Source organism: Magnolia sinica, chromosome 4, assembly GCF_029962835.1.
Source record: "Magnolia sinica isolate HGM2019 chromosome 4, MsV1, whole genome shotgun sequence".
Classification (NCBI taxonomy): Eukaryota; Viridiplantae; Streptophyta; class Magnoliopsida; order Magnoliales; family Magnoliaceae; genus Magnolia; species Magnolia sinica.
Window position 1 is genome coordinate 89,530,808 of NC_080576.1, and position 144,179 is coordinate 89,674,986.

At 38.7% G+C, this 144,179-nt stretch overlaps 1 protein-coding gene across 4 annotated transcripts; it reads right to left on the bottom strand.

The window, feature by feature from the left end:
• Positions 1–1,482: 1,482 nt before the first annotated feature.
• LOC131243356 (E3 SUMO-protein ligase SIZ1) lies at positions 1,483–93,767 on the bottom strand. Of its 4 annotated transcripts, XR_009170032.1 has the most exons (17): positions 93,295–93,760; positions 78,805–78,885; positions 74,312–74,354; positions 67,058–67,136; positions 63,843–64,005; positions 53,799–53,932; positions 47,242–47,310; positions 33,283–33,370; positions 31,169–31,244; positions 17,533–17,606; positions 17,187–17,294; positions 15,999–16,160; positions 5,007–5,111; positions 4,819–4,899; positions 3,535–4,717; positions 2,220–2,806; positions 1,483–1,824 (listed from the first exon to the last, which is right to left on the bottom strand). XR_009170032.1 is itself a non-coding variant. In XM_058242667.1 (16 exons), the coding sequence occupies exons 1-16, from the start codon at positions 93,316–93,318 to the stop codon at positions 2,652–2,654; spliced, it is 2,625 nt and encodes an 874-aa protein (XP_058098650.1). In that variant the 5' UTR covers positions 93,319–93,760; the 3' UTR covers positions 1,483–2,651. The 4 variants fall into 4 exon arrangements, 3 of the variants coding, with proteins under 3 accessions (XP_058098650.1, XP_058098652.1, XP_058098651.1); XM_058242667.1 differs by having other exon boundaries at positions 1,483–2,806; XM_058242668.1 differs by lacking the exon at positions 1,483–1,824 and having other exon boundaries at positions 2,669–2,806; positions 3,439–4,717; positions 93,295–93,767.
• Positions 93,768–144,179: the final 50,412 nt, after the last annotated feature.

Below are 144,179 nucleotides of genomic sequence, written 5' to 3' on the forward strand. Positions count from 1 at the left end.
GGATTGAGTCCTCAAGCTCTCCCATTCTTTTTATTTTGATCAATATACGACTTGGGACCTAATATAGCTATTGTTCATTTTTTCTCGACTCGCGCCCGAACCATTCCCATATTTGCTTAGAAATATGTTCTATCTCCCAATTTCGAAACCTTCCCAAACAATACTGACTCTTTGAACGTCATTGGGGAGATCTCCTATTTTGAAAGGATTGTGAGAGATGGTTTCTCTAGTGAATCATAGTCAGATATGTGATAAGATCCATTCTTTCGACGGGTTCTTTATATACATGCTAGATACACTTCCTCATTAATTAGCACGTTTTATCGTGGCCACGTGGCATCTGTCGATTTGCTATTCTAAAGTCACATGAAAGGTTTTGTAGGTTTTGTACCTCCACATTAATAACGGAATATGTAACATGCTATTCTAAAGTCACATGAAAGGTTTTGTAGGTTTTGCACCTCCACATTAATAACGGAATATGTAACATCAAAGAAAGATCAAACGAAGATACTGTCAGATGTGAGTATGATTTCCGTGAATACAAGCTCGTTGTGTCAACACATGAAAGCTCCCCATTGGTCCACATTAGGGCATCCAAAATGGGTGTAAATAATACCCTTCATGCATTTCATATAGAGAGATGCAATTGGATTTTTGACGTTAGGGTTTCAGCAGCCATTCCGACATGTGACAACACCCCTGGCCTATTATTTAATATATTTTTTTCTTCCTAATGACATATAAAGCTCAAGTGGCCACAACACAGAACACATGAAAATGGGTTGCCCACCATTGAAACTATGAACACTTCTCTCGGAACACATGAAGATGGGTTCCAAGCTGAGGCAGCAAGCCAAGACACAGATGGCATTTACAAAAACACTGTCCAAATGGGGCTGAGGAGGCACACAACTATTGAAAAGAGAATAACGACGAATCAACGTCCAAACCCCCCCCCCCGAAAAAATGAAGGCATAGGATGGTAGCCAAGAAAACAGTGGGCTGGCCAGAAATAAAGTGGAGCGAATCAGCATTTTTTAATTTGCTATGCATATGGGCTTCAACCCAATGGACCTGAGCGGGCGTTTTTACACTGGATAGGTGAACGAATGCCTCTTGCTCATGCATATGTATGGAATCAACTGTGTTCCAATGGTGCTTGAACACGCCCTATTCGTGCAGGGACCATTGCTTAACAAATGATTTTTGAATACTTAGAGACTATCAAGATCAGATCCTGATAATGGTACCCACCAACACACTGGCTATTCTGGCTGCTCATCGACCCAATGCAGAGTTCGTAAGCAGGTGCTGCACTTTCACTCTTCCACACTATGCTTTCCCACAGCCAAATCTCTGTGAGAATCTTTAAATCTTCTTTGTTTTTTTCAGGGGTTTGGAGATGGATTCCAGTCTGTGTCAGGCTTTGACTAGGATTGTCAATTTGGAACCACAAATGGAGCTTGATCAGGTGGAATAGAAATAAATACTAAAAAGAGAGAATTCTATACAAGTTTTATGTGTGCAGAAATAGTTGGTTAATTACAAAAAATAGAAGAAGAAGAAGAAAAACTTGGCAGATCTGTCCTCTTCAGAAGCAATTCAGCAAACACTCACGATGGACAGTAAGGTGCCACAAAAAAAATCTCATTAGAGGGAGAGTCGGTCATCACAATAATAAATATGCTTATTGCAAATAAAGCTGAGCCACAACCTGGAAGATTACTTGGATCTTGCATGCCTTCTGATCTGAAGCTGATGGGAAGCAAAACCAAGCAGGCAGCCCCCCTTTTCTTTTGGTAGTATATGAGAACAGGAATGCTGCAAATGGGTAATCTTGGAAATGGACTCCATCAATGATTTCAGATGTAAATACACACGGCATTGTGATTCCAGATGAATATGAAGAACAAGTAGAAGAAAGGAAAAAGCATGTAGCAGGATATTAAAAATCAAATAAAAATTATCTAACTAATGTGGCCGTTTATCTAGCGCTTCAAGAATGGGAATGCAGCTATTGAGGTTTCACAGACCAATACGCTTTTTTTTTTTTTGTATATACGAGGCATGATACAAAAGGCCTTCCCACCTAACAAAGGCTTACACCTACATTGGGATGGCCTTTTACTGTTTTTATGGCTCTCTCTATTGTACATGTTTCCTTTTCGTTACTTGAGACAAGACCCCACCACATCTCCAGACCTGATTTGTTTTACCTTGATAAGATGATGCACATTGAACTGCCAATACCATCAGAACGGGAAACAAGGCTGAAACGAGGTCTGTGCAGCTAAGTTTATAAAAGCCAGCCTTCAAGCTCACCATCATAAAGCAATGCATTTTCTCTCCATTCTTTCTTTAATTTGTCCTTCCATGCTGCAGATGCTAATTATGCAAGGTAAGTTCTTCTGTGTGGAGACCGGGCTTTCCTCTCACCGAGCTCCCTTTCACCAAGGACAAGGAGAAATTCAATCTTCTCATATCCAAATACAAACAGGGGAAACAGAATTTATGAAAAAGGTAGGAAGAAGAAACGGGTGATTCCACAGTCATTCCTGAGCAGAACGTGCACTGGTGGCATGGCATAGCCTCTCTCATCTTGTTGAAGTAAATAGAGCAACTGCATCTCACAAGATGCACTCCATTGCCTATTCAGAATCAATGTCTATAGAAAGATGCAACCGTGGTCGTACAGATCGTGGCTGGCGAGGGTGGGAGAAAGGACCACCAGACCTGGGCCTTCTCCAGGTTGCCTTTTCAGATCTATCATCATCATCATTGTTCATGCTCGGAAGCAAAGAAGCTGCATCCAATGAATAAAGCATATAACAGAATTCAGTCCCTCCAGATCCCAAAGAAAGACAAATGATTAAGAGACAATGATCCAATGATGCCAGAGAACTAAAAGTTATAATGCTCCTAGTCACATTTGGACAATCAATCTGGACCATCCATTTGTTCATCCAACACTTCATGGTACATTCAAAATCACATAGATCAGAAATTGTAACGGCTCGACTGATGGCCTATAAAATGGATGATTAAGATTGTTTATGTAAAAAAGGTCCAATGAATTTGAACTACCCATTAATGGGGACCAGCATCAATTGCATAGGTTGTAAACATAACCTCAATCAGACTAACAATCCACTCATGGCTTGGGGAAAGGATGACTAGAAAAGATAAGGCCAACTTTTGGATGGATAGCATTGTCCAATTGGTGTATTTTATCCAAGTGGCCCTGACGGGCAGTATAGAGCATTTGACTGGATTATCCATGTGCCCTTATGCAGCTAGGAGCACCGTGGTCGTGGAGCAATGTATCCTTTCTAATGCATCCGTAAAGCACCTTTATGAATGTGTAACATAATTAAGTTATTTCATTATGTAGAACATAATACATCCAAGATTTCTTGTAGGGATTTGAAACAATACATGGTGAGAGAGGAAATATCCCTCCCTATTCAGTGGGAGCTGAAGAAGATATGCTCCACCAGACAAGAGATAATGCACTGGAGGAAGGGAACGCACCAGTACTATTGCTATTGTTATTACTATCCAACCGCGCCATGCTTCCTTCATTGGATGCATGCTGTTTTCTTGAATTTGAACCACACTCATCTGCAGATTCATTCTGACTGCTTGCACCACCAAGCCTAAGAGAAATCCAGTCTTCTGAACGGATGCCATTGGACATATCAGCACAGTCTCTCGCATCTGCTTGAACAGAAATGCCAGCTGGTCGAGAAGGAAGGAAAATTTGCAAAGAGGGGTCATCAGACCCAAATGCCATGGGATTATCAACCAGGCCTCCATCAGTTTCAGTGTTTGACCGTCCAACTACAGAATCCTGAACTTGCGATGCAGCCCCAGAGGCCAAACCATAGCCATTTACTGGTGCAGGGCAGGGAACATGAGTAGGCGGCTGTACATCGACCAAAGGATCTTGGTCAACCGTCCCAGTACCAAATAGCTGGAAATCAGAAGCTGTCGGGGGCAGTGACCACATTGTAAACTCATCAACATTACTGTTAAAGAGACCCAGGACAGGGTTGTCATCCTCTTGGTAAGATTCTGCAACCCCAGGTGGAACAGAAAAAGAAATTCCACCACCCTCGGCTGGGTCAGCGCCGCAGACATTTTCTGGAGATATCAAAGTTAAATCTTCTTCTGAATCGCTGAGGACAATAACATCTGCATCTGTTAATGGTGCAGAAGGAATTCTATTTACAGCACTGCACGGTTGGCCAAAGCTGAGGGGTATTGAATCGAGCTCATTGCCATTGTTTGTAGAGAAATCGAAATGCCCCCCGCCTTCCTGATTAACGCTTGCATCTTCACCATCTCTGTAACTTCCTGTAGCACTACTGCTCATTGGCATGACTTTCGGGCAATGATTTTCGTATCTCTCTGCTAAATGGTTTCCAGATGACATAGGCTGCATATCTTCAGGTTTGCTCACTTCCCACATTCCATTGTGGTTTCTCTTGATTCCTATTTTTAAAGATGTATGTTCATCTGATGCAAATTCTTGCTTAATTTGCTGCTTGAAGATCTCCTGTTCGGGTTCCATCCCACCATCTGTTGTGACACAAAGAGATCCATCTGGGAAGTGCCACCGTGCAAGATCTCTACATTCACTTTCGTTCTTTGCACGCCAAGAACCATCGGGCTTCACATCAATCTCATTTACATCTTCGCTGCAATCTTGCATCTGTTCAGCCAGAAAATAATCCAAAAACACAGCGCCCACAACTAAGATCATATGGATATAATCAATGAAAGCCCAAGAAATAAGTCCAGAACAGGAAATACCAAAGAGGTGATGCGATTGAAATATGGATCAATGATAATGTTCTCCAAGGCGTAATTCTTAAGGCAAATGGGACATTGCCACTGCAGCAAAATGCCATCACGTTATTAACATCAACAATAACGTCAACTAAGGAAAATATGAAAAGGTAATCGTATCTATTAATTAATGCGTTATATGTATTCCTTACTTTCCTAGAGCGTTGATTAAGTTCTACAAAAGTTTCAAGATCAAAACACCCCATATGAACGCAAGGCTTGAATCTTCCAGCAATCTTCATTCTAGACCCGCTCATCTGCCACATAACATGCACACAGGTGGTCAGTGAAACTATCTGCACAGAATCAAGTGTAAGTAATTGATCACGACGGTATCCTCACTAACACACTCACTTGAGTGCCATGCTCAGGTGTAAAACAAGCAAATAACCATATTCATTTAAACTAGAACCTTGCATCAAATACAAGCTGAAAAGAGTTAAGTGAAAGAACTGCTATAAGGAATTGAAGTTGGGAGGACTTATGAAGCCAATTAAGCCTAAACATGTTTCTGACGGAAACATTTTGATGCTACTGCAAATAGAAAGAGATGCAGAGTATGGAAACTGAAAGTGAGTACCACATTGAGCAGGCCATCAGTTTTCCATCAAACTGGACCAAGATAGTTTTATTCACTTGTTTCAAGCAGGACCCAAAATGAGGCTATGTTCTTTTTCTTTTTCATGGAATCAGTTCTGCAGAAATGTGATTTGAAGATAATTAAATATATCTCGAATCCATAAGAAATTGCAAAGCTACAGATCAGAACGTGGTGTACACATTTATATCTGGAAAAACCAAAAATAAAACAGATAACACTGCCAAACTACATAATTTCTTCTGAGGAAGAACGTGTAGCTAAAAATTTCTGGAAGAAAATTTCTTTCTAGATTGTCAGAGCTAAGGTGAAATAGTTCTGAGGATTTGAAATAAACCAATTTATGGTAGTTCCTTCTGGCTTGGTGGATTCACAGGCTATAACTAGTTCCATAAAAGGTCAACACAGATATATAGGCCATAAATTGGTGGATTCCTGATCATTGGATAATACAGATAGCCACCCACATTAATCAGAACAGTTTTTGACCAATTTATGGCTTCACTGCTAGCTTGCCAATGGATCGGGCCATGTGTATGAAAATAGCTACAACCTTCCGTGGCAGTTAACAAAATCCAGAAGCATCCCACTTGTAGATACAGAATTGATGACAGTCATAGAGGCAGGTTAGGGGACAATAAGTCTTGAGGAGGGAGTCTTCAACAACAATGGAACATGTCAGCATGCAATGGCAATCAAGTACTGGCCGGTTCCTCTTGCATGGTTATAAAAAGGCCCAGGAGCAAAAGGTCGAGCCTTCCATCAAATCAGATTGTAGTTGGCACAAGCAATGCTGACAAAATCATGACTGCGTCGCAAATTGCAATAGGGGGTATTGAAACACATCGAATGGTAAAAGGAAAGATTTTTATTTTTATATTTTAGTTAAAAATATGAAAAGTATAAATAAATCAGAAAAAATAGGAAAAAAAAACCTTAATCATCCATTTCCCATCAATATGCACCAAGAAAAATACTACACAATATATATCAATAGAGAACAAGTATATGGTATACATATATATTATAAAAGGGTTCTTGTCTCTTTCCTTTCTTTCAAGAAATTTACCTTAAAAGTTAAAAAGAGACAGGAATGCTTAAATTTATGTTTGTACGTTTCTTGACTGTACAATCAAGTCCGAAAAAGCGACATCTGATTCCGTTATTTGATGAAAGATTCTTGATCTCTTTGTTTTGGGTTTTTGAGTATAAAAATCCCTAGATCTCCTCTATCTAACAAAAATATGGATTTTTAATAGGACAGCACCTTTTACATGTTAAAAAGAAGTAGAAAAATGAAAAAAAAAAAGAATTCTAAAGTAAATTTGGGCACATTAGCGCAGTGCATGGTGATTGTATGATTCAATAATTGCACAATTCATGTGGATTTGTGACTTGCAGCAACGATTTGCATCATATATGTATATGATACGATTCAAATCATAAATCATATCATTTTGACAGCCTTGGGTGCTGGGGGACTCGCTTTGGGAGATTGACGACCAAGTTAAATCAGCCTGAAGCAGATGCTGAAGAGGTGGCAAAAAGAAGTCCTATTAGGATCTGAAGAGCATTAGAAAGAGGGAGATCCAGAATTGGGGTGTGACCTTCATGGAAGGTTCGCCATGCTAGTACCAGCAGGGAGTTGCTAGGTCTAACATTCAAAATTAAGAGAGAACCAGCTAATTGTAGGGTTTACACTTGTCAAATAGGAATCCTACCACCAAAGCTCCATTCTACTGTTGGTTATCACTTTTCTAGCTGCCCAACTTCTGTAAATGTGTGACCCACCTGATAAATGGACTGACTGGATTTATTTGACAAAGGAACACTCAGTGGGTACATCCTCCACGGATATGCCATATTGGCATTTGTGCATTTATTGCTGGTGCTTGAAGTTATGGCATCTGGAATCAAAATTCCTCATTCAATGATACTAGAATATGTCCTCGACCTAGACCAGCGTGCATATGCCTAAGAATTCTACAAAGTCATCACATTGTTATTAAATTATTATGGTTTATGATTTAATCTTATGATTCCAATAAAATCTTATTGCAAACAATTTGAATCTTATGCTTGAGTCACATTAAAATTGTATGATTTATTGGTTAATCTTACAGTTCATGAGTTGAATCATTTCTTCTTCTTCTTCTTCTTCTTTTTTTTTCATGTTTAAAAATAAAAATAAAATAAATCGTACAACAGCTCGCAACTAACTATCAATTCATCATCATCATCATCTAAGCCTCATCCCAATTACTTGGGGTCGGCTACATGAATCTGTCCCACCATTTTATTCTATCCCAATTACATAGTGCCTGTGGGAGTTCTGTGTTCTCATTGCTGGTCCCAACCTGGATAAAAGAGGGTTGCATTAGGTTGGCAGCCGGTGTTGAACTTATGCCAAAACTAACTATCTATTTTATTTATTTTTTTAAAAACTCAAATCATGGTTGTAGGCTAAACCATGGCGGAGTTGGTCTTGGCTGCCTTGTTACTCTTATCAACTTCTGCTCATAATGCTAGATCACCACTTGAATGATTGGCACAAACCAGGAAGTCCACCTCACTGTTTTGTTATATAAAATTGCTAGTTGCCTTTTCCCCCCTCTTGAAAGTTAACTGGGGCATTTTAAGTCCAAATAACATCTGTAGCTCTTGCATTAAGCACTTGTGGGAGGGACTTTTAGATCTACATCTAAACAAATATGCCATACATGGATTAACATTGACGAACAATTTAAAACGGATTTAGATTTTTCCCTGTCATTTGTTTGGAGCTTTTAGCTTTGGAACTTGGAAGATGAAAGTTCAACGTCCAGAAACACGTTTATTTATTTATTTATTGTTTCAAAACAGCACATAATTTATGGTATTATGTTGATGTTTTACACATCTTGACGTGCACGAGGAAGAATACAAGATCTGAACACATCTCACTGCTTGTGAGAACTTTTTGAGAACTCATCACACGTGATGCGAGCCCAAAATCTGAACGGTCTACGTGATCCAACACCCCATGAAACCGCCAGGGATCAACTTTTACCCTGGTCCAAAACTTTGGTGGGCCATGGACCATGGCAAAAGGAAACGGTTTCCTCCCTTGATTTGCATCTATCTTTGCTATGGCCCACCAAAGTTTTGGATTAGGGTGAAAATTAGTCCTTGGGGGTTTCATAGAGTGCCGCATCACATGGACCGTTCGGATTTTGGGCCCACGACACGTGTGCAAAGGTGCGCAGCTGAGCATGCCTCTCTCTCTCTCTCTCCATGTGTGTGTGTGTGTAACATCATTTTATACCTTTCCTATATATATATATAATTTTTTTCCATAAAAAAATAATAAAAATCTTATGATCTTGTGATTTACAACCAGATTTTTAAACAGCGTCTAGCGTATAGCAAGCGTTCACCCCTCTTAACCTACATGGTACTTTGTGAAGACCACCTTGTGTAACTGGGTGATGAGATGTTGCAAAATTTTGGTCTATCAAATCATCAGGTGGGCCACATGGCCCATACCATACAAAACAATGGACAAGCACCCTCCATTGTAGCGTGGTGGCCAACATAGGGGTTGGATCAACCCTGCTTGACTGTACAGGTTGGGTAGCAGGCCACGAAATAGAAAACAATGGGCAACCGCCATAGAAAAAAAAGGCATATCCAATCATCATGGACCACACCACAGAAAAGAATGCGCAACCACTCAAAACACCACTGTAGTGTGGTGGCCCACATGATGGATTGAACAGGTTGGATGCCATGCTAGACACGCACATAGTAAGCCCCACCAACAAAAGAGTCATAGAACAAACTTATCCCTAGTGTTCCAAATATCGGCAATATTATTGGCATCACTAGGTCACCAATACCGAAACTGCTGGAAGTTTAAAAACTTCCAAATATCATCGATATTTTTTATAATCTCAGTGATATTTGGTGATATTATCGATATCAACGATATTTTGAAAAGAATCCCTTTACAAAAGTTCCTTGGTATCAACGATCCCATCAGTTATATCCTTGAAACTACAGAAACATCTGCAAATAGGTGAACGGTAACAGAAAATTGGGAATTACTCCAAACCCGCCCCCCCCCCCACATACTCCATTTTTTTGGGTTTTTTTCTTTCTTTCTTTCCTTCATTTAAAAAAAAAAAAAAAAAACGTTCCTTAGGTGATCTCAATCACTCTTGCTTTTTATTGAGTCAAAGTTTTGATTTAGGGAGAAACCTCAACTCGGAATGAAGATGGGACAGAACACAAAGGTGATGAAAAATCCATATAAACTTCATTTTTTCCCCCAATATCCATGTCTATACATGATTCTCATGCATTGACATAGATTTCTAGGGAAAAAAAAAACATTTAAGTGAGAAATGGGGAAATTGGTGAAATCCTAATTTTTTCATTTTTATATTGGAAAATGTGTGTTTTCGTTGTTAAATAATGTGGAAATTTAATACATTAATGACTGTTGGCCAATCTATTGATTGGCTACAAAATTTGTACATTTATTTTATACTCTGTTTTATTTATTTATTTATTTATTTTTTAAATAACAAATGGTTAGGCCCCTATAAAATGAAAATTGATTATATATAGTTGTATTTTGTAATATTCTTTTAACTTCTCTTGAAGTTTCATTGAAAAATCCCACATATTTCCCAACAATTTTCCAATGTTTCCCTCAGACAACGATATTTTTCCAAGTATCAACCATAAAATTGGCAGCTACTGATACATGTTTCTATATCCCCGATCATTGATACATGTAACAATACCGATACTCTGAACACTGCTTATCCTATAATGTAGTATAGAAACTGGCCTACGAAAAGGGATAAAAAAGGAAGCCAAAAATACCCTAAATCTACATCCAAAATGAAATGGAAACTCATTAATTAAGATTAAAGGGAAGAATTTACCTGTTTAGAGTTTTATATCAATCCAAAACCAAAAATCTTGAGCACCACAAGTGATCTTGCAAATTTACATAAGTGATTTTCTAGTAGGGCCGTTTGATTGGCTAAATTTGTCTTCAATGGTAGTGTGGATTAAGAGAATAAAATGGAAGAAATTGGGGATGGGTGGTGAAATGCAGTTGAAGGACTTGGCGTATTACACTTTTTCTTTTGAAAGCCTTATGTATTAAAAGGGCTAGCGCCCTATGTTAGTTTTACAACATTTAAAATGGCTATAACTCTTCGGCCATACACTTGGTGTACCTATACATTTGGTTGCTTAATAGGTGAACAATGTTAGATATCAAAGATATCGGCCGATATATCCCACGATATATCTTGTATCCCACCCATGCGATACGAAACGCACAGGCAGTGCAAATATATCCCACAAGTTCAATCTGGTGAGCATTTTTAATTTTTGATCCCTTTTTTTGTTAAAATTATGTTAAATCAGTATCAAATGCTTATAAATCCATTAGTTCTCCATGTTTTGCATGAAATATTATGGAGTCGGAGCTTTGATTTCGATAATTATTGGTTCTTCATGTTCTCCATGTTTTTTTTTTCGAAATTTTCCTTCAACCAGCTATCAATTGAGACTAATTTCGAAGTATTTAGGAGCATATGATGAAATGATCATCACATACATTCTAATTTCAAAATTTGAGTGTAGGTGGCCCGATTTGGGGAAAAGTGGAAAAAAAAAAATTCGCCAATTTCTCTCAAATTTCTTGCAATGTTGCACTTCAAACATGAAATCAAGCATGTATGAGGGCTGATCTACTGATTCATTAAGTCCTTATCAATTTTTAGAAAATAAAAATTTTTAATTAAAAATTATTATTATTACTATTTTGAAGTTTCTCTTCAACTAGCTCTTAATTGATACTAATTTCTAAATATTTAGGAGTGATTGATTAAATGATTATCACATACACTTAAATGTTATGTATCCAATTTGAATATAGTTGCATTAGTTCAGTCAACCAACGGATAGCTTAGGACCCTATACAAAGGAAACCTATTATGTGCATTTCTTTTTGAGATGTTATGATTTAAAAGTGTGTATTATGATCTTTTTTAACAATCCCTGAAGTACCATTGAAAAACTCAACCATTTTCCCATGATTTCCCCATGTTTCCCAAAACGTGCGATAAATTACCCGATACAAATGATATATCATGTGCAATAACCGATATGTATCTGTATCCCAAGGATGCGATACATAACATGATACCGATATTTCGAACACTGATTATATGGATGAGCTCCATTTGCAGTAGGACCTACAATTTGGATGGTCTAGATAGCTTTACTTTAGTGCCATGTGTGAGGATGAGTCAACACCATTTTACAAGTCCCGCTAAACTAACACGAAAGTTTGGAGCCAAATCTTCGAGGATTTAAGGCTTTAAAATGGAACTCTATCCTGTGCTACCAATTCAATTCGCTACATGGCGTATAGCATAGGCTACACCCCAAATAGCACACGCTACAGTGGAATTACTGGGTGCGCTGCATTACGTAATTGCTACGTTGTGCACTACTCTACAAGCAATATTTATAACTAGTACACTTCTATAGAATGATATGGATTTTTATGAGTGGCACTCAACAAAGAAGTGGAGCTCTTTTGTTTTAGGAAGCATTGATTGGAAACAAAGTTCCCTAGCATTGTTAAGATATTTGAGTTTCAAGTACATCATGATGGAGATAGGAAATACTGATAAAAATAAAAGTAATCTTTATTGTTGATAGGGAACTTTATAAAAGGATAATAATGGCTAACGACTACAATGGTCCCACAGGCAAGAGCACATATATTAATCCACGCCAAAATTTTAATGTTTGGAGAAGCCTGGGCATAGCTATTGGTGCTTTTGCCTATCAGACTATTCTTTGCCAAATTTTTTATAATGCCACACCACATGCAAGTGAACATGTTCATGTACCCCCCCACCCCCCATATACAGAAGGGCATGTACACACAGGCACATGCAAATGAAACACCCAACCTATAACAATGCATTGGTTGGCAGCGATGCAAAAAGGAGGATTGATGCTACAGGGGCAGGCAATCACCAAATTTTTACCAAGCAATCTTGAAAGCTAACCCAAAATAGTTGGCACAAGGTACAGTAGCCCGAATTGGCATATCATTGGACAACTGAGTAGAGAAATGGCCGCGACAGGATTGTAGACAAAAAGAGGCTCCTCTTAACTTGACAACCACGACAAATCAAATTGTTGAGAACTTATTAATGAAAGGGCTGCGAAAACCACTAGCAAGCTGGTTAATCAACCTAGGATAATCACAAGGGGTTCTAAACCACCCTCGCTAAACAAGAGGTTCAAAGCATTCTCAACATTCACACACAAGAAGCAGAGGAATTTTTATTTTCGTTAATAGAAAACACAACAGCTTCCTCCTCCCTAAATAAGGACTTCTATTGACGTATAAACCAACAAAGTACCACTAATCACATAAAACCGTAGAAAGAGCTAACCGATACGAAAAAACAAAAAAGAAATTGTATAATCTAAGGACCAATCAAATTAAAATAGTCCCAACTAAGACTAAAAGAAGCAGATAATAGGAAGATTCCTAACTTTGGAGGCTTTTGGGCTGCATGTGGGGCGTACACCTTCCCAATCACATTCCATGTGCCTCATGCCCTCTAGAGAGGCGGAAGGATGAGAAAACACATCCCAAAGAAGAGATCGGAAGGAAATGAGTGGCGACACTTTTTTGGAACAAATGTAGTTGGCAGACAAATTCCATCCACTCAATTGCTTTTGACATGTCCAACCATCGATCGGGACGGTTCATTCAACACTACCATTGGGAGCAAGCCATGGTGCAAAAATCATGCTGATTTGGATGATCCTAACCCTTTGAATGGGGGCAATATGTTGAAACTGTCTGTAGTATATGAGCCATAGATCACGTCGTTAGAATCATCAAAAACACAAAGTGGGATCTATATAGTAGATGTTTGAAGATGATGATTGGGTCTATACTCTTTACCCGCTCAATCTCAAATGCTGTTGATTCGATGCTAGGATAATCCAATTAGCGTGATTTTTGCATTGTGAGTTGCCCCTGGTTGTATGAATGAACAAACGGTTTGTTCATACAACATAATATATGAGCCACAGATCACGTGGAATCATCAAACCAAAGTGCTACTTTGGAATCATAAGTAACACAAAGTGGGACCTATACAGTAGATGTTTGAAGATGATGATTAGGTCTATTCTCTTTCCCCGCTCAATCTTTGGATGCTTAGGATCATCGAATGAGCAAGAAGAAGAAGAAGAAGAAGAAGAAGAAGAAGATGGAGAAGGAAGGAGGAGGAGGAAGACGAAGGAGGAAGAGGAAGAAGAAGGAGAAGGAAGAGGAAGGAGGAGGAGGAGGAGGAGGAGAAGAAGAGACCAGACTATTATATAATTGCGTGGTTTAAATCAATGTCTTCCATATTGTTATTGTGTAATATATCGTACCACCGTTGGGATATGGATACATATCGGTTATCGCATGGGATATATCAGCTATAACGCATAATGTATTGCTATTGTTGGAAACATGGGGAAATTGGTTGAATTTTTCAATGAAACTTCAAAGATCGTTAAAAAAGAAATCAATACACACTCAGAAATCAAAATGTAACAAAAAACAAGTGCACATAATAAGTTTCCTTTATATGGGGCCCTAATCTATGCATTGTCAGACTGAATTGATGCAAGTATATTCAAAGTCTATTTATATAAAAAGTAAAAGAAGTAGAAAACTAGAAATATACCTGTGAATAATGTGTGTGGCTGTGGATCAAACCCGCATAGAGATGCACGGTGGCTCAAAACAGGATTGACTATAATACTGTTGCTCCTCGAACCAATGATATTATACGAAGTTATAGTAGAATGATACTAGTGAAGAAACTCTCTAGCATAATGCTGGTACTCATCCTCTGCGATTTAAAAAAATTTCGAATTTTCCCCCAAATTTGACAAATTTCAAAATTCTCACAAATTGGCCCAACTTCCCCCAACTCCGAAAATTAGTGTATGTGATTATGATTTCATCAAATACTCCTGAATACCTTGAAATGGAGGCCAATTGAATTGACTGCTGATTGAAGTGAAAATTTGAAAAATAAAATAAAATTTAACATCTTAAATTAATTTCCAATTAAATTTTTTTTTTGAAAAATCACCAAAATACCAAGAATCACTAGATCGAGTTACATGCTATTTTTGAAAAAAAAAGTTACGTACATGTTTGATTTTGTGTTTGGACACAAATTTCAACAAATTTGAAAAAAAGTGGGCTTTATTTTTCTCAATTTTCCGCAATTTAGCCCATCTCCCCCAAATATTGAAATCGAAGCTCCAAATCCATGATTTTCATGCAAAATATGAAGAATCATAGAGTTGTCACCATTTAATTGTGATTTAACATGATTTACAACAAAAAAAGGATAAGAAATCGATAACGCTCATCAAATTGAACGGGTGGGATATATCAGCACTACCTGTGTGTTTCGTATCGCGTAGGTGGGATACAAGATATAGAGTGGGATATATAAGGAAAATATTGGTTTAAATATCAATTATTTTGATATAGTTGCATCACTTATGGCAACAACGAGAAGAAATTATTATGCATAGTTATTTTTGTAATGTTTTGAGTTCTAGGAGTGTAACCATGTGTCTTTTAACATCTCCTGAAGTTTCAAATGAAAATCTCCACCATTTTCCTATTTTTTCCCCAACGATACCGGCGCAATACCCATGCATAAAACATTGCAACAAGATCGAACAATATAAAATAAGGTCCAATCATCATATTATAGTGTCTATTGATAGGTCCCACCATGCATTTATGATTTTTTAGTGTTATTTTCTTAACCAACATGGCAAACCCATGTGTTTTTGGACATCTTTCCAATTTTAGGTGGGCCTTCATCCAACTACCTATAAGCGACGAGACAAAACACCAAAATTGACATGCTAGGTAAAATGTTTTACAATCCAAGTTATTTATTGTAGTCTTATTCTCCACAAGAATTAAGGCCGCCCCCCACCCCCCCAATGCATTTTCCATGTTGACAGTAAAGAAGCAACCAAATATGAGCAAGTTGATGTTAACTACTCGCACATCTTTTTTCCTAATTCTGTTTTGTTTAAAACTCTGTAACTTATGTTTTCAACCTAGCAGGATGCAAAGTGGTACCAAACTCAGAGTTTGAAGTGGCAATGGCACATGGGCAGAAGATTCCAGAAACTAAGGTTTCATAAAACAGAATCTTGCAGCCTACTGTTCTCATTCTAATCAAACTACCTATTTTAGTAAAGAAATAGCAGATTATCACAAACTTTGACCATATAATTTCATTGCCACACAAGCTAGGATTACGATCACATGAGTCAACTGACCACGGCGTGAGTGTGTGTCGGATGTGCGTGCATGTGAAAAAAGAAGTAGCTTCAACTGACATCTTAGCTAACTGAGTATTGAGATTGTAAGAGGATTCATTGGTATGCGTATGTAAAGAACATTATCACTTACTGGACAGCGGAGATTGACAGTAACTGATTCTGCCACGACTTCCAAATCACTGTCACTATCAGCGTTCTCGGCAGCGGCGCCACCACCAATGCAGCGACAAACACGGGCAAGAGCGTCTTCAAGACGCTCACCATCTGATTCCTTTGGAACCATGTTAAGGACCTGGGTGTTGGATAAACAATGAAAGACATTATACTACAAATACAATATAAAGAACAACAAATTTGCAGTCTACTTTTTCTTGAGAAAAACAAACCAAAGTATGCAGCTAAAATGCCAAAAGCAAAGAATGAGGATCCATTGAAGCAAGGGAAATTGAAGACCGCTTAACCAACAAAAGCATCAGCAGACCCTGTTCTTTTTACGGGGTGTGCTTTTAGGTGCCGAATTTCTACAATGTTAACTAAGTTTCAGAATTGCTCCAAGCGGTGAAACAAAAAAGCAACACTAACTATACCATGATGATAGTGCATTGGTATGATTTGTAGTCCTCACCTAACATGTGTGATTATTTTAGGTGATTCACATATGCGATTGAAAAGAAGACGCCTAAAGATGAAACACATTCATACTGTCAGCAAACACCAAATTGTTGCAAGCATCTGACTATCCAAATCAAGTATTTCAACTATTTGAAGAATCCAGGTATCATAGGCTCAAAGTCCTAATTATAGTTATAAAACAGAATTTGCATGATAACATGTCTACAGATGAAAAACATGCACATGCCCAAGTAACAAAAAAGCAAGCACATGGTTCACAAACTTGAAGACATCCCAGGATCAGAGGCCTCAAGATCAGACAACAAGTTCACAATTCATGCAAAAACGTCCCATGCAATAAAAATGACCCACATCCTGAAGCACATAATACAGCCAGTAGCGATTATTTCATCTCAATCTCAGAGGATGTCAATGGACAATATCTCACTGCGGAGAGCCACCAATTGAATTGGATGCAGATGTCCTGGCAATTGATGTGTGGAAAAACAAAAATTCAGGAATTTTGTTTGATCTGAGAGTAAGATTCAACAAACACTAAGCAGTATGAGAGACATGCATAGTGCCGCGATGTGTAATGAGGGAGTTACTATCATGTTTTTGCAGTGATAGCAATATATTAAACACCTGCATTATTTCTCTTCATTTTAACAAGCACACTTTCTTAAGTGGAAAATAAAAAGACTACCTGCTGTACTGTCCTCCGCTTTACAATTCTGACACCCATGCAGAAAATCCGAGCATCACATCCTTGTAAAGTGATCTGATTGATTCCCTCCCTGCAGCATGTTGTGATCTGAACAAAATAAACCAAAATTGTAAAATAAGAGATTTGCAAATGAATCTTACTATTATTCCCCTAAATCACACAAACCTTGATTCCGAAGTGAAAGAAGTAAAAAACAAAAGCTAGGAAAATTGTGGCAAGCAAACAAACCACAATAGAGGCGTATATATCTGTGAAGTGCCCCAACCAAGATGCCGGCATCTAGGAAAGAGAAAGAAATGTTGTATAGGGAGTAAAAGAAACTCACTGCAGGACCATCATCACGGCCATTAATTCCTAATAATTGAGATCCAGGCCTATTAGTCGTACGGATTGGCACACCTGTAAATGAACAAAAAAGAAAAAGAACCATAAATGTAAGAGTCCACACCAGAAAATCATTTTATTCAACATTATGAAGATGTGACTCCATTGAAATGCTGGGACAGCTTCTTAAACATAACAGTAGGTCAACTGTCATTTTTTCTTGAAGAAGAAAAAGAGACATGCACCAAACATCTAACTGAATTAGAAAGAAAACCGGTAAGATAATTTCGTCATCTGTACTGCAGGATTCGTTTGAGCATTGTGCTTTTATATTTTATATATGTATTGATGCATTAGACAAGGGCAGCTGCATTTATGTATAGACAATTCTCTAACTCAGCCAGAATAAATTATATTTTTCCCAAATCACGTTCAGGACTTTAAAACAATATCAGAGCCCTAGGATGGCCTCATAATTTATTTTATGGGTTTAAACAACCCGAGGATTTTACAAAAGATCAGAGCCCTATGGTCCATTCATCATGTAACAGGACTCCTAATTCGTTTTTTGGAGTAAAACAACTTGAGGACCGTGTTCAGCATGCCTATGTTCTAAAGCCATTACCATTCAGTATCATGTAGGGCTGACAACAGATTGTGTTCGGGTTGGCTCGTATTGTACCTGTACCTGGAATGATTGGGTTCAGTCTCGCCAAGTCTGTGTCCTGTCTGGGTCTCATTTTTTAGCACCTGGACCCCAAACTGATCAAGTCCATGTACCAGTTAGGTACCCATTGGGACCTGTATGCTTTCGAGTCAGTTCTGTGTCAAATAAGGGCATTTACATGGTTGTGATCACCCAATTGATGGATTAGGTAAGCACACACGTGCCCCTTTGACCCATGCATGGTATGTTAAGTAACAGGCTCTCTTACATGTGTACCACAATGCTATACCAGATTAATTGATATGTACTTAATACACAATATTACTAATAAATTTAACTTGACCCAGCTGAATCCAATTTAAACCTGCTCCGAGATGGTAGACCCAACCAAACTTATAAACAGGTCCAAAATGGAAGACCCAAATCTGATCTGATTTCTAAATGGTACTGCAAAATTGGGCCTGGACCCATAAAATTGAATCAGGTCCATCAGGTACCAGCAAAACCAGATACATGTTGACAGCCCTAACCAAAAAATAAAATAAAAATGGAAACTAACTCTTCTAGCAGGAGGGCAGGTTACATAAGAGAAAAAACTTGCTATCAAATAATATCACACATAGGTTGATACTTGTTTTGAAGATTACAACAATTTATTAAAAAACCGCTAAAAGCAAAACAGGCAAGGCTAGCTACGACCCAAAGAGACAAAATAAAATACAAGGATCAGAGATCGGGAGGCAGGACGGCTACTCCGCCACCTCCCTATTAATAGAGGAGACGACCCAGGAGATAGGAGACTAAGATTTCCAGAAGTAGCATTATTTCTCTCTTTCTAAATAACCCAAACAGTTGTCATAATAACCAGACGGAAAATAGCTTTAAAATCCTTCCCGACACCTCCCCCATGCCAAGAAAAAAGGAGATCCGTGATGGAATTAGGCATAACACACAGGGTATTGAAAAGGAAGCAGGACCACATCACATGGGCGAAAGGGCAATGGATGAAGAGGTAGTTGATTGATTTCATGTTATCCACGCATAACAGGCATATGTTGGTTAGAGTCATCGCTCTTCACTGTAAATTATCAATAATTAAGATTCTCAACCTTTTGAGCAGTGAGGATGCTTGCGATTCTAAGAGAATTCTCCTATATAAGGGAGACCAAATCCTAGATCCAATGTTAGAGAAGAAATTGGACAAAAAAGCAGATCTATCTAAGGCAATGCGAGCCAAACTAGGGAAGACAGATTGGAGGTGACAATCAGAAATCCAAGGTCCTCCCAGAAGCGAATATGGGACACATCATCAAGAGAGAAAGAGAAGCATTCTTGCATTTGAGGGCTCATTTTGGCAATAGCCTTCCAAATGCAAGGGGCTCTATAAAGAGAGGAATTCTTGGTTTGCCACCCCCCTCACATGTCCCACATTTACAAGCAATGATCTCTCTCCACTGACTGCTTCCTTCTGAGACAAAGCGTCAGATCCATTTACCAAGAAGGGTCAAGTTCAAGGAGTCAAGGTCCAGGATGCCTGCAACCAATGTTTTAAATATCGTTATCGCGTAATATGTTGCACCCTTGGGATATGAATACATATTGGTTATCGCATGGGATATATCGGCTATATCGCGTAATTTATCGTTGATGTTGGGAAACATGGGAACATTGGGAAATTGGTTGATTTTTTCAATGAAACTTCAGGGATAATTGAAAAAGACATCAATACACACTTAGAAATCAAAATATTACAAAAAAGGGTGCACATAATAGGGGTTTCCTTTGTATAGGGTCCTAATATGCGCTTTCCAACTGAACTTATGCAAGTATATTCAAAGTCTATTCATATAATTTATAAATGTAAGAAGTCATGTATAGAAACCCAAGCAATACATTCAAAAGCAAAAGAAGAATTACTAGATGAGGTAATATACATGCTTAATTTTATGTTTGGATATAAAGATTGCAATTGATTTGCGAGAAATTGAGAAATTTAGATTTTTCTTAATTTTCCGCAACTTAACCCATCTCCCCCAAATCTCGAAATCGAAGTTCCAATGACTTTTCATGGCAAACATAAAGAATCATAGATTCCATTTGATACTGGTTTAACATGATTTACAGCAAAAACATGGATAAAAATTTGAAAATGCTCACCAGATCGAATATGTGGGATATATCGACACTACTTGTGCGTTTCGTATCGCACAGGTGGGATAAAAGATATATCGTGGGGTATATTGGCTGATATCGTTGATATTTAAAACATTGCCTGCAAACCTTCTCCCAACTAAGGAGATGAAATTTGTAGCTATTGGCACTCCTGCTCCAAAGGAAGACTCTTTTAAGCCCATTCAACTTGTCCAAAACCGATTTTAAACATTGAAAGAGAGATAGGAGGTAAACATGTAAGTTGGATAGAGAGGTTTTAATGAGCGTCAGATGCCCCCGAGGGACAAGGAACGACTCTTCTAGCGGGAGAGTTCCTACTCAACTCATTCAATGACCATGTCCCACATATGCTTGGTAGGCATGTCAATTCACAATAGGAGGCCAAGATACGAAGTAGCTAGTGTATTAAATGGCGTTGGTAGCATATGCTACATAGCGTAGCGCACCTAAATAGCATAAATCCCTTGTAGCATACGCTATAAGGGCTGTAGAGTACGCTACAAATGCATAACATGTAGCACAAGTAGCATGTGCTACGCTACACCTTAAAAAAAAAAAAAAAAACTTTCCTTTGTTAATGATGGCGCTAAACTACGTAGCGCACCTAAATAGCGTAAATCCCCTATAGCGTACACTACAGAGGTTACGGATGCATAACGTGTAGCGTAGGTGGCGTGCGCTATGCTGTACCTTTTTTTAACTTTGTTAATAATGGTGCTAGACTCGTATCTTTAAAAACCTTATATTGTAAAACCAACAACAAATACCTAATCTATTGATTTTATTCTTAAAGAGTCGTGTTTATTTGATATAATGTATGTTCAATTCACACTAAAGGAAAGTCATAAAGTTAATTTAAAACAGAAATCGAAATAGGGCTTTCGAAAAACCCTTTGAAAGCTTTAGTTGACGCAAGTTCATCTCCCCCACTTTGAATCTTTTGATCCAAAAGCCAATCGAAGAGGCTTCTTTGGCCAATTGTTGGAGCCAATAAGATGGTCAATTTCATGCATTTTCACCATCGTTGTTGATGCATGAAGGAGAAATCAGATTTCCCCCTTTCCGGTTCCGAACGGCTATTGAGCTTCAATTTTCTTAGTTTTCATGGCTTGAATCTCCTCTTGAGCCTGCAATAGGTACTGTTTTGCTCCTTAATGAGCTTCTTTTCGTGTACAGTAAAAATAAATTAGTTATTATGAGTTTTTTTTTTTTTTTTTCTATTTAAAATGCTAGTTATTGTGCATTTTTTGTTGTTTATCATTTTTTTTTCCAATTCTTATTCAAAATGTGTGTGGTTATCAATGTTCGAAATATCAGTATCGCGCAATGTAACGCAACCTTGGGATACAGATACATACTGGTTATTGCACAGGATATATCGTTTGTATCGTGTAATTTATCGCACTTTTTGGAAAACATTGGTAAAATGGTTGAATTTTTCAATGAAATTTTAGGTATTGTAAAAAATACCTTAATACACACTTTTAAATCATAACATTTTAAAAAATAGGTGCACACAATATGTTTCCTTTGTATAGGGTCCAAAGCTATCCGCTGTCTGATTGACAAAAACTCACTACAAATGTTGAAATCAGCCATATTACATGTTTGGTATTAATTTTGGAGTGCAACATTGCAAGAAATTTGGGCAAATTTGAGAAAATTTCAAAATTTCCCCAATTTCCCCAAATTAGCTCGCTTACACTCGAATGTTGAAATTAGAGTGTGTATGATCACTTCATTAGACACTCTTAAATACTTCAAAATTAGTATTAATTCTCAACTGGTTGAAGATAAATTTCAAAAAAGTAAAATATTTTAATAATTTTTAATTAAAAATAATTTTCTATTTCAAAATTTGATAAAAACTTCACAAATTAGTGGATCGGGCCTCAATGCATGCTTGATTTCATATTTGGAGTGCAACATTGCAACTAATTTGGGCGAAAATGGGGAAATTTCAATTTTTTCCCAATTTCCCCCAAATCAGCCCATCTACTCTCGAACTTTGAAATTAGAGTGTATGTGATGCTCTATTCATCATACACTACTAAATACTTGGCAATTAGTCTCAATTCACAGCTGATTGAAGGTAGATTTAAAAACGAAAAATATATTTTAATAAATTTATTATTTTGTAATTAATTTTTTTTTCGAAATTTGATAAAAACTTCATGTTTGGAGTGCAACATTGCAACTACTTTGGGTGTTTTTCCCCAATTTCCCCCAAATCAGACCACCAAAACCCAAATCTCCAAATCAAAGATGGAAATCCTTGATTTTCCATGCATTTAATGAAGAATCAAGGATTTTATCTCATTTTACACTCATTTTAGAAGATAAAAAAAAATGATTGGAATGGTAAAAATCTCACCAATTGAGCAACGGCCCCAAATCCAATATGTTAATCCAGGGCTTCAAACTCTTCTTTTCCTCCCAAAATCTTTGGTAAGATGGACTGAAATCCACCTACGAGTAAATTAGAAAAAGATTTTTGAAGGGAAAACGGGAATTTTTTGAAAACTCGAATTTTTTTTAGAAAGGGAAGAAAGTTCCCACTCGGTTTCATCGATATCGACAGGTATCTGGCACAAATACAGCATATTGACCAGCGATATATCACCAATATATTGCGCGATATCCAGAATCTTTAGGCCTGTATCGTATCGCTGGAGTGGGATACCGATAATATAGTCCGATATTATCGATATTAGGAACACTGGTGGGGCTATGCATTGGTTTTTACAGTGTGGCCCATTGAGGTGTGTGCATGAGTGGATGTGCATTGTTTGAATGTTTTCTATGGTATGGCCCACGTAAGGATCACTGTGGTGTGCATACTTGTGGATGTGCATTGTTTTATATGGTGTGGCCCACATGGGGACCGTTGTGCTCTTACTTGTGGGATATTATTTTGAAGAATGTGACATATATATATATATATATATAAATAATTAATTAATTTATTTATTTTTTCTCACTATTTATCATATTTTTCTTATTTTTAAATTAAAAAATAGAGGTATCGTGTAGCTTACGCTACATGCTACGGAGGGTTAAAAGCTACGGAATACGCGACCGCTATTTAAAACATTGAAAGTAGAGAACAAGCCATCCCTGCAATTAAAGACAACTGCAAAGAGTATGGAAAGAAAGATTGATCTCAAGCATCTCACTTTTGGACAAGTTAATCTTAAGGCCAAAGATCACCTCAAAACAACAAGCAATTATTATTATTATTATTATTATTTTTTTTTTTTGCAGTTTTTCGACAAACACTTCGCTAGTGTTGTAGAAGAGAATAATGTCATCAGCAAATTAAATATGGGTGATGAGGAGATCTGCACTCAAGGTATTCAGTAACGTTAACAGTGGCCGTAAAAGCCACTACCATCACCTTTACGTTACGGGTTGTAACAACTGTTATGGCTCTCGTAACGGCTGTTACGGACTATTTTTTATTGATAAGAAAAAACTCGAAAAACATATATTTGCCCCATAACGTTGAAAAAAGCTCCAAAAAATATGAATCTACCTTGTAACAAACTATTACGAGGTTTTTATAGCCTTTATAGGGGGGCATAACGGGCCGTTAACAACAATTATGGGTAATTTTTTCTAAAACAGTCGTAACGACCCCGTAACATGTAACAATCGACATTGTTACCTTTACGTAATAGCCTTTATGGCACACCATGCTTACACTCGCCACCGTGAAACCACTGATGAGGCCAGCAAACACACATCTATCCAACATTCTACTAAGGCCTTCGACAACAATGACAAAAAGGAATGAAGATGGTGGGTCAACCTGTCCTAAACCTCTGGAAGATTGAAAGAATCCCTTGGGGGATGCATTTACGAGAATAGAGAATTTCACCGAGAAGAGACGAACATGAATCCATCTACATCGTGTAGGACTAAAGTCGAGCCGGCCCAACAAATAGTCGATGTAGTCCCGGCCGACATGATCTTAAGCTTTCTCAATGTTGAGCTTGTAGCGTCAATTAATACATTTGTGGGCAATGAGGGCATGATCAAAGATTTGTTGGTTGGCCATAAACGGTCCCTGGGCTTACAAGATAATGCCAAAGAGAACTAGTCTAAGCCTGGAATCAAGAACCTTGGCCAGAATTTTGTAGGCAGCCCCTAAGAGGCTAATAGACTGAAAGTCCTAGAGTTGGATCTTGCCATTGATTTTGGGGATAATGACTATAAAAGCGGCAGTAATTTCCTCAACAAACTACCTGCAATGCAGAAGTACGAGATGAAGTCAGTATGTTCATATTTGATTGCGTTTCAAAAGACTGGGAAGAAAGTCGGGGGAAACCTATCAGGACCTGGGGCTTTGTTTCTACTGAGGGAGAACAAAGTGGCCTTAATTTCAAAAGGGCTTCAAGGATTGAGACTTCCTTGGTAGAGATGAGAGAGAAGGCAGGGTCATCTAACTTGGGAACATTGTTCAAGTATCCCCGATATTATCTCCAGCTCAGCGATACCAATAACATTGGTAGATAAAAACTTCCAGGTGCCTACGATGTATCGCTAAGCATCGCAAATGTATTGGTATCACCAATATTTTTGACTATGTAAATTCCGGTGTTGCTTGTAACGCCAATGTATCGATATCTCGAATGGACGCCAATATTTTCAACTATGTAAATTCTAGATGTCGCTTGTATCGTCTGTGTATCAACGGAATTTCAATAATATCACCATGTATCGATATCCCCCAAAATATGTTTCTTAAAAAAATTACATTACAATTTTTATTTTTTTTTAATTGGCATGGTTGTATGTAGTGATAAGTGTTTCAAGTATCGACGATATCGGCTAATATCTTGTATCTCACCTATGCGATCCAAAACATACAAGTAGTGAGATATATCCCACATGTTCGATTCGGTGAGCATTTTCAATTTTCAATCCATTTTTTTTCTTCTGTAAATCGTGTTAAATTAGAGTCAAATTGTTGCAAATCCATGATTTTTCATATTTTGTATGAAAAATCATGGATTGGGAGCTTCGATTTTGAGATTTGGAGGAGATGGGCCAAGTTGCGGAAAGTTGAAAAAAAAAAGAAAAAAAAATTTCAATTTCTCGTAAATCGGTTGCAATTTTTGTGTCCAAACATAAAATCAAACATGTATGTCACCTAATCTAGTGATTCTTCTTTTTCTTTTGAATGTATTGCTTATGTTTCCACACGTTTTCTTACATTTATAAATTATATGAATAGACGTTGAATATACTTGCATCAATTTAGTTAGTTAACGCATATATTAGGACCCCATACAAAGAAAAACTATTATGTGCACTTGTTTTTTGTAATGTTTTAATTTATAAGTGTGTATTATTGTCTTTTTTTAACAATCACTGAAGTTTCATTGAAAAATTCGACTAATTTCCCAATGTTTCCAACAACAACGATAGATTACGCGATACAATAGATATATCCCATGCCATAACCTATATCCATTCAAATTCTCGACGAGGTTATCATTAATGCAACATCGGCGATATCGAGACCACATCCTTTCGTCTCATTTTCAGTTGTTGACGATTCCTCGATAAAATATCATGTTGTCAATATTCAAAAATATTAATGGATCTTTGGATGGAAGGTAGGATGGTTGGATAAATGGGATGGTTAGAATGATTTCTTACAACAACACATGCTTTTAAGGCCCCCATTAAATGTAAACTTATTATGTGTACTCTTTTTGCATTTTTTTTTAAAAATTCTTAAATATGCAAATATGTGTATTTTAGCATCTCTTGAGGTTTCACTGAAATTTCCACCGTTTTTCCCATGTTTCCCCGCATTTTTCGGTTATCGGCGATATTATCAGCAAAATATTGATATCGTTTCCGTATTCACGACTAGAGAAACTTGTAGCGATATTGATACTTCGAACTAGGGTTTTAAATAGCATGTGGTGTATTGCGTAGCATTCAGCCCCCTATAGCGTGTAGCGTAAGCCACACGATACTTCTATTTTTTTAAATTAAAAAATAGTAAACATATGATAAATAGTAAGAATAAATATGAAAATTGCAACAAAAATAAAAATGAAAATGCCTACAAATGCTTCACTTAAGTAAAAGCAAGCCAATTCACGTATGTAAACTAAATCAAATCAGTATCACATCAATAACTTTCTAAGCAAACTACTTTAATTAATGATATCTAATTAAAAATTTTAAAACCACAAGTCACAAGTCACAGCATAAACTATTAAAAAATCCCACAGGTTTAGAGGTTTTAACTACAAAACAAATTTCACATTCTTTAAACTCTCAATTCTCAAATTTCACATGCCATACACACACCACAGTGGACCTCACACACGTGGACCATGGCATGAAAAACCACAAAGGACCCCACGCATGTGGGCCATGGCAGAAAACACCACAATGGACCCCACACATGAGGCCCATGTGATGGTTGGATGACTCAAATACATGTCATACACACCACAACAAGCCCCATGCATCTTTGTTTTATATATATATATATATATATATATATATATATATATATATATATATATAAAAGAACCGGCCTCCAAAAAAAAAATTGAAAAATAAATAATCGCAGATTTTCAGCAGAAATAAAAAGATAACTCATTAAGAAAGATTAAAGAGCCAATACATACCTTGAATAGAGATTTAATCAATCGGAAATTGATTTTTTTGAGCCATGTATTCGTGCGGCTGCGAAATGGGGGAAAAGTGATTTCTTCGTTGTTTGGGCTTCGATGCTCTTGAAATACAACAATAAGATGCTCTTATGGGGCCGATTCAATGCCCAAAATTTCGTCTTCAAGGGGCCTTTGGATCGAGAGAATCGAAGTTCTCCAAGGAGGCTTGTTGTGGCACTAAGATAGGGCTTTCGAAAGAAAGCCTTCGAAACCTTACAAGGTTTTTATTAAAATATGAGTATCCCACCATCTACTAAGAGGAAAAAAGTCTCAGCCATACATTTGGAGGCCCATTTTCGAATGGTTTAGATTGTCGAAAAGGTTAAATGAGTACATATTTATAACCTACGCAGTGCCACGTGTGTGAAGGATGGTCTATATAGATCTACATGCTACCATGTGTGAGAAATATGAGCCGCCACCATTTTTAAGAAAATGGAGCATGCTCTTGAGGCATATGCTATTCACGCTACATGCTACATATGCATAGCGTACGCTAGAGGGGAAATACGCTATTTTCATGCACTACGTAGCGTTTTTTGGAACGCTACGCTACAACACTATTCACAACATTGCTTCGAACATTGCTTAGGACCAATCCAATCTTCAAAGGATAACAAGTTACCATAGAAGGACACAATATGATCATAGATCTAACAATTATCCTCCACTCTGCTACCATCAATTGATAGAGACACTGCTTCTCCTATTGAATCTGGCCCTCATGCAAGTGATTCAATGGAAGAAGTGGGTATTCTTGTCTCCCTCCTAAAGCCAGAAAGTACACGAACGTTGCCTCCATTTCTCTCTTCTTGCTTGACTTTATTCATGTAGTCAGTGAAGAGAAGCGATCTCGATGCTTTTTCTTCTTCAGTAAGCATCCAAAGATTGGATCGACGGGAGGATTTCGTACATCCTTGCTCTCGAAAGCTACTTTCTCTAGGACACCAAGTTTTTTTCAGCATCTTGAGCTGCTAGCTAATGGTGTACTTTGAGAGGCCTGAAATGGAAATGGGATTCCACCATTTACTGATCTTGGTAGAGAAACCATCTATTTCGATCCATATTAGCTTGAATCTGAAGGGCTTAGGACCCTAGTTCTCCTTGACAAAGTTCAACGAAATTGGACAACGGTTAGAGACTGGGCAAGGAAGGCCTTGTTACGAAACAATCGGGAAAACCCCAAATCATGGAGAGAGAAAAAAATTCAATAGAAAAAGGACGTTAGTGAGGTCATCACCTCCTTCGATCTTTAATATCTTTGGCATTTGGGTGAAAACCCCAATCCTAATTTATGGGGTTATTCAGCATCCTTATCATTACCCAATTGGTCCCAAGTTCTTAATTGCAACAGGCAAAGGTGAAAGGTTTGTGTGAGTTGGAGTGCGTGTGCGTGCGTGCATTTGTGTTGTCTGCTCCTTCTCTGGGGTCATATAAGATCAATTCTGACGGTTTTTATGTGGATAATCCTAACCAGTCGGGATTGGGGGCTTAGTGAGGGACGCTAATGTAGTGCTGATAGAGGATACTGGGCCTATTGGCATTAGATATTCAAATTTTGCATTCTCTGCGGCTTTGCTTTAAGCAGTAAGGATTGCAGTGGATTTCAGCCTCCTCCCTGTTGTTTTTGAAGGGGACTCTCCTCAAATGCAATCTTTTGGGTGTTCTGCCGCTTGTTTCCTTGCAAATATTGTTAAGGAAGTTATGTATTTATGCTCTAACCAGCCTGCCAGATTTCAGGAAATCCCTAGGGAAGACAATTGTGAGACTGATATTTTGGCAAAGTGAGTAGTCGAGAGTGCTAATATTCAAAACATTGACAGAAGACGTCAACTGGAGAGCAGCGCTTCTCTATTTTATGTTGTCTTTTCCTTGTATGGTAAAGTGAAGTCCTCCATTCGTTTGTGTGCGTGGGTGTCCACGCATCTGTGTTGGGGGCTAAGGTTTGGTGTGGTTGTAATCTGTCTGTTTCATTGTGCTGCTCAGATCTGTGTGTTTCTGTTTCTTTTTCCTCTTTCAGCTTCTTGTATCTGTTCTTTTGGTCCTTTTGCTAGTGAATAAAATTTATTCTTATCCATGGAAAAGTCTTTAGTATCAGCACATCATCAGCATCTAAGTTTTATCCCTGTCAGTGCTTGAAGTATCAGTATCGCTACAAGTTTCGCTGGCGGGGGATATGGAAACAATATCGATATCACCGATAACTGGAAATGTGAGGAAACATCGGGGAAAACAATGGAATTTTTCAGTGAAACTTCAGGAGATGCTAAAATACACATTTTGCATATTTAGGAATAATAAAATCAAAACATACATAATAAGTTTCTACACTGGTGATATTGGTATCACCACCAGTGTTATAGAAATCGCCGAACAGGAGATACAGATAATATCGGGGATATTCCAATAATATTGGGGATACTCCGAACAATGATCCCAGTTGGGGTAGGCCTTTAGTATCAGCACATACCATTACTAAATGAGACAATTTTAATAATCCGGCAAGCAAAAATACAGCAATTAGGAGTACTGATAATGACCTTAAAATCTGATAACCATCACAACAAACTAATGAAGTTTGTTATGCAAAATTCTCTGTTTAGTATAATGCAACGGCATAAAGACATAAATTGACCAACATATAGATATCCACAAGTGCAAGCATAAAAAATGTTCACACCACAACCATGCTTTCAATACATAAATTGAAATCAGTAAAGAAGTCATAGAAAAAAACTTCTTTACTAACAATTCAGAAGTAATAAAATAAACACAGTTACAATGTTTTTTCCTACTTGAACTGTGATTTAGGGCTGTCAACAGATGCCCAGAACTTCCAGTATCCAAGGTACCAGAGTTCAAAAATCAGGTGTGGTTCAGCTCCAATGTACAGACAGGATTTAAATTGGATGCAGAAAGAATTTTTCGACAGGTTCCAACATTTTACAACTGTTTAAAAATTGATTGAGGTTCAGCTCTTCAACCTCCTCCTCTACCATCCTAAGACCCAATTATACCAAACAAGTAACTGATCCACACTGGTTTTGAGTCCACTATCTCATCTATTGTACCCATACTCAATTCCCTTACGCCCAGATATGGGTACACAAAAACCCAACCTGACCTGTTGAAAGCCCTACATACCTTAAGTTTTACAATCTACCACCAGCAAAGTCATTCCAATCCAGTGTAGCAAAAAGTGAAAAGAAAAAAAGAACAAACAAAAAGTAGTGGTCAAATATAACCAATACAAATTACAGAGAGTGACATAAAATATAATAGCCATGCACAAGAACAAGGTAGTTTAATAATACTGTAAGGGCATGATAGGACATTGGGGAATTTATTCCCTGGTTTTATCTTTCCTGGGGAATGTTAGTAGTAGTATTTCTTGGGGAAGGATTAAAGTGGATTTGTTGATACACCAGGTTTCCTGGGGAAACCTCGGAAAAGTCTAATATTCTCTATTTTAACTCCCCACGTTTTCCTTTCCCCAGCTAAAAGCTAAGGCATGTTTTTGGAGGAAAAGCTGGTAATGGAATTCCTATCGAATGTAATAACCCACAAAAAAGTGCGAACCAAACTTCTTCTTCTTCTTTTCTAAAATGAAAACCAGGGAATTGCAAAGCCTAGAAATATATAACCAGCAACCAAACACCCCTTAAAGTATAGCTAGTTGCAAAAGGATCACTTGGCCATGGATCACTTAAACCGTTGCACGAGCATGAGTGGATGGGCAGGGGATCTGGTGCTAGAGCAATGAATCATCATTGACAAAAAAATGTTAGTGAGTTCTGAAGGCCTAGGAAGTGGAAGCAGGAGATCAATGGCTGGTTCGAAGCAGGATCTACAGCTTGGTAGAAAGTTTGCCCAACTAAGGTTTGTGTTCAACTTGCAGAATGGTCGAAATTGTTCACATGGACGCAAGTAATAGCATCCTGCATCCCCATTCCAAGAATATGGATGCAAAGGTAAATATATCATGCATTCAAATTAAAGAAGCTTAAGTATAGTGAACGATTACTTCAAGAATCCCATCATCAAATGACAGCAAAATTTCAACCAATGAATAGATGAGTGGAGGTTTACCATACCATTAACCTGTAAATCTGAATACTGTGGCCACTGCATCCTAAAAGAGACCTTATCATTGAGAAGCATACACCAAGCCTGCCGGATGATATCCAAAGATCATGCAAATCAGAACTCACATGAGCACCCATAATACAAAAGATCTCAAGTAGAACAAGAAGAAAATGGGGGAAAAACTCATTTAGAAGGCTAGCATCCAAAAGCTTTGTTGGCCAAAAAGTGACTTTCTTTTACAGGAAAGCTCAATGGGAACCCAGAACTAGGAACCTCAACATCGAAGCAAATGTAGGCTATGTTTGAGACACGTGCTCAAACCACCAACAGATGATCTTAGGGAGTTGAAATCGAAAGTCACGAGTTGCTAAAAAACGCATGCATAGGTCAACCTAAATCAGCAAGGACAAAAGGAGAAACAATTCCAGAACTCTCAAACCTAGGCATGGTAGAAAAACAAGTTCCTTGGGATAAAGAATTCACTACCAAAACTAAAAAAGGAAAAATTGTCCATAGCCATGTGATCCATAGACATCCCCACTAGGGAATGTAAATAAACACATGTTGGTATCTAGATAGGGTCTTCCAAATGTGCAATCATGTTTGACAGTTCAAGATATGTTTAGAAGCGATATTTACAATTTGCATAGTGTAACAGTGCAACATCCAAGTAGCATATACAGCTAAGAAAGTATGCACAGTGTAACAGTGCAACATCTGAGTAGCATATACAGCTAAGAAGGTATGCATGAAATCTAAAATACTGGACATGATTGCATATTACTCACCACTTGCAAAAGCAGAGGCAATAACACCAGTCAAAGAAAGTGAGCAATTCTAGAGGATGAAAAAAAACAACTCAACTATACATAGGTAACTGCAAAAGCAAATATGATAAGACAGTATAAGACAGAAACAACAGGTTTAAGTGAGTGAAACAGAGGATCATCCCTGTAGGAATATGCTTGTTCATTGAATAGATGGAGAGGAGTTCAATCTCCACAAGATACGTCCCCAGAAAAGAAGCATTGTACAATGATCTTAAACTGGTACAAAGCATTTTTATATGTAGACTAGTGGTTAAAAACAATTGGCCCATCTCCACAAAACCAAAGGATTCTACATCACCACAAGAGACCCAATACACTAATCAATTGATCTGATCTAAACGGAAGACATAACGCAAGAATCAAGTAAACCTATGATTCGAGGGTAATGTGCAAAAGCCTAATAATTTCCAGCCCCAGGATTAGGCTGTAAAGCTACCCAATCTGATTAAAGCATTGTTACTAAAATTGGACAATCCATGATCTGGCTGGTTGGACATAAGATTCAAATCAAATTGGACAATAATTATAATTAAAAAAAAATTTTAATGAAAAAAAGAATCGTTACGGGAATTGTCCTCTGAAACAAATTGCAACAGATTTAGATCATATGATCCAAATCATTGATCATAAAATCCAATTGATTAGAAAGACCTGAGTGAAACTTGATGGGTTATGGTTCAATTTGATTTGTTTTCTTTTTTGCTTTTAAACTTTACTAAACTTCTTTCTAGGGCCTCTTTAGCCTTTTTGGTCTATTTTCTTTCCTTTGTTGGATTTGGATATGTGTGTGTGTGGTGGTGGTGGTTTATGGTGAATCTTTGGCGGTTGTCGCATGTAGTTGACAGATTTTTCAGTATTGTTAGTAATTGTTAAAGATGTTGGTGGATTTTGAGTGGAGTTAGAGAAGGTCACCTCAGTCAAAGCTTAGAGAAAGATGAAACATGCAAGAATAGGTAAAAAGGAGACAAGCAACAGAGATATTTTGTGCTCTAAGTAACGACAACAGAAACTGAAATTGGTAAAACGGCAGTCTATAAGGCTACATTTCCATCCAATTATTATGCACAAGCACATAGAACTTTAAAGGATGTTATTTCCCAGATATCAGCATCATAAGTAGATCCATTTTCTAACATATTCTTACCCTAATTTTCTAATATACCATTAAAAGAAGAAAGAAACTTTAACAAACCAACAATAACAACAATCCTATTAAAACACATTAACACCCAACAGTAAATGATCAATAAACTTGAAAAGACCATGAAAACACAAAGCACAAGGAAATCAACCTGTAGATCATAGTCAGTTTTCTGCAGCAAATCTCTGTCTGCTCTTGTTAGTTGAAATTTCTTTTCCACATTCTGTACTGGGTTTGTTCTGGAAGATATTGAAAGCAAATTGATCATAAAAAAGCAGGATCCAAAAAACGAACATTGGAGAACATCTAGGTTCTGATACCAATAACCACATGAAGTTATAATATCGGTCTGCATACAGCATCTGATAAACCATGACTAGATATTCCATAAAATTGCGAACTGGAACTGTTGCCCAAATAATTCAAATGTCAGATAAATGTTAAATCAACAGAGACATTTTCCCAACTAATTAACCAAATTCCCTCGTATGGCATATAGATTTTGTCAAAAAAATCACTACAGAATATTTGTAACACCATCCTCTGCCAATTGGAAGCACTGAGGTCACATCCTTCCAGCAATTTAATATGGCGTATGGAGAAATCAACCCCCAACATATCTTCAAAGTTGCTTTTTATTTTTCTTTTTTCTTCTTTGGAAGAAATCAACTACCAAAGTTATATACCCAAAAAAGAAAGAGGCCAGAACTTCCAAGCATATCAAGTAGCCACAGAAAAATCAAGATTTAAAAGTCAACCCCCAGAGATTTGATATGGACACACACATGTAAAATAAAGCTCATGTACTTGCCACACATCTCCCAGCATGGCACAAAGGTCCAGGGTCCAATCCATCCATCCGCTTGGGCCAACCTTCTACTTGGTTTCCAAAGATAAATCTAGTCCATTCAGCATGTGGGCCCCAATATGCGAAACAGGTGATGGATTAGAAAACATCACCTAAGCTTTTCAGAGCTTAACATTTGTTTTGCAAACTGTGGCCCACCAGAGCAGTAAATCAACCTGATTCTTGGGCTAGGGCATCAACATAGTGGTTCCCTTCTGATGCATGGATTCGATCTCGGACCTATGTGCCATGCTGGCACATGCATGGCAAGTACATAAGCTTTGCAGCACACATGTATGCACTTAGCAAAGCTCTTACTTCCAAATGAAACATGTTCAATAATGCATGCTTCTCTGAAAACTACCAGACACCAGCAAGATGTCATATAAAAAACCTACACATTCCTATTTACAAAAAAGTCATTCATTTGTTATCTACAAATAAAATATGAGATAAGCTCTGTAAAAATTAGCATAGTATTAGCCTTCGAACACATAATAAACACCACAACCCATATATAATGCTGAAAAACCTCACTATTTAGACTGCACGTATAGCAATATAGGGTGATCCACCACATGCATGTCTTAGAAAGCAAAACATTGGGATCAAACGATCATAGCCATCAGATAATGATTCCTGCCACTGAACATTTGCAACTGACCAAAAAATAACACCATTTCAATGGTGGTTACTACAATCACCATAATTTTTGGGGTATTACCCATCAATGTGGTCGCCCAACAGATCAATGGTCTCAACTCTCAACCATTATAGATTCATGATGTGTTTATGGGGTAACTGAGAGACAATGCACCAAGACATGTACAAATCAGTATAGCATTTCCAGTAGATGAAGAGAGAACACCTCATCTCTGATGAACTCTGATAAACAAATTATCAATAATGTTACTTATAACATGTGGACCATCTAGACCACATAATCAGCAAGAAAATAGCCACTCGAAAAAGTGATTGAACCATTTGAACTACTAGAAACTAAATTTTTTGCTGCAAGTTGTAGGAACTTATTGCAGAGTGCTTCATAAACCCATATTTATCTATGCAAATTTCCTTTCTGTGATTGCACTAGTTTAATATAACTTGTTAAATGGTTTAGGTACTGAATTTGATTAGGAAATCCATGCCATGTTACCATCACAGTAATGAGTATTTAGTGGGTATGTAACAATAAAGTTTTTGAATATCCTAAATTCCTAATCTTCCTTGTTGTTTCCAAACAATATAATATATTTGATATAATTTATTCTGATTTGCGAAACAGGATTCATAAAGCCAACCCGTAATAGCCAAGACTATAGTTGCAAGAGAACTGATGGAAAGCGGCAGCTGATTTGGGCGAGTGGGGAGAAGCATCTATTTCAAAACGCTAGCAAGTATAGAGTACAACAAAGAGGGAACCGGATTGTAAGTCAGAAGCCCGATTTGTAGGAGGAGCAGGACCTGTGTGACAGGTTCATGCAACTAAACTTGGCACAAGGTCATTATGATGATATAGTTTATTCAAAGATTGCAAATCACAGTACAATGGTAAATATGGTTGTCTTCACCTTTTATCATAACAACATTTTTTGCCTATAATCTCAAAATTACAATATCAAGTAAACTAGTTAACGTGAATACCAAAGTTGAGCCCATCAACTCAAGGAAAAACTCCTGCAACTCTGATACTTCATTGCATCATATCCAGCCAAAGCAAGGTTCCATCTTCAATTCAAACATGGCCAATCAAACTGTCATCTGAAAACTCGAGGTGTGGGTGTGGGTGTGTGGGTTAGAGTGAAGGGGGATGCAGTTTCAAACAATGCTTAGTCTCATAAAAGGTTCCGCCATACTATTTTCAAATTTTGATTCCTCTAATTGTCATAATCAAAATCTCACAATATGTTCCAAAATAACCTATGCTCTCATAAGTCGGAATTAAAGAACAAAAGGAGGCCCTCTAGCGCTCTGTCGAATTCCCTAATTACATGACTTTCAGTCAATGTTATTTGGATATGACCTACAGGTCCACAGTTGTAATGATGATGACAATAGATCTCCCTCATGCTGCATAGAGGAGGTTGGGGTGCTTCATGATGAAGAAAACTGTCTCCCAAATGTTTGTTTTTTTCTCTCTCAAAACATTCATGAAATTTTATTGATTTGAGGCCGGAGCCTGAAGAATACATACAAACCACCCACTGAAAGAAGATTATAAGTGAAGCCAACTAGATGGAAACTGGGCTAAAACATTAAAAGCTATCGCCCATTCCATCACATATGATTTAGCCCTACTAAACACCTCCATTCCTTTCCTTCCATAAGGACCAAGTCCCCACTAATAAGCTTAACTGCCAAACATATTTTCCCGATTTTCCCTTGACCTCCGCCATGCCACATTAATAATAAACAGTCATTACAACTCCGCATCACCCATGAAACACCAAACAAGGAGAAGAAGCTATCCCATAACCTCTTTGCAAACGAAAAATGAACAAAAAGAAGATCCACTGATTCCTTGCCTTGATAACATAGAAGACAAACATTTGGGAGGGGATCATCTTTCTATTTTGAAGATTATCAACAGTTAGCACCTTCTTCCTCCCTGCTAGCCACATGAACACTGCAACCTTCGGCGGAGCACCATAACCCCATACAAATGTGGAATGGCCGATCTCCACACTTCTCTTCCCACTTAGCATCCTGAAACAAGATCTGACTGAAAATTTGTTGGATTTATCACAAAGCCATCTCAACAAATCTGAATCAGAAATCACCAGTTTCACTATGGATAACAATTCAAGAAGACCAATAAGTCCCTTAAATTCCTTCTACACGGTGGGGCCCAAGAAACTTCCTCACCTTGAATAGAGAAGTATTTATCCACCAACACATCTGCTTCACTTGCTACCCCCGCTAAAAGTGGAAATACTTCACTCGATATTTCATCTCCTAGCCATTTATCCTCCCAAAACCTAATCTTCTTTCTGTCTCCCAAGAAGAAACCTATCCCTTCCCAAACTTTGCCTTTAATTGAGTTGATGGCCTTCCATAGAGAAGAAGACCTATATAGTGAAGACGGCTTAATCCACCAGCCCCTACCTGCCACCCCATATTTCCTCCCCGCCAGTTCTCTCCAAAAAGCACCCTCTTCCGCTCCAAATGTCCACACCCGTTTACCTAACAAAGCTATATTTATAACCTATAAATCCCTCGGTCAAGCACGCCCATGTTCTTTTTGCTTACAGACCTCCTCCCATTTGATAAGATGAAACTTATGCCTTCCTTCCACTCCCCTCCATAAGAAATCCATCCTTATTTCTTCTCACTAAGGACCGATTTCAGACATTTGAATAGTGACATGAAATAAACCGGGAGACTAGACATTACCGCCTTAATTAGAATTAACCCACCACCCATAGATAAATATCGAAATCTCCACTGAGCTAACCTACTCACAAATCTCTCCATCACTTTATCCCAAAGCTGTTTTGTTGGTTTTCCAATATATAGAGGAAGACCAAGATACGTAGTAGGAAAGGAACTCTCTCTATGCCCAAAGATCCAAGCAAAAAGCCCAACTTCCTCCTAGCACATGCCTACCCCCAATAACTCATTTTGTTAATATTCACCATTAACCCAAGAACCCCTCAAAGTTAACTATAATTGATCTAAGATTCTCCTCCTTACAGCTGCCTCACCGAACAATAATGTATCATCTGCATGCTGCAAGTGTGTAACCTAAAATTCCGAATTGTCCACCCTGAAACGTTCTATCAATCCCACATCCTCCTCTCTATCTAACATTTTGTTGAGAGCTTCCATGACCACCACAAATAAATATGGTAAGAGGGGATCCCCTTGACGTAATCCTTTGGAGGACGGGAAGAAGCCATTTAGAGATCCATTAATCAAAGCTGAGAACTTTTTGGAACTCACACACATTCAAATCTAAGATCTCCAATTTCCTCCATAACTCAGTCTACCCGACATGTAATCCAGAAAATTTCCAAACCATGTGATCATATGCTTCTTCAATATCCAGTATCCATATCACCCCTTTAGATCCTCCTCTTACAAGAATCTATGCATTCTTGTGCCACTAGCACACTATCCACGATCTGTCAGCCTTCCAGGAATATTCCTTGTGTTATAGAGATAGCTTCACCCAACACTACGCTAAATGTAGAACCAAGCACCTTCGCCAGAATCTTATAAGGACTTCTCAACAGGATGACTGGTTTGAAACCTCTAATACACTCGGCTCCTTTTTTTTGGATTCACTACTATAAGGGAGGCCCCTAATTCATATGGAATACATCATTTCTCATAACATTCATTTATATCCTATGATAAGAGGCCTTTACAGAAGCTAACCATAGAGTTGCATATCTTCAATTTCCCCTCCATTCTCTCCCCTTCCACCACTAATGAAATTATCTTATTGGCTCACACTCTAGCATTTGCTATGGCATGAAAGAATTTTGTATTCTTCTCTCCTTCTTTTAGCCAAGTAGCCTTCGATCATTGGATCCACTCGATCTCCTCTCTCAATCCATCATTGTACTTTGTGTTATGGACTTCTCTCGAAGCTCTTTCCTCTTCCGAGACCTCATAACCTTCTTCTTTTACATCCAAGGTGTTCTGTAGTGGGCATAACGGTGTCCACCGTTAAGGATACGCTGAATTGGTGTAACGGGCGATATAGGGGGCGTAACGAGCGATATGCCTATGTATCGATTAAATTTAAAAAAAAAAAAAAAATGCTCCAAAAAATATGGGAAAATGTTCAAAAAATCCCAAAAATTATAAATATTCCAAATATGCATTCATTTAAAATTTTGAACATGTTTATAATAGTGTAACAGTCCAATCTTTGGTTGGAATGAAAACCTTTTTTATTTAATTTTCTAACTATATAATGTCTATATAAATTTACTATGAAGAATGTAATACCAAAACATCTCATGTTTTCAGGTTTTACTATTATTTATACTATTATTCACATACATTCCATTTTAATATATAGAGTTTAGGGACTTTTGTATCCTATTATGTAATTCATATACCTAATAATTTGAAATCATTTTCCCCCATAGATAAAATAAATAAATTGGGGTAAATAGTGTTGTCGATTTGGGGCTATTTTCGGGACCACTCAATGCCCCAGATTAGCCTCAAATTAATGCAAGCGATTGGCATTTATCCCACTAATGGATTGGTGGAAATTTATTGAACAGCGAAGAATGAAAAATATCAAATGGGCCTCAAAATAACAACTGTTCGCAAATTAATGGTGAAAATTGTTCAAACAATTTAATTTTGGGATTGTGACTTAGCAATAATGGTCCCAAAATTTAATTGGTTAACTTTGAGTTGATATCTACCCCATGTACAAATTTTTAGGGCCATGTACGTGGGGCCCACTTGATTATGCATTATATCCATGTTGTCCATCCATTTTGCCAACTCATTAAAGCGCATGGTTAAAATATGAGGTAGATCCAGATCTCAGGTGGACCACCGGTGGGCCTATATTCATGTCGTCAATCAGTTTTGCAAACTCATTTTAAGGCATGGTCCAAAAGTTTAGGTAGATCTAAATCTCAAGTGGACCACTAGTGAGTATCGCCTTAAATGTGGGGCCCACCTCAATGCATTTGTTGTATATCCATGTGGTCCATCCTTTTTGCCAACTCATTTTAGGGCATGGTCCAACAAATGAGGTAAATCCAAATCTCAAGTGGACCCTGTGTTCGAAGTATCAGTATTGCTACAAGTTTTGTTGACCGGGGATACGAAAACAATGTTGATATCTCCAATAATATCGCTGATAATCGGAAATGCGGGGTAACAAGGTAAAAACGGTGGAATTTTAAGGGAAACTTCAGGAGATGTTAAAATGTACATATTTGCATATTTAGAAATTTAAAAAAAGAAATTGCAAAAGGAATGCATGCATAACAAGTTTCCATTTAATAGGGCTTTAAAAGCATGTGTTTTTGTAAGAAATCAATCCAACCATCCCATCTGGCCTATTTAACCATCCAACCTTCCATCAAAACATCCATCGATATTGCAAAATATCAACAACACATGATATTTCACTGAGAAATCATCAACAATTGAAAAGGAAATGGAAGATTGTGGTCTCGATATCGCGCATGTTGCGATATCGATAATATCGAGATATTATCAATATTATCAATGACGAATTGAACACTACATACAACCATGTGGCCATGAAAAAAAAATTTGAAATAAAAAATTTTCTAATAAACAAAATTTTGATGATATCAATTCGCTGATGATATTATTGAAATATTATCGATACACTTATGATACAAGCATTACCTAGAATTTACATAGTCGAAAATATTGATGATATTGATGCATTGGTAGTACAAGCAACGCCTAGAATTTACATAGTTAAAAATATTGGTGATTACATTAGTAATATTGATACGTTGGCAATACTTACTGATACAATGCTAATACCAGGAATTTCTGATACTACCGGTGTTATCGGTATCGCTAAGCTGGAGATAAAGATAATATCGAAGATAATTCGAACACTAAGTGGACCACACGGTACGGATTGAATTCCCACTATTAAAAATTTCTTAGGACCAGTCTTTAAATTATCGATGATAATATCAAATTATCATCGATAATATCGGTTTCGCTGCACCTGCGATAAGTATTCATTTTTCTTTCAGATGTCGGCGACATCTCGCCGATTTTATCGTTGGAGTCGGAAAAAAGAAAATATCATAGATAAAGTCGCACTTAACACCTTCAATGGCTATAGCCCCTTGCGATTTTTTCGATATAAGCGGCCCTTTTATCTTGAAATATCACCAACAGCTGAAACTTGACAGTGTGCACCTGCATGCACCTGTGTAAACCAGTGGAAAATCGAAAAAAAAGAAGAAGAAGAAGAAGAAGAAGAAGAAATAAAACGAGCCTTCTGCTTCTTTTTCTTCTTCTTCCACCTCCTCTGTAATATGCGTAACTCCATAAAAAAGAAAAAGGATTTCTTATTCCACCTCCTCTGTAATATAAGTATTTTATCATCTCCCAATGTTTCAATGAAAAATTCTAGTCTTCCCATGTTTCCTCCGCATGTCCAATTATCAGCGATATTATCGGCAATAAAGATATTGCTTTCGTATCCCCAACCAATGAAACTTGTAGCGATACCGACAACTCGAGCATTGCTTAGGACCAAAGTTGTTATTTGTGTTCTCCCTTCATCCAGGTTTATGTGACCTTATAAACAGGTTCGATCGAAAATAAACATTATATTGGGCCCTAGGTAGATTTTAATGGTGGGCATTCAATCCCAACTGCAAAGTCCAATTGAGATTTGGATCCCTTCATTTCAAGTACCAAGCCCTCAAATTAACCAGAAAAACTGATGGACAACATGGATATACTACACAGAAATCAAGGTGGGCCCCACGCAATGAAACAGTGCAAGTGCAATGTGCTACGTACGTTACATAGCATTTAAAAATAATAATAAGTGTGTGGCCATGAAACAGCTACGCAGTCCATTCATTATTTCTAAGAGAGGGAAACTGAAAACAAAAAGAGGGACTGAGAGAGGGAACTAAAGAGAGAGAGAGGATCGCACCATAGGAAGAAAGAAGAAGAAGAGAAGCAGTTGCTGCTGCCGCCGCAGCAGCCCAAGAATAAGAAGAAAAGAAGAGAAGAAGAAAACGAAAAAGTTTTTTTTTTTTCATTTTTTCTTTTCCCCTTTTTCTTTTCTTTTCTTCTTCTTTTCTTGTGCGTAACAACAGTTATGGGACTGTAAAGGCCGTTACGACCCCGTAACAGACCCAAAAAACATAGGTCCTCCACTTGTTTAGAATACCTTGTTTACAGCTAAACGATGAATTTCTTGCAATATTCTATCTCCTCCACTTGACCTCCCAATGTATCTTTCTTCCAACCGCATATTTTCCTTTTTTAACAATTTAAAATTTTGGAATCATATGAAAGTTGCACCTCCTTGGATCGTGAGGAAGACCACCAATCTGCCACTTTGTTTGAGAAACCCTCTACCTCTAACCATGCCAGTTAAAAACGAAAAGGTTAGGCCCCCAATCCTCCTCATCAATTTCTAACAATATTAGATAATGATCAAATAGAGGTCGTGACAAACTTCCTTGGAACACTAATGGAATTCTGTCAATCTATTCTAGCGAAAGCAAGAAGCAATCTAATCTTGATTTAATTACCTTAGCCTGCCCATTTGTCCATGTAAACCTTACTTCAACCATCGGTAGATTTATCATTTTGTTTTGAAATTCAATTTGAAAATTTCCTCATACTACCAGTCATCCTACCCCCATTTGATTTCTCATGTGGGAACCTGATCACATTAAAGTCTCCTTCCCACGCACCACGGCAATAACCATCTACTTTGACACATCCAATTCATCCCAAAATTTTGATCTCTGTCTTCATCCCGACTTTTAACATCAAGGAAACCGAGAATTAACCATTCCAACTTTCCTCCTTATGCAATGTATTTGAGTTCCAAATTACCATCCTTCATGTTTATCCCACCATAATGAATTTACTATACCATGATCGATTTCCTGCAATTTAGTTTCTTGAAAATTTTCCATATGCACTTTGTATCTTTTTGCACGTCCTACACTTGAGCACTTTTCTGTAAACACCCTAGGCCCATCACACTCCAACTAAACACCTCACCAGAATCCAAAACCGACTCCCCTCTTGCTCGTGATAGACTGTTTTAGCTCCACTTTCTGATAAAGCCTCGTCTTTATCTTCAACATAGGGAACTATTTGAAACTCTGCTTGCACATTCATCTCCTCTCTTCCAGATTGTAGACTATTCAACTAGAGATTGTAGAATCTTCAGCTAGTTTGAGAGCTCATTCCTATCCTCTTGTGCTTCACTATCGACATATGTGGAGAAAGCCCCCACAATGTTATTTTTTAACCTTGATGACTCACGAATGTTTCGAATTCATCCTCCGAATCCATTTCTCCTATACCTTTATTAAAGATTATTCTGACTTTGAATCCTTTATAAATCCCTGTTTTGGTTTGTTTGTTAATGCTTTCTTTAAAGGATCTACCATCTCCCAATCCTCTCATCTCCGAATCAGGTAATCACGATGATGATGTCGCAGCCCTTTGATCATCCACCACCATCTTTTTATATATCAGCCTCCTTTTCTCTTTCCAGGAACCCCCCTCTCTATTTTTGACCTCTAGTCCGAAACAAGCTTTCTGCGCTACAACTTTTTCCCTCCAAAACTCTCCCCATTTAGCATGTCTCCTTATCCACCTCCTCCTACCACATCCGAACAAACACAAAACCCCGAAGATTGTTTTGAGTTTCGTTCTCGAGGTATAACAACCTTCATAACCTTTGCGGCGTGTCCGAACACCCGCTCAAAATTAATCGGCATCCATCCAGCTGAAATGTTCTACAAACAATGTAGGATATTCCGAGAGCCCCTTTTAAACCTTGTTCCATTTTCCTAATTTTTGAATTTGTTCCTTGCAACTGTTGTCCAATCCCCTATGAATCATTTTCCTTCTCATCCATCCTTTCTCCTTCGAAAGAAGATATTTTCTCCTTCCCGTTATCAGCATAGGAATTTCCTACAGTTTATGTCTGTCCTTTTCCTCCATTTCCTTGTCCTTCGCTTTCGTTTTTTTTCTCACCATTCCATTCTCTCCACTAGCAGTCCTCTACCAAGTCTATTATGAGTCATTTTTTCTCAAATCGGGCATTGCAGCCTTATGTTTGCCACGGAGGAAAGTCTAGCTAGCGTGTGCATCGGAGAATGAAAAGGCTTATAGTTTCATTTTTTTTCTTGAGAAAAGAAGGAGATTCAATGAAGATGAGATAAAAGGTGGGATTGAAGGGTTCTGGTGGGATTTTAATTGTCTCCCAAATGTTGAATGGAGAATGAAGAGAAACTAGAAAAAGATTTAGGTGTGGAAGAGAGGAGCTTTGGTTTCAAAATGTTTTTAAGTACAGATACGTGTTTCTTCCACAACATTGCTAGAGAAGAAGAAATCGGATGGCGGCAAAGATCGTGCACGGTGTGGCTGAAAGAGGGGGATAAAAATACATGTTTCTTCCACAACACTGCTAGTGCAGGGCCCGCTTTAACAGGATATCCAGACTTGTACTTGACGGGCTCCATACTTCCAATGAGCAAATTAGCGACTCTGTCGTGTCCACTACAAGAGGTTGCTTTCTATTGTTAACTGGGGGAGACCGAAATTAGATGGTCTTCACTTTCATTATCTTTCTGGGGCAGATGCGACTTTCTTAGAGAGAACAATTTCGGAAGAAGAGGCCAAATCGGTTGTGGGTTCATTGGGTGGGAGAAAAATCCCGCGGGTTGGATGGGTACCATATTGCTTTTTTTCAAAAGTTTTGACACATAGCGGGGACGGATGTCACGGACTTTATGGTGGAATTTTTGGAGAGTGGTTGCATGTTGGTAGAGCTTGAGGCAGCCTTTATTGCCCTAATTTCATAAAATAAAATAAAATAAAATAAAGGAGCTGAGGAATTGAAAGACTTAAGACCAGTTGGTCTTACCGACAGCCCGTACAAAATTTTGGCCAAAATTCTTGCTTCGAAGTTCAGGGAGTGCATCTCCAATGTGGTAACGGAAAATCAAGGGGCCTTCGTGTCCGGAAGACAAATTCTAGATACTTTCTTGATAGCTCATGAATGTGTTGACTCTAATTTCAGGGAGAGGAAAAACGGCCTCATTTGCAAACTAGATATCGAGAAGGCTTACAACCATGTGGATTGGAATTTTTTGGATTATATACTTGGGAGGTTGGGTTGTGGCATCAAGTGGAGGGACTGGATAAAAGCTTGCATTCAATCGGCCTCTTTCTCCATACTGGTAAACGGCTCTCCTAAAGGATACTTCAAAAGCTCTCGCAGTCTTCGGCAATGCGATACTTTATCGCCTTACCTATTTGTGGTGGTGGTTGAGGCTCTTAGTAGGATGCTCAAAAAATGGTGAGGAAAATGTGCTCTTATCATGTAGCATATCTCCAATATGCAGATGACATGCTTCTTTTTTGCAAGCCGAAGGTGGAATATGTTTTGAACTTGAGGAAGATTATAGTGTGCTTTGAGGCAGTATCGAAGTTGAAGATAAATGTAGGGAAGTCAGAGATGCTTGAGATACACCTAAATCACGAGGAGTTGTCCTGAATGGCCCTTGTTTTTGGATGCCAAACTGGGTCATTCTGGATTTCTTATTTGGTTTTGCCTCTCGGTTTAGGGAAACTGGCAAAGCATATGTGGGTGAGATGGTGATTGAAAGGTTAGATTGGAAGCTCTCAACGTGGAAACGCAAGTATATGTCTCCGGGGGCCCGCATTACCTCGATAAAGTTGGCATTCGCATAATATGCCGTTGTATTTTATGTCGTTATTCAAGTGCCTGACATTTGTTCTGGACGAGCTTGAAGGGAAAAAGGGGATAGTGAAGGGAGAAAGTTCCATCTCCTAAGATGAGAGAAGGTCTGCAAACCAATTGGGGGGGGGGGTAAGAGGGGACTCGGCTCTGCTCGAGAAGTGGATTTGGAGATTCGACATCTCATGAACTCGGCTCTGCTCAAGAAGTGGATTTGGAGGTTCGACGTGGTGGAAGAGTGGTTATGGAGAAATCCGATTGTAGCAAAATATGGGATGCAGGAGGGAGGTTGGTTTGTTAAGGTTTCATCCACTTATAGAGGTCCAAGCATATGGAAATCAATTATGGGAATGTATCATTTGGTGAGCAGAGGCAATTCCTTCAAAGGTGGGTCTGGCTCTTGGATTAGATTTTGGATGGATACTTGGTGTGGCACTCAGCTGCAACAAGATTTGTTCCCTCCTCTTGCCAAGCTAGCACCGGACAGGCATGAGCGTGTGGTGGATTGCTACGACAAGAGGGAAAAATTATCAGGTGCACCCCTGATGAAGAAATATGTTGGATACCAAGGTGGAAGATTTTCTTTCATTATTGAAGCTTCTACATTCGATGGTCCCAGACCCTCACCTTGAAGATTGTATGGTGTGGGCAGGAAGTATATCAGGAAAATTATCGATTAAAGCTCTTTTTAGGTTTATTTCCAAAACGCCCTCCCATAGGCAGCCGAATCGCCCCTTCCATTATTGGTTCTATGGAGCTCCCCCAAGAGTTGTTGCTTTTCTCTGGTTGGTGGGTCGGAAAAGAATCCTAACCATAGATAATCTCCAGAGAAGAGCGCTTGTGCTGCCAAACATTTGCCTTGTGTTCATGGGAAACAAGGAATCGATCGATCACCTATTTTCCATTGCCATTTTGCCTCTACAATCTGGGAGTTCTTCCTTTCATATTTGCCTAAGCCTGTGGAGTAGCTTCTCTGGGCTTGGCATGGTGGGGGTGGAGGGAAGGTGCGGAAAGCGGAATAGTGGTTGCTCGTTATGGTGATAATGTGGGTCATTTGGGGGGCCAGGAATGGGCGGTGCTTTCAAAATATCATGAAAGGGGAGAATGAAGTAATTTTTAAAATTAAAAGGCTCGTGTCTGAATGAGCTGTTTATGTTAAAGAAGTCTTGGCCTTCTTGTCTTTTTGCGTTTTAAGTTGTTGGGCTTGTATTCTTTCGCCTCGGTGCTTTCTTAATAAAATTATCGTTATCATTCAAAACAAAAGTACAAATAGGTAGGAAGCGGAAGCAAGAGAATGAATCCAAAGCGTGATTTAAAACAAGATTATCTAGTTAAACAATTAAAATAGTTGAACTAAAATAAAAATAAAAAATAGTAAGGGACTAAAAACATGAGTCATAGGCACTTCTCTTAATAAAATATCCGTTACCATCTAGAAAAAATAAAAGTTAGGTATTATTTGAAGAAGTAAACAAACCAGGACACAAAATCAATAACAACCAAGCATCTCTGATATAGTACAGTTAAATAAATGCACTACGGTCATACAAAATCATGAAATGAAATTTTATTCTATCATGGTATGAAAAGAAAATGTTTAATGAATGATGAATACCATAAAAAAGAAGCTTAGGAATAGCTCCATGTCAGGAATTTAATCCATCGTGAGGTTTTCAATGTCTAAAAATTTAACATTAGTACCATACTACCATGTGCAATCTCTTCTCATTATTCACTATCTTAATAATCCAATCATATAAACCAAAATAGAAATGACTACAACTTCTGGAATGTTTAGTTAAAAAACAGTAACTCACCCATCTGTTGGAATATTTGAAGTAGTCATCTTCACAGGAAACAATGGATGTGCCACTGTCAACCAAAAACTGAAAATTGCAAAATATCATATTAATGAAACTCTCAATCCGCCAAGAAAAAGAAAAAGATGGATTGATTACAATAAGACATCTGCAACAGCCAAAACACCATTATGAACCAAACTGAACTGAATATCTCCCACCAAAATGATTAGAGATAGTTGGCAACTCAATGAATTTGTAAACCTTCAACACCATTATGAACCAAACCGTATTATCTCCTACCAAAATGATTACAGATAGTTGGCAACTCAATGAATTTGTAAACCATCAACACCCACATAGGAGAGATTGGAGAAAACCGCATGTATGGTAGCTTTTAGAGTACTCAGCATAATCATTTCATTTTTCTTTAGTTCCTTTTACTAAGCACCCACACACACATGCAGCTGACTGCATGGCATACACTGCAGTTCAAGAGTATGTGAGGAATGGTTACATGTAGCCGACCGCATGGTAAGTTACACTGCGGTTGAAGAGTATGCAAGGAATGATCACATATAGCCGACTGCTTGGTAAGTTACACTGCTGTTGAAGACACGCAGCCATACACACGAGAGCACATACACTGTGTGAGGAATGATCACATGTAGCCGACTACATGGTATGTTACACCACAGTTGAAGATGCGTGCACATACACGCACGTAGCCGACTGCATGGTAAGTTACACTACAGTTGAAGACATGCACACACAGACAAAAATAAAGATCTAGTTCTGGTGCTCTTTCATTATCTTTATAGTTAATCTTTCCCTATTTTTCCTATTATTTTAGGTTGTATTTGGCTGCACCCAAATATCATGAAATTTCACTATTAGTCATTGTAATTTAGAGCAAAATATCATCAAATTTCTTGATATTTAGTGCAACCAAGCGCAACCTTAATTAAAGATCTAGAAGTAGCATGTATCTTACAGTTCAAGCTTCAGAGGCGTGAATGCTACCCTACACGATATTTGCTATTTAAAACATTGGTGCAATGCTGCCATCGAATCCATCCATCAAGTGGAATCAAGTAAAGCATGCCTTCAATTGAGCCGAAACTCATCCGATCCAAACCTGACTCTAATTCTCCAAACCATGGTCTAAAGACCCATTTGGAACCCAACAGACACCAAGACTTGTTTGGATCCGGGGTCTGGGTCCTCAAAAGCGAGATCCAACCCAATAGGTTCAGGACAAGGTCTGGATCCGCAAAAACAAGATGGGGACGCAGATTCAGCAACACCCATATAGGTACTCAAGAACCCTACCCAAGGTTTACCGTTGCGGTAACGGTGCCCACCGTTAACGATACGGTTACGGGCTGTATCGGCCCCATAACAGTCAGAAATTTTTATGTTATAAAAAAATCCAAAAAACATATTCATTAAATTCAAAAATTTCTAAATATTCCAAATATGCATTCATTTATAATTTTCTAACTATATAATAAAGTCATATTGGGTAGTTTGATGAATTTATGAACCTGATAGCCTAGAATTGACTGCAAAACTCATAGATTTAATTTTCTAACTATATAATAATAATGATAGATATATTAGAATGAATTTAGCATCAAAATATCTCACATGTGCAGGTGAGGGTTCGATTCCCCTCCTTGCCTTTACCTGATACACGTGGTTGTGGGTGATTGTGTGTATCCGCATGGATTAGTCTCACTTCAAAAAGAGGCGGGGACACCCTGTGTCTTCAAATATATATATATATATATATCTCACATGTGCAGGCATTTACTAATTTTTAAAAATTGACCGAAAATATTCCAGAAATTAAAAAAAAATACAAAAAAAAGGAAAAAAAGAAAATCAGTTGCAGAATCTATAAAATGCACATTCGTATGTTCTAATTTGAATAATGCATCATATTTAACCATAACAATAGAGATTTTAAAAATATATATATAAATACCTATTTCTAAAGATTTCTCAGAAAATGTCCCATGGGGCATCAATGTAACAAAATCCTTGAAATAACTTGTTTTGATCCTCAAATTCAAGCTAAGAGTGGTCGTAATTTGCAATAAAATAGTTTAGAAAAGAATTTGGAAGAAAAAAGTGCCAAAAATGAGATAAATTGCAACTTAAAAAGACAAAAAAAAAAAAAAAGCATTTATGACCGTTATGCCCTGACCATTATGGGGCAGTAACGGCCGTTACGGCCCCCGTAACTGCCGATCCGAGCCAAAAAGTCACCGTTTCGACCCTCATATTGCGTAACAGACTTGGCCATTACTGTTACGTAACCGATTTTGTACACCTTGATCGAACCTAACCCATCCCAAATTATCCTTGTTATGTTTCTCATAGAAACTGGAAAGGGATACAACACACTTGGTTGCCCCAAATACAAAGAGGAGGTTCCAATGTGTCAAAGGAGATGCCGTAAATAGGGAGATCTAGCAACCAACAAAAAGTCCTTATTTGCATCCCAAAACACTTGCTATCACATATGATTGAAATTTTGTACCAAAGAAATTGCAAACTAAGACTCCAGTGGCGAATGGGTGATCGCGCTTTTGAAAGAAGTGTTGACCAGAAAACACTAAAATAATAATCCTAACAAACAGGGTTGAAGGTTCAACAAGTCATTTATTGGAATAAGAAGGTGTTTGAAAATGTTAACAAACAAAGAAAGTTTGAGAGTATGTTCATACATACATACATACATACATCCATCTGTACCTACCTACATACATACATATATTCTGGAGTATTATTGGCCATTGGATAGTCACCACATGGACTCATCCTAGAAATCCGTCTAAAGTAGCTTGAAGGTTCTTGAGCCTAAATAAAGGGTAAAGCTCCTCATTTGGTAGGCACCTCAGAAAGCTGGAAGCATTTTTGCTCTAGTCCTATACAACTAGTTCTCTTGCCCTCAAGTCCCTCTTGAGCATGTTATCTTCTTTTCCAAGTAACTTAGCTTTACTTGGGCGGAAAGTTGACTCATCGACAAATAGGGTTGTGAGTTGAGTCCCACACATTCTACAGTTAGGATAGCATCCAGGCAATGACTTCCAGCTAAAACAGCTTCCGGAACTGACTAGGGAATAGTTAGCCAGTTATCTTCATCAGCATTTAAATTCTAGTACCTAAATCGAAGAATATATTCACCTCAATTTTTTTGGAGTGGGACCAACTACTTGCAAAGATTGTTTGAAGTAGCAGTCTTGAAATGCTACTTTGCTTAGAAAATCAAAATTGGTACCACTCAACACAACTTTTTCCCTTTTAGATGATTTGTCCCTCTCCCAACAAGAACCAATACAACTTGAGCAAAACAAAGTCAAATCAAATAATATTTTGTGGCAAGCTTGCAAGTAGTGTTTTCAATATCGGTATCAACGCATGTACGCACTCTTGGCATATGGAAACATAAAGCATATTGCGTTGGAAATATCGCATGTATCACTTAATGTATCGCTGTGTTTTTGAAAACGTTGGGAAACATGGGAACTTGGTCGAATTTTTCAATGAAACTTCAGGGGATGCTAAAAAAGACATTAGTACACACTTGGAACTCGAAATATCACCCAAAAAAAAAAAAAGTACACATAATAAGCTTCCATCATCTAGGATCCTAAACTATGCATTGTTTGACGAAAGTTATCCAACTATATTCAAAATCAGCTACTGTAGCTTATAAATCATAGATGATATGTATGAAAACAAAACCAATACATTCAAAACCCAAATCTGTCTTACAACGAATAGTGCATTTATTTAAAATATGAATAAATATTATTTTTTATAATTTCAAAAATATTTTTATTTGAAAATAAATAAATGAGTCTGGTTGAAGTTAAGACCAGCTAACACTCATAATATATATATATATATATATATATATATATATATATATATATATATATATAGTCATGCTCACCTGCGCGCCTGTGCGCACCTTTGTACGTGTGTCATGGTCCATGTGACGTGGCACCCCATGTAACCCTAGTGCCCAACTTTCAGCCTGATCCAAAACTCTAGTCGGCCATAGAAAAGAGAGGCAAATCAAGGGAGGTAAATGTTTCCTTTTCCCATGGCCCACCAGAGTTTTGGATCAGGCTGAAAGTTGGGCCCTGGGGTTTTCATGGGGTGCATCATCACGTGGACCATTCAAATTTTGCGCTAACATCACATATCAACAAGTGCTCACGAGTTCACAAGAGAACTAGTGTGCAGCTGAGCATTTCACTTATAAGGCATAAATAACATCTAAGGCAGTGTAATCTTTTTTGAAAATAAAATTTATTTTAATCTATTTTTCCAATATTTTTAATTAAAAAATTCAAAAACTCCAAAAAGATCAATAAATCTGTAGATTAGCCACCAAGCACTCATATGTGATTTTTCCACACTCTAATTCCAAGTTAAATGGATGAAATCAGGAAAAAATCCCAAATTCGCTCATATTTCCAAATTTGAAAATCAGTGGTCAAAATCCATGATTGAGCATGCTCCTTTTCTTTTTTTTTTTTTTTTTGAAAGATGATAATTGAGCATGCTAAACATGTAAATCAAGGATTACTAACTTTATTCCGGAGATTCCAGGCAACTTAACAAGCAAAAACAGTTTGATTAGTAAAAACTCACCGATTAAGTTTCTAGTACCACACACCCTTCAATCTCGCTTTCCACACTCAAATCCCATTCTCTCCAAACAAATGAAAAGGACTGGTTAAAATCCCTCAGCAACATAATCCTAGTACAAAAAATTCAGAGAAATTTTCTTTTTTGATTTTCTTGCAAATTTCCCAAAATTTTCAGAAAATCTGCTTTTTTACAGATTTTTTTTGCGAATTTCTCAATTTTTTCAGAAAAGGGACGCATGCAAGTGTGATATTGTCGATACATGTAAATTTATCAAAAGCAAACCGACGCAAATGCAATATTGTCGACACATGCAATACATATAGACGATATGGAGGAACTTACAACAGCGCCATTTCCAGAATATCGCAATGCATCGATATATTGACTTGTGATATATCACGATATCGACCAATACTGAGAAGTTTCACAACTATAACCCAGTTTTGTATTGGCCCTGTGTGATATGGATAGTATCAGCTGATACTGAAATCACTGCTTGCAAGATCAACACAATCAAATATGCTAATGTCAATGTTGGCTAACGTGATAAACATACATTGCAACCAACTAAAGAATTCAAGAAAGTAAAGAAAATGAAAGTTAATCCAGACATGTTATTCTGATTAAGCGAAAGAATTAAATATATGATGAAGAAAGCATTATAGTTATTCCCAAAGTTATTTCACTTACACAAGCAATGCATACATACATAGATACATATGTATGTGTGTGTATCCAAATCAAAGAAACAGAGAAGGAAAAGCCGAGGATGCAAAAAGTGAGAAAGAGAGGATATAAGTTGGCTCTATTTCCCTGATTATGGAAATTAAATATCAAACCAACGAAGTTCATCGGTAAGACATAGGATTACAATGTTATCCTTTTCACAAAAGAAAACTGAACAAAATTATTTCTGATAAAACACGAATAATTATTAATCAGGAAAGAGAATATTGCACTCGAAATAAGCTTGGTGACTTTGAAGGTAGAGAATATGGCATAACAGAGCTTAGACGATCAGTTGCATCATAGAAATCACATAGATTCACCAAACTTGACAGAAATCACATCAATTGGCTAGAAAAAAGAAAAAAAAAATAGCTATCATGCAGGTTCAAGTGAGAAATATTAAAGTCAAAACTTAAAAATTAGGAAAGCATTTTTCCAAAATCCAGATGTAGCATTCATGTAACGTAATGATGTGGCTCTCGGGATCCATTTATAAACTGTCGAGTCAGTTACACAAACTCTCAAGGCCCCAGAATAAACGATTTCAAAGGATGTAAATTTCTTAATTTTCACCATCCAATCAAGAAACTTATTTTTACAAAGTTTAGCACGGGACAACCTGTGAAAGTTTGTGAGGCCACAATATCACAAGGCAGATCATTCATAGCTCCAACAAAAATGTAGAGATGCAAGTCCAGAATATAAAATGAAACAAAAACAAGAAGTTAGCAGGTTAAGTTACCATTAGCATGCATGTACATATATGCATAAAACATACAGATGTATGAATGCATGTACAAAGTATCACACACTAGTTGCCCGAAAGTGCTATTGTCCTACTAGTGCATGATTGCTACATGCCATGTGCGTATGACATCCAACCCGACCAAGTCGTTGACCCCAACATGAAGAATGCTTGATGGAAAAATCAGACCAATCCGCTCACCATGTGGGCCACACCATCGAAAGCAATAGACAATTGCCTATCTGACTCAGAGTATGTGTGGCCCACTTGATGAGTGGATCAGTCTGATCTTTTGTGCCATGTGATCTGCATGGTTGGGCCAAGCAATTATATAAGTTTTGTGACATATATAGGGAAAAAATATTTACCACCTATTTGTACACCGAAAGAAAGTTAAACTAGCTTATGGAAAAGGGAAGAAACATACGGATCTGCCCGGTTGAGTCGACATATTTCACAATAAAATTGAGATGGAACTTCAGGTTGAACACTTTCCATAGGTTTCTCAGGAATAATAACGCAACCCATATGTTGCCAAACTTTACATCGTGGATCTTCACACTAGGATCAGCAAATGGCATCAATCATGAACAGAAAAAAGTTAGATGTCAATGTTAAGATTATAGGTGCATGAATGTGAAGTAGGAGCAACACTTGGTTAGGAGGATCATGCAACTAAGGTTAAATTAAACAAGAAAACGCACTCTTTATGGATGAAAATTAAAGATAATATCAGCCATGGTACTACAAAAGAATTTTTAAAATTTTTTTTTTTTTAAAAAAGCATTTGTAACCAAATAAACCTAAGATGTAAATTGTAACAATATTGTTATATTTTATGATGTTATCTGAAGGGGATGTAAATTGTAACAATATTGTTATATTTTATGATGTTATCTGAAGGGGTTTGGTAAACGTCAACCTTGGTAAGAGTTGCATAGAGTCAGAGAGCAGGATATACCACGATTTGGATAGAAGGCTAGGTCGTTGTGGGGGGCTGGCTTTTCATCCAACTAAACTCCACTTTCAAATGTGAACCCCCAAGGAGACATCGTGGATTAAATTGCAAACAGGTAAGAAAGTAAGCAAATGGCTACTAGGAAAAGCGAACATCCATTCTCGGGTGATATTACACTTATCGACAAGTAATCCATCTAATAGATGTCTTTATTTCAAATATCAAACCCAAATTATGAAAAGCTGAAAAACATTAAGCGTACCTTCTTAGAAAAGGAGGCAAGGGCACAAAATTCTACTTGTGAGTTGTATATGGAATGCAGGTTGTCCTTATGAAAGGATGTCTTTATTTCAAATATCAAACCCAAATTATGAAAAGCTGAAAAACATTAACAGTACCATCTTTGTTTTCTTACATTTATTAATGATATGAATTGACTTTGAAATACTTGCATCACTCTAGTCAAACAGTGCATAGATTATGACCTAATACAAAGGAAAGCTATTATGTGGACTTGTTTTTTGTGATATTTTAATATCTAAGTGTGTATTGATGTCTGTTTTAACAATCCTTGAGTTTCATTGAAATTTTTTACCATTTTCCCAATGTTTCCCAAAAACAGCAATACATCCGATATTTCCCATGCAATGACCAATATGTTTCCATATCCCAAAAGTGAGATACATTTGTCAATACCGATATGGAAAACATTGCTCGCAATCACCTAATGAAACCCCTATCATTCTCCCAACACGATTAATTAACTCTACGGTCCATCATACCGCAAGCCATAATACTAACACTACCTTTATCAAAGACCAAACTTGCTAACAAAGGGATTTCATCGCTATTGTGTGATGGAACCAAATGACATGTAGCCAAACTCAAAATCTCCAAGTCCATCGAAGAAATCACCATGGTTGCACCACTCTCGAAATTGTTGAGGGCTAAGGACTAGATCAGATGAATAATCAAAGATTTTGTCATCAATGGGTTGTCATCCCGGCAAAGTTCAAACATGTCTAGACCCTTCCTCTACACCTCTCTGCTCTATTCCACAGCCTTTGCTCCACCCCAAGAGTCATCTCCTAAAAATCATTACCAACTGGATTAACAATAATTGCTAGACTTAATTGTTTCCTCTAAAGTCGAGCTCAGCTGATCATCTGCCGCTGAACCCGATTTTGATTAAACAGATTCCCTATTCTTTTCTTTCAAAAATTTTGGCATGTTGTTAAGAAAGATGTCATGGGCTTTCTTGAGGAATTCTGGGAGCAGAGTCGTCTATCTACTGAGATAGGATCCTGCTTCATTGCCCTCATTACTAAAGTAGAAGGCACCAAGCATTTGAAAGACTTCAGGCCAATTAGACTTATAGGGAGCCCCAACAAGATCTTGGCTAAGATCCTTGAGACTAGATTCAGAGCAGTCCTCTCAAGGGTGATCTCAGAAAGTCAAGGAGCTTTCGTTGTGGATAGACAAATTTTGGACAGCGCTTTCGTGGCCCACGAGTGTATTGATTCCTGACACAAAGACCTGGAAATTGAAAAGGCGTATGACCACGTTGCTAGGAATTCTTAGACTAGCTGCTTGAGCTGGTGGGATGCAGCCGAAAGTGGAGGGGGTGGATTAGTGAATGTGTGCACTCAGCTTCCTCTTTAGTCTTGGTTAATGGGTCGCCAAAAGGCTTCTTCAAAGCTTCTAGGGGCCTTAGAGAGGGGGACCCTCTTTTGCCTTGCGGTCATTAGGGAGGCACTCAGTGCCATGTCAGCAAAGGGAGTCGAAAATAGGCTTTTTAGCAGTTTTGAAATATCTACGAATGGGAGTTAGATCTCACATATCTAGTATGCGGACGATATTCTTCTCTTTTGCAACACAAAGGAGTCGTCTGTGGATAATATCCGAAAAATTCTGGTTTGCTTTAAAGCTATTTTTGGGTTAAATATTAATGCGGCGAAGTATGAATTGCTTGGAGTGCATGTTCTTGACAGAGACCTAGATCAATATGCTAGCATCTTCAAGTGCAAACTCGCCTCCTTCCCTTCTCTATATATAGGTTACCTTTATGCATAGGGAAGCCAACCACACACCTTTGGGATAGGGTGATTGAAAGAATAGGGCGGAAATTGGCCTCGTCAAAATGCCAGTATTTGTCCTCGAGAGGTCACCTAACTCCCCTAAAGACAGCTTTATCTAATATGCCGGTTTATTTTATGTCTCTATTCAAATGCCCCAAATCTGTGTTAGATAGGTTAGGGAAATTGAGAAGGGACTTTTTATGTAATGATGTTGCTGAAATAAATTTCATTTGCTCAATTGGGATGAGGTTTGCAAGCCAATAAGGGAAGGGGGGCCAGCCTTAAACTTTTGGATGTTGTGAACATAGCCCTTCTTGGGAAATGGATTTGGCATTGTGGTGGAGAGAAAGGAAGACTTTGGAGACATTTGATAGCCTCCAAGTACGGCACGCAAGGAGGCTGGTTTGTGAGGAACTCTTCCCTTTACAGAGCTTCGGCAGTGTGGAAGGCGGTGGCGGCTATTGAACACTTGGTCAGGCATGAGATTTCCTTCAGACTTGGTAAAGGGACGTATTCACTTCTGAGTTGATCCATGGTGCGGTGACTAGGCTCTCCAAGATCTTTTTCTGAGGATTGCACCCCTCACCCCCAATCACTCCATTTGCATGGCGGGTTGCATTTCTATCGTTAAGGGATTGGTCATTTAGCCCCCTCCATGCCATAGGGATTTCTTGGACGACGAGATCATGGAGGTAGTTGATTGTTTGGATCTTATAGAGAGTATCAGGCCTGCAACAAATGAAGATGGTTCTATATATTGGCAGAGACTCTAATCCGGAAGGTTCTTGGTGAAGTCCTTCAAGATGATGTTAGAATCCCATTCCCCTCAGTCCCCTCCGCACCTGTTTTACTAATGGTTCTATGGAGCCCCTCCTAGTGCGGCGGACTGTGTTTGGCTCCTAGGACGAAGGAGAGTTCTTACGATTTATAACCTTCAGAGGAGATCCCTTGTCCTCCCTAATATTTGTTTGATGTGCATGGCAAACGAGGAATCGATTGATCATTGTTTCATCCATTCTTCATTCGCCCAAAAAGTTTGGGATCATCTCCTTAGCTCGATGCAAGTCAATGATGCCGGAATCTGTGAGGGGAGTAGCTTTGGGCTTGGCAATGGAGTTGGCAAAACTGGTAAGGCTATTTGGATAATGGTCGTTTGAGAGCCCTTATGGTGAGCCAGAAAATGGCGTTGTTTTAAGAACGAGTGTTCGAGTGTCGAAGACATTATTTGTGAAGTCAAATTTTCACTTACGGGTTGGGCGGGCTATGTTAAGTGCGCCTCGGGCGGACTTCCTCTTTGCTTTTAGTTTCGTTTCAATTTTGTAGGTTGTTTCTTTCTCCACGTTTTTGCGGCTTTTAATAAAGTGTTGTTACCGCTTTAAAAAAACGATTAGACCACCGGCATTTGCACTAGTATTGTTGCACCTAGCAGATCAAGTTATATCTATCATGAACTTGTCGAGATTCACGTCCACCACCCATTGACCCCCTTTTGGCCCACCCATCCCACATTCTTTCCTTATCCCAATAGGGGTCTATCCAACTTCAAATTCAATAACCCTAGCTTCACAACCCCTTGAGAGAATAATTCTACCCTTGGGTGTGGGACTAATTAAGAATACAAGTAAATAAAATAGGAACCCCCGCACTTGTCTCACCCACCACGTCTTAAAATTAAAAGGGCAAACAACCGTTGTGGAGACGAATGTGATATGAAAGTCATGCCCAGCTTGAGGGGGAGTGTTGAAGTGGGACCCTTTGTACTTTGTTTGGTCCTACGGACTACTGCATATGTTCTCCTATTAGTTTATTAATATAAATTAGAGAGGGGCGTTCTGGAACCCTAATCTCTCAATTAACCCTAAATTAGAGTTCAACATGGTATCGAAGGCCGTTCATTGAGGACATCACCTATCTTCCTCATCATCATCGAGCCACAATTAGTGAACCCATCACAACCACCTCACTCCCCCGTCACTGAGAGCATTTGACCCATGAAACCCTACCTCGCCGAGACCCACCGCTACCACCCTCCCTGCAACCCTCACCCACCTACACCTGTTGCGAGCCCGCTTTCCCACTACCCCACCCATACCTTTATTGGATTGTTAAACCAAAGAAACAAAATTGTGGGAAACTGTAACTTGTCTGATTTCTCTCATAGCAACTAAATAAATAAATAGATGAGATTGGAGATATGTAGAGATCTATAGAGATGAAGAGATCCGTATAGATACATACCTAAACAAATATTGAAATAACCCTAATCTAATTAGATACCCTAATTTGCCCTAATATACTCTAACAAACACGTTGAAATGTCACAATTACCACCCGACAAACCAACAGTGCTATAAAACGTCCTCACCACTATTTAGTGGCGCACAAGCCATGCCATTCTATTCACTGCTCTCTCTACCTCCCCTGCTATAAACCCATTCTCATCCTCGAAAGCTACCTAACCTCACCGATGGACCTCCCCTCTCTGTTTCTTTGACTACTCTTTCCCTGCCACTCCATGCTAAATTTTCACAAACATTGACAAGTCTTCAACACAAACATCTTCCGATTGGTAGTGGGATGAGTTTCTTCTTCTGAATTTTAAACCTCGCAAAACACAACTCTATACTTCATGAATAAAAACTACTTCCCCGATGCAGGAGCCAACAACACTTAACACATCACGGATAAAAAATTCCAATGGAAAATCCCACTACCAAATCCTTATCACCTATAATGCAAGCACCGACCAGTTGCTCCAACAACATGACTAGGAGATTGGGCACTCCCTAATCACCTCAGTCAAATATATAAACTTGCCCATATGCATATTTGGGCAAGAGGAGATCCACATTGTTTGTTAAGGCTCTTAATAACACAACCTTCTTCCAAACCACCACATCTACACACTAGCCACACACCAAACTCCTGGATTGCAGTGTCATCCCCTACTAAGACCACCATGCTCCACTCCAAAGCCTTCCAAGAGCCATGGATGGGTGGATCCTCACTTTACTTCCATTGACTAACCTCCAAGCCCAACAACCATATTTCCAAAACAAACTTTCATCTCTACTTTGATCATTCTTCTCTTCTTCTATGAGTTTTGTTCATTTTCAAGGACCACATCATGGAATTATTTGAATCATTGTATTCTTGTCTCGGCAAACCCCATGACTACACCTTTAAATCCCCCAATATCTTCAGTTTTCTTTCTTTAGATCCCACTGGCATTCATATTGAATCTTCTGCATATGATTGATCACATCTGGCCATATATTGCTTTCTGCATAGAAATTCTTTTACTGGATGACCATTTGTCATTCAGCTTATTCACAGCAATCTCGACTTCTTCTGCCTTGTCTATTCTGACAAAAGTGAATCCTGGAATCACTGTTGAACCTCTCATTCACAGGATAACCACCTTCATGACCTTACGAAATGTCTCAAAGGTTCTTTAATAATTTGCTTCTGACGATTCCTCCATAAAGCTTTCCACTAACAACAACGTTGGAAACTCCTTCGCTTCGCGATGATTCCGCCTAATGTATCAGCTTCCCCTAGTTCCTCTTTAGTGCACCAATGAAACACATTCCTCATCTCGATGGTTTGGATGAGATTATTGTGTGGTAAATAGAGGTAAATCAGCAACAATGACTCTTCACAAGTTAATTATGCCTCGAAAAACGTGATTGCATGCATGGAAATTGGACGGATTGCATCTGATTAAATTTGTGGTCCCTCAGTGATGTATGTGTTTGATCCACGCCATCCATCCATTTTACAAGCATCGTATTTTCCTTCCTCGGTTTCATCATCAGAGCCTTCCAAAGAGTGTGCTGTCAACGTCACATGGAGGCATTTCTAATGAATTACATGAGTAAATATTAATTGCTTATTTACCGTGCGGTAATCTAACCCAAACAGGCCCTAAATTTAAGAACTTCAATGCTATCAAACTTATGTAAAGTAGAACCACCATTAATTGTAGTCCATCCTTATATTTTAAGCAGCTTTGCTAAGCCCACATGCATCTAGAAGGCACTCATTTACACGCCACACATCTACCAGCATAGCTCAATGGTTTGAGATCCAATCCATTCATTTCATTGGAGAGGTACCAATTTGTAGATGCTCTTTCCAAAGAATAAGGTCAGTCCCTAGTTACATATTCACAATTTATGAAAAAGTATGTGGATAAAAAACAAAACTTGGCTTTTGAAGTTTTTTAACTGATCCGAGTGCCTCTAAAATCGTGGCCCAACTGCTGAATGGACAAGATTTATTTTCATGCACTAACATCTACATCATCAAACCCACCTGATGGACGGCTCAAATATTGCACCTGCACATCATGCTGGGACACATAGTGGAGTGTGCATTAGCTGCCTTTATACACAAGCTATAGGGCTTTGCAAAGTTCTAGTTTAAGTTTATTGACTTCATAGCACATGCATTGTTTATTAAGCACCATACCATCTCCTAATTTTTGGCTTGAAGAAAAGGCGATGGCTAATGCATCTTTATACATGGCTTGAACCCGACTCAATGGTCACCTTAAATGTAACACATGAAAGAGACTTGGGATAGGTCATCAATCTGCATTCAAGGTGGTTGGGTCCTTACTCTTACTCCGGTGGCAGACTCTTACGAGTTTCGACACCTGGTTGAGGGTTCGAGTACCCATAGGTGGTGAAATCCCACCATGGCGTGAGTGTGTGTGCATGTGTAAAAAAAAAAAAAAAAAAAAATTACCTCCCAACAAACCTAGAAGGATTCTACAGCATAATTTGCAAACACAATAGTAGCCCTCACCCACTCAACCAGTGTTCGAAATATTGATATTATCGGTATCGTGGGCCAGCGATACCAAACTGCCTAGAAGTATTAAAAAAAAATTAAATTAAATCCTTGATACCGACGATATTGCAATTTATCGTCGATATCGGCGATATATTGAACGATATCATGCGTTTTTCTTTTGTATTTATACCAAATATCATCGATATCTGTCGATATTGACAATATCATGTGGCAATTTCTTCACCTCTCAAAAAAAAAAAATCCGAAATTTTAAAAAATTACCCATTTTCCTTCAAAATTCTTTCTTCTAAGTTAGTCTTAGGTGGATTTCGATCCATCTTGATGAAGATTTTGAGAGGAAAAGAAGAATTTAAAGCCAGAATCAACTTAAGTCGTTGCTCAATCAGTGAGATTTTTTCCATTTCGATCTATTTATTTTGGTGTAAATCATGTAAAATGAAAAGAAATCTTTAATTCTTTATGGAATGCATGGAAAATCAAGGATATCCATCTTCGATTTGGAGATTTGGGTGTAGGTGGGCCGATTTGAGGTAAATTGGGTAAAATTCAAAATTTGCCCAATTTCGCCCAAAATTTGTTGCAATGTTGTACTCCAGACATGCAATCAAGCATGTATGAGGCCTGATCTACTGATTTGTGAACTTTTTGTCAAATTTCAGAAAAAAAAATAATTATTTTTAATTAAAAATTAATTAAATTTTTTAGTAAAATATTTTTTAAATTTACATTCAACCGGCTATGAATTGAGACTAATTTCTAACTATTTAGGAGTGTCTGATGAAATGATCATCGCAAACACTCTAATTTCCAAATTCAAGTGTAGGTGAGCCGATCTGGGGGGAAATTGGGGAATTTTTGAAATTTCCCCAATTTCGCCCAAATTGGTTGCAATGTTGCACCCTAAAAATGAAATCAAGCATGTATGACGCCTGATCTACTGATTTGTGAACTTTTTCTCAAAATTCAGAAAAAGATATATTTATTTTTTAATTATAAATTAATAAAATTCAAAATTTCCCCAATTTTGCCCAAACTGCTTGCAATGTTGCACACCAAACATGTATGATGGCTGATGGAGAGCAATATCGATACCCATGAGTAGTATGTATATGGAGGGTGGTAAGGATACCTAAGAGCTCCATCTATGCCCATCCCAAATCCATATCAGCCACATACTGTGACTATTACACATTACCCATAAGTGGGCGTATTGGTTCAATTCATAGAGAATGATTACCAACGTTATGTCAATGAGTATTTTAATTAGTATCATTCTACTATGACCCGGGCATAGTACTGTGAATTTCTTGAGCAACAGTATTATTCTCAATGCTGTCAAGATGGAGACAATGATTACGAGCCACTGCGGAACTCTATGTGGGTCTAGGCCAAAGTCAGTCACATCATTGATAGGTATATTTTTTAATTTCTACTTATTTTGCTTTCGAATGAATTGGTTGTGTTTTCATACATGTATTGATACATTTATAAATGTTATGCATTCAATTTAAATATAGTTGCATTAGTTCATTCAGACAGCACATAGCTTATGATCCTATACAAAGGAAACCTATTATGTGTACTTCTTTTTTGAGATGTTATGATTTAAAATGTATTAAGGTCATTTTTAACAATTCCTAAAGTTTCATTAAAAAATCAACCATTTTCCCAATGTTTCCCAAAAAGAGTGATAAATTACCTGATACAAATGATACAGTCTTGTGCAATAACCGATACATATCTGTATCCCAAGTGTGTGATACATAACACGATACTGATATTTCGAACACTACACTCAACTACAAGCCATTTAGCCTTCCAAAAGACCTCTTTCAGAAACTTTTTATTAAAAAACCACCAAGGAGATCAAAGGTGAGAAAGAAAACACCTCAAAAAAGAACAACTATAGCCTGAAAAGATACGGGAATTTTCAGACATCAACGGCCTTTAAACAAAAGGCTGATCCATCACATCCCACTTGATCTTCATGACCACCTCTAGCTCCGAATCACACGAAACCAAGAAGAGAATACGAAGAATGCACCAAAGTCTAGCACGGTGATAAAGCCACCAAATATTCCGATTATGGTCTCTGCTATAAAATTGGCTTAATATAAAGAAATTCTTAATCATGAAAATCTTTTAACCACCCTAGAGATGCCAAAATAGATCAAAGAACTTCCACCAAATTTTATTGGCAAAGCTACAGTGCATGAATAGGTGATCAACAAATTTTGCAACGCTAAGGACAGATGATATACCCATTCGAAATGATAATTTGCCTTTTTTCATGTTATAAATTGTAAGCACCTTGTTTTTCCCAACTAGACATGGAAAAACCTAAATATGGAGCGGCGCGAGTAGAATTTAATTTATTGAATAGAATGCTTGCAAGTCCCAATAAGAGAAACAAAACATTCATAGAGTTAGAACAAAACAAATTATTTTATGGGCTTCATCATCAAAGACAAGTTGGAGATCAAACTTCATTCAAAGTGTGAGTTCTTTCATGATACATCAAGCTCCTGACTGTTAGTGAATGAATATGCATACGATGAAACGTCAAACTGAGTGACCAAACCCTTGAAGAACTGAGAGAAGATGAATAGCTTACTTGAATCATTGACTCATTAAATAATACACTTCCACAAGGGCAGCGAATCTTCAAATCCAATTGAAAATCCTCAGCAACTTCTTCTTTGGGCTTCGAGCCACTCAAACTAGAGCCATTTTGACCCTTCGATGCTAAATCAGTAGCCCCATTAACTTGCAATTTTCTGCTAGACACATTGACAAGTAGAAGTTCATTAAAAGCAAACGACAGGAAATGTTAGCACACACTTGAAAATAAAAACTATAAAATATTATACTTGCTATTTAACATTGAAGAGCGAAGATAACATGAGGCATGATGATACAACCCAAGAGTGGTCATTTCAAGAAATCCAACCAGCTTATCTGGTCCATGAAACTGTGTGATCAGGTAGTGAGCCCCATCTGATGGTCCAATTAATCCATAGGCCCATATGGTCCATATTATTACACTATGTTCCATGTCTAGCAGTTTTTTCCATAGGAAAAAAAAACAGACTATTTAGCAACAGCATATAGATACCCTTGTTTTCATCACTTCTTTTCTAGGCAACTTTCCAGCAACTAAAAATAAAAATAAAAATTTGAATGACACAAAATCAGTCTCATTTGAAAATCCATGATTTTGCATGCATGCATGATCATGATTAACTTACGTCTACCAAATCTTAGTAAAAGTGTTAGATAGAACTTCCACCATTTTATGGAAACAAATAAAATCATAAAAATTTTATGGAATGGGTTATAGCCTGTTTGTTTCTGCTTTCCAATTGCAATTTCTCTACTCAACTTAGAATTTTTTATTTTTTATTTTTTGGGGGGGAATGCAACGAACATTTTATTAGCAAGTGCCGAGCTGGCACGAAGGATGAAAACAAAAAAAAATAAAAAATTACAGCACCAAGAGAAGAAAATTTACAATGTCCGGGTCCTTCAAAGAGGAAGCCCACTCAACCACAAAAATCATTGCTTTGTTGGGGACAAAACCCTTCCGATCCAGAAGATTCCGAAAACATCTATCATATCCTTCCTTCCAGATTTCCCATAAGCCCGCCAACACAGCCAATCTCAATGTCATCGATACATATCGCATGTATCGACAATATCGGGGAATATTTGCAAAGCGGTAGCGTGATATTTTGCGATATAACCATGTATCAATGATATACTGAACTATACATGTGATACTTTAGTACTTTAGTCAATAAAAGGGAATTTTACAAAACCCCCTATGTTTTGTATCAAGCCCATGCAATAGTGCAAACATTGGGTGCAATAGAACAATCTATCCATATAAAGCCTATACGGATAAACCTAAGCTGAACAGATGCGTCCAAAAATAGCTTATCCAAACCAAACACTAACAGTAATCAAACAGGCCCTATGTATCTGTGAGGAAAATCTTCAACAGATTATTTAGGATATGGTCATGAATTTTGGTTAACCCATCACTTGCAAACATCAAAACCTAACTCAAATTAAAGTCTCACAAAGCCAGAATCTTATTTGTGTTCACCACCAATTTCCACATGATGGTGCCTCCTCCTACTGAAAAGTTGCACAAGTCAATCCCAACACTGGTGACCTTTGTAAATGGAGTATTACCTAAAATAAATTGATCAAAAGATCCACCGTACTAGCACCTATAAAATGGCTAACTGTTCGTGTTTCGACTAGCTAAATCATTCATACATTTAATCATCCAACGAGTGCATGTATCTGGCCAATACTTCGTCTACAATAAGGTGCACATTGTGAACAATCTGGATCTCCTTATTTGCATAGCACATGTACACAAGAAAATGACCAATGTATAGAAATAGTGGTAAATGCACATGGTAATCAAGTTTTATTAGCATCTCGTAATAAGTCATACACATGCTATCTTTAAGAGGTTTCGTTGACGACAGAAATAGTTCACTTACTCATACACGATGAGATGATCCACATGGGTGCATACTGCACAAACTAAAAGTAGCAGCTACCTCAAATTATATGATCCACATTCCACATACCATACAAGACTAAAAGTAGTGGACATGTGCACTAAAAGATCTCAACCATAAGATATCCATCAAGTACGATAAAACCATCTTTAACGATTAAAACAAAAGATCAATGGTCAATAACCTTCAAAAACTTTCAAGTGTTGTCATAGCTAGAAAACCACTTGATGGGCAATCAGGTCACTAAGATCTAAGCCACTGATAAGTTCCTCAAGGTAAACAATGGATCCAATGATGGAGCATATGGACCACAACCACATCCTTAGTGCCAATACTGAACTACACCCGTTTGTTAGCCACTAACGTAACCACACAAGGTGAGCCAAAGCAAAACATACCAAGAGTTACAAATAGCCTAACTCTCATACGACCTTAGGTCTAAGGATTTCGACAAAGCTAGTACATGATCAAGTCAATCCGATCCGGGCACGATGGATCTCCTAGATCTAATACTTGATGCAATCCTCCAATGCAAGTGCTTAGTCATGCCTAAACACAAGAACCTACATCTGTGAACATTCATTCTCATATGAGGTAGGGCACGGCATCGGTAGCCTGATGGCGAGACCTTCCATTCCAAATTGTTGCTTGTTCCCCCTCACATGGGACAGCCACTTATCTTTTCATGGATTGTCGAATCCCACTATTGTGGCCATGGAATTTAGGGAACTAAGATCCATGAAATACAACTCGCCCATAAATAGTGGCCATTGTGCCTAAACCCACTTTCACTAGGACAACCGACGAAACCCCTCCCTGTAACCTATAAAATCACAGCTAGTAAGAGTTTCCCACACGTTACTTACAGAATACATGGTATAAACCAAACACATGTGATCATCTACATACATGAACATAGTCATCATTGTTGGCTTTTCAAAGCACAGAATACCAACAGTGATCTTATATTATCTTAAGGTCAAAGAGGTGGTATTGAGATTTATCTTCATTCTTAGGCTCTGTTGTTTGAGACGATTAATGGCATATAAAAAGGAAAGAAATAAAAATAGCCCCTCCCACAACCTCGTTTGCATACTTCTCTTCATCTTCTTTTAACAAGTTTATACCATTCAACAAGAGGGAGGAAAAATAGTTGAACATGGTTGAAACACATATATGCAGAAGATGTAACCAAATATGGTTCTTGCAGCCAACTAACTGAAATAAAAGAATTACATGACGCTCCTTATCTACTAGTAATATTTATTCTAGATATAGAAGTGAGAATCACCTGTAAGTATCATCAACTATTTTGGCTACTTCTTCCTTCGTAACAATGCTTTTCTTTGCCCAACCATGAGACTTAGAACCTGCACATAAACACCGAAGTGCATATGAAATAGATGAAGAATTATGATGAAAGTCAAATGGCTACTAACTTCATGCTAACTGGCAGAATCCAACAAATTCTGCTTCACAAAAACAATGTAAAAATATGGATAGACAAAGAAAGCAAGGAACAGTATCACTAGAAACATAAAAATACCTATAGAAGATATATGGGGTTATGAAGATGTATACATACATACATACATATATACATGTATATATAAAGGAATAGTAAAGCAATTTTCATCGGTGTTTGCATGTCATGTTGACACATGTCAGACATGCATGTTTGGCATTGCAATTTAAAGGGAAGAAAAAGGGCATCCTTCTCTTTTGTGTATCAGGGTAAGGAAAGATCTATTAAAATGTACAATTGTAATGTGTAAAACGCAATTCAGATAGAATCAGCATGTGAATATGATAAAACACCACTACTAGAAAAGAGATTAGCCTATATACCGCTAACAATTTTACAATATACGAACCATAAATATATTTAGAAATATACTTCTACCAACCATAAAAAGAGCAGCTTCAACATCGGCTTGAATGCCTTCCATGTCCATTATGCATGTCACTACTAGAGTTTCCTCACAACTATTGCCCTCTTGTACTTTAGGTGAGTAATGGCATGTTTTCCATCAGATGGCTAGCGATGCACATCACCAGCAGCCAAAATATCTACTTTCCCAGCTTCCAGAGTCTGGGATTCAGTTGTTCCAATAAGGTGACGGCTTTTTCATGGATTGGGTGTCTAGATAAAATCATGACTACCAATCACCTGAAGAGTAGGGCAATGATGATCCCAAACATGTGTTATATATGTCATGCAAGCGAAGAAAATGTAACCATCCATTGATCCATTGCTCGACGGCAGCAGAAGCATGGTCTGAAGTTTTAAAGAAATTTCAAGTTGCACCGGCCTTCCCAAAATCCGTCACAGAGGTAGGCAGGAAATGGCAGGTCAGTGAAGTGCTGATGTTTAAGGACATCCTCATGTATTATACTATTACTTCAGGCCACCAGATAAATTTATCAAAAAGCTCTATTTTGGGTACCAATCTAGATAATGACCTTATTGAGGAGATTGCTAGAAGATTCAGATGCAGGTTTGTCAGCCTTCCGTATTAAGAATCTCGGTATGCCTACAACCCTAGGAAGATTTAGATCGCAGTGCTAGGAGGACATCCTGAGAAATTCGTTAAAAAGTTGGCTCTTCGGAAAGCAAAGTTGCTATCTTGGGAGGGCATATTACCCACATAAAGGCTGTCCTTGCCAGCATTCCACTATGCCCATAAAGTGAAGCAATTCAGAAAAAAACTTCATCTGGGGCAATACCGAAGATTCCCACAATGATCAACTTCTTAAATGGGAAGAGGCGTGTAAGCCTACGAACATGGGTGGTTTGGGCATTTAACCTGTTAGAACAATAAATATTGTACTGCTAGCAAAATAGTGGTGGTGTCTTGGTTACAGAGATGAATGGATATCAAATTCATGCTTGTAGCTAAAAATGGTTTGGCTGAGAACTGATGGGACATTGTGCTTGCCACTTGGTCTTCAGGATCCATCATTCAGAGAAGTGTGTTGGACCTTGCAGTTCAGTGACATCCACATTAGATTTCGCATCTGGTCAGGTCTGCACAACCATTTTTGGGAGAACTTAGTGTATGGGAAATCTCCTCTGTGAGCACTTAGCTGATCTGTTCTTAATTTCAGTTCAAAAAGGGGCATCTGTGGGCCAATTGATGCAGCAATCTAATGGGATGTTGTGTGGTTCCGAATATTTCAGTGGGACCTCTAAGGGAAGGAAATCACATCCTGTGAAAATATGCTGGCCATGCTTTTAAAGGGGCATTCAGTCCTTCCGAGGGGATAGACAGAAAAATTTGAGATGCTTGGAGTGTTTTATGTTTCATCCTTGGCCAGATAGCTTCCAAATGAAAGTGCTGAAGTGTCTCCTATCTCGAGAATTTGGAATGTTCCAGTTCTGCTCAAAGTGAAGCATTTGTGTGGGTAGCATCTCTAGAAAAGATTCTAACAGTCAATAATTAATATATATATATATATATATATGATACCTAACAGATGTACGACACATTAACGGCAGTGGAATCATTCAACTACTGCTTCATTTCTTGACGGTCAGCAAGATTTGGAGAGAGGTGACTTGTAAGTTTGGGCTCCTTCGGGAATCCCTGAGTTTGATTCTTAGACATGTTGCTGGCTTATTTTCAAATGCCTGGGATCCTGGGAAAGTGCGCTGGAGCTGTTGGGCTTTATCACCTATTGGGCCATCTGGACTGAATGAAATGCCAGAATCTTTCAGAATAAGTTGGCAAGAGTTAAGCATACCGTTGATCATATTTTTAGATAGCTTGTCTTTGTCAGGGGCTGATGCAATCTCCAAAATATTCAGCCTTCTACTTTCTTTTCCAATTTTGAACCTGTGCTCAATTGCCAAAACAAAGCCCAGATTGAGAAATCTAGATGGATTCCTCCCCTCTCCAGCTGCTTCAAAATAAGCTTCAACCACAGCTGTTTTGGAAACACAGGCTGGGCTGGCATTGGTGGGGTAGTCCATTATTATGCCGGGATTTTCATTATTGAGCTCTAAGATCCCACTGGTTTTAGGGACTCTAGTTATGCAAAGGCTTCCAGCCCTCTTCATGCGGTTAAGATCTTTGCTTCTTTTCAGCTTTTCCCAGCAATTGTTGAAGGAGATTCCAATGATGCAGTTGGGTGGGCCTCATCTGGGAGAAGTCCAGGAAGAAAACGGACCTGATCGAGGATGCTCTTGAATTATACAAAGGAAAAGATGATTTCTTTTAATCATGCACCCCAAGAATGAACTCGTGGATCCGCTGACGAAAGATGGGAGTGTCCAGACAAGACCTCTTTATTGAAGACGAGATACTTAGTTAATCTGTTTACTTGTTTTAGCGGATCAGTCCTGGCCTTTTGGCTGTTTGATCTGTGGTGCAGCTGATTATATTTTTTCAAATTCACTTTTTTCTGTTTTTAGCCATGGTAATTTCTTGTAATGTTATTTTGTAGCTGTTTTGTTTTTTTTCATACAAGGTTGATTATCTCTCAAAGAAACTAGTTAGTCAATGGGACTAGAAAACTTGCAATAAGAAAGAAAAGAATCAAGTGAAGGAGGCCAGAGTCACGTCATCTTTTTCTTTTTTCTTTTTCCTTTTCTTTTTAGAATTGAGCAGAATTGTTGTCTGAATCTGAATTTGAGAAGAAGAGAGCAACATTCATTTAGAAAGATGATGATGACATGGACAACCCTAATGACAAATGATATCTTTTTATTTGTCTTTATGAACTCGTTCTTTTCTTTCCTTTTCTTTTTTTAATTATCCAAGATAAATGAATCATTAGACACTTGCAAAAACTTCAATGACAGCAACATAGCATTTATACCAGACATGCATACAAGCAGTATGGAAATATTCATACTTCATAGTATTCCATGTCTAGTTTATGAATATAGATGGTAAATTAATCACTGATCTATATCTCATTTCAAAAAGAAGTTATGATCTTTAATATTTATTGGCTTTTTGTAAATAATCAAATTGAATCTTACAACTTATGATTCGATAAGATTTGGCCATTAGTGCAATTTACGATAAGATTTGACAACATTGAGAAATGTCGTTGTCGCTGCCATCATCATAGCCTTGCTCAGATATTATGTGAAAGACTAAGGAGGAATAATCACATAAAACCATACATCTTCATTCTAAATTATGCTTCACTAGGCAGAGACAGAACAAATCACTGATATTGAAGAACCCTGTAAGCACAAGATTCTCTATTAAAATTTGGACAATGGAACTTGTCTGATTTTGCAAATTAAAACAACTGTGTTATATAGAAGTCATTCGAATTTCTTCAAGGGAGCCAATATTATACCCACACTCTGGATTGTCAAATAGAAATGCACCCACCCTAATTGATTTCCTTACACCCACTTTCCGTTTTGAGAATTAAATGGTAATAAAGTGTACTATTCAGTTCCAAAGACGTGGGTGTACGAAACTAAGGCCCCGTTTGTTAAATCTGAAGTCTAAAGCCTGAATCTAAAATCTGAAGCTGAATCTGAAATCTGAAGCCTAAATCTGAAATCTGAAGTCAAAAAACTTGTTTGATAATTATGGCTGAAGCCTGAAAATTTAGTACTGAATTTAAAACAATCTGTTTGTTAACAAACATCTGAAATGTCTGAAATATGTTAATTTGACACATTTGCCCCTATCTTCTGTTTGGAAATGTTTTACATTATAAAGAAATTATTTTTTATTAAATGAAAATAAAATTTTTCTATTTAATTTAAATAAACTATAAAGTACTTAATAGAAAATTAAAATATTATTATTCATAAAAACAGATAAAAAATCAATGAGCGTCAGCGTTATATAGCTACTGTTTCCTCTCGTGTGGCCCACTCGAGTCTTGGATCTGCCTCTTTTTTTGTCACTTGTATTAAAATTAGCTTGCAAAACAGATGAACAGAGTATATTTCCTGAAAACATGGTGGTGGGCCCCACCCAACATGGAACTTCCTGCGAACAGCTTTCACAGGAAATCCACGCCCGGTGTACCACATGGAAAACCGATTGGCTACTCCCGCTGCCACTCGCCAATGGCTGATGGTCAGTGCTCTATGGGCCCACCATGATGTATGTGTTTCATCCATGCTGTCCATATATTTTTCCAGATCATTTTATAGTATGAGACAAAAAATGAGGTATATCCCAATCTCAAGTGGACCACATTACAGGAAACAGTGTTGAATGAGCTTTGCCCATTGAAAACCTTTTGGGGGCCATAAAAGTTTTGGATCAAGCTGATTTTTGTTTTTTTTTACTTCATCTGGGAATGTATGACCTAATCAACATATTGGATGTCAAATAAACAGTACAGTGGGCCCTAGGAGGATTTTAATGGTGGATATCTAATCACTATTGTTTTCCTGTGGTGTGGTCCACCTGAGATTTATATCCCTCTTATTTTTGGGATAAAGACATAAAATGATACATAAAAATAGATGAATGGAATAGATGAAACACATGCATCATGGGGGCCACAAAGCACCAACCACCACCAACCTGGATGGTGGCAAGGGAGTAGCCAATCCGTTTCCGTATCCAGCTATATAGCTGGTGTAGATGAGCACGGATTAGATACTGACGAGACTCGCTACTAAGTGACGTCACCAAGTTCTGTGGACCCCACTATGATGTATGTGTTGTATCCACAACGTCCATTCATTTGGAGATATTATTTTAATGCATGACCCGGAAAATGAGGTAGATCCAAAGCTTTAGTGGACCCCACCACAGAAAATAATGGGAAGATTGATGTCCACCGTCGAAACCTTCCTAAGGTCCACCACAATGTTTTTTCGAAATCCAACCTATTCAAAAGTTAAAAAAGCATTAAAGAAGGGAAACCACAAACATCAGCTTGATCGAAAACTTTTGTGGCCTTTATAAGTTTTTAATGGTGGTGTCACTCTCTCCACTGTTTTCTATGGTGGGGTCCATTGGATCTTTGGATGTAACTCATTCTTTAGATCTTATCCTAAAATGATCTCTCCAGATGGATGGATGGCATGGATACAAAACATACATCATGATGGGGCCCATAGAACTTGGTGACGTCACTTCAATAGCAATCACGTCCCCGCCCATCCGCTCCAACACGGATTGCGTCCAACCCCTGCCTGAACAGATTACTGTCCGGGCAAAGCTCCACGCCCACCGTAATGTAAGTATTTTATCTAAGCCGTTCTTCATTTTTCTCATATTATTTTAATATATAATCTTAAAGATTAAGCAAGTCCACAATTCTAGTGAACCACCCCAAAGGATGCTACAGTGATAACGACATCCACCGTTGAAACCATTTTGAGGGCCGCTATGATGTTTTTTTTTTACCATCCAGCCTATTCATTAGGTCATGTAGACGTGGATGAAGTGAAAACACAAATATCAGCTTGATCCGAAACTTCTCCAGCTCCTAAGAAGTTTTTAATGGTGGACGTTCAATCCCCACCTTATGGTCCAGTTAATCCTTAAACCTGCCTCTTTTTTTGGCTCACACCTTAACTAATATGAAAAAGTTGATGGACGGTGTGGATCAAACACATAAATCATGGTGGGGCATAAAGAAATTTCAAAGGTTAAAAAGTTGGTTTTGCATTGCGCAAAGAGAAACAATTGCCGTATTAACTTAAAAGGGGATAATTTTGGAAACAAAAATTTTTGTTTAATAAAAAATTCGCTGAGCGCATTCCGCGTTCACCATTAAGCCAGACTCCTATCACGGAAAGAATTCAGTGAAAAACCTCTTAGCGCTTTCCTTCTTCCGTGTTACTGATGCATTAACAAACACCACTAAACACGGAATATTTTCCCCATTCCGCATTAAGTGCAAAAATTCAGCGTTAACAAACAGGGCCTAAGTTAGGGTGGATGTAGAAATTCCTTTCTCAAAAGATGGACTGGAGTCATTTTTCTTACTTTTTAAAAAGTACATGAAATATGGGAGGAGCTTTTAACGAGTTGCCACCAATAGCAGAGAGCAAGTCAGTATTAGCAGTTTGCCATGAGTAAGATAATTAAGATAGATAAATAGAGTGCATATGCTAGGTAATGAGGTCCAGCTCTGTTGCACAGAAACAAGGATCTTCACAGTTTGTGCAACATGTTTCAGTTATCCAAGTATTGTCTCTTATGAGGTGCGAAGTGAATGTACCGTACTCTGAAACCTCATGGATTGGAAGATCCTAGCCATCCAATCACAGCCTTTAATCTGTTGAACGATTTTGCTTTAGTTTAGTCTTGACCATACGTTTGCAGGCAGACTATCAATGGCTTACAGTTATCCAATCAGGGACATTTTGCAGGCATGGGGCACCCCTAGCAGGTCATGTCAAATCAATGGCCCCAATAACCAAACCTACCGCATCATTTGTACGAAACAGGTACAGAGCACAGAACATCCATGTTTTCCTCACAATAAGGTTGCCTCCTAAATAGTAGACACCAGATTACTTGTCATTAAATCCCAGTTTCTTTTTCTTTAATATACATAATTTTTGATTGATCGAAGTAGTCAGGAAGGTCAAGTCAGTCACCTTGTTCATCAGAAAACAAACTTAAAATTCTGTCCACAAGGTCCTGCACAGAATTAACAAGGAAAAATAAGTTTGACAGTAAAAGATGATGGCATGATGCTGGGAAAAGGAAGACAAAGGCAGAACACTGTTCCAAAGAATGAGCTTTCAATATCACATGTTAAAAAAGAGGACCAACAGACCATACAGCTGCCGTTATTCACCCCGAAGGGGGCAAATCCCAAAGGCAGGAGTGCAGTATAACTAGTGTTTGAAGTATCAGTATCGCTACAAGTTTCGCTGGCCAGGGATATAGAAACAATATAGATATCGCCGATAATATTATTGATAACCGGAAATGCAGGGAAACATGGGAAAAACGGTGGAATTTTCAGTGAAACATCAAGAGATGTTAAAATGTACATATTTGCATATTTAGAAATAAAAAAATTGCAAAAAGAAGGCATATATAACAAGTTTCCATTTAATGGGGCCTTAAAAGCATGTGCTGTTGTAAGAAATCAGTCCAACCATCCCATCCAGCCTATTTAACCATCCAACCTTCCATCTAAACATTCATCAATATTGCGAAATATCAACAAAGCGTGATATTTCACCAAGAAATCATCAACAATTGGAAAGGAAATGAAAGATTGTGGTCTCAATATCGCGTATGTTGGGATACCGATAATATCGAGATATTATCAATATTATCGATGACAAATTGAACACTACATACAACCATGTGCCCATGAAAAAATAAAATAAAATTTGAAATACAATTTTTTTCTAATAAACAAAATTTTGATGATATCAATACGTTGGCAATATTATTGAAATATCGTCGATACACTTATGATACAAGCATTACCTAGAATTTACGTAGTCAAAAATATTGGCGATACATTGGCAATATTGATGCATTGGCAATACAAGCGACACCAAGAATTTACATAGTTGAATATTGGCGATTACATTAGCGACATTAATACGTTGGCGATACTTAGCAATACATTGCTAATACCTGAAATTTCTGATACTACTAGCGTTATCGGTGTCGCTACCAGTGTTATCAGTATCGCTGAGCTAGAGATAAAGATAATATCAGAGATAATTCGAACACTGAGTGCAACAGACAGTAAAATTATGACATGAGGGCCAACAGCCAATTGCACTATCAAAATTAAAAAAATAAAAAAGAAAAGGAGGAACTAGGTAAAAGCAAAAACAGTAAACTAGAAAGTGGAAGCACAAGCTAAATACAGTACCAAATACAATATATATATATATATATCAAAATGGCAAACAAACTGCAAAGTTGGGGCAGCCTAAACAAATGGAATGAAGAAATAAATGATCATTAATTGAGAAAAAAGATAGAATGAAATGGACAACAGTAAAACGAGAACAACTAAGAAACAAAAAGACCCAGGAAAAGAGCATAATTATCATCCTCAACATTAACAATGTGGGAGGGTGAAAATGTGACGGCGATGACAATGCATGTGGAGATAGTGGAAAAAGGTTGGAGTTGGACAGCGGTACGGAGGAAAGGAAAAAAGAATCAATCCAAGGTTGAGGATCTGTAGTATAGAGGGTGGATTATGCTACTTTCATCTAATCTGTATGAGATCTCCAATAGAAAGCTGAAGAAATCTTTAGGACCTTTAGAGTGGTAGAGGTCGAAATCCCTAGCCAATTTACTCAATAACAGTAACAGCCAGCCACTGAACCATTGTGGAACAGACCATAACAGCAGTTATGGCCTCAATACCAGTCGATTTTTTTAAAGGAAATATTTTAAAAAATTTATATTAGAAATTTTGAAAAATAAAATGAGGGGATTCCAAGAATGTGTGCTTTCTGGTTTTGAACATGTTTATGACGGTACATCTCAAAAAAGCCATGTTTATGATGTTATAACTGGTCATTTTTTTGTAAGAATATTATCTCGGGCTGCCTGATGAATTTATTAACCTGAGAGGCTTAGATTGACTTCAAAACTCCATTTGGGACCCCACTCAAACACCACCAAAACGGTTTGAAATTCATGCAATCTATGAAACTCATCCCACTAATGCATATCCCAAACCATTTGACATCATTTCCCTCACGAAATCTGAGGAAATTTTTTTTAATTAAATTCAAATGAATAGTGTCAAGCCAATTATGGACCATTCAAATGCCCCCAATACAGGCTGAAATCCATGCAATCCATACAATTCATCCCACTAAATGCATATCCCTAAGTATTTGACATCATTCACCTAAAAAATTTGAGGAAAAATCTAGATGTGCGTGCGTGCATCACCATCATCCCAAAAATTCCAAACATACCCCCAAAAAAAAAAAAAACATAAAAAGAGATGAAAAGCACTGATTTAATGCATACATATGTAAATATAAACTTTATACATATACTTGAACAATCTGCACTCCAAATATTAAAAATTAAAAAATTAAAAAGATTTTGAAATTTGTTGGAATAAATACCAACAAAAATACAAAAAATAAAAATAAAATTTATACAAACATGACAAATCAAACACAAATCTAGCAAGATCTGGTCAATTTGGTAATATAATGTTAAATCAATAAATTTATAGCAAAAAAAATAAAAATAAAAAATAAAAAGAGTTTTCAACTATTTTTCATTTTTTCCCAAATCCTACCTCGGATCTTCGATTCTTCAAAAATGGCTTAAATCTTGTGTTTTAATCTTTCAAGGATTGTACAAATTTAGTCGTCCCAAGTAGCAAAAAGGTCAAAACATGGAGAAATGGGAAAAAATTGCAAAACAATCCCCAAAAGGAGACTTACATAGCCGTAATGGCCTACAGACCGTTACAGAATGTCATAAGGGCTATCGTAGGACTGCTACACTCCAAACTATTTTCTAGCACGGGCCATTATGACCCCTGGATGTGTAACAACCCGTGCCATTTCCATTACAAAATGGTCACTATAGCCGTTGTGCAACCGTTTTTTAATAATACCTTGTCCCCAGCAATAGATCATGTGGGAGCGTCAGAGTATCACTTCCACATGTGTGCAATTGGAGGAGCCCATCAGAGAGTCCAAAAAAGGTTCATGTGAGTGTGCTCATATTCTTTAAGAAAGGAGAAGAGCTTCCAATCTAGTGTTATTGAGGTGTTGGTCGATTGCAAAACATCAAGGTAGGAGGACAATCTTTAAAGAAACAGTAAATGGTCTGAAGAAAAATAAAGCATAATTCAAAAGATCGCGATGGGTTTGCCTGGTGAGAATTTCATAGGTCACCAGGTCAATTGGCTCCATGGAAGAATTGGGTGATTGCATTGGCTTAGTGAAGCAATCAGTCTATGGTCTAGTGCAGATGGATTGAGTGGATGTGTGATTGTGTGATGCAAACAATCTTTTGATGCCTGCATAATTCTGCTACTTGCAATCTCTTTGGAACAACCCAACCCCTACACATTCGAGTATAATAACCTCATTTGGAATATCCAATTATCACCTCCCCCCTCCAACCAATGATTACCCATTTGGAAAGTACCATACTGAAAATATCAGAATGTATAAACCATATTAGAAATTATCATGATAAATTCATATGGTAATATAAGAGCTCTGCTAAGCATGGCAAATTGGCGAGAGATCCAATCCATTCATCAAAGGGCACAACCATGTACACGCTCCTTCTCCAACAATCAGTTTGGTCCACTAGTCAAGTGGACACAGTTCAAGAAACAAATGTATAGCTGAAGTTTTCTTACCCATCCAACTGTTTCTAAAATCATTGCACACATACTGAATAGACCAGTTTTGAATAAGCCAGATCTTTTTTGGGCACAAAACCTACACGGACAGATCCTCTTGATGGACTGATTGGAAATTGCACTTATCAGCCATACTGACCCACATGGTGGGGTGTGTGAGCTTAGCAAAAGCTTGGAGATACAATATGTACAAACAATATTTTTGACCTTGCTTGTAGTTATGCATTAAAAGATTTTTCTCACACGCACCCAAGCACATGAACTCATCTGCTCACACACAGACATGCAAAAGTGGTGATGCACACACAGGTTCAGTGTCAGGAGGAAGTGAGACATGGAGAAAGATGGTTTACATTCTATGCATACATTACAACATCAACAAGTCATTATCATTATTATAGCTATGTCCCAGCAATTTGCAGTCAACAAATGACTAATAAGAATATGTAGCACCGAAGGAAAATAAAAATGAACTCTGCAGTAGCTGCAGCATAAAAGCATTGGCAGCCTGCCTATGACTCAAAACACGGACATATATAGACCACTACCTATCTAGCCTTGCCTAAAGTGCCAACCATTATGGTGGGAAGCGATACTGTGTGGCAGCAGTCCATAGTTATGGATTCATTGTTAAGAGTTTTGCAGTTGGATCAATTAACAAGCACTCAGCAGCATGACTGGAGGAGACATGTCATAATGAATGCTTCAAATAAAGGATATAGAATATGATATGCAACAATATGTCTGACAATGAACCTGCTTTTTCCCTTGCTTAGCTAGACCAAGCTTTGTGAGGACGTCCTTGAGCTCTTTTATTCGAAAATAAGCCAACTTGTCCTGAGACAGAAGCAAACAAATAGTTATAGTATTATAAACACAGATCTACAATTTGCACATATTTAGATCACAAGCACATTAAAAAGCCATCAATCATCCTCAAGAAAGAAGCAGTATGAAACATTTGTCATTGTTGGAAGGACTTCAGAGAATACAATCAGAGAAAGCATTTCTTTCTCTGCCACACTAGAATTGTTCAAGAACAAGTGGGTTCGAATAATTAAGAGAACATCAAATAGCAATATCTACAAGTTCAAGGCAAGGCTTGTGTTGGAAAGATTCCTTTAAATTGGAAGCTTGCATTCTGATAGAAACTTTTCAACTGTACCAAAATTCCTTTAATCAGGAATTTTTTTCATCATTGGCATGTACCTAGAATTTCACCACACACATGAAGATTGCTTTCCTGAATGTAGATTTAGATCAATAGATTTATATGCCGCTAACTGTCAATTGCTAAATGAAAGACAACCCAAAAAGGTTTACCAACTGCATAAATCATATATAGGATGAAGCAGTTTCCTAGGACTATGTTCATAACTTCCTTTGGATTCTCATGAACAACGCAGACCATTGTGTCTATACAAATCCCTCAAGTACAAAGTTACCGATACTTTGTATATTGACAACATTCTATTGGCTAACAATGATGTGGAATTACTAAATGCCAAGCATTAGTTAACCATGAACATTGAGAAGGGAAAAAAAATGGTCAGGCAGCTTTCGTTCTTGGAGCCGAGGCCGTGCGAAATCATTTTAAAACATTTTAGGATTGTCCCAATAGACTGCTCTGTAGGTATCCTGAGTAGGTTTTGCATGGGTATCTTTACACCAATGGCCATACTCATCAACAAAAATCTCAAATCAAGTCAGAGTATGTGCCAGCAAGATGACTTCGAGAAATCACAAGGTGCCTTTGAAATGCCAATGGTAATCTTATGCATGCAATGTCAAGCACTTGACCAGATATTAGTCATGTAGTTGGTCTCACGACTTTTATCAATCAAATTCATTATAACATCGGCAAGTCGTCAAGCAAATCATTCAACAGCTTCAGGGCAGTGATAACTTGCAAACAATGTTGCCACGGAGCTTACCTCAGATTGTTTGCAATTACACCAATTGGTGTTGCAAAATTGTAAACCATAAGTTTATCCCTCCACTCTCCAGTGGTTGAATGGAGAAAGAGGAAGGGACCTTTTCAACATCTTCATTGGTAATATCCCTTTCTCCTTTTCCTCATGGGTTTTGGAAGAGGTTTTGGGGCTTTCAGCACGACGGCGGACATCTTCATCCTGGTGGAGAAAATGCTCAGGAAAAGTAGATGTTCACTTTTATACGATATTGGTATAGGAATGGAGTTGGCAAGACCATCAAGACGAAGGGTGGAGGATACATCTTTATCTATGAAGCTAAGCATCCAAGGTACAACCAATGGGGAAGGTAGCTTGCGGATAGGTTTTGGGGAAGAATGCTGAAAGGGTTGCATTCCTTCTTATTGTGAGGTGGTGGATTTATGATCAATGTCAAAACATCAAGGAGACAATGTGATGCAGGACAATTAACCACTTGCTCTAAAAGCTCAAACTGTTAGAGTATGGCGAATTAATCCCTTTATCTCATAGCCCAAGCCCCGCATCTCATGGGTTAGGACCTCGGCCGAACCCCCCTCGTGGGCCCCAAATCACATGGGTATCGCCTCACACGAGTTGCCTGCCCCAAGTGTGTCCCCACGTCCCACAGGCTACCCCACTCGAGTCCGGTGTGAAATGCGCATTAATCACCCTCGGTGAGGAGTCTCGAACACAAGACCTCCCCCATGGCCCCGCCCACCCTAAGTGTGCCCCTGCATCCCACAGGCGACCCCACTCGAGCCCGGTGTGAAAATGCCACTGCATTACAATGTCATATAATTGAAGGGGATTGTGGAAAGAAGGTTACAAGAATTGGAGCTTTAGCTTGGTGGGACCTACCTCCAATTGATGTATGTTGATCTTGGGGATCACCGATGTCCTGGAAATATCTTATTTAGACACTCATCAAATCAATGTTGTGTGGCTTACTCCAAACTAGTTTCTTATTTCATTTCGATCTAGAGAACAAATGTAGGCTCTCCCCAAGAATGCGAGCTTACACCGAATAATCTCTCTGATCAATGATCAACATTGACTGTTGAGAAGTGGAACTCTAGAAGTAGAGACGGATTGAGGTTCTTGGATTTGCCTGTTTGGGATCCCAACTCAAGCTTGGGCTAATTTGGTGACATTCAAGCTTTAGTCCAAGTGTGGAAAAGTCATTGAAATTTACCAAATGCCACTGAACAGGACATTCATGTAGTTTGAGAGGACAAAGGTGTTACGTCAGGCGGGGATTGAGGTGTGCATGGTGGTGGACCTGGAGGACTTCTCTCCCCTGTTTTAACAACCATTGAACCCCCAATACATAATTAGCCCTACTTGGGCCAATTTGGTGATCGTCAAGCTTTATTCCAAGCGTGGAAAAGTCATTGAAATTTACCAAATGCCACTGAATGGGACATTCATGCAGTTTGAGAGGACAAAGGTGTTGCGTCAGGTGGGGGTTGTGGTGTGCAGGATGGTGGAGCTAGAGGGGGAGGACTTCTCTCCCCTGTTTTAACAACCATTGAACCCCAATACATAATTAGCCCTAGTCATCATTTTTTCCATAGCCAATTTCACATTTTCATTAGTGTTGGTTCTTCTGATCCCAATAAGCACAAAGAGGACCTTCTAGTACCAATGTGTAGGTGATCTGACGTGCATTCCGCTAAGTACAAAAGCCTGCAAATGACACTGACACAACAAGAGATGCATGTGAGGGCTCAACTGGTCAAAAAAAAATCCGCCCTAATATAATCCAACACAAATCGAATAGTCCAATAGGCAACTGCAGTATATCACCTAAGCAGAATGATTAATGAACTTGATTTGATCCCAAACTTTTAGACTTGGCATGACTCCATGAGCCTAGGATTGTAGTGAATAGGATTTTTAAGCTGCAGTGAATCACTTGTCGATCCAGTGCAACTTCTTGTCTAAACTCTGGGCTGGTATTCTTGCTAAATTCAGGATGAATTAGGTGTTTCCCAACACTGATGTTGTTGATTATAGGGTGGGTGTCTTCGGCCTAGGCCTAGGCTCCCCTTGGGCATATCCTCTGAAGCATGGCTACGCCGGCATTCGTGTGGTTTTTGTTGCTTGAAAAAATAAGAGGATTTTTTAAGGTAGAATGTCCTTGATCAAGGTTGTAGTGAATGGGATTTTAAAGCAGACGGTGGATCAGGCGAAAGTTGATCCTAAATTTAAGGGCTTCTCCATAGCGATGATGTATTCTAACAAGGGTGATCAGTGATGTAATCTATGGGGGTCAGATTAATCTGTCAGCGTACGACACGGACTTTGATGGGTGCTCCCTGGACAACTTAAGGCCCATGGGCATGGGAGGCTTGATCCATGGCAGTAGCAGCCAAGTGATTGATAAATTTTTGGGCAATATAATCACTACAGATTCTAACATCGTTGAAGCCACTGCACTCCTAAAAATTATTATAGTGATCACAAAATTCAACTTTTTCCCTGTCAACATCGAAGGATATTCCTCTAACGACATCCGCCACGCCAAAGCCGGCAATACCCCTGGAGGATCACAGATTTAATAGAGGAGGCTCATGGCATCTGTGGATGGAACCTCATCAACTTTGCTCATGTCCCTAGGGATAGTCTACAAATGGTGAAGCCGAAAGGTGTTTTGAATAGCGTAGCATAGCTACCACACTACATAGCGTATGTGTAGCATGTGTAGCGTCGTAGCGTGCGTAGCGTATGTAGAGTGCGCGTAACATATGTAGCATGCACATAGCGTATGTAGAGTGCGCATAGAGTATGTAGCATGCGCTATGCCTTTTTTAAAAATAAATGGTAATTATATTTTGCGTTTTTTTAAGGTGATTATATTTTGTATCTTGTATTTAATACTCTCAACCTGTGGGATTTTAATTTCTTTCCGTACTTGTAACTTGCGGTTTCAGTTAGACATTATTAATTATAGTTTGCTTAAAAAGTTATTGATGTGGTGATAATTTGATTTGGTTTATGTATGTAAATTGGCTTTTGATAAATGATGATTAATAACTGGTTTGATGATGCTTATATTTTAAAAATGAATCAACTTTTAGGCTTTTTTATATTTTTTTGTTTTTTTGTTACAATTTATCATATTTTTTCTATTTTTAAATTAAAAAATAAAAGTATCGTGTAGCTTACACTACAAGCTACAGAGGGTTGAACGCTATGGAACACGCTACTGCTATTTAAAGCATTGGCCGATACTTGCAAGGTTGGGAGCTCTTAGGGATGGTCTGCAAATCAAAGACTGGAGATAAAATCTCTAGTAGATTGGACATTTCCATGTAAGGGTGTGTTGTTGTTGTCTTTTTTTATTTCTCTAGAGTTGTCGCTTTCACTAGGAGACCCGGTTGTGTCATGTAGGCTTTGTGGGGCCTGGCGTGTTTTATCCTTTCATTGGGTTTTTTGTTGTTAATAAATTTCATTTATCCATCAAAAAACGTAAGTTAAAACAATGTTGTGGCATAGTTTGCCAATGGGACTCATCCAATGAAGAGGACAAAGCATTAAGAGAGGGTAGAGAGTTTCTTCAATGTTGTGCACTAGAAATCTGATTGTGCGGAGGGGCTTAAGGAATGTAAGTTACGTAACAGCTTGGGAATCCAATTCCCATACCAAATGGTGACGGTCTTCCTTCATCTTCATTAGAATACAAGAGCTTTCTTCAAGGACAAACATATATTACCCATGTATAAAGGAATTGGGGGAAGACCATATCTTCACATTGGTAATTCCTTCGGTAACCCTTTTTTTGAAGGATAACGAATTATTTTATTAAGAAAACTGCTTGACAACTGTCAAGACAGAAAAGAATACAAAGTACATAAGATAGACGTCACAATTCCAAAATAGAATGAGCAACAATGACATCCACATGATGACGACCGATAGCCCATTCTGAAACAACCCTTTTTTATTTCCAAAGGACTTTTTACCAAGACTTCAACTTATTATCAAAACACTGGGTGTTACGCTCTCCCCAAATGTTCCAAAGAGCAGAGAAGACATAGCCACCAGCCCACCACAGCATAAGCCTGTCCTTTGCTATCTGGACTCCATGCCACGAACAGAGCAATTGTGGAACTGACTGAGGTATAGTCCAAGCAGCTTGAAATAATCCCAAAATATGATTCCAAACTCAATTTGCAAAGGGACAATGCAAAAATAAATGATCATTCGATTTTGCATTGCTCTTGCAAAGAAGACAAATATTGGGGAGAATCAGTCCCCTCTTCTCCAACTTGATTTAACTTTTACCATTTCTATTTTGACTTTTCACTTGTACTTCTATTGGTTATTCCAATACAATTTAATCCTTAATCATAAAGACCAAGGTGTCCTGAAACGGTTACATAATGGTATCGGCAATGCCCATTATGCCTCGTGGTGCCCGTTACGCAATACCAGGGCAATAACAGGCACTCGTTAAAATTTGTAACCATAACGGCCGTTACCCCTGTAACTGTTGAAAAACAGCTACTTTAAAACCAGGGCAAATGGCCTCACCTTCCACTTTCTTTTTCCTATTCTCTTCAATTTTCATGTTTCTTGGAGTGATCCTGAGCTAATTTCGACACACCTTGTACACTTTGTTTGGATTAAAATGCTCAATTGTAGCAATTTTGATGAATCAAAAGCTCCATGGGCCATTTTTGAGGAAAAATTGAAAAAAGAGGTAAGTCTTCAATTTTTTTTAAGTCCTTGCTGGAAACAATTCCTTTGAATATCCTCCCAAAAAAAAAAAAAAAATGAATATCCTTCAATTTCTAGAGGTAAGTATTCAATTTTTTCGAGCTCTTCTTTGAAGATTACAGCACCAAATCGACCATATTTTGCTAGATTCATGGTTCATTTGGTGGTGTTTATCTAATTTTTCAATTTTTTATGATATTGCTATTTTTACATAAAAATCAGTAAAAATCTTTTTTTATTATATATTGAGTGTGGGTGGTTGAAATATACATAGATAAATAGATCTACAAATGCATGCCTTACACAACTCATTTTAATGGCATTTGGTCCTTTTTTTTCGAATTTTTTTTTTTTTGGCTAATCTTTGGATGAATAGTGACAGTAAACAAAAATTCCCCAAAAATGTAGTTTTTTTAATGGAGTGTAGATGATTGGAATACATGTAGATGAATAGATCTACAAATTCATACCTTGGATAGCTCATCTCAATCCCTTTTTATATGAACAGTGACTGCCAAGAAATATCCTACTAAAAATGTAGTTTTTTTAAAAAAAATATTGAGTGTGGATGGTTGGAATACATCTAGGATGAATAGATCTACAAATGCATACCTTAGATTGCTCATTTTAATCCCTTTCTTTTAATTTCTTCATTTTCAGCATATTTTCGGATGAATAGTAACTGTCGAGAAAATTCCCCAAAAAATATTGGTTTTTTTAATTTAATATTGAGTGTAGACAGTTGGAATACAAGTAAGATGAATAGATCTATGAATTCATAGATCACTCATTTTAATCCCATTTTGTTTTTCTAATTTTTTATGTTGGATGATTTTTGAATGAATAGAGACTGACAAGAAAAATCCCAAAAAATATAGTTTTTTTTTTCTTTTGAAAGGAGATGATTTTATTAGATATGAGGCCAAAGCCTTAAAAATACAATATACATCAAAAAAAGTTGAAAAGGATATACTCTTATACTGCAACTTTAAAAGCATTCACCCATCCCATTATCTTCAATTTAGCCCCCTATCAAATACATCCACTACCCGACTGCTTCAACTCCAAAAACACTAATTGTTCCTCTCCCTCCCACAGAGATCAAGTTCTAGCCAACAATGATATTTTCCATGTTGCCTCCTCTCTACCTTCCCAATACCTCCCCCATGCCATGCCCAAAAAATGTATTTTTTTTAATTATTGAGTATGGATTGCTGGAATGCATGTGGGGTGAATACATCGACAAATGCATGCCTCATATTACTACCTTTAATCCCATTTCGCTTTTTTTTTTTCTCATTTTTGGCTGAGTTTCAAATGAACAATGACTGTAAAGAAAAATCCACAAAAAAATGTAGCTTTTTTTTGTTTAATATTGAGAGTGGATGGTTGGAATACACATAAGATGAAAAGATCTACAAATGCAGGGAGCGGATGGACGGTGTGGATACAGAATACATAAATCAAGGTGGGCCCCACAGTAAGGGCCGCACTGTCTTGGGTGAGGCCAAGGTCTCACCAAATCCGTTCCCACGAATTTGTCTTAGATTACTCATTTTAATCCCTTTTTTTTATTTACCATTTTCGACTAATTTTCGGATGACTAGTGACCATCAAGAAAAATCTCCCCAAAAATGTAGTTCCTTTTTTTTAATATTGTGGATGGTTGGGATACATGTAGAATGAAAATATATACAAATTCATGCCTTAGAATCTTAGATCACTCATTTTAATCCCATCTTGGTTTTTTTTTCATTTTCGGCTGATTTTCAGATGAAAAGTGACTGAATAAAAATGTGCATTTTTTTTTTTTCATTTGGAAGTTGAAACCTGGAATATAGATCTAATGGTTATAAGTTTACATTTTGGGCAAGTAAGAAGATTGATTAGTTTAGACATTAGACTTTAGTTTACACTTTAGACTCTAGTTTACACTTAGAACTTAGTCTAGACTTTAGACGTTAGTTTATATTTTTGACATGTGAGGAGCTTGGGGTTGTAGTGTTGACTGTTGTAGCTTGTAAACTTGTAGTGCGCAGTGAAAAAATCATCGCCCAACCAGAAAGTGAGGATATTGGATGGCAACATTGTGAGAAGGTGGGTGGTAGGCACCTATGAAATACGACTATTATGCCAGAGTGATATCTAGAGCAGTTTTTTAAATAGCACGTAGCGTATAGCATAGCGTTTGGCCCTCTATAGTGTGTAATGTACGCTACACAGCATATAGCATAAGCTACAGAGTACTTAATATTTTAAAGTTAAAATATTAAAAAAATGATAAATTTTACAAAATGCATAATTCCTATGAGTTTTTTTTACTGTGAATCTAGATCACCAACCACATATTTCCATGCAAAATCTCTATCCCTTTGCCTTCAAACATCTCTAAGTGTGACCTCTTTTTTTATTGAAACATCACAAATTCACAATATGGACCACAATTTGGATGGTATGGATTGATCTAAGTGCTCTATCGACGATATGGACCACAATTTAGATGGTCCGGATTGATCTAATGTAGTGCCACGTGTGATGGCGATGAGTCACCACTATTTTAAAATAGGTGTTGAACTAGCATAGAAGAAAAGCTTTAAAAATGGAGATTTTCGGTAGCATATGCTACGTTACATGTAGTGTACGCTATATACTCTGTAGCTTACACTATGTTCCCCATAGCTTAGGCTGCCAGGGAGCCACCCTACGTAGCGTTTTAGCTATACTACGCACTACGAGTGCTACCAAAAACACTGATCTAGAGGAATCACGCAACTTAGACCACATTTGGCACATCAAAAGGGCCAAGTCGTAGGGTGCAACAACATGCAAAGAGTGGTAAAGCAAATAATGCGACAAAGTTTGGAAGAATCAAAGAGCAAAAAGACTAATGAAGAAGCAGGATGCTCTTGATGCAGCCCGACAAGAAGTATTTGGTGCAACCCAGTTATCTAGTCAATGAGATCTTGATACCCAAATTGCAAAGAAATTAAAAAAGAATACTCACAAGAATAATGGAGTGGAAAGGTAGAGAACTTTTATTGATATCAACATTTCCTCTTACAAAGCTTAAAGAAAGAACACACTTGGAAAAATATCTGAATCTCGCTACTCCCCCCTTTTATAGATCATAAAGGAATCCTTAATTGAAATCTCTACAACTAAGAGAATTAATCACAATTTATTACGAGCTAATCTAATCATTCTTCATATGGCAAAAGTCTAATGAAAAACAAACATAAAAAAGCAATCAAATGTCTAAATCTAGCCAATATCTTCAATCATATCTTTAAACCGAACTCCCCTATCTCTCAAAAATAGTAAATTATAATCTTCAAATCTGTAAATAAGTGACCCAAATAAGTCAGCAAATGTTAGGTCATACTGGGCTATGGGCCTACATCTTCTCAGTCCATATAGTGGGCCTAGGTGGGTCGCAGACCCGCATCAGCATTTGGCCTTGATTATATGAGCATTGGTGAGCACGAAAATATCAACTCCGATGAGAATTCAGATTTGGAGGTCACACTAGCTAGGAGAAAAGGCGTATGCACCAATTGTGAATATGAAGAGCATCAGGCCATCAACGCGTATTTGGGAAAGGGGGTCCTTACATGATGGTGGGGAGGGGTGATGGGGACATCAGAGGATCTACTCAAGTGTACCAGAGACAGAGACAACCACCCACATCAGTGCAGCTTTCTTTGTGCATGAGAGACGAGTTCTAGATGGCCATTTTGAAGACTCCACGTGCATTGGACGTGCATCAGGAAGACCCCACTTTGGGATGATGTATGTGGGCTGCTTAGGAGACCATTTTAGTCATAGGATTTTTATTTCGTGTCGATCCGACTATTGGATCTTGTCGATTAGGCTATCGGGCCGCTAAATCTTCTAAATATGGGCCTGTTGGACTATGATCTTGCTTTATGTTTTTTGTTATTTTTAGGATTTATTTGATGGTTGAGATTGATAATAAGTATTTCAATTTTCTTATTTTTTATGATGGGCCATTCCATTTAAGTGAGTGGCGTAGTTGTAATTATTCTAAATTTTTAATTCCGAATTTTTATTTATAAAAACACAAGGGGGTGGAGGTCCAACCCTAGTAGTGTTATTGAGAAGAAAGAAATAAAAGAGAGAAGCTCTCTTGTGTAACGGAATTTTCCTCTTTATGTTTTAAGGTTTGTGAGAAACCCTCCCTTCCAATTGAATTGTGGAAGGATATAAGCTTGTTTGGTGGTGGATTCTCCATGGTACATCCTTCCTCTTTCTCTTCTTCAAAATGTATTTTTCTTCTTCTCTTGTCTTCCTTTTTCCCCTTCCATTACAATCTTCTAAACTCATCAAAACCCCACTCAATCCTCCCTCTCTTTCTTCTCCTTGACCTAGACATGTGTGGGCCCCCATTTGGAGTTTTCCCTCTTTGATTTTCCTCTAAAACTCCCTAAACCCTAGATCCTTTTAATACTAAAAAAACCCCAACCCTAAATCTCCATCTATGAATCCAAAACCCTAATGAAAATGTGAATTTTTGTGAAACTTTCCCCAAAACATAATTTTGATTGCTTTATCATTTATTCATGTAGTTGTTGCACTACTCACGCTAGATTAGAAGTCTCTACTTCTAACTGGGCCACTCTTAAATTATTTTATATTTTCATGCACAGCGTATGTGATAACATCGGATCTTCGTATTATAAATATAAATTTCCAAATCTATTATGCGGATATGCTTGATTTTACATGTTGATTGCTGAAATTAATGTGTAATTGATCTTTCATCTTACATCCTAGGATAGTATTCATCATCCTACATCAAGGGGCCTAAGAGTGTGATTAGGAATACGGGTATGTTTAGTGGATTGTAGTGTTCCTTTAGCAAACAAGACACTTCACGAGCTGATGATGGGGATGTGGTGGAGCCAAGGAAATCCTCGTGTAATCCAATTATGTTTAGAGAAGATGGCAAAACAAAAGAAGATAAAATAGATATGGACTAAAACTTAGATATGGACTAAAACTGCAGTTGAGAGGCTTGGAAGGGCAACAACCAAGCTATTCATACATAGCAATGGAGCTCCAAATGTTGCCAACTCCCTCTACTGACAAGTGTTGGTCGATAATGCGGCGGAGGCAGATGAAAGAGTGAAGTAAAGGCACACAGCTAAAGAGATTAGGGGGGAATGGACAGATCCATAATATTAAGATGTGAAGGCATATGTATGTGGCCCCCTTCAAACCCATGTGGTAGACCAGATGAGGCATTATTATGTGTGATTGTTGAATTGGCCCAACCAGACATTGCATAATCAATTTCATGGTATATTGTGTCACGTGGAAACAATGTTCCAAAAATCAATCAATGCATCGGAGCAACCAAAAAATGTTGATTATATTTTTGTCCTAATGAATTATATTAAGGATGAAATTGGAGAGGAGAATGTGGTACAAATTGTGATCGATAACGAAGCAACATAAAAATATACATGATTGACGACAGCAAAGAGACAACATTTACTATGGTCACAATGTACAGCGCATTGCATCGACCTCATATTGGAAGATATTGGGGAAAAAAAAATAGTATTGCAAAATTGGTTGAAAGAGGAATATAAGTGACGACACTCATATACAACCATAACCAACTAGTCCTCATATACTTATATTGAGTAAGTTCACGAACGGGAGAGAACTACTTAAGCCCACGGTGACTAGATTTGCAAAATTTTAATAGCCCTTGAGAATTTCTACTAACATCGGGTAGAATTGAGAGAAATGCTTGCTTCTCGAAAATGGCTCAGCACAAAACATGAATAGATATTGACTTAACACAAAACATGAACAAAAGACATTAAGGACACCGATTGAGGTTGTAACTCGACCATTAGGGACAACATATATTGGAAGAGTGTCACAAACATTCTCAAGGTGATACCACTAATGGGAATACTTGTAGAATCCGACAGATTCCTACTATGGGCTTCCTCTATGGTGTCATGCATAAAGCAAAGCTTGCCATTTGTCATGGTTATACACTATACATATTACTGCGAGATGATCAACAAACATTTGACAAATCGGCTTCACCACGATCTTCATGCAACAAGTAAACTCTTTTGTTATTATGCACTTGTTGTTATTAGTTATTAGTTAGTTAGTTTTGTGGTGTAATCATTGAAGTCTTTGTTTTCATTATTATATTGTAGAATACTATCTAAATCCAAGATACATATATGCTGCTTCATTCATTGATGATGATGAGATTCCAGTTAGGCTGAAGAACGTAATAAAGATATGAGGGCCCGACCTAGATAGGTAGATATGGGGTTAAATAAAGTGAGTACAAGTCTTATATTAGTGGTCTTTATTTTTTTATTTCAGTGGCTAAAAAAAATATAAATGTTTTGGCATGTCACCCACCGTTTGAAATATATACACTTCACTGGACCGACTTCTCTGATGCAATTACACAAAGGGCAGTCTCTCAAACACCTTCGGGTAAGAAATTGATGTTTTATTAATATTGTTAATAGCGTAGAAATTATTTTATTAGCCATGTACAACTATAAAAAAACAAAAAAAAACAAAAAAAAAAAAAAAAGTTTTCAATACAGCTGATTAGCAGATGCATTGTGGAGAAAGTGCAAAGGCTCTCCAGACAATTGTGGTGAAAGTTTTGAGCCAATCAGCCAAACAACTTCGTTTCTCTAGCTACGAGAGAAACTGGAGCAACATTGCACTCATCCACTCTAATAAGAGGAATCGATTGCAAGCTAGGACCTTAGATTGTCTTGTCCACCTAGACTACAATGTGAAGAAGATTACGGAATGCAAGGCTTGTGGGCAATATGATCGACAAAGGCGACTTCTATCCAATAAACTTGGACCACACTTACGATGAGGGCGACCCCACTTCAACATTTGTTGAAACAAATGGGTAAATAGGTAGAAGAGGGCAATGAAGAGGTTGAGGTGCACAACCTAATGATACATGCATGTGGGGTAGAAAGCGAATTGTGCAATTGTCTTAGACCCATAGAGGGTAAATTTAACCCAACAACAGAGTGCTAGTAGCAATAGAAAAACTGAGACAAATTATCTTGGCAATAATGACAAATGACAATGATGATGCAATTGCTTCTGATGTTGCTCAACATGTAGGGGTACAGCCAGCTAAAGAGCACGAGGCTGATTAGGATTGACAGGGTGGACGAAGTCGAACTTATGAGCATATTAAGTCATGATACGACCAACCTGGGGGGAGCATCATGGGGAGGTTGGCACTGGTGACACTAAAGGAGATGGAACGATGGGAGGCCTAGTACATCAGACCACTTACGAATCTGGATATGGATATGATCATGGACAATATACAAAACCTGTTGAGCCGCTTTCATGTTGGACTAGTCTTGGTTGTTGATATGATCCATAAGGATAAGGTCGGCTGCAGTGGTCATCGTTACCGTTACAGCTTACATTGGTAAAGATAACTAATGCTTTCGATCATCAAAAGAAATGCAACACTCTTCTAAATGCTTTTCAAGATCTTCGAACTAATAAAATTGACTAGAAGAATCTGATCTTAATTCCTTCCTTAAGTTCTTGACCTTGGAACAGCCTTTTTCAACACAGTGGCAAGCTCGACATCAATCTTCATCTCATGCATATGCATCTAAAAAACTTAAAACACCCTTCATTCAAACACTCAACCCCAAAATTTGGCCTTATGCCATTCTTCGTTGAGCCGGAACCTTTAGTCTCAATATGTCAACAAGCCTCAATGGCATTAAGATGGCAAGTTACATGAGCCTTAAAATCCTTTGCCTTGTGGCACACCTCGATTGGATCACTAAACATTTGTCACATCTTTATAATGAGCTAGAAGTCCCTGTCTCTAAATGATTGGAACCAGCAGACTGGATATCAATCCTCAGAAGAAGTCATAAACAAAACATAAAAGTTTTGGAATTAGAAAATAACAGCTGCGAAATATGGGGTCGAACTGATTTTCGCCGCTCGCTTGTAAAGGATACGATTTGTGCAATGTTCTTGTTATTCTTTAGATGGAATTTACTTAAGAGGACCGTTCTCTTCTGTTTTTTCAAGCTGGTCTTCGAAACATAGAAATGTTTTCCTCTATTTAGTTTTTAGAATTGCAATTTCGAATGAGTTAGCCAATTAGAGGTTACACTTAGTTGGCACAGCCAAGTGGCACAAATGACCGTACCACTATTTCACTGCTTCTTTTTCCAAACGAAAACCACAAAGGAGAACAGAAAGGAGAACGGCCGGTGGCAAAACAGAAACCAGTGAGTCTCTGGTCACTCCAACTCAGCGTGGGAGATGAACAGCAACACTTCAGATACTGCATGATGGATCTATCAATAGATCATCTAGAAACCTCAATTACCTTCCACGAAAGGGGGAAAAAAACACTTCTAGTAATCATCCATGGCAGGAACAAAACCAATTCACGATGATGGAAAGGAATGAATATGAATAAAATACCAAATAAAAACAAAAATCGATCCGAAGAAACAAACAAGGGCAAGTAATTATGAAGAGATGGTACCTTGCAACTCGATGCCAAATCCATGTTTGCGGATAATGAATTTCGAAACGGCGATGGCAGCGAATTATCCAGCAGTGGTGCCCGCGACTTTATCCGCCTCCAAAAAGCAGCAACGGCTGGCTGTAATCACCATCCCATCGGATCCTGTTTAACTCGATCGACGATTCAACTGAGATCAAACCATGGCCTGCAATCCGAACCGAATTGCCAAGAAGAACCCGATAAGAAGGAGAGGAAGAATCTATGCGTGCCTAGGGTTAGGTTTAGGGTTAGGGTTAGGGTTGGGGTTGGGGACGCTTAGGAAGAGGATTTCTTTTTGCATTGACGGCTACCTCGCTCGCTCGCTCGCGTATGTTTTCCGTCTTATTTCGTTGTGAGAAGCAGCAGACAAAGCTACTCGCGCGACGAGAGGTGAGATCGTAGACTCGGCTCCTCCCACACGTTTGCTGTAATGAGGAACCTCCGCTGCTTGTTAGGTGGGGCCGACGATGAGTGGCTACTCGTTTTTTTTTTTTTTAAATGGAAGGTTGGATGAAAGATGACAGACCGTCTACATTCAACGTACAGGAGTGGGCCGCATAATCCTTGACTTTCTGATTTTTTTAGACGCGATTTTCCATGCCCTCGCGTGCAGACGCGGATCGCCTGGTGAGTCACCGGGAATATCCCAGGTGACCTGACGTGGGGAGATTTCATTGGCCGGTGCCCTGTGAGAGTTTGGGCCACCGGGTGCGCGGTTAACACCTAACCGTCTCGGGCCCACCTTGATCTATTTTTTTGTATATCCAGGCCGTTCATCTGTTTTTTCATCTCATTTTAGGTCGCGATTCCAACCCTTAAGAGGATGCAAATCTCAGGTGGACCACATCGTGAGAAACAATGACAAATAACCATTAAAAAGATTTTATAGCCCACACATTACAAAAACTTTATGATGAGCCGTTTGGAATTTTTAACAATGAGGTACACAAACACCACTATTTCATGCGTTGTAGTCACATGAGATTTAGATCTGCCTAATTTTTAGGATTGCATCTTAATATGGGATGGAGAAATGGATGGACAGTGTGGATGTACCACACATTCAAAGTGAGCCTCACTTTAAGGGCGTGTTTGGGCGTTGGGATTGGAAGGGATTCGGTGGGATGGAATTAAAAAAACATAATTACCCTGTTGCCATGGGATAAGTATAATTCCATGCTTTGTTGGTAATCTGGTGGTACATTGAATGGATATACTAACCATCATTCGAAGTTATTGAGAATAACACACATGTGTTATATCTAGACCGTTCATTTGTTTTGTAACCTCATTTTATGGCATGGGCCTAAAAATGAGGTAGATCCAAAACTTATATAGCCCCATTGAAGTTTTCAATGGTAAGTATTCAATCCCCGTTGCTTTCTATGGTGGGGTCCACCTGAGCTTTAGATTAACCTGATTTTTTGGCCCATGCTCTAAAATAATCTCAAAAATTGGGTGGACGGTGTGGATCTAACCAACACATCATAGTGGGACCTACACAACTTGCTAACATTGAGTGAAATTGGCATCGGACCCAATGCAATTCCATCGACAGCTTTTCCATCCTCCCCAAACATGGAGTGGAATTGGCACGGGACCAGATGCAATTCCATCCCACCCAATCCCTTCTAATCCCAGTGCCCAAACACGCCCTAAGGGTAACACCGAGTAATAGTTAATTCGCTACCCCGGATTAGTACTATCCAGAGCGGATTAGGTGTTACCAAGCCAACACCTTAGTAAGGTAGGGCCCACCTTAATTATGTGTCGTATATTCACCTTGTCCATCTGTTTCTACTTGCCATTTCATATTATGGTCCCAAAATTAAGTAATTCAATTCTCAGATGGACCACATCACAAGAAACAATGGAGATGGAGCGCCTCATCGTTAAAAATTCCTAGTAAAGTTTGTGTAATGTTTATTTGCTATCCTAACTTGTTGACAATGTCCAGAGCAATGGGGTGTGTGTACTGACATAGGCGTATACTAACAAGCTAACCCAAACAAAAAAATAATAATAATAAAATTGTCAGGAGTAATGGATGAAAGAAATATACAACGATCAACTTGATCTCAAACTTTTGTAGCCCGTGAGAAGTTTTTAATGGCTATTTGCCATTATTTTTAGTGGTATGGTGCACTTGAAATTTGATTCTTTTTTAATTTTGTGACCGTGCTGTAAAATGAGACGGAAAATATATTGACAACATAGATATGCAAAAAATACATCAAGTTGGGCCCCACACAGTTAGTGAGTGGGTGTTACTCAGGTAATAGTTAATCCCCTTACTACTAAGCATGTCCCATGACAACTGGGGCTCCGAGGGACCCACCATGATGTATGGGTTTATCTACATAGGTCATCCATTTATCGTACCATTTTAAGATATAAGCCCAAAAATGAGGCCAAACCAATGCATAAGTGGACCACAACGTAAGATTAAATGCCCACACCATTAAAATCTTTTTGGGACCCTTAGAAGTTTTGGATCAAGCTAATATTTGTGTTTTGCCTTCGTCCAAGTCTGTGACCTAAGGGTGCACATCGAACCGGTAGAACCGCGGAACCGATCAAACGGTCTGGTTTGGTCCAGTTCTAGAGTGCACCGGTTCCGATTCTAGTTCCAAAAATCAAAGAACCATTTAGATCGGTTCGGTTCCGATTTATGGGTATGTAGAATCAAACCAAATCGTGAACTGAACCTACATTTTTAAATTTAAAAAATAAAAAATAAACCCTAAGTCCACCCGACCTTGTTGCGTGCATGCAGTTGCCCTTGCCCTCTCTCTCTCTCTCTCTCTCTCTCTCTCATCGATCCTCTCTCTCTCGCTGCTCCTTTATCTCTCGTTGCTCCTCTCTCTCACCACATAAAGTGAAACCGTGTAATCGATCTAGAACTAAACCGATTTTCACAATCCGGTTCCGGTTCGGTTCTAGGGTGCTAACGGTTCGATTCCGGTTCCGAAAATCCTAGAACCGTATGGAACGGTTCAGTTCTGGTTTCACCCCAGAACCGGACCGAACCGACCCATGTGCACCCCTAATGTGACCTTATGAATTAATTGGATTGCAAATAAACATCATTGTGGGCCCTAAGAAGGTTTCAACAATGGGTGTAATTACCACTACTACTTCATATGGTGTGGTCCACTTGAGCCTTTGATCTACCTCATTTTTTGGGCTTATATTATAAAATGATATGGCAAAATGGATGGCCATTGTTGATAAACCCACACATCATTGTGGGTCCCTCATGGCCTTAGCTTATTCTGAGTTGGGGATAGGTATGGGTAGTACCTAATCCACATCCTGTGAATTTTGTAGTGACTCAAATGTGAATTACATGTGCCTTGCCCATAGAAGTTCATGTGAACAAACGCTGATTGGGGCCCATAGAGATGCATGTGATAAATCTACTCCATCCATCAGTTTGTAAATGGCACAATAGGACGGGAGTCCAAATTTCAGGCAAATCTAAGACTATGGTGAGGCACACCATACAAAATAACAGAGATTGAAAGCTCACCATTAGAAAATTTGTGGGGGCCTCAAAAGTTTTTGTATAAGTATAATATTTTTGCCTACAGTTTTTATGAGTATTAACATCCCTAACAACGGTTTGGATGGTGTGGACGTTGAATGGTGGATTCCCCGATAGTATGGGAGATCTACTATATTCTTTCCACTTAGTTGCTCACTTACTCTTATGGGCTTTTGTAAAGGGAGTGAAGGTGTCATATTTGAAATTGTGCTTGTGGCTTAATGGGATTACTATGACTACGCTTGCGGAACCTTGGTGGAGCTAAGGAATGAAGGCTATATCCTAAATGGGGATGATTATGACATATTTAAAAATTATGCCTATTTAAAACAATAATTGCCTAACTTGATATAATTAACAATTAAACTAAGTAAGACAATATATCTCTAAGGCTTTCAAGCCAATAGAGGGTCCAATTACATAAACTACAAATGATTTGCAAGTAAGCAACTAGTCTATATCAAGATATATAGTGTATATATGTGTGAGAGATATGCTAACTATCAATCACTAAGCATTCATCTAATCATGCATGCATAATATAAACCATTCAAACTCATAAGCATAATTAAATAATTGTGCAAAAGACAATCCCAAACACATTCATATATAGTGGTTCGTCTACTTGCCTACTCCACTCCAGGCGGAAGCACTCAACTATGAGTGTATTAGATTTTGCTATCGGAGGTTTTAAATCAAGTTCACCTCTAACCTTTACAAACTTACACAATGACTCTAAGATTTAGGCTTTACTCCCAATCCAAGGTTATACACAAGAACCCAATGATTTAGGCCCTATACAAGAGCCAAGTTCATACACAATAATCTATAAATTTAAGCTCTACTTTCGAGCCAATGTCCTACACAAGAACATGAAAATTTGGACTCTACAATAGATTCAATGTCTTACACTAGAACACAAGGTTTAGGCCCTACATAAGAGTCAAGGTCCTACACAAGAACGTTGGGATTTAGGTCATAGATGAAGGCTAAGGTCATACGAAAGAACCTAGTTTGAGTTTTAGTTTACAGACTCTTAGCCTCAATCCTACATAATGAAAGAAATTAGACTTGAAATCTTACAATTAACAACTTACTTGTCGTATTGAGCCCCTTTTATAGCACCTTCTTAGGTTGTTTGATTTTCTCTCTCCCATTCTTCAATCAACTCCTCGATGCTCCCCCGATAAAGATCTCGTTGCTTTATCGAGGTTTTAGCTCCAAGATCATCCATCTTACATATGATGCTCCTCTGAGGTGACCAAGGTAATGGGAGGCTAGTTTAATCTCCTATAACTAGTGGGAAGCAGTTTTTCCTAAGGGATTCAACTAAATGGGTCTTCCAGACGATTTAGACAATGATATGCCAAGATTGCTTAAGTCCAATCTATAAAAAAATAGAAGGGTTCAAGCACATCTTCAATGTAGAGGTTGAAATCCTCATATGAGTGTGAATCTCAAGGAAGAGTGTTTTGAAAACCATAAAATAGAGGTTAGGGATAAGGGATATGGATATGGAATCACCCTACCTTTTGTTCATAAAAAAATCCATCAAAATGCCCAAGAACCGAATGCCCTTTATAAAAAGTTCGAGCTCAAACAGTCAATAAATGGGCAAAGAACGGCTCCATCGATGTCATCAAAGGTTTTCTCAGTGCCATCAAACAACCCAGATAAAATATGACTTTTCTTGTCGGACAATTCTGGACCATTTCCAATGTCATCGAACTGACCGTCGATGTCATCGAAAGGGCTTTGAAGCCATTGAGAAAGTTAGAAAAAAAAATCCAATTTCTTACTAGACAATTTTGACTCTCAATCAATGTCATTGAATGTACCCCGATGCCATTGAGAAAACCAGAGAAAAATCCAGTTGGTTGCTGGACATTTCTAACTCCCGATTGACGTCACTGTACAGGCCTTCGATGCCATTGAAGACTATTCGATGGCAGATGGATGCCTTCGAACTTCAATCGAAAACTGATATTTTGGACTATCTTTTACTTAGCAGATTCACACATCTTCTAGCTTTATTTATCATATTTTTCTTAGTCTCCTAAGGCTAAGGGATGATCAATTAGGTATTCCTATTTAGATTATCTAGAGGTATATGAGTTGTCTTGGGTCAAAGGTTATGGTCACCAAGGCACATATTTTACCTGTTCTTTATTCATTGATGTTATGTCATCACTAATATCTTCGATCTTCACTTTCCAATGGATTAACCAACTACTTGATACAACGACTCACGTGATTGACAAATAAGGTACAAAAATTAGTGCACAAACAATTATTGATTAGAGTTGTCACTAACCAATCATTACGATTATACTGTTAGTTAGAGCCCATAGAAATACTTAAGTTTAAGAACCCAAAGATCATTTACCCTAAGATGAATCGTGAGTTTACGTTCCAGATATTCTGAGTAAGGGATTGCAGTTACTGAGAGGGAAGGTGTTAGGCACTCACTCTGCCCATACAAATATACGAGCTTTACTTCATAATATCTAACTAATTCCTAAAGAATTAGGGTAGTTCTCGTGTGCAGAAAATGTAATGCGATGCAATGATGCTGGTGATTGATCGATCTTAATTTCGGATGGATAGGATCCGACTATATCGGCAAGACGCATAACATATGTTTGAAATGATCAAGTGCAAGGTGTATGTATGTATGGGATGCTTGATGCTATATGGATACTTATGATAAAATAACGGCCAACCGACTAAGGTTTCTGGTGGACCTACTTCAATTATATCCGTAGTTCTCGGAGCATACGCCCACCAATTAAATACAATGAAAAATAATGGAATGTAATGTATATGTTAAAACAACGGCAAACTAGCCAAGGCTTCTAATGGACAAGATCTTATTATGTCAGCAAGCCACAGAGCATACGCCCACTAGTCAGATGCGTGAAAATAAAAAAATGCAATATGATGTTGATGTCTGTGAGGAGCAAGGGGGTTAAGAAGGGAATGAATGTTGCACGTTGTTGATGTACTAATTTGATGAAATTGATAAAGGCTTGAATTGTTAGATGAACGATATTGTCACAAGGCTATATTGAGTGACTCATATTTGACTTAGGTGGCTTAAGAGGCTTGAACTCTGGCTAGGTTAAGCTAAACCAGGGTTGGGCTCTGATTATCTCGCTCTCACTCTCCTTGGTGGAAGGATGACTTCCTAATGGGTGAGCTCTCTGAAATGAGAAGGCTCTTTGATGCCTAGTGTGTGACTAATGACAAGGGGAGGGGGCTATTTATAGTCTCCCAACCTGACTTTGTGATAATTCCTGGTGATCCTAGGGGCAAAATATGGTTGGATGGTTGGAATTGGAGATTGCCACATAGCATCATCTCATGGGTTAGATGAAGTGGTAAAGGATAATTTTGGGTAAGGAGATGGACATCAGAGTAAATGCATCTCAAACGCACACTTAAGGTTCGAAAAATGACAGACCCATATGCTTGAGGGACGCTGCCCGAAATGGAGTGTCACGTGGTCGACGACAACCTGACTATCATCAGTCCCCACTTGTACTCCCTACTTTGGTAGGTAGAATCCTCCAAGCGTGTGGAGACTCTGCTGTGAGGGCTACTACTTCGAGGTTTCAGTCATCTCTCCGATTAGGCTTGGTTTTGGGCTCGTGTTTGGTCTTAACTAGGTGAGTTGATTGGGTTGTGAGGTTGGGTAGGATGACCAGGTGAGTTAACTCGTTGAGTCAACTGAGGGTTTTAGGGTTTTAAGTTTATAGGGTTCAAGGTTAGGCTAATTGGGTTAACTGGGTTAAATAGGCTAAGTTTAGGGTTTAAGACTAGGATTCTTAGGGTTTAGGCTTATAGGGTTAGGGTTTAGGATTGGGGTTCAGTTGTTCATCCATCTGTTCAAACTCTATTAACTTATCAACCTGGGGTAAGGTGTCTACAGATGCCCCTTTTTGGCAGAGGTCGTGTGTAACCAAATGCCAAAGTGAGTGAACACCCCACCTTTGCCATTCATTCATGAATTACAATATGGATTTGTTACCTTCCTTTGTGTCGGTGTCAGCTGGTTGCTTAGAAATAGATAATTTCCACATATCATGAGGGTTTGAGGAAAACGTTTTAATTGTCCCTATGCGGGTTACCAATTGTAACCCTTTCACTCTTGATCAATACTAACATCGGAAAGGTACAGTAGAACCCCTGCACTTTTTACCGCTACGAGAATACTTACCCGGTATTGGAATGTCCGTTGCTTCCCATATCACCCTAAGAGTACTTGTTTTGTTTGATCGTCAAGGTGGTTAGTTGCCCTGCACTTTCTGAGGCCTTACAAGGAACTCACTATGCCAACTTAAACTCAATTAAATTCTGCAAGCATCCATGCCCAAGTATGTGCGGGTGACCTATTTCCATGCAATCTTCTGGTTTTGACGCATAGGTTACAATTTATCTTTTTCGCCATTTAGATGATTTCTTCTGACCAGTCTTAGCCTATCATCTTTTCAGAGCATTAGATTTGATAAAATAAAGTTAACATTAGATTTTAGTCTAATCATATTTTGATGTGCATTCAAATCCAATGATCTCCGGGGAAACCACAAGATATCAGATCTTATTTGATTTTGCGTTGACTCCCACTTAGAGATGGGAAATTGACCATACTCGCCTCAAAGTTTGGGTTAATTACCTAAAAAACTACGTCATTCCAAAATCCTTAGAAGGGCCTTCTGACAAGCTTTTGAAAATTACTTGGACCAAAATGCCCTTATCATTGGTTCAGAAGTTGTACGGTTTTATAGGCAATAAGAAGTTACGTCGTATTTAATGCCATGAAAGTGATGTGTACGGAACCTTTTTTCCGAATGGGCAAGGACCAAACTTGTGGGGCCCACATTGATGTATGTGTATAATCTATGTCGCCCATCCTTTTTGTCATGTCATTTTAGGGCTAGGGGCAAATATCAGCCTGATCCAGAGCTCTTGTTGGTTGCATAATAGAAAATAATGGTGACAATAGAACCCATTGTTGAAACTTTTCAAGCTCACTGTGATGTTTGTTAGAAGCGGACACTGCCTAAGTCAGGCCTTTTTGGGCCTACGATGAGCTGGCCGACAAGGTGGACGGAACAGATTACCCCATTGTGGGCCTTAGGCTATCGTACCAATGGCTATCCTTTCATTTGGTAGTAAAGGAAGTGAACATGTAACAACCGCGACCCATATCACATGAGAACCACAACCCATGTAATATGTGTGAAGCCCGTATCCTAGCCCGTACCGTTCCGTATGCTTCGGCGGTCCTCCCGGTCGAATTTCGGTGACTCGCGATCTGTTATCAGCGTTTGCGCGCGATCCTGAATCGTGTCCCATATATCAGAGTCGGCTCGACTCAAGACTTGTACCCTTACGACCGCGCCGTCGCCGCAGTTCCGTTGCCGCGTCTCGCGCACCGAGGCGATACCCGGGCCAGGAGATATGGGCTCGCGTTTAGTTTAAGGAAAAACACCGCGCATTTGCAAACCCAAGAAAGATTTCAAATCATGTTCCATCAATCCCATAAATTTCACCTCATGTCAAGTACACATCACCCCATCCCAAGCAACCCATAGAGTCAACACTCTCTTATACAAAGTACACCCATCACTCCATCACTCACTCACACCCATCACACCCATCTCTCTCTCTCTCTCTTACACCTCTCTCTCTCATCTCTCTCTCATTTCCTCCCAAGCAACCCAACGTCCATGAGAGCTCCATGGGAGAGCTTTGTGTGGCCCACTTCCTACCTCTCATCTCCACCATTCAAAGAGCATCTCGACCGTTGAAATCGTCTCCTTGGAGCTTTAGATTGTGTTGGCAGAAGAAGGATGAAGAGATCAAAGGTGGGTGCTTTTATTTATTGATTTTATGATTTAAGGGCCCACATGTGTGGGACCTACTTGATGTATGCATTATATGGGGAGGGCCCATAGTGGCAGTGTCCCTCCCCTCCTCACGGCCTTTCTCTCTCCTTCTCCCTTTATTTTGTGGACCCTGCCATGATGCACGTATTTGATCCCCACCGTCTATCCATTTTGCTGTCCAAGTGGTGGGACATACCATGACGTGTGTGTTGTATCTACACCACTGTCCATCACCGTGGAGCCCACCTTGTTATGTGTTTCATCCATCCGTCCAGCCGGGACGGCAGAGCCCACCTAATGCATGTATCTGATCCAGCCATCCAACTGGGATGGTGGACCACACAACATTGTATATCTTTCATCCAAACTGTCTAATGTTTGGACGATGCTGGACACCTCCCTGGACAGTGCTGTAAACCCCACGTGATGAATGTTATATATCCACCCGTCTAACATTTTTAGGACGGTGGGTCATCCAGACCATCGAGATCACGTGGGACCCACACACTGTATGTGTTGTATTCCCACTATATGCATGTGGGACCCACCTAATGCCTGGCTCATCCTCACCATCCAACGTTTTTGGACGGTGGGAAATCCACAAATATCAGTCATATTCACGGCTGAGGTGGGCCACACGTGTGGACCCCCCTTTGACGAATGCATTTAATCCACGAGGGAAGCAGTGATAAATGAGCCTTATCCAGACCGTCCATCCACCAGCTAGAAAACTGCTGGATCGACATCAGCGGTTCTGTGCGGCAGATCATGTGGTATGCATCACGTCCAACTGTCTATTGGTGGGCCAACTCTCAAGTGGACCACACTGCAAAACAGTGAGGATTGACGTACAGCAACTGCTGGGATCTACCTGGTGCATTTATTTTATCGAACACCGTCCATCCATTTCATCCACACCGTCCAGCGTTTCTGGACGGTGGGGACCCACCTTGATGCATCTGTTTTATATCAACATTTGTCCATCTGGACGAGTGGTGTGGACCACCATGATGTATGTATATCCATCACCGTCTGTCCTTGTGGCAGGACGTGGGACCCACTCGCACGTGTAGCACATGTGGGGTGAGCCCTGCCCTGATGACGTGTTGAATAACACACCGTCCAGCACCTCCTGGACGGTGATATGTGGAGTGCACAGTGATGTATTTCCAATACCATCCATTAATGGACGTCACCTCACACCGTCCATCTGTTTTGATGATAATATGGCCACCTTGATGAATATGCATCTGGACCGTCCAGATCAAGTGGGACCCACCTGATGAATTCAGTTTATAATCCATGGCGTCCATCCTGGATGGTTTGATATATAGATTATTTGATAATATATTATTATATTATATATACATGATATTATATATTATAATATAAAGTATAAAGTGGTGGGCCCCACGTGGGACCCACCTTACTACATGCATTGATCCACACCATCCAGGTGCTGGATCACTGTGATGAATCTGTTCCATCCCACCACGCAGGTGGGACGGTGGGGCCTTCTTAGATGTATGTGTTGTATCCTACTATCCACGCGGACGGTAGGGCCTACCATGATGTACGTGGGCCCACCTTTGTGATTTGTATCCCAGCCGTCCATCTACACGGGACGTGCGGATCCTACCGACGTATGTGCTTCATCTATGCCATCCATCAGTGACCCCGTGATGCCATCAGGTTCTGTGGACCCCATCGTGATTCATCTGTTAATCCAAGCCGTCCATCCAGGACGTCAGCAAGCTTGGTGGACCCACCTATGATGTATCGTGCTCCATCTGTCCGTCCATCATTTGGATGCTGGACCAGTAGCCCTCCTCACGGCCTTTCTCTCTCCTTCTCCCTTTATTTTGTGGACCCTGCCATGATGCACGTATTTGATCCCCACCGTCTATCCATTTTGTTGTCCAAGTGGTGGGACATACCATGACGTGTGTGTTGTATCTACACCACTGTTCATCACCGTGGAGCCCACCTTGTTATGTGTTTCATCCATCCGTCCAGCCGGGACGGCGGAGCCCACCTAATGCATGTATCTGATCCAGCCATCCAACTGGGATGGTGGACCACACAACATTGTATATCTTTCATCCAAACTGTCTAATGTTTGGACGATGCTGGACACCTCCCTGGACAGTGCTGTAAACCCCACGTGATGAATGTTATATATCCACCCGTCTAACATTTTTAGGACGGTGGGTCATCCAGACCATCGAGATCACGTGGGACCCACACACTGTATGTGTTGTATTCCCACTATATGCATGTGGGACCCACCTAATGCCTGGCTCATCCTCACCATCCAACGTTTTTGGACGGTGGGAAATCCACAAATATCAGTCATATTCACGGCTGAGGTGGGCCACACGTGTGGACCCCCCTTTGACGAATGCATTTAATCCACGAGGGAAGCAGTGATAAATGAGCCTTATCCAGACCGTCCATCCACCAGCTAGAAAACTGCTGGATCGACATCAGCGGTTCTGTGCGGCAGATCATGTGGTATGCATCACGTCCAACTGTCTATTGGTGGGCCAACTCTCAAGTGGACCACACTGCAAAACAGTGAGGATTGACGTACAGCAACTGCTGGGATCTACCTGGTGCATTTATTTTATCGAACACCGTCCATCCATTTCATCCACACCGTCCAGCGTTTCTGGACGGTGGGGACCCACCTTGATGCATCTGTTTTATATCAACATTTGTCCATCTGGACGAGTGGTGTGGACCACCATGATGTATGTATATCCATCACCGTCTGTCCTTGTGGCAGGACGTGGGACCCACTCGCACGTGTAGCACATGTGGGGTGGGCCCTACCCTGATGACGTGTTGAATAACACACCGTCCAGCACCTCCTGGACGGTGATATGTGGAGTGCACAGTGATGTATTTCCAATACCATCCATTAATGGACGTCACCTCACACCGTCCATCTGTTTTGATGATAATATGCCACCTTGATGAATATGCATCTGGACCGTCCAGATCAAGTGGGACCCACCTGATGAATTCAGTTTATAATCCACGGCGTCCATCCTTGATGGTTTGATATATAGATTATTTGATAATATATTATTATATTATATATACATGATATTATATATTATAATATAAAGTATAAAGTGGTGGGCCCCACGTGGGACCCACCTTACTACATGCATTGATCCACACCATCCAGGTGCTGGATCACTGTGATGAATCTGTTCCATCCCACCACGCAGGTGGGATGGTGGGGCCTTCTTAGATGTATGTGTTGTATCCTACTATCCACGCGGACGGTAGGGCCTACCATGATGTACGTGGGCCCACCTTTGTGATTTGTATCCCAGCCGTCCATCTACACGGGACGTGCGGATCCTACCGACGTATGTGCTTCATCTATGCCATCCATCAGTGACCCCGTGATGCCATCAGGTTCTGTGGACCCCATCGTGATTCATCTGTTAATCCAAGCCGTCCATCCAGGACGTCAGCAAGCTTGGTGGACCCACCTATGATGTATCGTGCTCCATCTGTCCGTCCATCATTTGGATGCTGAACCAGTAGCCCAGCTAAATAGCTGCTATGGTAATGTCAGCAAATTCTGTGGGGACCGCAGTAATTTAATTGTATATCTACACCCTCCACGTGGCCCCCTGGATGATGTGTTGTACATCCACGCCGTTCACCTGTTTTGCATCCAACCGTCCATCTGGACAGCGGGTCCCATGCAGTAGGCAGCTGCTGCTGCCCTGGATGTCATCAAGTTCTGTGGGGCCCCTAATGTATTTATTGTATCCACCCCGTCCATCCCTGGACGTGGTCGTGGACCCCACCATTGATGTGCGTGTTTCATCCATCCATCCATCTGATGGTGGGACACCACCTTAATATATGTGTTACAGCCGCACCGTCCATCTGTTTCTGGATGGGTGGGGCCCATCTTGATGATGAGTAGTATTCATACCGTCCACCTGGGACATGGGCCCCATGTAATGTACGTGTTGTATTTACTCCATCCATCTATGCTAGGTAGTTTGGACGGTGCTGTGCTGCCCCACCGCGATGTATTTGTTCATCCACACCGTGCAGATGATCTAGACGGTGCTATTCATGTTTGGACGGTGATGAGGACTCCACCATGATGTAAGTATTTTATGTCCACGTCGTCCTTCTGTCGGTCCCACCTTGATGGATGTGATTCATCTACACCACCATGATGTATTACTTCATCCACACCGTCCAGATTATGTTGGACGGTGCTAAACAACGTTTGGATGGTTCTGTCCAATGTTTGGATGGTACGGATTTGCATAGGCAATGTTTGGATGGTGTTGATCATTATTAATGGGCCATGTACCCCATGGTATGATAGTGTACAGTGATACACATTTTTTTACCTACAACTATTGATATAATTTTTAGTGTAGTCCATGCCCACTTGAGGACCATTGGTGCGGCCCATCCATGAGGTCCATCAGGATGCATTTTGGCCCATGGGCGGGGACTACTTGTTTGTATTATTAGGCCCAGATGCGTGGCCCACATGTTGTACATGAGGCCCACGAATGGGGCCCATGGTAATGCATTTACGGCCCATTAGTGCGGCCCACTTGATATATATGATAGCCTATTAGTGCGGCCCATTGACGTAGCCCTTTTGATGCATTTGAGGCTCATGGGTCGTGGCCCTTGGTAATGTATATTGGGCCCGTGTATGTGGTCCGCCGTGATGTGTGTATTGTATATCTATAAGTCCATTCAGGCGGCCCGCCATGTTGTATGCATTGTACATCCATGCCGTCCATTTGTGTGGCCCGCAGTGGTGTAATTGCGGCCCATATGATGGGGCCCAATGTGGTATATTTGTGACCCATCCATGAGGCCCATCATGATGTATCTTTGGCCCATGAGCGGGGCCCACCTGTTGTGTATTTATGGCTCATTGATACGGCTCATTTGATGTATTCGAGGCCCAGATATGTAGCCCATTTGATGCATATGAGACCCATGTGCAGGGCCCGCCTATTGATGTATATTAGGCCCTTGTGCTAGGCCGTGGGCCCCTATCCGATTGGCCCTGTGAGCGTCATTCCTTGGGAGCAATGTTGGTTAAATGACCACATTGATGGGCAATGATGGTTGATTGTCCTCATTGTGACCTTTCCTTAAGCCGATTTTCGATTGACGTGACCGATTTGCCTATTCCGATTATCGATCGATCCCGATTGTCGTGGCCGATTTGCCGATCTCGATTATTGGCCAATCCCGATTGTCGTGGCCGATTAGCGATCAAGGCTGATTATCATGACCGATTACCGATTTTCGATTGACGTGACCGATTTACCGATTCCGATTATCGATCAATTCCGATTGTCGATTTTCGATTGATATGACTGATTTGCCAATTCTGATTATCGATCGATTCCGATTATCGTGACCGATTTGTCGATTCCAATTGCGGTGGCCGATTCTGATTTGTTAAGGCCGATTGTTGAGGCCGACCTCGATTGTCGAGGCCGATTTCGATTGCCAATGCCGATTGTTGTGACCTATATGATGTACATGCGACCCGTAGTTAAGGCCCATTGTGATATGTATTAGGCCCATGAGCAGGGTCCACCTGTTGTGTGTATGTGGCCCTTGAGTAAGGCCCATCGTGTTGTATATTAGGCCTTTGTGTGAGGCCGTGGGCCCATTATATGTTTAGCTCTATGTGGCCATTCCTTGGGGGCAATGTTGGCTAAATGTCCACAATGTCGAGGCCGATTGTTGATGCTAGTTATTGATACCGATTATGAGTATGTGACAACATAGCATCATAATACATGCCCATACGCATAATCTGTATGTTTGTTATGAGATGTGATTGACCATTGCATATGCTATAGGGCAAATTGTTCATAGGGCTCCCCGATAGGCGGAGTTGCCTCACATGAGAGCATAACATGCACACAATTGATGCATGATTGGACTGTGCGACTCATGCATCTCGCATTTATGTGACATGACCACCATTCGCCCTAGTGACATCAGGGCCGTAGCCTCCACAGGTATTTCGTGGATGGCCAGATGGGACACCGAAAATCTGTTCTATATGGGGTGCTGTAGATATCCCTGAGTGAAAGTCCCTAAACCCTCTTGGTTCCAGAGGTTGCTCCAACGTCTAGACCGAGTGGATGCATGAGCGCATGAGGGCCGTATACCGTGAAGACGCGTCTCCCACTGTGTCGTGGTCAGTTGGAAGGGGGTATGGCCTTACCTGCCCGAGAGGAGGAGGCAATGCTAGGCTGAGTCTGACCAGCTCGAGGAATAGGTCCACTATCGACGAGCCGGGCCCGATATTGGCAAGTGGATAGTGAGGTCTCTTCCACTCACTTTGTTGAGCGCGATGGGGCAACAATTTGGTTCGGAGTGTAATAGACTCTGGTGATTCTCCAGAGAGTAACCGTTCTGATATGTGGACTTATTGGGCAGGAATTACATATTCATTCATTCATTCACTATCCACTCGGGCTGGTGGTGCGTAACTATTTGTTACGTGTACCTTCACATGGCCAGGATTTCGGTTAGGCGCGCGACTAACCTGAAATCAGGAGTTTGCCACATTGAGTCTGACTATCCAAATTTAGGTATGGGACTGGTTTCGATAGAAGTCCCTTGTGGTGGACCCCGTAGCCTGCGATACTATGTACTATCATCCCCACTTCACACTCCAGCATGGTCATTTCATTCGTACCGCATATTACATTGCATCTGCAGTACTTAGCATTTTGGGATACTATGTTTCTGCACTTATATGGCCTAGACGGACTTAACAGGATTTACATATTGCATTTTACCTTCATCATTTGATATTTGGTTCTCTTTGACTCCTCATTTGTATAACTGATTTGTGTTGCGTACTCTTATATTAGATGACTCGTGGACTTACCAGTATAATTCCGCTTACTCTGATATCGTTTCTTATCAGTATTTCCGTTTATTCTATTGTATGATTTATGGCATTGTATTGTATACTTGGTACTTACCTTGTGCACACACCTTCACCACCCTCTAAGCTTTATATAAGCTTATGCACGATAGATGCGTGCAGGTGGCGTCAGGTTGTAGCAGTGTTGAGCTTGGAGCGTACAACAGACCTTTTGGAGCTTTTGATTTTTTTGGCATATGTACTTCCCTTTCAACACTGTATTCAAATATTTATATTAGTGGATATATGATGATGATGTTGCCTTTGTGTTTTGGGTAAACTTGTGGTTATGCTTATTAGGGATAAATGTACGTTAGAAAATCTTCCTTGTAGGATCCTAGGATCGGAATCTAGCATATGTACACTGGGAGCCGAGAATGGGGTACTACGGAGGTTGTCGGCACTGAATTTGGCGATCGAAATTCCTGTGAATTCGATTTTCGGGTTTGGGGCGTGACAATATGATAACTACGACCCACGACAATTATGACCCATGACAACCACGACCCATAAAAACTACGACCCTTACCACATTACAACCACAACCCATATAATATAACAACCACGACTCATATAATATGACAATCATAACCCATATAGCATGAGAACCACAACCCACATAACATAATAACTACGATCGATAACAACTACGACCCATGATAACCACGACCCATATAACATGACAACCGCGACCCATGAAAACTATCACCCTTACTACCTTACAACCACGACCCGTATTGCATTACAACCACGACTTGAGAATTTAACCATGCATCGAGGCTTGCATTAATGTATGTGCATAATCCATGCCACCCATCCTTTTTGTTGTGTCATTTTAGGGCTAAAGCCCAAATATCAGCCTGATCCAGACTCGTGTGAGTCATATAATAGAAAATAATGGTGACAATGGAACCCGATGTTGAAACTTTCCAAGCTCACTGTGATGTTTGTTAGAAGTGGACACTGCCCAAGTCAGGACTTTTTGGGCTCACGATGAGCAGGCCGACAAGGTGGACAGAACGGATCACCCCATTGTGGGCCTTAGGCTATTGTATCAATAATTATCCTTTCATTTAGTAGTAAATGAAGTGAACATGTAACAACTGCGACCCATATCACATGAGAACCACGACCCATGACAACCATGACGCATATAACATGAGAACCACGACCCATATAATATGACAATTACGACTTATATAACATGAGAACCATGACCCAAATAACATAATAACTATGACCCATGACAACCACGATCCATGACAACTACGACCTATGACAACCACGACCCACATAACATGACAACCATGACCTATATAACATGACAGCTGCGACCCATGAAAACTACGACCCTTACCACCTTACAACCACGACCCGTACTACATTACAACCACGACCTGAGAATTTGACCATACATTGAGGCCTACATTGATGTATGTGTATAATCCATGCCTCCTATCCTTTTTGCCATGTCATTTTAGGGCTAGGGCCCAAATATCAGCATGATCCAGTACTTGTGTGAGCCACATAATAGAGTGGACACTGCCCCAGTGATGGTTGTTAGAAGTGGATACTGCCCAAGTCAAGACTTTTTGGCCCCATTGTGAGCTGGCCGATAAGGTGGATGGAACAGATCACCCCATGGTGGGCCTCGACTAATATTATTTAAAAATAAACAAGTTATTGATTACATTAACCTGACAACCACGAACATTAGTACATTACAACCACGACCCTTACTAGTAGACAACCACGATCCATTCAAAACCACGATCCATTGTGCATGTGAACCACGACCCTTCGAATGGATCGTGGTTGTCATGTAGCAAGGGTCGAGTTTGTCATGTTATATGGGTCGTGGTTGTCATGAGTCGTAGTTGTCATGTTATACGGGTCGTGGTTGTGAATACAACACATACATCATGGTGGGTCCCATATAAATTGGTGACGTCACTTCAGCAGCGAGTCTCGCTACACCTGTCCCTATCTAATCCGCCTCCCACGCGGAAGGACGCGGATTAGATACTGACAATATAGTAGCCAAATCATAAGTGATGTCATTAAGGTCTATGGACCCCACCATGATGCATTTGTTGTATCCATACCGTCTAACCATTTGTAGAGAACTTTTTACCACATTAGAAAAAGAATGAGATAGATCTAAAGCTTAAGTGGACCCACCACAGAAAACCATGGGAGCAATCACACCCACTGTTGAAACATTTATATGGCACACCATGATGTATTTTTGAGATCCAACCTATTCAATAGTTAACACAAAGATAGTTGAAGTGAAAACAAAAATATCAACTTGATCGGAAACTACTGTGGCCCCTAAGAAGTTTTGGACGATGGATGTCATTGTCCCCACTGTTTTCTATGGTGGGTCCGCTTGAACTTTAGATCTATCTCATTCTTTTTCTATTTCCATAAAACTATCTCTCCAAATGGATGGATGGTATGGATACAACACGTGCACCATGGTGGGGTCCATATAACTTGGTGACGTCACTTCAATAGCCAAATGGCTACTCACGTTGTCAGTATCTAATCTACGTCCGACGCGGAATCGGATTGGCTGGCGTACACACATGGCTATTTAGTTGCTGTAGGTACGTGTCGTACGAGGACTCTCGCTGTTGTAGGTATGTGTCGTGTGAGGACAAGCACTGACGCTCGAGCTCCGAGTTGTACGACGGTTCAAAGTATATCAAAGTTTGAAATGGCCTAGCTATATGTCCTAACGGGGGGGGGGTGAATAGGACGATGCCAAAATAAAACTTTAATAGTGGAATAAATGAATATGATAACCAAATAAAATAAATTAATTCACAATGCTGAAATAAAAACAACCTCAATAAACAAGAATTGAGAGGTTGATACGAATTCAGTTCTAAGGACAACCTTACACCATAAAAACCAAGGGTTTATGGCAGGACAACCTTATTTCTAGAACGTCCTTTGTATCAAAAACTCAAACTGCAGAAGAATAAATAAATAGCAAGGAATTGAAATAAATTGCAGGAATTTAAATCTAAATTATTACAACATTCCCACTATGCATGAAATGTAAATTTTACAACATTCACATCCACACATACATTCCACAAATTTGAATGATAAAAGATATAAAACTTAAGGAAGCATTCAAACCACAAGACAAAGAATTATAGTGGTTCACCTGTGTGTACACCAACTGTTCAACAACAGCCACACAGAATGCTACTCCACTCCTAATATCCTCACATAGGGGATATTAGCATTCACTAACGAAATAGGTTTCACAGGTTCACCTAAAACCTTCACAATTGTGTCTTTTTAACTTGGGCTTACACAATCCAAAAACCCACACTTTCTGAGTTTTCTGGCTCTCCTCAGATAACCACACAATGAGATTTTTCTAGCGAATCTTAAACAAAAACCAAAAGAATGTAAATTACATAAAAGTAAAATACCTAGATTTCTCCTTTTTGTAGTAGCCCGGTAGAACCAATCGGAGTAGATGTTCGAATCAATGTTCAATATCCAATACTCACTTTACAATGGTTCTAAGTTCTAATTGATTTTAAATTAAATCAAATAGGCTTATCTCTATTTGATTTTGATTCCAAGAAGAAGGAATACAACAATTCCTATTTTCAAATAAGATTGGAATATAAGAATAAAATCAAATAAGAAAAGCTAACAAAAAGAATATTAAATATGCACAGCGTAGCTTAAAATGAACAAACTTATCTCAGAGTGGAGGCTCAGATTTTCTTGAAATTAATCGATGAAAAACTCCGAAATTCGTGTTCAATTTATAGATGAAAAAATCACATCTACGACTGGTCTTAGGAACCCTTCGACTAGTCGTAGCTTCAACGGCATTTTGAATTTTTAAGCGCGATCTTTGAAAACAGTTCTACGACTAGTCTTAGGATTTTTATGACTGGTCTTAGACCACCTACGACCGGTTGTAGCAGACCCAGGGCTGGTCATAGACAACCAGGCTTGGTTGCTGGAGTTTGAGTCATAGTTCTAGGACTGGTCAAAGGTCGAGTTGTGACCTCCCTATGACCGGTCGAACAATCTCCAGGACTGGTCGTGGAGTAACCAAAAAATTTTAAAAATCTTCAACAACTTAGGACTGGTCGTGAAATTTCTTAGACTGGTCGAACCAGTGCTAGGACTAGTCGAACAAGGTCCAGGACTAGTCTTAGAACAGACCAATTCATATAAATAGATTTATTTTGAATTATGTATACAAAATGACCTACCCTAAGGTCAATCTAAGGTCTATCATACCTGGATCATTAAGTATGAACATTGAACTTCATTCCTTTCAGATAATGGTTGACCTTTGAACTTTATGAAGCTTGAGATCTCTACTTGATGTAGCTTGATCTTGAGATCTTCTAAAGCTTGAAATTAAACTTCATCTTGAGTTGTACTTGAGTCTTGAAATGTACTCTTTTAATCGATGTAGCTCTGAACATTGATGCTTAAAGTACATGACTTCACATTTCTTGAAGCAGAGCACTATACAAGTCTTGAACTATTGTGATGCAGTGTCTTGATCATATATATATCAACATACAAACACAAGACACAAATAGAGGCTTTGGCACAATAAAATTTGACAATCAAAGGAGCATGAGACCATAACACTTACAAAGTTACATGGCCCCACAGTGATGTATTTGTTATATCTACATCGTTCATCTAATTTTAGAGATCATTTTAGACTATTACCCAAAAAAGGAATAATATCCAAAGATCATCTGGACCACACCACAAATAGAAGCAGAGATGATGATTTTCAATGTTAAACAATTCGTAGGGCCCACCATAACGTTTATTTTTCATCCAATCTGTTCATAAGGTCACAAAGACCTCAATGAAGAGGAAAAACAAATTTCATATTCATCCAAAACTTTTGTGACCTCAAAAAGGCTTTCAATGGTAGACGTTCAATCTCCCACTACTTTTTGCAGTGTGGTCCACTTAATAGTTAAATCTGTCTTATTTTTCGTATCAAGCCTTAAGATGAGCTCGCCAAATGGATGGACGGTTTGGATATAACATATACATCATGATCAAACCCACAGAACTTGCTGACGTCAATAAGCAGCTATATAGCTAGTGTGAAGTACCTCAGCCAATTCACTTCTTTGTATCCGGGATGGAAATGGATTGGCTACTCCCCCTGCTACCAGCCCGTGACTGGTGGTTGGTGCTCCATGGGCCCCACTATGATGTATGTGTTTAATCCCTTCCATTCATTCATGTTTTTACATTATTTTAGAGTTTTATACCAAAAAATGAGAGGGATATAAATCCCAACTGGACCACACAACAGGAAAACAATGGTGCTTAGATATCCATCATTAAAATCTTCCTAAGGCCCACTGTACTGTTTATTTGACATCCAATCTGTTGATTAGGTCATAAAGGACCAGTTGAAAGGAAAAACCAAAGATCAGCTTGATCCAAAACTTTTATGGCCCCAAAAGGTTTTTAATGGTCCACGTTTATTCAACACTGTTTCCTATAATGTGGTCCAGATGAGATTGGTATATACCTCATTTTTGGTCTTATACCATAAAATTATCTAGAAAAATAGTGGACGGCATGGATGAAACACGTACATCATGGGGGAGCCCACAGAGCATCGACCACCAGCCCATTGGCGGGTTGCGGGGGAGTAGCCAATCTGTTTCCATCGTGACATGGAAGCCGATTGGGTGGTGTGTCATGCCCTGAACTCAGAAACCGGGTTCACAAAACTCCCGATCGCTGAATCCGGTGCCAACAGCCTCCGTAGTACCTCATTCTCGGCTCCCGGCACCCATACACTGGGTTCCGATCCTGGGATCCCAAAAGCAGGATTTCAAACATGATTTTGATTCAGTATAAGCATAACCATAAGCATAACCCACGAACAATAATCATAAGAACACCATCACACAATCCACTATGATCAAACTTTGAGTACACTGTATGAAAGAGAAATACAAGATAATGAAAATAATAGAAACTCCAGAAGCTTGACTGCACACTCCAACTACGGTGAGGCTATGGCTGCGTCTTGGTGTCACCTGCACGCATCAATCCTGCATAAGCTTATAGAAAGCTTAGAGGGTGGTGTAAGTGTGTGCATAATATGAACGTACTCAGAATGCAATGCTATAGTAATGCGGAATCATGTTGATGTGTACATGAATGCAATCAGTCATACCGAGGCTTTGCGGTGCAAGATATGAATGCTATCGGCTATAATAGGACCATGCAATCTGAGATGCAACTCAAGTATGCCAATCCTCATCCACATATCAATACAACTCATTAAATATCAATATAGTTCTCATTCTGGATAATCACTAGGGTCTAGTACACTCTAGCCAGCTTGTCGCCCCTATCCGAACGCACAACTGGGTGAGTGAAAGAGACCTCATTATCCGCCTGCTAATATCGGGCCCGACTTGTTGATAGCGGACCGATTCCTCAAGCTGGTCAAACTCAACCTAGAAATTACCTCCTCACTCAGGCGGGTAAGGTCACATCCCTTTCCAATCGACCACGACACAGTGGGGACATGACCTACTAGTATACAACCCTCGTGCGCTTATGCATCCACTCGGTCTCGACGTTCGAGTCATCCTCTGGTACCATCGGGTTTAGGAATTTTCATCCAGGGACATCTATGACGCCCCGATGCTTGAAATAATATTTTCGGTATCCAATCTAGCCACCCACAATGTGTCTGTGGAGGCTATGGCCCTAATGTCGCTAGGGCATACAATAATCATAATTACACAAACACAAGTGCATGAATCACCCTACCAGATATGCAACATTCCTGCGCGTATCGCGCGCTTATGAAGCGCAACTCCGCCTATAAGGGAGCTCATAAACAATCTGCCCGAAGGCATATGCTATGATTAGTTACTCCTCATATCAAGCATACATATGATGCGTATGAGCATGAATCATGGATCTATACTAAACATGTTATATGGTAATGGGCTCTGTTCATAACGACGACGGGCCTAGACGGCCTACACACAACAAGTATAGGCCTATCAATGGGCCTTAGGGAGAGTGACAATGCAGACATTTAACCAACATCATCCTTATAATGTGGACATCAAACCATCATTGCTCCCAAGGCACGGCCTGCTATGAACATTGTTACATAAAACATGGTGGAATCACACATTGCAATGGGCCTTATGTACATCCCGTTGGGCCTCGACCCAAGGGCTCCAAATACATCAAATGGGCCGCATCACATGGGCATCTTATATATCCAGGTGGGCCACAACATCGGGCCTCATATATCACATCGGCCTAATCAAATGGGCCGAAACAACTGGGCTAAGTCGAAAGGGCCGAGTTGAATGGGCTGAGTTGAATGGGCCGAGTTCAAATAGGTCGAACCCAACTCATCTATTTTTAAAAATCAATATATATATATATATATATATATATAATGAATCATATCAAAAGATCAACTGGATCGCACTCTAAGTAACAGTGGTGACAATGATTCTCACCATTAAAATCCTCAAGGCCCACCATAACATTTATTTTCTATCCAATCTGATCATAAGATCACACAGACCTGAATAAAAAGGAAAACAATTTCCCTATTGGTCCAAGACTTCTGGGATCGAAGGGTTTCAATGGTAGATATTCAATCCCACTGTTTCTATAGTGTGGTCCACGTGGTAGTAGATCTGTCTTATTTTTTTTATCTCAAGCCTTAAAATGAGCTTTCAAAATGGTTGGACGGTTTGGATGCAACACATGCATCATGGTGGGTCCCATAGGGATGGATGTCATAGATAAAGCACGTACCTCATGCTGGGGTCCCCTGCCATCCAGCAGCCCAACCAAAACGGCTGGACGACATAGATAAAACACGTATGTCATAGTGAGTCCCCCGTCCAATGGTGTGGACGGTGTGGGCAAAACACATACACCATAGTGGGTCCCACGTGGGGCTCACCATAACGTTTATTTACCGTCCAATCTGTTGGTAAGGTCACGCGGACCGGATGCAGAGGAAAAACAAATTTGATAATGACCCAAAACTTCTGTGACAATCCAAAAGGGTTTCCAATGGCAGACGCTCAACCCTCACTATTTCCTGCCGTGTGGGCCACCTGAGCTTCACCTACGACTGATTTTTAGAGGGCCCATTGCCATAAGGGGCCCCATCAAAATGTACGGTGTTGATGTTCCCATACATCACGGTGGGGCCTATGGCTGGGACCTACCCGTCCGCCCACCTAACAATGCAGGACGCTGCGCGTCCTCTATCAGCAGCAGTAACAGATGTTGCTGTTTCATATATATATATATTTGAAAAAGGGGTTTTCTTGTGGTTTTTCCTAGGTGGGGCCCGCATCAGGTGAATCCAACCTAACCACTAGATTTTAGGACTTAAGACAGACCAAATAAGCCTAATATGCGATGTGTTTTAGCGGGTAGAGACGTTAAGGTGGATTTCAACGGTAAAAACCACTGTTTTCGACGCTATGGCCTGCCAGAAAATCGGATTGGCTTCATTTTTCTGTTCAATGGCTAAAATGACTTGGGAAATAGGATGGACAGCGTGGATTAGATCTATACATCAAGGTGGGGCTCGCATAGCAGCCCACCGAAAATTTTAAACCAAGCTGATATTTTTTATTTTTCATGTGCAACGTCCAGACCCTGCTGTATGGCTGGACAGTGGATGTCCAACAGGTTCTGGGCTGGCCCATCTGGCCATCATGGGGTCCACCTAAGATTTGTATTTCCATCATCCAGACCCTCAAAAAGGAAGGGGTAACAAGGTGGGCTGGTCCCCATATTTGGACAGCCATGTGGTCTGTTGGATGGACGGTCCGGATATCATGTACACTCATCAAGTGGAACATAAAAATATGAGAAGGAGAGAGAGAGAGAGAGAGAGAGAGAGAGAGAGAGAGAGAGAGAGAGAGAGAGAGAGAGATGATAAATGATGATGGAGGGACCCCACCACTATGGGCCCCTCATAGTTACAACACACATCATAATGTGTCCCACCTATAAGTGGGCCCTCAACTGCAAATTGACGGTAGATCACCCACCCATTGGCCTCCCTCTTGGTCCCTTAGCCTCCTTAGCTCCTTGCCTTCAATGTTGATGGAGGTAGATGATGAATGAATGGTTGAGATGTGAGATGAGAGGGTGGGCCACACTTGTTGTTTTGGGAGAGCTTGGAAAGGCTTGGACGTGTGGTATTTTAGGTTGCTTGAGAGTGAAGAGAGGGAATGAGAGAGAGAGAAGTGATGGGTGAAAAGGGATGGGATGAGGTGTGATGGGTGATGGGTGGAGTGATGAGGTTGTAAGAAAGGGATGGGTGGAGAGAGAGAGAGTTGACTTTGGGAATGGGAAGGGATGGGTTGTTGTACTCAGGGTATGGAGTGTACTTGACTTGTACTTAACATTGATTGACTGATTGATTGATGGGATATGTTATAGAGATTCGCTCAAAATTCACAACGTGGGGCGTTTTCATTGAAATTAACGCGGGCCCACAACTCCTAGCCCGGGTATCGGTTCGATGTGCGAGTCGCGACGTTGGAACCGTGGCGACGACACGGTCGCTATGATACAAGTTTCGGGTCGAGCCAACTTTGGTATGCAGGACTGGGCTTTAGATCGCGTGTAAATGTCAGATACGGGTCGAGGGTTGCCGAATTCGACCAGAAGGACCAAGGAAGCCTATGGAATGGTACTGACTAGGATACAGGTCTTACATGGGGTACCTCGGGAAGTCAAGTTAGTTGAGAAATCCAAACTCCTGAGACCTCGGGAAGGTTATTTTATTAAGTCAGATTATTTTTAATAACTTACGAGGCCTATATATGTAGAGATGAATGGTCTTATTAGGCTCACTGTGATGTATATATTTTATCCATGCCGTCCATTCATTTTAAAAGATTATTTTAAGGGATGAACCTAAAAATGAGGCATATCAAAGGCTCATGTGGACCACACCATAGAAAGCATTGAAATTGAAAGCCTACGACCACGACCCATATAACTTACAACTACGACCCATGACAACCATGACCCATATAACATGACAACCACGGCCCATATAACTTCACAACCACGACTCATATAACATGACAACCACGACCCATATAACTTGAAAACTATGACCCATGACAACCACGACCCATATAACATGACAACTACGACCCATGACAACCATGACCCATATAATATGACAACCACGACCCTTACTACATGAAAACCACGATCCATTTGAAGGGTCATGGTTCACATGCATAATAGATCGTGGTTTTTATCCACAAAGGGTCGTGGTTGATATTTGACTCTACTACTAAAATGACACCACAAAAAGGATGGGTGGCATAGATTATTCACATACATCAATGTGGGCCCATTTGGGTCGTGGTTTGCATGGGTCGTAGTTACCTTTTTATATGGGTCGTGGTTGTCATGTTGCATGGTTCATGGTTTGCAACGTGTTTACTTCCTTTTCTACCAAACCTTGGTACCATAGCTTAAGGCCTACAATGGAGTGATGTAACACCCCGGGTTTTCAAGGGCTGTGTAGGAACTCGGCTCCTGAGTTCCTAGGTGCCACGAGTGCCCTAATAGGCTTCAGATTTTAATTACATTTGGATAATCTCATAAACAATGGAGAGTTTAGTAAGACATGAATCATAAGTAAGTCATAAAGCAGTATCAAGCGCCACTAAATATAAAAATATCCAAACCATAAATCCAAAATCATCTAAATAGGGAACTAGTCCCACCCATACATGACCCAAAGTGACTAGAGCCCTGGCCCATACCCCACGGTAGCCCGAACTTAGACTAGAAGGATCCGCCGAAAGTTTGTAAGCAGGGAAGCTCTTCTTCCTTATCCATGCTCACCTCGCTCAGCTCGTCGAGCTCCGCCACCTGCATCTAGTAAAGGGTCTGGTTAGTATTTTAAAACACCATCCCAGAGTAGGAGTGAGTAGCTAATTCAGTGGGTGCCATTAGCCATAAGTTACATCAAATAACAATTCCATAATGAATTTAATGAAAAGCTTAAATTTGTAAATAACTAACTAGTCTTTGTTAATGCGTATGTATGAGTGATGTTTTATTTAAACCAACCTGATTTAAATTAATTTTAAACTTGCAAGTATACGAATCAGGTGTAGACACGGTACGTATTACGAGATCATTCCCACGAGGACTGGTTCTCACAATTCGAATTTTATGATTCTTCTTAACTAATCCAACAAATAGTTTAGCTAGTTATTAAGTAAACTAATAAAAATCAATGAAAAATAACTGAGAACAAGAAGGAAAATTCACTCAAGGAGAACACTAAGACTTTTGAATCTACCCCTAATTATCCTAACCCTTATTTTACTTGTTGATTCACCCTAATTCAGATTGATATGTATTCAATAAATAAACCACAATCTGTGTCCTTGTTCAGGCACATAGGATGTATAATTCCCTTGAAGCACAAGTGATCATATCTTTCCATCCATGTTTAGGCATGAATAGATGTAAATTCCTATTTCTTTCTCTGTACGAAAACCTGATCATGGTCAGACACAAGCACACTTAGAATAAGATTCCAAACAACATCCACATCTAGACTTTGGGTAAGCTCATAGATTGGATAGGTATGGAGTTTTCATTTAATCATAATAGAGAAAGAAATAAATCAATTAATTTCAGATGAAATCAATAAATAACAAGAATCATTCAAATTAGGGGCTTCATCTCAGCCCTAGTTAAGAAATTAAAAACTCATGAGATGTAACAGAGATTCAATTGGAAAGAAGAAAAGCATAATTGATAAGAAGCACATCCTTTACATAACCCTTTTTTTTCTCTATCTCTCTCTCTTTTCACTCACGTCCATCAAAACTTTGATGATCTCTCCCTTCTCTTTCCTTTCTTTTATAGAGGTAGGAAGGTCGGTCAGATGGCCTGGGCGGTGAGAAGCTTGCAGCGGGTGTGTTCTTTACGCACAACAGGTGTGGAAGTGTTACGCACTCCCTGCGTAATGGTGTTGTGCTGTGCTGAAAGTGGGGCCCATTATCGGGAATTGTTGAGAAATCCAATTTATTCATTGGATCGTCCTTGAAAATTCAGTAAAATTGGACAATTCTTAGACTGAATTTGGTGTGTCCCACCCATCTTTTTCGTTGCACCGTCAGTCTTCTATTTAGACGAATGGAGACTGATCTCTGCGGTTTCCTAAAATGTTTCAACTAAGTCAGGGTGAGAGGACCAGTGAGCTCCTGATGGACGGTCCGGATTAGACCATTGTTGTACGGTGGTTTCCCACAAAGGAAAACCACAATTTGATTGCGAAACAACGAAACAGAGCCATCAATGCGTCTTGCGCTGAGGTTGGTAGGGCCCACTTCTTGGTGTCAGGTGCAAAATCTATGCTGTCCATTAAAGTCTCCTTGAAAAATCGTTCGGGAAGGGACGATTTTGGATCCAAAACGTAGTGGCCCATGAGATCTTTCTTCCGTCGTCCATCTTGCGTTCAATGGCTTGGATCTTCCGATAGCTTGCATTAGTGCACAAGGTCAGCATGGATTTAACCATATCGAGCCCCTTTGCATGATGGACGGTTCAGATCATTTGTATGGGCCATGATGAAGGCCCACCAATAATTAAACGATGCCCCTGTTTCACGCCAGAGAAAACGGCACTTGCTATTTTTGAATGAAGAACGGGTCAAATGCGGTTTGACCGTCTTGGACTAGCCGTGCACATCTGGTGCACATGTGCATGGTGTACACACAACTCAGGTGGGGTCCATAGTGATGGTTATGGGGAATCCTCTTCGTCCATCCGTCTCATCATCTCATTTAAGGCGTCGAGTCTAAAATTGAAGTATATCCAGATATTAGGTGGGCCCCAATTCACTGTTTTATGGGCTGATCTGCCCGTTGGTCTACTTTTACCAAGACCAATGGCTAATTTTCGACATGTATGATTAATTTATGGTCCTCAGGCCATATATATAGTTTCAAGCTAATCGGATTGTGGGAACCCCGTGATCTTGAATTCTGGATGACTTTCAGGCTACTTGAACTTCAGTTTCTCAATTTTCTTGGATCTCTAACTTGTACTTTTTTCGATCTCAGTCCCCTGGGGTTTGTCCCTTGCTTTGGTGACTTCGGAGCGTTAATTCCATACTTTTAGTATCCTTTTTCAGTCCAAGCTCCTAATTACACCCCACATCACAGACACGATTAAAATATGACGTTAAGCATTATCATGTATGCAAAAGCAGGTAATAATTGGGGTCTAATATGCAATATTCGACCCTCAACAATGAGTTATGTATGATGCATGACCTCACCCACAACACTCCCTCAAGCGACTTCGTCTCACAGTCGTGCATGACCAGCACTCCCTCATTGCGACCTCAACTGCCGAGTCGCCAAATCTTAGTTAATGCGATGCATGAATAATGTTAACCGAGTATTTAGTTAATTTCGTTCATCCAGTAGGTTGGGAAAACTGGTACATCCCGACGATATCAATACCCTCATCCATTTGCGAGGCCCGGACCCCTCAATACGTGAGGTCAGGACCCCGCGATCCTTGATCCCATCGGGCTCTCCACCCCCGATTGCAAGCACGTGGGGAGTGCCAAAAAGCGGGATCGCTCGTGGTCACTACAGGGAGGCTTGTCACCCCAGCGTAGGCCGACAACTCGAACACAGTATCCCATTCTACCATGCCCGGCTCACGAGACTGTGGATTAGTTTCCAGCTTTTGTTAGTGTGCATTAGTGGGCAAGGGGTGTTAACAGGCATGAGCAAACATGGTTAACAAGCATGGTTAATCAGTAGGTGGACTAGACTGCTTAAGTTCAGGGGAGCATGTAACGCACGACATTGGGTGCAAGCAACCCATATAGTCCCACTACTGTCGCCCATTCGTGTCCGCCTAAATCAGTCAGTCTGGTCACAGGGCGGTCTAACCAACCGGTCCACCCTCACAATTCTCAATTCCTGACCAACCCAAAGAATGATTTGTATTCAATATCACTTCAATAATTAAGAGTTTATCTTCTAGCACAAGTAAAATCATGCACACAATACATCGAGTATGAAGTTTCAGGTTGTTAATATAAATGTAATTACTCTTAATAACACGAGTTAGACGTGTGTGCGTGTGGTGCTGGATTACCGAAGAGACCAAGGACAACACACCTCTCATAGTACAAGAATACAACAAGGAATAGTACATCATACATATTATAGGGAAAATCATGCAAGAATCAAATATGAGATGATCATGCAACACCAATTTCATGCTCAAACATATTGAAAACTGAAAAAATAGCAATTTATCGTTGTATGGATGTAGGTGGACCCAATATGTAAGTTTTTAGTTAGGTTTTTCCCAAATCACTCATGCACATCACTTTAACATCCACAATCATTAAATTTATTGTAAAATTGGTACTTAGCTACCTAAGAATAATAGTCCGCACCATGTGACGAACCGCTCGATTCACGGCCCCTGTAGGGTTAGGGTGTTAGGAAATCATCGTTGAAATGCCTAAATAAGCATACAACTTGTAAGAATTTAAAGGAACTAAAAATAAACCTAAACCTATAAACATAAATCAATACTCACCTTCAATCGTCGCCGAATCGACACCAATGAAGGACAATATTGTTGTAGAGGAGATGAAAGGGTGAAGGTGCACAAACCCTCATGCTTCCAAGCTCTCCCTCTCCTTTTCTCCTCTTTTCTCCTCTTTTCCTTCTCCCTTTATCTCCTTTTTTTCTTGTTAAAATTCGTATGGGAGGAAGGGGTGCCCAAAAGAAGCCCTTATATAGTTCTAGATTTGGTGTAAATGGCCCTAAGGGCTAGGTTTTTACTATACTAGCCCTATGGTAGGATCTTTCTAACCTTTAGGGCCCACTATGGGGTGTACATATTGATATACACCGTAGGATAGTTAGCCCTAATGATGATCTACGTATGGATATGATCGGCCTGCCATTTGGATGCGCTGATCGACAGATATGGTTAGAAGTCTGTTCAACGGTCAGTGTGGTCGAACGGGGCCGCGACTATACGGATATGAGCAGGAAAATATCCTTACTCCACGTGTGAAGTTGGTCCTAAACCGACGGTCCGAAATTCTCAACTTTGCATAAGAGTGGATAACCCAATTTACTTAAGTTTCAGCTTCTTCCTTTAGGGTATTTGCACTTTTCATGCACTCGTCCTTTGGCTCATGTTGAGCGGTTCTGGACAGTACCCAGGTCCGACTCCCACAATGAATGTCGAGCCCAGTAAGACGAACATTATTCTATAGTTTTGGAACTAATGGCCCACCAACGAGAGGTTTAGAGCTTGTTCGAAAAATCGGAGCATTTCTGGAATGAATTAGGTATTGAGATTTCTCATGGGCAATGATTACGGTTTGGATTAACTATGTTCATAGTGTGGCCTATTTATAGTTTGTGAAAGTGGAGATTTGGTCATGATTACTCTAAACCGTCAGTTTTAGGCTAAAAAAGTAACAGGGTTAATTTGGTCTATTAGTCAAGATCCAGGCCTTATCCGACTCGGCTTCGGTTAGATCTTTAATTTAGTTATGATTGTCTTGATTAGTTAGCGATGGGTCGATTAGATTTGTGCCTTATGTGAGTAAATCATGAGGCTAAACTTGATGTTCAAGTGATTGGGCAGATTCGTTGGCTTCCTACGGTTGATTAATCGGACTTGTGCAGTTCTTTATTGGTACCACCCATGTATAAACTAACATTGAGTGCTAATGGTTAGTAAGTGATATTATAAGTTAATTAAAAAAAATTTCAAGGAATTTTGAAAATTCAAAATAGTGAAAATTCAGGACTTTAAGGTGATTCTTGCGTGCAGAAAATGTAATCCAATGCAATGATACTGGTGATTGATCGATCTGAATTTCCGATGGATATGATTCAACTATATGGGCAAGACATAGAGTACATGTTCAAAATGATCAAGTGTAGAGTGTATATATGTATGGGATGCTTGGGGATTCTTATGAAAAAACGACGGCCAACTGACTAAGGTTTCTGATGGACTTGCAACTATTATATTGGCAAGTCTCAGAGCATATACCCACCAGTCAAATATGATGGAAAACAATGAAATGCAATGTATAGGCTAAAATGAAGACTAATTGCCTAAGGTTTCTGATGGACATGATCTGATTATGTCGGCAAGCCATATAGTATACTCCTGCCAGTCAGATGCATAAAAACAATAAAAATGCAAAATGATGCTGATGTATATGAGGAGCAAGGGATTTGAGAAGGGAATAAATGTTGCATGATGCTGATGTACTAATTTAATAAAACTGATAGAGGGTTGAACGGTTGGATGAATGGTAGTGTTGCAAGGTTAAATTGAGTAGGGTTGCACACAGTTTAGTTCGGTCCGGTTCTGGGGTGAATGTGGAACCAAACCGTTCCCAACGGTTTTAAGAAAACTAAAACCATAACCAGACCGTTTGCACCATAGAACCGAATTGGAACCAGACCTTAAAAAAATTGGTTCGGTTCTACGGTTCTGAGCTTTTTATAATCAAGCCTAATTGCATGATTTGCTTTTATAATCCAAACCAGTTGCATGGTTTTTTTTTTTATATATATAATCCATCCCAAGCTCCTCTATTTAAATTTTTCACAGAGAGTAATCTTGTCATGGTTTGTTTTTATGACCCTTTCATGTTCTCAAAATGATTTTGTTGCTAATGTCTATTCGTGTTGTGATCCATTTGATGAATGGTATAGTTTTTTTTATGTTTAAAAGAAATAAAATTTAAATATTTATTGACCAAGGGGTCCGGTTTTACGTTTGGTTCTACTATTCGGTTCACGGTCCGGTTTGGTTCTACATAACCCCAAACCGAGAACTGAACCGAATTAACCAGTTCTTTAATTTTCGGAACCAGAACTAGAAGTGGTGTACTTTAGAAATTGTAATGACCCTGGAAATTTTGTGCTAATCTTTCCTTAAGTAGTTTTTGGGGTAATTAGTACTATACTCGATTGCTTATGAAATTTGCATCAATCACTTTAAATTGTATCTGTATGACTCAAAACCTATAGAATAGTTAGCGCTATGTTACTCTGAAACATGGGATCCATCGCTAAATCCAGTTGTTTTGGAGAATTTTTGGAAGTTTTGGATCGGACCTGGACCGCACGTCGAAAGTCCGATAGCGATGATCTTAGGCTGTTGCGGTCACCATGTTGGGCTTGATCATCACCTCGAAAATCAAGTCCATGTGATGTTCTAGGTCGATTTGATTGAGTTCAGAGTGAAGAGTGTGAGAACGGTTGGAAATTTATTAAGCTTTTATGAAATCTGAGTCGTGTCGCTTGCGCAATGATTTTAAGCTATCTGACCGTTGGATTCTGACCCAATTTCACCCTCTGATCAGGGAAGGTGGCCCAGGCATGTCCTTGTGCTTGTGGACCTGATCGAGATTCTGTGACCGTTGAATTGAGTGTGGTCCGCCACGGCTGATCTGAAGATCCGGTCGGTACCAAAACTCAGCTTGATTTAGATCCATGGTCAGTGAGCTTAAGTCCGACCTTTCGTGGTAATAGGCCCACCAGAAGTGCTTCGTTAGATCGTGAGAGGCTGGTTTTGGTTATACCCTAAGTATACCTTGGCCCTGGGGTTATTTTCATCAATATTAGGCCTATTTATAGTCCTTAAAACCCTAGCTCTCTTTTCCATACGAATTTTCTAACCCTACCTAAGAAAGAGAGTGGAAAAGAGAGAGAAAGTGAGAGAGAAGTTGATGAATCATCTTAGATTCTTTCCTGTTCTTCTTCATCCTTGAACCTTCACCTTGGAATCGTTATTCCGACGATTCTGAGTTCATCTTTGGGTAAGTTAACCTAACCCTAATTTGTGTTACAGCTTAGAATAGTCTTGGTGTTGTTGTATCTCATTTCTATTCTTGCTTTAGGGTATTCTATCGCCGTTGACGAAGACAACTCGTCTGAAATCAGTTTGGTGTTCTTTTCTGGCTTAAGGTGCGGACTTTAAGTGTATAGGTTATGGTTTTCAAGGCTTTCATTGTCAGTGAATGATTTATTCTTGTTATGGATGAGATTTCACATGCCCAATGTTATGTTTATGTTGCGTTCCTGATATGCATGTGTTATATTGAGATTTGTGTATTCTATGTATATGTATAAAGTACTGTATGCGTATAAAATATGAACATGAGATTGCCATGATTATTTGTCATGTATGCATGCTAGATGTATGTGTGACAACTCCTTGGTAAAAGGAATTGTCCAAATGTGTGTATTTCAACATACGTCATGTATGTTGTATTATGTATTTTAAGTGTTTGTAGAAATGTCTGAATGATCTAAAGTATAATATTTGAACCTAGTATGTGCGTTGAGAAGCGATTCTCAACTCTCCCACTAGTATGTATGATTTTCTTTTTGTAAGTTACATTCCTTGTTGTTTAAGTTTAAGCATTTCTTATGCTTACATTTATGTTAAGTTGATATTCTTCAAATGCTTGAGTACTACGTGATTTGAGTTGTTGTTCCATTACTGTTCTACATTAAATACGAATATCTATTGTAGTGTAATGTGTGTGGGACTATGAATTAGTCCAGGAAATCGGTAATCGACCTCAAGTTCGTGGCTGAGATTGCTTTCGCCATGTAGGACGTGATTAGACGAACCCGAGCCGTATTAGAGTTGTCGGCAGTGGTTTGGCCACGCGGAGTGTTTGCGCACTCTCTGTCGTTCAACCCAACATGCGCTCGTGCTAGTCGAGTTCGTCAAGTAACCCGATTGTCCGATGTATGTTCACCATGTATGGACGCTACTGTTTGAATCTAGGGTACCAAACTTACCAATGAAATCCTATTAACCATGGTACCTTGATCCGTTAAGACTCATGAGTTGGACATGGTGGTATGGGACACCGTGGTCGTGCTGTCGGCCTACGCTGGGGTGATGAGCCTCCCCGTAGTGACCAGTGAGCAACCAAACTCGTGAGCCGATTATGGTGGTATGGGACACTATATTCGTGCTGTTGGCCTACATTGATTGGTGACGAGCCCTCTGTAGTGACCTCGAGCATGCCTGGATACCGCATTGAGGTGATGAGCCTTGGTGTAGTAACGAAGGTATGATAGGCGTGCATTGATTGGTGACGAGCCCTTTGCAACGACCTGAAACCATATGATCGTATAAGATGCCTAGGATTGACGACCCTAGAATGGATCACTGTTTGGATGGTGATATGAGGAAGGTATCTTAGCTTCCCAATCCTGCTGTATGAAAATGACTAATAATAACTTGGTAATCATGTTCATGCACCGCATTTGCATGTGCTTTGTAGACGTGGCGCACTTTCAGGCGATGTCATGCATAACGTAAGATGAAGACGCTGAGGGTGTACGCGTGAGGGCACGCATCATGCTGCATACATCCTTGCATTAATAAGAGTACTTAGGACTTGCTTAATTGTTCTGCTTTATCATTACTGCTTGATTGAACTGATAACATGTTAACCTGTGCTTTATTGTTCCACTGAGTTGATCACTCACTCCCAAGTTCTGGGGCGGTGTTAAACACCCACCAGACTCTGTCTTAGCTGCTGATGTTGCCGATGTGGATGCGACCTCTGAGGCAGAGCGGGAGATGGATGATGATGAGGCTGCTTTCTCTTTTATGCAGTTTTCAGACGGGTTCTAGTGAGCCTCGTTCTGATGCGCGGGATGCTAGGATTTCTTTTGAGAAATTAAATGATGTAATCTAATACTTGTAATTTTGATAGTAACACTTGTCAGAACGACCTGGTATGTATATGTACTTTAGGGATTTGCACTTGTACACCTATATTTCTATAAGTCTTCCGTTTGCTTTCTTCACTTATCCCTGAATTATATTTATACTTTGGCTTAATCTATTCCATATTTAATGCACTAATATAGACAACATACATCCATCATTAAATATGTTGCATAAGTGATGTTTTGGAACTTGGGAGCTGAGTTATGCTCGACCCCCGAATTTCAGGGCGTTACAGAAATAGATCAAACCGTGCTGTCTGGTCGGATCCTGTTCGATTTATCGGTTCTACCGGTTCCGTGTGCACCTCTAAGATTGAGTGGCTCATATTTGAACTTTGGTGGCTCAGGAGGCTTGGACTCTGGCTAGGCTAGGCTAGAACGGGGTTAGGCTCTCTCTCTCTCTCTCTCTCTCTCTCTCTCCCCTTGGTGGAAGGATGGCTTCCTGATGGGTGAGCTCTATAAAATGTGAAGGCTCTTTGATGTTTGGTGTGTCCAATAAGAAGGGGAGGGGGGCTATTTATAGTCTCCCAACTCGATTTTCTGGTAATTACTAGTGATCCTAGGGAAAAATGTGGGTGGATGACTGGGATTAGAGATTGCTACATGACATCATCTTATGGGTTAGATGAAGTGGTAAAAGGGTAATTTTGGGTAAGGAGATGGGCATCGGAGTAAATGCACCTCAACCGCACACTTAAGGTTTTAAAAAAGGAGAGACCCACATGCTTGAGGGACGCTTCCCGAAAGAGGGAGAGTGCCAAGTGGTCGGTGGCAACTTGGCTGCCACCGGTCCCCACTTGGACTCCCTGTTTCGGCATGCAGCATTCTCCAAGCATATAGAGGCTCTGCTATTAGGGCTGCTGCTTTGAGGTTTCGACCATTTCTCCGATTGTGCTTGGTTTTGGGCTTTGGTTCAGGCTTCGTTTTGAGCTTAATTAGTTGAGTTGACTGGGTTGTGAGGTTAGGTAGGCTGACTGGGTGAGTTGACTTAGTGAGTTGACTAGGTGAGTTGACTCAAGGTTCTAGTGTTTTAGGTTGCTAGGGTTAAAGGTTAGGTTGACCGAGTTGACTGGGTTAACTGGGTTAAATGGGCTGAGTTTAGGGTTTAAGATTAGTGTTCCTAGAGTTTAGGCTTCTAAGATTGGGGTTCAGGATTGGGGTTCATTTGTCCATCCATCCATTCAAACTCTATCAACTTATCAACCTAAGGTGGGGTGTCTATAGATGGCATATAAACAACATGGTCAGCTCCATGGAGGTTTAATTGTTTTACATTCTCACTGTTTCATACGTTATGGCCCACTCGAATTGTGGATTTGCCTGATTTTTTAAGTCCCATCTATTGTGGCCTTTAGAAATTATGGACTGAAGGGCATCACTTTAGTAGATCCAAGGAACCACCCATGTGGGGTGGATCCTTGACTATGGAGCCCACCGTGATGTACATGCCATACATCAATGTCGTCCATCCATTTTGACAGCTCATTTTAGAGCATGATGTCAAAAATGAAGCAAATCCAAATCTCATATGAACCACGCTAAAGGAAATAGTGGTGATTGAATACCCACCATTAAAAATTTATCGAGGGCCAGTCGAATGTTTATTTGCCATCCAACTTGTTTATAAGGTCACAAGGACTCGGATGAAGGGACCACACATATATCAGCTTGATCCAAAGCTTTTATGGCCTAAAAAAAGTTTTTAGCGGTTAATCACCATTTTTTCCTTCATGTAGTGTGGTCCACTTGAGATTTTGGGTCTACTTCATTTTGGGATCATGCCTAAAATGGACTATTAAAACCGATGGATGACGTGGATGCAATGCACATTCATCATGGTGGCTCCACAGTTGGGGATCCACATATTATGTAAAACACCAAAAATTCAACCAAAAAATTCTCTAATGCCATCAAATTTAGGAATTATGTATTAAAGTGCAACAACACCCTTCCTCCTCGCCCCCCCCCCCCCCCCCCTGCAGTTGCCAAGTGAGTAGGAGTAGCGGCAACTCTCTCCCTCCCTCTTTCTCTCGACAGTTGTCGGGCGAGCATGAGTAGCAGCAGTGGGAGTAATAGCAATGGGTGCGAGAGCAGAGAGGTATGTTTCTCTCCTCTTTTATTCTTCTTCTCTTTGGAGTTGAAATCCCTACTTAGAGATTTCAATCAGTAAATCAAAATCCTTAATTAAGGATTTCAATCATTGGTCTGAATTAATGGGATCCTGAGAATTTATGTAGGCCCACTATGATGCGTGCATTTTATCCACTCCATCCTTCCATTTTACCATCTTATTTGGGGGCTGTTTGAATCGCGAGATTAAATGGTATGGAATTGTATTTAGGGATTGTTTGTACTATAAGATTAAATGGTAAGGGATTGCATTTGGGGCCTATTTTGACTGCGAGATTAAATGGTATGGAATTACATTTGGAGGCATGATCCATGCCAACCATTTGTTGTACTAACTCATTTTAGGGCATGACTCTAGAAATGAGGTAGATCCAAAGTGCATGTGGACCATGCATCTAATAGTCCAATATTTTGATAGATTATGGACTCTTAAATTGTTCAATTTTGACAGTTTTTAGGATCATTCAAGGGTCCAAAGTTGGACAAATATAGCCACAATTATGCACTTGAAAGATGGACAAATTTGGACATATTGATGTGCGTTAAGGCTAGACATTGGGCACATGTGTACATCACAATTGTGTAGATTTACATGATTTTGTGACAAAATTTTTTTATGGATAGCTTACATGGTTTAAATGCATAAAAACAATGGATTATTTGCACAATTTGAATGTACTGATTAGTAGGCAAATTTTAAACACATGGTGTACATCGAAACAATATAGATTTAAACATATGGACGCACATCAAAATTGGACAAGTTTGGACATTACTTGATGGTCCAGATAGGCCAAGACTGGATGTCAAACAAATGCTACACTTAGACAACTTGGGCCTCCAAATACTGGACAAATTATCGACGCGAAAACATACACCACAAGAAACGAAGAAATTGAATGCGTACCCTTGAAAACTTATTAGGGGTCACAAAACTTTTGAATCAAGCTAGTATTTGTGTTTTCCATCCATCCATATCCATCTGACCTTGTGAATATGTTTAACGATATATACACATCATTGATTTTCCTTAGGGCCTGTTTGATTCCCCGTAATTATTGTACATTTTGAAGGAATTTGGTCATTATGGTATTTCAATTATGTTTTAGAGAGTGGTGGAATACTTAAACCTTATTGCTCACCAATGTATTTAATCGAACCAATTCTACCATGACTAATTTACTTAACTGTTGTAAATCTTTTCTTTTACAAGATGTATCTGAACTAAACTAAGATTGTTATGGTGGAGTTATTAACTACTGTAAAAAATAAATAAATTACAAGCACGTTTGTTTGAACTATATCTGTTATAATTGATTTACTTAATTGTTGAAAATCCTTTCTGTTAAGAGATGTATCTGATTGAAACAAATATGCTATTGTGGAGTTACTTGATTTCCATGAACCTCCATGTAAAACAATGTGCCCAATTTATGCACATTTTTTTAATGAGTTGGTTAGATTATGAATAATAGTTACCATTGAGTATGGATTTATTTTAGTATATGTTAAATCAATTACTCATTTTGAGGATTTCTATCTAGGCATGCATAGATATAATGTATTTTTTGTGGCATATGAATCCTTTGATTGTCCCTTTTGGGATAATTCAAGGTTGGATAGAATGGAGTGCATTGAATTTATTGATTTAAATGCATATTCATGTTTTGTGCTTTATCTTCCCATTTCTCTTTGGATATGTTTCATTCATTTATTTTCATTATCAAATATCCTCACTTTGTGTATATACTTGACGTGGGAATTAAATGCAAGATCAATACATTTAAGGAGATTAAGGGATATGCTGTCGAAATTTCGATATAAGTATCTAAATAGCTAAATGAAAGCATTACAATCTATTCAATCTTAAATGTGTGACTGATTTAGTCAGTTAGATAGAGTTGTTGAGATACTCTTTAAAGCATTTCATAGGATTCCATGATATCCAATTGTAACTCATCAGATCTTACTTTGTTGTAAGACATATATTACAGTGCATGATGGATTCCATCAGGTTAAGTTACTAGCTGGTGTATCACATCTTGTAATTTATTTGAATTTTCCCAGGACTTTATCTCTCAACTCGCAGATGATGTCTTCCACGCCTTACGATTCGAAGTAAATAGTTGATGACGAAACTCAGATTGTTGGAGGAATACCTCAAATGTGTATTGGCATTCATTACGCACTTCAGAGAAAATTGTTAGAGTTTGGGGTTGATGACCGTTATTATTGTCCTTTTGTCAAATGTCGTAAAGTGCAGGACCGAGTAAAAACCTATTAAGCATTTTGGATTATTTAATCTAAAGAACAATGTGGCAAAAGTCATTTAACCGTCGGGGCTAGTAAGTCAGCTTGTAATTGTAATGAATATATTTTTTCAAGGATGATCGATATAGCCAATAATGCACTTACATAATTTCTTAAGGAAGAAAATGATTATGGAAATGAACACAAAGATCTGAATGTTTCAACATATAATATTCAATATAAGAGGATTATAAGGGATGCGATGCAACCCCTATATTCGTCATATCGAGTAGAGGATACAAAATTGTCGGCTATAATTGAGTTGTTAAGCATGAAGATTATATATAAATGGTCTCATAAGAGTTTTGATGAGTTGTTGTAAATGATGAAAATGATATTGCCAAATGAGAACACTCTTCTAGAAAGTAATTGTACTACGAAGAACATAATCAAATCTTTATGAATGTAGTGTAAAATTATTCATGCATATCCTAATGATTACATACTGTATTAGAGAGAGTATGAACAAAAAGATAGTTGTCATAAGTATGGTGAGAGTAGATAGAAACTGATTAAAGAAATGAAGTTGTGGAGCAAACATTTACTATGAAAACTTTTAAAATAATTTTTGCTAACACTGAGGTTGAATGAAAATCAACCATTCATGAATCATCTGATAGATTCTATCTGTTGGAGAGTAGTGGATCGTAAATTGAAAGACTTTACTGCTGAGCTACGTAATGTTCAATTAGGACTTGCAACGGAATGATTTAATCATTTTGGGAGCAAAAAATTTCACATAGTTGTTGGCATGTTATGATTGTTCCGTACAATCTACCCACATCTTTATACATGTGAAAGATGGTTACGATTTTAACAATATTGATTTCTGAAAAAATTTTATCTAAGACATGACATTGACATCTACTTGCAACTTTTAATTGTAGAGTTAAATGATATGTAGTCTATCAGAATTGAAACATATGACTCTACCACTAAGAGTAAGTTTACCATGAAAGCAACATTGTTAAGAGCTACATATGATTCTCCAGCGTACGACCATCTGTCCACGGTGAATATGCTTGTCCTAGTTATAGCGAAGGTACAAAGTCAGAGTGGTTAAAACACAAAGGGAAGTTTACATACATGAGGTATAGAAAATTCCTAATAGATCCAAAACATATCTTCGGAAAGCTAAAAATCATAGTTTAATGGAGAGGAAGAACATGAAAATTTGAGTCATCATTTGAGTGGTATTGAATTATTAATCAAGATGGGAACTATTCATACCAAGTTTGGAAAATTGGCTAGCAAGAATATGAAGGGTCTGCGAATGATGAGACTCCATGGTCGAACAAATTCGTCTTCTTTGACTTACCATGCTGGAAGGTGCGTGAATCAATATTTTTCTTATCATATTTGATCACTTTTTAATAACTAACAAATATATATCAATGATATCTTATAGGATCTGTCTATTTGTCACAATTTATATATGATGCACATTGAAAAAAAAAGGTAGAAAACCTTATAGTACAATTATGAACATGAAAGATAAAACCAAGGATGGTCATAAAGCCTGATTATATATGAAAAAAATAAGGATAGAAAACATTTGTGGCTAATTGACATTAATGCCAAAGAGGTTCTACCCAAAACTCCTTATGAATTGTCTCAGGATGAGAAATAATTAATTTGTAAAACCCTGTATAACTCGAAAGTTCTTGTCAAGTATAATTCAAATTGGAAACATAATGTGAGCTTACAAAAACTTCAATCGAAAAATATAAAGTCACAAAATATTACATTATCATGCAACAATTACTATCAGTGTTTCTAATGTATGCATTCAAGACACAAAGGCAGAAGCTACTACAGGGAGACATAGAGTATTTAATGACTTATTGTGAAAATACTATGTGTCTTCAAAAAGTACTCCCCCCTTGTATTTTTTTATTTTTATAATATACATCCTTATGCACTTGGTGAAGGAGACGCTACTGTGTAGACTTATTAGATATCGATGAATGGGTCATTTTGATTAGCAATTTAATGAAATACATCAATATTTTATATTCTTATTTTATTTAATATATTTAAAATGAGTATATGATTTGTAACACCTGTAATAGGATGATGATGAGTTACAAAGAAATTGTAGTGAATCAGACATTTTTAAAGGGTTATATCACAGAATGTCACCTCATGGAAGAATCAGATATGTATTCCATGCATTACACACTTGATGGTTTACATTGACTAGGAAATCATTAATGAGGACATTGAACATCTTGGATGACGATGGTGAATGTTCCTATCCTATTGTTAAAAATAGAAAGCCATACGTTCTTAATCCTGTGCACTACCAACAAATGTGCAAATGGGTACTCCGACAGTCTAATGAAATTCACATATTGCGTATTTATTTCCTCTTGTGCATTGTTTTTTCATGCATATATGTGCTAAAATAGCTTACTTAAATGCGTTTTTAACATAAAGGATGATTTCAAAGCCTAAGATAAATATAACCTTAAAGTAATTTAAAGCAAAAAAGAAATCAAAGTGGAGAAGTGAGGAATCGAGGATGAAGTCGAAGATTTAAAGGCCTATGGATCCAAGGTACCGAAAATGAGATGAAAACCGAAGATCATATGAACTAAAATTGAAAATTCATAGTAGAGTTTGAGTGATCAACCAGAGGGTTCGATCGATCAAGAAATTCTCTAGTGTTCTCGATCAATAGAGAAAAACCATTGTAATTAATCTGAGTTCAGATAGAACTCGTTGGACCATTTTTGACATATTTGATCGATCAAAGTCAAAGGCTTAATCAATTAATAGTTAACAGATTTTTGAATTTTACTTGCTGCAATTTTTTGAAAAAGTTAGTTCGATCGATCGATCAATCAATGGAAGCAATCGATCAACGGTGGCAGTGATTGCATAAGTTTGTGAAATTTTCAAGTTGATATGAAATTGCAAAACTCATAGTTATTTAAGGAATTGTTCCCTACGTTTCTAAGTAGGCTCTAGGGTTTAGAAAGAGAGAAAAAAAAGCTAGGAGGAGCGCTAACAACTCCTTCCTTTGTCAATTTCTTCTTCAATTTTAGTAGTTTTTTTTTCTTTCAGAGTTAACTATGTCTAGCAAATTCTATCATAATGTTACAGTTTCTAAATCCATTGTAAACTCTGATTACATTGGATGCTTTGATTTAGCAATTGCTTAGCTTGATTAGAGAAAGAATCAATCTGTAAAATTTCTGAATCTATTGTAAACTCTGGACATAATAGTAGAATTTTCCATGATTGATTATCGAGTACTTAATGAGAGAATCGTTCAATTTAATTCATACCTAGTTGGATGTTTGTGATTAGATTTACAGAGCTATCTTCTTATTAGAATGAAATGAAATTTGGTTATAGTTGAGTTATATAAGATGAATTGATGAACTAGACATTGTGATTGCTAAAAGTAAATCCCTAGATCCTTAGTGCTATTTTATTATTATTTTCACCCTTAATTAACCACTGAATTTCCTAAATCTTAGACTCAACGTTAGACTAACTTTAGTTGTGTTCTCACATTTCACGTGGATCGATCTCGGTCTCACCGAGTTATTACTACTTCGCAGTCCTACACTTGGGATTGTTGATTATAGTCTGCTGAGAACTCTAAATGTGAGAAGTATGAAATCTTAGCTTGTTTGTTGTATTCAATTTTTACATGTACATTTATATACTTAGAATTTAAAGCACATTCACGCTCTATTTCACAGGAAATATCAAGAATATATTAAAAAATACACCTCAATGGGTCAAAATCAAAAGGCAATAATGGCTAATGTCCCTTGGGTTAGACAACACTTACAAGACAAAATTGGTCCCTCAATTATGAAAAGGCTTGCTGACAACCTAAACATTAATGTCATTTCATATAATGCATATGCAACAAATGGATAATTTATATATATATATATATATATATATATATATATATATATATATATATATATATATAATAGCATATGAAATGAACTTATCAACACAAAATTTTGGGGGTCTAAAAAATAGTTGTGACTAGTTTTGAGGGCAAGTATTAGGGATAAAAAGCTCGTGGAAGAAAAAACCACTTATTATGGTATTGTTAAACAGACACTTAAACTGAACCACATTGATTTCAAAGAAACGGTCTTCTATAGTAACTGGATGCGTATAGAAGATTTAAATGAGTATATAGTCGATCTATAGACATATTTAAAATATGTTAACTTAAGAAAATTAATGAGAACTACAAAAGACGATGGTGAGCATTTTATTCTTGTATCATAAACAATTCAAGTTTTTTATTGTAAGGATCGCAATAGTACGACCGATGCTTGACACATTGTCTTAGACAGTCCAAAAAGATCGAACTAGGATGTGAGTGCCTATGATCATCCTTTAGTCATTGCAGTAATGATGAATCAAGATGCTTTAACATCTGTCTTACAAGAAGACATCATAGAAGACGATGATGAAAATTAATGTATTGAGATATATCTAGTACTTTATTTACTTACGTAGAGATACGAATTGTTGTTTTAAATTCATGTCTATTTGTTTTAGAATCTTAAAAATCATTGCTATGAGATACAAATTTAAATCCTTACTATTTTTTCCATGTAAAGATAGATGGATTATAATGACATGATCTTATTACGATGATAAGTATATATACAACTCTGAAAGATGAGTTACAAATGTCCTAGAGGGGGGTGAATATGACTAAACCAATTCTAGATAATAAATTACAGAAAATATATTCTCAAATTCAAAATATATTAAAACCTTGATTCCAATTAATTTGTAGGACAACCTTCACCTAGAACTAGCAGGACAACCTTATTTCACGATATTCTTGAAATCAATCTTTCAAAATAATAAAAGTAGAGAATACGATAAACAATTACCACAAATACATAGAGAATTATTGTGGTTCAGTGTTTAACACACACCTACTCTACTCTCAAAATTACTACTCCACGTAATTTTAGCTTTTTACTATTTTCAAGGTTTTCACAGGATCATTCAATAACCTCTTATAGTTCTTGTGATTTTCACAGGCCAAATACAATAAAATCTCTTAGTGATTTTCGCGGGCTAACCACTACACAACCCGATGAGATTTTCAGATAATCTTAACAAACCCAAATGAAATAAGAAACTGGATGCATATCTTGTTAAAGATGAATGCATTGATGCAAAGATACTGATAAAGTCGATGCTTCGAGCAATGCAATGATCTTCTTTCTCTGGTGATGATGAATTAATGTATGCTCAATCAGAAAGGATCTAGGGATATATAATTTCTTAAAGAATAAAACTCTAAAAGCTACAAATTCAATTCTCTAATTTCAAGTTGAGTATTGCTTACTCTCTAATTGAATTTAAATCTAACTTGAGAAAATGAATTGAATAAGTTAAAAATAAAATAAGAATTACTACACAAATAGCTTGAAAAAAACTAGAGTTTTTCTCTTTGCTTGAGAATGAATTATCTCACCTTTTCGTATATAAAAATATGAGAGGTTTCTATTTATAACCAAAGGATTTGGAACTTCGATTAGCCTAAGAATAGCTTTGGCTAGCCGAACTTCAACGATACTATCCTAACGGCTATCAGATTTTTTAGGATTTGATTTTATCAAAAATTCAGCTAGCCCATTCAAATACTTGGCTGGCCCGAGCACGATTTGGCTAGCCAAATATAGGGTTATACTGGTCGAATTTCCTTAAAATTTGAAATCAGCATTGCTAGAAACTTGACTTAAATTACCCTTGGACTGACTCGAGCTAAGTTCGACTGATTGAACCTAGGGTCGGGCTGGCCTAACTTGGCTTTGAATTTTAAGTATGAAGCTACTGTAAACTTGGTCGAGGCTAATGTCAGGCTGGACGAACTTAAGGTTTGGCTAGCTGAACATTCTCAATTTTATAAGAAAATTTTTCATAGTTTAAATTTATAAAGTCCATGACCAAGTATTCTATCCTATGGTCTTTTATAAGGTCATTTTGCTTGTACGTTTGCATACACTTGATCTTTCACTGAAACCTTTCCAAACAGGTATTCTTGAGATGTCGAGTCACACTTCTTAAAGTATCGTAGAGGACTGAGTGTGATTAAGATCTAATCAGTATTTTTTCTACGAAATTTGACAACTATATGTGTGCTTAGGATACTAGCATTTATAAACTCTCTCGTTGGTTACAGAGAGTCTGAAAAAGAAAAAACTCAAACCGTTACCAGTTGATTAATTGGATTAGTCCAGGTATTATTGTTGTAGATACGTGTTTTATTTGCTAGTTATTGTTGCCTTTAAAAAATGATACTAACAACTTTTATTTATTTATTTATTTTTGTTTCAGGCAATCATCTGAAATGGGTGGTGTTAGAAGATGGATGGATAAAAGGTGGTTAAGTAAGAAAACCATGTCCTGCATAGTTATTGTCTATAAGACTTTATATATTACATATTGCATCTACTCTTTATGTTTATGTAAAATTTTATAATTTATTGGGCAATGATAAAACATTACTTTCTGATTGTATGTCATTTTCTTTTGCTTATGTGGAGAAATTGATATTCTTGTTCACATTTACATCATTTATAAGAAGTGTTAATTCTTTACTTGTACCCTATTTAATGGAATGAGATCTTTAATATTAACTATGGATTTATAAGACATGGATTACTTGTATTGATTGCTAGTTTGAAACTTGTATTATTGATTGTTTGGTTTAGAACTTGTAATATAAATTGTTAGTTTAAAACTTGTATATAGATTACTTGTTTTCATTTGTATGACTGTTGATCTTTTTTATTTTTGTTGTAAATAGATTGTTGGTTTGAAATGTTGTATTTTGGATAGTTGTTATGGACATTGGATGAGTTTTGTGGATATTGGATGGTTTTATAAAAATTGTATATGTATTGGATGGTTTTGTGAAAATTGGATGTTTTCTGCAAGTACATGTTTATAGGATAGCCATAGTCTTAAGGCTCCATTTTTAAATATTTATTCCCTATAAAATAAAAAAATCAGCCATCCTTAGTCATATATTGAATATTTTTTAATCCCAAAAAACAATGACCCTTGATTGTTGAATAATTCAATGATGGCCACATGGCTGTCAATCTAATTTTCCAGAATGACGGCTCGAAGCCGTTGAAAGTAGTATTCGTCGGTCGATGGCTGTCAAATTCATACCTGCATTCAACGGTCCTTCGACGACCATTATCTTAGTTGTTAAACTATAGTCAACAGCTATGCACTGTCAAATATGAAAATCGACAAAGAAAAATAAAACGATAGTATTCAACGGCATGGGCCATCGATTGTCGATAAATTTGACGGCTCGTGGCTATACAATTAGGCGCTTTTTTACGTAGTGTATCAAAGCTGCACCCTGGACTAAGTAGATTTGTTACGAGCAACTCTGGGGGCCCCACATAAATTCCAAGAATGGGAACTTTGTGGCTAGGGGCTTGGCCAATTCGCATCCATGGTCACCCTTCCATCACAGACTTTTGTGGTCAATGTGATTTGATTGGACTATGTGCCACTGTTAAATATGGGGCCAACAAAACATGTTTAAAAGTTTTGTTAGGTCGTACTCGACCAGGTCCATCTCTAATATCAACATGTTACTCAATCAAATTTAGCCACATCTAGTCACCAAAAACATCCACAATGTTATGGTCACCACACAATCCATGTTCGGGCCTATGCAAGCCATGTTTTAAAGTTGTTTGTTTAATGCATACTCATCCATGCCCTATCTCTAATACATCCCTAATGTGCAAGGAGTATCATGGATAAAAGCTTAGAAGGGCCACCACGATCTCCTTGTAACATTCCCTCTGGCCATCAATTCTGCAGCTCAGGTTGGGACATGAGCCCAAATATGGGGCACGTAAAAAAACTAAAGTGGGCCACACAATAAGAAACAATACAGATGAAAAGACCCAACATTGAAATCTTTCCAAGCCTACCATGATGTTTGTAGGACATACAAATTGTACATAAAGTTATTCCCAATGGGACGAACCAAAAGCACAAATATTAATCTAATCCAAAACATTTTGCCTCACATTAGTTTCTATGGTGGAAGCTAAATCCCCATTGTTTTTTGTACCATGCTCACCCCCGAGTTTTGGATGTACCTCATTTTTAGACTATAGTTCTAACATCATTATCATTGTAATCTTTCTCATACTTACTCGAGATGGCTATGTTGTTGATGCCTTAAATATGAAAATCAATGAGTCTGTTGATGACAACTTGATGCAATCGAAAAAAATCTAGAAAATCCATGTTTTATCGTTTGAACATTTTGGTGTTTAGTTTGATGCCATCGACAATTTGTCGATGCCATCGAATTGCCATCGAAGTGTTATCGAACAATTACGCAAAGTTATGCAGAGTTGTGTAAGTGCGGGATTTGTTTCCTATTTCGATTGTGATTCTCATAAAGGCTATATATGTGGGTGTAATCGGGAATAGGGTGTATCTTAGTGCTTTTTAATTCCTTTCAAAAGGTTTCAAGGGCTTGTAAAGGAGATTTGATACTTATTCAAATACGGTAATCTCTCTCTTGTAATTTTCTGCTTTCATAGTGCATTATTGTCGCTTTATGCCGTGGTTTTTTTTCCACAAGGATTTTTCTATGTTAAATTTGGAGTGTTTGTGATTAGACTTGGTTGTACGATTGGAATACTTTGCTTGATTCATCTATGTGTGCTTACGCAGTTCCCCAATAGGCTATATGATTCTTTTTTTCGCTATTCCACCTAGTCTCATTTGTTGTTTAGCACAAGCTGATGAAAATTGATTGACAGAGTGGATATAACCTAAATATCATGGCGGCCCTACATAATTTTTACCTACAAGAAGTTCTCACATGGCCTAAGTTTTAACTGGGATGGACTAAACCTAGTCATATCTAATATAAACTATATACTTAGGCTCAATTCAACATTGTCTACCCTTTATAAGTAATCACACCATCCAATGGAAATGGATAGTTATTACGAATGGTTCACTTTTTTTTTATCGAATATTCTTTTATGGAAAAAAAAATCAAACAACTAATACGTCACCATTGTATGTAAACGGAACACTACACTTGATATGCAAAATCGAAGAGATTTTACCTCCATAAATGATGAATAAATCAAATGACTCACTGGATCGAGGCGTAGTGTTGGTCACTTTCTTTGAGATAGTATGGCTTGCATAAGGTGTAGAAATTGCAATGCGTAATTATCTAGCACATACGCCTGATTAACTATATTTATGGCTGATTTGGATGCACATACAAGCTAGAGCATAATGTAGCATTTTCTTTCAAAAATTATTGAGTTGCATGCTTTATAATCAATACACATTCCTTCTCCCGAACTATTGTAAGAGAAACTTTGTACTTGAAAATTGAAAAATAGCATTTAGTTATTGATTTTTTTCATATTGATTTTATTTTTTAAGTGCTCCAACAACCCAACAATTATTTAGGAACTAAAAATATTTGGGCATAAATGAGAATGATGAAAATTAAATTATAAAAAATGTATTTAAACTACAAGAAAATTTGTACACTTAAATTTTAAATAAATTTATTTGATGTAGATGGTACAAGATACACACACACACACAATAGTTTAAGGGTCATAGTAATGTATTATAATGTATGGTAAATTGACAAGTAATCACTGTAACACATATTCAAAGTAATATCATGCCCCTTTGTATTTTTATAGGGATTCACTTGTATCATATCTAAATCCTAAAGTTTAAATTTATTTTATTTTTTAAAAGCGTACACTTTCGTATCTTTAAAAAAATGTTAAGAAATTAGCATCAAAATAAAAATTGAATCAATAAGTTAACTTAGGGTACATGGAGGTGTATTTTATTTTATTTTTATTCTTTTGTGGATGATGTAGAACATCTTTGTAATAACTTTCATGGTTTGAATATATTGATGGTATTAGTTTATGTAATGTCCTGGATTTTTATTATTTTGAATTTCCAAAAATCCTTAAAAACTTTCGATATGACTACCCTACGTTGTTGCTTATTGGCCCTTGACGCTCGAAGTGAGCCTATACATGGGTGGTACCAGTAAAGAACCGCACAAATCCGATTAATCAATCGTAAGAAGC

Excerpts from the sequence above, each read along its gene's own strand:
- LOC131243356 (XM_058242667.1), bottom strand. The coding sequence starts at position 93,318 with ATGGATTTGGCATCGAGTTGCAAG. Across the intron at positions 47,311-53,798 it reads CGACTCAACCGGGCAGATCC|TTTTTGGTTGACAGTGGCAC; the intron begins GTATGTTTCTTC and ends TGCAATTTTCAG. Across the intron at positions 4,900-5,006 it reads TTAATCAACGCTCTAGGAAA|TGGCAATGTCCCATTTGCCT; the intron begins GTAAGGAATACA and ends ATTTTGCTGCAG.